General features: G+C 40.7%; 1 protein-coding gene across 1 annotated transcript; it reads left to right on the forward strand.

Annotated features, from left to right (window-relative positions):
• Positions 1 to 16909: 16909 nt before the first annotated feature.
• Positions 16910 to 88461, forward strand: rab30 (RAB30, member RAS oncogene family). The gene is made up of 5 exons (XM_063053956.1): positions 16910 to 17046; positions 43435 to 43535; positions 54376 to 54459; positions 78756 to 78939; positions 84210 to 88461. Exons 2-5 carry the CDS (start codon positions 43443 to 43445, stop codon positions 84458 to 84460), a joined length of 612 nt encoding a protein of 203 aa, XP_062910026.1. The 5' UTR covers positions 16910 to 17046; positions 43435 to 43442; the 3' UTR covers positions 84461 to 88461.
• The last annotated feature ends 18525 nt before the right edge of the window (positions 88462 to 106986 follow it).

Below are 106986 nucleotides of genomic sequence, written 5' to 3' on the forward strand. Positions count from 1 at the left end.
TTATCTTAGAAAAGATGTGCTGAAACTGGAGGAGATTCAAAGGAGGTTCACAAAAATGATTCCAGGATCGAATGGCTTGTCATATGAAGAGCATTTGATGGCTCTGGGACTGTATTCACTGGTATTCAGAAGAATGAAAGGTGATCTCATTGAAACCTATTGAATGTTGAAAGGACTTGATAGAGTGGATGTGAAGAGCATGTTTCCTCTGGTGGCTGAGTCTTAAGATCAGAGGACACAGCCTCAGAATAAAGAGGCGTCTTTGTAGTACGGAGCTGAGGAGGAACTTCTTTAGCCAGAGACTGGGGAATCTGTGGAATTCTTTGCCACAAGCAGCTGTGGAGGCCAAGTCTTTATGTATATTGAAGGCAGGAGATTGGTGCTGAGAGGAAAATTGGATCGGCCATGATGAAATGGCAGAGCAGACCCAATGGGCCAAATGTCCTAATTCTGCTCCTTATCTTATAGTTTTATACTATAATTATTTACCTTAATCTATAAAAGGCTGTATACCGTGGATCTGGTTAATTGGGAAACATCGGGACCAGTACATTTTGGCCCAATCAAGTGGCTGTCACAAGTATTGTAGTTGAAGTTTCATGGAAATAGTTAAAAAGGTATAAAAGAGGCAAACTTCCATTTAACTGAGTAACAAATTACAGGTGTCCCCCGCTTTTAGAACATTCGCTTTACGAAACTTCACTGTTACGAAAGACCTACATTAGTACCCTGTTTTCACTAACAGAAGGTGTTTTCACTGTTAGGAAAAAAGCAGCGCGTGAAAAATGGCGGCGTGCGGAAAAAAAAGCAGCGCGCGCCCCAAGCAGCCAAGCTCCTCCCTCGGAACTGCATTCTAGCTGCCATTGCTTAAACACGTGCTTCATCTCAATTTATTTTGTGCATCCGTTAGCAAGATGAGTTCGAAGGTATCGGAAAAGCCTAAAAGAGCTCGTAAGCGTAAGACTAGACATAATTAAGCGTTTCGATCGTGGTGAACAAAGTAAGGACATTGTCTGCGTGTTGAACTTGCCTGCATCCACCATTCGTACTATTTATACGCAGAGAGAAAAAATCTTGAAAGCTGCCGATGTTACTGTTGGTTCTGCTCGTAGCAAAGTGGTCTCTCTTAGTCGGCATCTAGTAATGGATAAAATGGAAAGTCTATTGCTTGAGTGGATTGATGGGTGTACAAAGCATGGTGTTCCTTTAAGTTATCTTATACTTAAAGAGAAATCAGTCAGTCTTTTTAATAAGCTGAAACAGAAAGCACTGGCCGATGGTGATGAAAGTCTTGCGAAAGTGAAATCTAAAGGTACTATGTAGCTGTAAGGAATGAAGACCACAGTACAGTATTTCAAATGCACTGTAATGCTGGGTTTTCACGTTGGCTAAGTTCACAGTACAAAGAAGCATACTCATTAATGATGTATCATACCAGTTACTGCTTGGTCAGGAAGCTCCTTCCTGTTTGCTTACATGCTTAATGAAATAATGGCAATGTGCAGACAAAGGAGCTTTGATTTTCAGCTGTTGTTTAATTAGGGTGCTACATTCCTGTGGTAAACCATATATATGTTGTAACCGGGTTAACTGTCTGGACACGCCCCTCTGCTGACTGCCCCTGTGGCTCCTCCCACAGATTCCTGTATAAAGGTGTTTCACCTTGCCCCTCCCCCTCAGTCCGGGGCAGACACTCACCATGGAGGTCGTATTGTACAGCGAATAAAAGCCTTTCAGTATCTTACCCAACCTCAGTCTTTTGGAGTTATTGAAGGTGCTTCAATTCTATTCGCTGTACATTTTAAAGCATGGAACACTCACTAAGACCCGACAAATTAGACCTCAATCCGCAAATGCCTGAAGCTAGAAATGCTTTCGAACTCTGGCTGGCCTGCTTCGAAGCATACCTAGAGGAGATTAAAGCGACCGAACCCGTAGTGAAGCACAGAGTTCTACTCTCCAGGGTCAATCCACGGGTCTATTTGCTGATCAGAGACCAGCCGAACTACGATGGCGTGATGAGTGCCCTCAAAGGACAATACCTGCGGCCGATAAACAGCGTCTATGTTCGGCACCGCTTAGCAACGCGGCAACAATGGCCCGGGGAATCAAGTGCTGAATTCGTCTAGGCCCTCCGGACACTCGTGCGAGCCTGCAATTGCCAGGAGCTGATGGCGGCGCAGCATGCAGAGCTCCTAGTGAGAGACGCCTTCATCATGGGGACCAGGTCAGTGTATGCGCGCCGGCAGCTGTTGGAAAAAGCCGATCTTACCTTAAGTTCGGCGATCGAACTGGCTGACATGCTGGAGGCCGCTCTGCATAACTCTGAGGCTGTCCAGGCACGCGATCCCCCGATGACCTCGTGGGCGCCGCAGACCCTGCAAACCGCCAGCGAATCAACCTCGGCTGCCGCCAGTCGCAAGTCCCCGCAACCCGCCGGCAATTCGACCTCGGCTGCCGCCAGTTGCGAGTCTGCGAAGTACTACTTCTGCGGACTGGAGAAGCACCCAGGAAACGCTGCCCGGCCCAAGAAGCTACCTGCTCCAGCTGTGGAAAGAAGGGCCACTTTGCGAAGGTCTGTAAGTCCAAACTGCGAGCGGCATCTAGCAGCGCTGCGTGCGAAACATGGGGGTTGCCATCTTGCCTGCTGCCATCTTCCCTGCATGCTGCCACCACGTGCAAGACGTAGGGGTGGCCATCTTAGTTGGCACCACCTCCCACCGCCGACGACCAACGGGTGCTCATGGGGCAACCCACCGCGCTGGACCAAGACAGTGATCCAACCCTGGCTTCCGTGACCCTCGACCAAAGCGCTCCCCACCAGCTGGCAAGGTCAATGATGGACATCCTGGTGGAGGGGCGCAGGACAAGCTGCCTGTTTGACACAGGCAGCACGGAGAGTTTTATCCACCCGGACACGGTGCAGTATTGTGGACTCATGATACGGCCGGTAAGTCAGAGGGTCACAATGACTTCCGGGTCACATACAACAGACATCTGAGGGGGTTGTGTAGCGACACTAGTGGTGCAGGGCACAGAATATCGAGACCTTACACTACTGGTCATGCCGCAATTGTGTGCCCCTGTGCTATTGGGGCTCGACTTCCAGAGCCACCTGAAAAGCGTGACAATGAAGTATAATGGGCCCCTTCCACCAATCACTGTCGTAAATCCCCAGTTTTGTAGGAATACGTCACATACCCCTCTACTGACCACTCCCACACACCAACCCGTACATCCCACCCAACACCATGCCAACAGCCACACTACTGACACCACCTGCGGCCTCTCCACCCTCAAGATCCCTCCCCCAGCGCTGTTCGCCAACCTGACCCCCGACTGTAAACCTGTGGCAACTAAAAGCAGGAGGTACAGCGCGAGGGACAGAGCTTTCATTAAGTCGGAGGTGCAGCGGCTGCTCAGGGAGGGGGTCATTGAGGCAAGTACAAGTCCTTGGAGGGCCCAGGTGGTCATTGTTCGGCACAGGGAGAAGAATAGGATGATCGTGGACTATAGCCAGACCATCAATAGGTTCACACAGCTCGACGCGTATCCTCTACCCGGCATTGCGGATATGGTCAATCAGATAGCACAGTACAAGGTGTACTTGACCATAGACCTAAAATCTGCTTACCATCAGCTCCCCATCCGCCGGGAGGACCGCCCTTACACCGCCTTCGAGGCGGATGGCAGGCTTTATCACTTCCTGCGCGTTCCCTTCGGTGTCACGAATGGTGTATCTGTCTTACAGAGGGCAATGGATCGGATGGTGGACTGGTGCCAACTGAAGGCCACGTTCCCATATCTGGATAACATCACCATCTGCGGTCACGACCGACAGGATCATGACAACAACTTCAAAAATTTTCTCCAAGCAGCCAAAGCTTTCAATCTCACCTATAACAAGGACAAGTGTGTATTCGGGACCACCCGACTTGCTATCCTTGGGGGTGTCGTAGAGAACGGAGTCATTGGCCCTGACCCTGACCGTATGCGCCCCCTGTTGGAACTCCCTCTTCCCAATACCCTCAGAGCCCTCAAAAGGTGCCTGGGCTTCTTTTCATATTATGCCCAATGGGTCTCTAACTATGCAGACAAGGCCCGCCCCCGGTCAAGTCCATCACATTCCCCCTCTCTGCTGAGGCCCATGCAGCCTTCAGCCGCATAATAGGGGACATTGCCAAAGCAGCAATGCATGCGGTGGATGAGGCCATTCCCTTCCAAGTAGGGAGTGACGCCTCCGACTTCGCGCTGGCTGCTACCCTCAACCAGGCGGGAAGACCAGTGGCGTTCTTCTCCCGTACCCTTCAAGGCCGTGAAATTCGGCACTCCGAGGTAGAGAAAGAGGCCCAGGCCATAGTGGAAGCTATTTGGCACTGGAGGCACTATCTTGCCGGCAAAAGGTTCACCCTGCTAACTGACCAGTGCTCAGTCACATTCATGTTTAATAACCAACAGCGGGGCAAAATCAAAAATGATAAAATTCTGAGGTGGAGAATTGAACTCTCCACCTACAACTATGACATCATGTACAGGCCTGGGAAGCTCAACGAGCCCTCCAATGCCCTATCTTGGGAAACGTGCGCCAGCGCGCAGATCAACCGGCTATACGCCCTACATGTAGATCTTTGCCACCCAGGGGTCACCCGGCTTTTCCACTTCGTGAAAGCCCGGAACCTGCCTTACTCCCTTGAGGAGATCAGGACGATGACCAGGGACTGCCAAGTCTGCGCAGAGTGCAAACCGCACTTCTACCGACCCGAAAAGGCACCACTCATCAAGGCCACCCGCCCCTTTGAGCGACTGAGTGTTGACTTTAAGGGCCCCCTTCCCTCCATCGACCGCAATGTGTACTTTCTTAACGTAATTGACGAGTACTCGCGGTTCCCCTTTGTCATCCCCTGCCCCGACACCACTACTACGTCAGTTATAAAAGCCCTGCGCAAGCTCTTCACTCTGTTCGGATACCCATGCTATATCCACAGTGACAGAGGGTCCTCGTTTATGAGTGACGAGCTGCGCCAATATCTACTGGCTAGGGGAATTGCAACCAGTAGGACCACGAGCTATAATCCCCGGGGGAATGGACAGGTAGAGAAGGAGAATGGCACAGTGTGGAAAGCCACACTCCTAGCCCTCAGGTCAAAGGGACTGCCGGTCTCCCGCTGGCAGGAGGTCCTTCCCGAGGCACTCCACTCCATCCGCTCCCTGTTATGCACAGCCACCAATGCCACCCCTCATGAGCGGCTCTTTTCTTTTCCCAGAAAATCGACCACTGGAACCACCCTACCGTCTTGGCTGACGTCCCCGGGGCCAGTGCTGCTCCGGAAACATGTGAGGAGCAATAAATACTCCCCGATAGTCGAGAGGGTTCACTTACTTCATGCGAACCCCCAGTATGCCTACGTGGTTTTACCTGACGGGCGGGAGGACACGGTCTCCATCCGCGATCTGGCGCCCGCAGGAGCACCGGGCCCCTACCCTGAATACACCGATGTATGTACCCACAAGACACTGCGCACTCCAAACCCTACACAGACACTACACGACACTCCCATACCAGGCGCAACACACATGCACGTGGGATTAACAACGCCTAACGTGCTGGCACCTCAAGTCAGGCCGGAGCCAGCACAACCGCCGTCGCCGATGCAATCACCACTGGTGCTACGTAGATCACAGCGACGGACTCGACCGCCTGATAGACTTGACCTGTAAATATACTTGTTGTAAATATTGTCAGTCACTTCACCCTGCGGGACTCTTTTAAGAAAAGGAGGGGTGAATGTGGTAAACCATATATATATGTTGTAACTGGGTTAACTGTCTGGACACGCCCCTCTGCTGACTGCCCCTGTGGCTCCTCCCACAGATTCCTGTATAAAAGTGTTTCGCCTTGCCCCTCCCCCTCAGTCCGGGGGCAGACACTCACCATGGAGGTTGTATTGTACAGCGAATAAAAGCCTTTCAGTATTTTACCCAACCTCAGTCTTTTGGAGTTATTGAAGGTGCTTCAATTTCAAAACTTACATAATGTCTGCTTGGGTGTCATATTATTGTAACTTTAACTTCCGATATGTATGACAGTATACTGTTTTGTAACCATGGAGTATTCTTATTGCTGTTATCTTTCCGAATACAGATGAGGTTCCTGAGCTGAAAAGGCTGGATATGAAATCTGAGCACTATTATCATTAATGCAATTCTTTGAGATGCAGATTTGCTTACCATTCCTGAAGGTCAATATCAACATTAGCACTGTTTATGGAAAATTTTAATGCTCAGTTTCACAGGAACATGGAAAAATGATTGATTAAGGGACATTACCTTGCATGAATGTTCAGATACTACTAAAAGGCTCCCTACTACAATAAGATGGGCGCTTAACTTCACAATCTACCTCATTATGATCTTTCACCTTGTTAACCTGCACTGCACTTTCTCTACAGCTTTTACACTTTATTGTGTATTGTTATTGTTGTACTTTGTTCTACCTCAATGCATTATATCATGATTTTATCTGTATGAAAAATATGAAGACAAGCTTTTCACTACATCTTGGTATATGTAACAATAATAAACCAATTCCAATTCTAATTTCAAGATTTCTGTGAATTTGCAGGGGCTAACTGTTTTTATGGTGTTCTTTATTGCAATAAATGTAATCAATTAGAAATAGAATACCTTCCTATTTCAGGGATTGAGTGCTCCTAGTTGAAGCAAGGTTGGATGCAAGATAAGGTTGTTTCTAGAGTAACACACGCAAAATATTGGAGGAACCCAGCAGGTCAGGAAACATCAATGGAGCAAAATGAACTGTCAACGTTTCTAGCAGAGACCTTCCTAAGGAGTCTCAAGAAGGCTCTTGGCCCGAAACATTGACTGTTCAGTTAAGTCAACCTCAGAAGATGTTATCCTCTTGTATTTATTTCTCATAGCAGCTTTTCTGAATGAATCACCAAAGTTAAAATGAGAATGCGGATGAATCCATGGAATTACAAACAAACTGCATTCATGTTGCTTAGAATTTTCCAGTCAATTGGGAGAGGACAATTGAATTCCGGTAGCTTTAGCTATGTCTGCTATCAAGAGCCAAAGTGAAAGACTGGTGTACTCAGCCATTGTGCTACCTTAATCTCTCAAACACCGCCTCAAGGATCTTGTGCCTTGAATGAATTGTATTCTTTTGCTGGATTATCGAGAAGTGTATGTAATATTACAAGCCATGACTTCTCACTTTGATTAGGAGATTTCCAGAGGTTCTGATGAGTATGATGATGGAAAGTTGCTTGGCAAACCTTAAACCTGTTTCGCAATAGGAAGAAATATATCACAGTGTTTGATATTTCAGATTCACCGAATCTTTTTAGATAATTAGCTGGACTGTGACATCAAATTTATCCTAATCAGTTAATCCATGGAAATAACAGAGGAATGCTAAAGAAGATCATCCAATGCAATGCAAAATAATAATTGCGCTGGCTGTTTATGGTCATAGAGTCATTGAATTGCACGATACAGAGATGGGCCTTTCAGCCAGCAGTGGCCATGTTGACTTTCTATGCTTCGCCTATTTAAATGTCAGTCTAAATACCTCTGAAATGCAGTAATGGTATCTGATTCCACCACCTCCTCTGTTCCAGATATCAATCATCTCTGTTGGAAAGTCTTCCCCTCAGATCCCCTCTAAAACTCCTTCTTTCACCTTAAAACTATGCCCTAACAAGGGAGAAGGATTTTGGCTATGTACAGCTCTTGTAACTTTTCTCCTGAGGCAGGTCACCCCTTAGTCTCCTTCACTCCAGGGAAAACAAACACTCCCTATCCAATTTCTTAGGATGACTGAAGTCCTGTAGTACAAGGAACATCTGGAGATTGTCCTCTGCACTCTCACCAGCGCAATCACATCCTTATAGTGTGATGACCAGGCCTGAACATGATACACCAAATTAGCCTAAACAATGTTTTATAAAGTTGCAACATAGCCTATGCCTTGACTCTTGTACTCTATGCCCTGATCTATGAAAGCATACATACCATATGCTCTCTTCACCACTCAGACCACCTGGGCTGCCACTTTAAGGGGAGTATGGACTTACACCCTGAGGTCTTTCTATTCATTAACATTCATTTGTGGCCTATCATTTACTCTAGTACCTCCATTTCACTTAACATACATCACTGCGCTTTGCACTCATCAGGATTAAATTCTATCTGCCAATACTCTACCCAATTTACTATCTGATTTACACCTTGCAGTAGCCATCCTATCCACAGCATCACAAATTTTCATGTTGTCTACATATTTACTAATGTCCACTGTTTCTCAAGCTATCCACTTCCTCCTAATATACTTATAGAGTGACTGCAAATTTTCCTTAATATTACCTGTCAAGGTTATTTCATGGCCTCTTTTTGCCTTCAAAATTTCTTTCTCAGGTACATTCCTACACCCTCTATATTTCTCGAGGGACTTGTTTGATCGTAGCTGCCGATACGTGTCATATGCTTGCTTTTCATCCTGATTGCTCTTCAGTAATCTTCTTAATTTAAGGTTTCCTAATCTTGCCATCTTTGCTCTTCACCTTTACAAGTAATTCTAGCCTTTAACAGCAATCATAACTCTCTTTTAGATACTCCTGCTTGTCTGATATTGTTTTCCCAACAGTATCAGACAAAGTTCTCATTCTACTTTTATTCTTTTCTTACGTTATTGAATTCATTCTTTCCCCCAATTTTGGAACCCAACCTGAAGACCAACCATATTCCTTCACATAATTACTTTGAAGTTTTTACAGAATTATTTACAGAATAAGCTCTGTTTCCAAGCACTCTCCAACTAACACTTCCACCGCCTAATTTCTTTTGTTAAGGTCAAGTCCAGCCCTATCACTGGTAGGACTAATTACATATTGTCTTAAAAGACTATCTTGGACACACACAGCAAATTCTCCCCATGTAAGACTCATGAACTAAGGTAATCTACTCAAATCTGGGAAAGTTAAAATTCCCCTGTACTATAATGCCATTCCTTTTACGGATTTCTGCAATTTGATTACAAGTCATAGATCAGAAGCAAGGTCTATCATTCCTAAGCAAAATACACTGAATGAGGTGAGACTGGTGCAAATTACTGTTATAGATATAACAAAAGTCACATCAATTCAAAATAGCAAAATATGTTAATTTAAAAAGATAATAGATCCTTAGTATGCTTCTATAAACAGGATAGCTTGCTAAGCAAACTCAATTGATGTGATTTCTTCAAAGACAATAAGTTTTCCCAATACAAAAAGATCACAGAGAGCAAGTATGGGTACAAATTATTGAAACAATTGGGAACAGCATGCAACTTGGTTTATATTAAATAGCATTTATGCCATAAGCAGCAATATTGGAAAGCAAAAAAGCTTCAAGACAGAAGTATGTTTAAATGGTCACTAGGCAGTAGATTACTCAGTCTTCATAAGGATACATTTCTGAGTATTATCTGCCCAAATACCACTGATGAAGAATAATGAACTTCAATTTTTTTTTCGGAAGAACTACAAAAAGCTGTTGGGCCAGATGAAATATTTTTAATGAATCACTTAGCAAATAAGCTACCAATGGTTACACTAATTGATTGACATAGGTGGGCAAAGATTGGCTAGAACAGAAAGAGATGTTTACCATGAATGCTTCAAAATCATACTTAAACACACTACTGGAAAATTATTCTGAAATGTTTACATGGAATAGATGGCATTAGTAAAGTTACTTCCAAGGGTATATCAGGTTATGATGTTTGTAGCCTTTTCAAGCCAGATGAAAATCAAATATGCTTTGAAGAACTAGCAAGGGGAAGAGTTAAATAATGTATAACAAAATGAAGTTCTAGTGAAGGCAAGGCAGAATGATTGGGAAACACCAACAGTATCACCAATTATGTGGTGATTACAGTCAATACTGAGTTGGCACTATTGACAAAGAGTCTCCGTTACCAACTTCATAGGATCGAAATATAACATAGACCATTACAGCACAGTCCTGCCAAAGAGTTTCGGCTCGAAATGTAGACTGTATTTTTTTCCATAGATGCTGCCTGGCCTGCTGAGTTGCCCCAGCGTTTCGTGTATGTCGTTCGGATTTCCAGCATCTGTAGACTTTTTGTTTGTGATTTGACAGTACAGTGATGTGCTGACCTTTTAACCTACTCTAAGATCAATCTAACCCTTCCCTCCCAGATATCCTTACATTTTTTATTTCATCCATGTGCCTTTCTAGATGTCCGTTAAATATCCTGAATGTACTTGCCTCCACCATCACCTCTGAGAGCATGTTCCATGCACCCACCACTCAGTGTAAAAAACTTACCTTTGATGTTCCCCCCTCCCCAGACTTTCCTCCAATCACCTTAAATTGTGTCCCCTTGTACTTGCCATTTCCGCCCTGGGAAAAAGACTTCGGCTGTGTACTCGATTTATGCCTCTTATCACCTTGTATGCCTGTATCAAGTCACCTCTCATCTTCCTTTACCCCAGAAAGGAAAGTCCTAGATTGTTCAACTTATCCTCATAAGGCGTGCTCATAATCCAGGCCACATCCTGGTCAATCTCCTCTGTGACCTTTCAAAAGATTCCACATCCTTCCTATAATGAGGTGACCAGAACCAAACACAATATTCTAAGTTTTCTCTAAGTGTGCAGGGTTTAATTGCAACATTACCTTGTGGCTCTTGAACTCAACCCCTTGACCAATGAAGGCTAACATATTATGCATTCTTAACCACCCTATCAACTTGCGCGGCAATTTTGAGAAACCTATGGATTCCTCTGTTCCTCCACACTGCTAAGAATCGTGCTGTTAACCCCGTATTCTGCCTTCCAAAGTGAATCACTTCTCACTTTTCCGGGTTGAACTCCATCAGCCACTTTTCAGTCCAGTTTTGCATCAAGTCAATGTCCCATTATGACCTACGACAACCTTCTGCACTATCCACAACACCGCCTACCTTCGTGTCATCTGCAAACTTACTAACCCACCCTTCCACTTCCTCATTCATGTCATTTACAAAAATCACAAAGAGCAGGGGACCCAAAACAGATCCCTGTGGAGCACCACTGGTCACTGATCTCCAGGTAGAAGGTGACTATTCTACAACTACCTTCTATAGGCAAGCCAATTCTGAATCCACATAGCCAAGTTCCCCTGGATCCCATGCCTCCTGACTTTCTGAATGAGCCTACCATGGGGAACTTTATCAAACACCTTACTAAAAACCGGGTACACCATATCCACTACTCTATTTTCATCATTGCCCATTGTCATATCCCCAAAGAGTTCCATCAGGTTGGTGAGGCACGACCTGCCCCTCATAAAGCCACGCTGACTATCTTTACTCAGATTGTGCTTCTCCAAGTGCTTGTAAATCCCGTCTATAATTAATTTTTTCCAATAATTTCCCCACCACTAAAGTAAGATTCACTTGTTGATGGTTACCCCTACTCTCTTTGTTTAACAAAATAAGAACATTTGCCACCTTCCAGTCATATGGAACTGCTCCTGTGGCCCGTGATGACGCAAATGTTATTGCTAAAGGCACAACAATCTCTTTTTCTACATCTTGTCCAGCCCTGGGGACCTTATATGAAGAGTAAACAAGAGCAAAATTTTCAGCAAAAAGATTGGTCACATGCATAAAATAAACTGAATATACTTGAAGAAAATCAGGAATATTTTACTCTTGATATACATAAGTGTCTGCTATGAAACAGTAAAATGACATAATGGCGTGAAATCATCACTGAAGATATTTCTGATATAATATGTTTCAAGATAGAAATCATTGTCTGTGCAAGTAGTAAAATATACCAGTAACCAGAATTAATGAAGAAGAAAATGTTTACACATTAGATATAGTGTTTAACTGGCTACACAATCTCAATGTGAAGTTCAAGTTTAAATTTATTGTTAACATAGGCATACATACATAAGGTAGAAATTTATTTTTTATAAGGGTAGCATGGTGTATTATATGAGGAGGATAGCATAAGTTAACACAAATTTAAATTAACATAATTGTTATATAAATTACAAGTGTGCAAAATATCTAACAAAATAAGGTAATACACTAGTGTAATATGAAGAGAGAGAAAGAAATAAAAATATAGTGCAAGGCGGTTTTGAGGTTTGCAAGCCAATTCAAAATCTGATGGCATTTGGGGAGTAGAAAGGAGAGCAGCTGTAGTTGAACATTGAGATGTGGATTCTCAGGCTCCTGTACCTCCTCTAAGATGGCAACAAGATGAGGGTATGAAGTTCAAAAGAAGCAAATGTGCACTTGGACTGAAAGAATTAGCTAACTTTGGGCTTGGGTTAGATGTAAATTGTTTGCAAAGAAAAACCAGAAACAATGAACTGAAAATCATGGAAAACTCAGTAGGTCAAGCTGCATTTCTGAAGAAACAAATAAAGCTAATATTTTGAGTTGACAACTTCTTGTTAGACCTTGGAAAATTCTGGACTTTAGAACAAGCTGAGAGAGCAGAGAAGGAAGATATATGGGAAGAATGGAGAGAACAAAGAGAAAGGTTTATGTTAGAGTGGAGAGATTGAGCAGAATCAACCATCATATCAACAATAGAGTTCCTAAACATTATCCCCTGACAAACAATACTATGCAACACACATCAAAGTTGCTGCCTGGCCTGCTGCGTTCACCAGCAACTTTGATGTGTGTTGCTTGAATTTCCAGCATCTGCAGAATTCCTGTTGTTTGCGTTTAAACAATACTATCATCGTTAATGAGTTTTGACTAATGTGGTTCATTGAAATAAACCATATTACTGAATAAGATTTATACAAAATAATTTTTAAATGAGTTAGTTTATCAATCAGAGTAACAAACATTGAATTCTCCAGAAAATCTGCTGGTCGGACACCACAAGAATCCTGAGGATGCTAATTACAGGTGTTATGTTGTAATTCGTTTATCATTTCCATACTCAACCATTCTAATTCAGTTCTGAAAAAAAGCCTTTTTAAAATTTAAATCTGTCCCTCCATAAATATTGTCTGATTTTCCAACTATTTCCAATATTTTCTATTTCACTTTAAACTTATTTGTGTTTTAAATCCTTCATCTTCATTCTATCTCTCTAAAGTCTTCCAACCTACAGCCTCTTGAAAACTTGTACAAACCCCATCTCCTTCCCTCATCACTCGCTCATACCTGAGCTCCAAGTTCAGGAATTTCATTTTTAATTCATTCAATCTCAATGCCACCTTTCTGTCCTTTGTTATAGCCCTTTATTTTTTAAAATCTGGAACAAGCTTTTTGCTAACCCTATCAACATCTTCTGTGGTTGGCATTCCTTTCTTTTGTATTCCCTTTTCAAGTGTTTGTGATGCTTTGAAATTTTTTTTTCTGGTGTAGTCAGTTGAATCATATTTAAATATCTCTCCTCACCCTATTACTGCTATCTTTGGACTACCTAAAATTTCTAGTAATCTTTCCCCTTCAGCCCGTAGAATGATTGCATTTCTTACTTTAATGGCGAAAAGATGTATTTTACAACATTGGAAAGAGCTTAATGCTCCAACTACCTTTTTTTGCTTTTCTCAGACGATTTTATGTTTGAATTTGGAGAAAATTAGAAGTAACCTTTATGATTCTTCATTTAAATTTGAACAGATTTGGGGACCTTTTATTCGATATTTTCATTTAATGTAATATTTACCCTTCTTGTTTTTTTTTCACTGTTTTTAATGGAGGTCGGGATTGAGGACGTGATTTTAAGTTTAACTCTGTTTGGTTTCAAGTTAGCCCATTGCTTTGCCTTGCTTTTAGTTAGCTGCACGGTGGGTTTTTTTTGGGGTTTTTTTTTCTTTTTTTTCCATTGATATATATAAAATTTAGTATACTATTATGTTATCTTGGTTTCTTATGCTTAAATTACATTGTAGTATTTTCTTTTTGGTATTGTTATCTTTTGGAATTTTATTATACTTTAACATTGTATTAATGTTTATATGGCTTACCTTTTTTGTATACTTACTCAATAAAAAGATTTAAAAAGAAAGAAAGAATCATATTTAAAGACAAATTAGTTTTGTTAAGTCATTTGACACTGGTGGAAATTCAGATTTTGCTTTGTTTTGATTGGATTATTTATGTGCCAGCATTCAATATTTTGTGATGCTTCCTACCAATAACATTTTTTGATGTTCATTGGAGGCCTAAAAATAATAAGCTGCATAAATGAAACAGATCCAGAGTTCACATTGTAGTCACATACGGGTAGGCATTGCTTACAAATTAAATATGGCTGAATGAAAGATTATACCTGCATATCCAGCAGAGTCTTGGAAGATCTCAAGGCAATTAACTCATTTATAAATGTTTACTTTGACAGCTATGGCTAAAGGATTGCCTAACCATCTAATACATAACAGGACTTATTTGTTTTTATTCTACTGGACTTGTTCCAGTGCCTTGCAAATAGTACCATCATATAAACAATATCAAAGGGTCAATATGCTGCCAGACCTGCTAATTATTAAACTTTTCCTGTTTTAATATCATAGAGTCAAAACAGGCAAAGTTTAATAATTAGCAGGACAGGCAGCATATCTGGATAAAGAAAACAAAATTAAATTCTAACAGAAGAATGTTCAAAAACATGAATCCTTTCTCAGGTCTTTCTGTCAAGCATTTCAGATCCTCTGTTGTGCCCTGCTTTTAAGTTCAGGAAATCTGCGCACTGAGATAAAATTTCAATGTCCTTTTAACATTGAATATTGATTAAATTGAATTAGTGATTACATATGGAATATTATTATCATATTTTAAAAGAGCCAAACTATCTCCCTCAGGATCATTTCCCACATGCAGGCTTGATGTGCTTGAATTAAGTGTGGAAGTTTGTAGTGTCATGCTTTGTAAGGGCGTCAAAACCTATCAGCCCTCAACCCTCTTCAGAAACCCCTCAGTTCACAGGCTGATTGAGAGGAAGCTACTGGCATAATGGAGGAAGCCCGGAACACCACCAGCGATGAAGGACCTTCACTGCTGCCCTAAATGCCAGCGGCGTAACAGACAATAACACACAGGTTGATGGCATTTCAACTATCCTCAGTGACTCGCCTTTTATTTTGGAGTTATTGTCCGTAAGTTGGAAAAGACACAAAAACCAATATGATAACCATGCCTCCACAATATTGTAATGAGTAGCATAAAAATGATATGGAAGAGTAGTGACAAAAAGTGGGGAGAAATAAAACCAGTTCTGCCATTCGTAGGAATGAATGTATGTACGTACATTGTGCATATACTGACTGGTTGCACCGCGGCCTGGTATGGAAACAACAATGGCCTTTGAATGGAAAAGCCTACAAAACGTAGTGGATACAGCCCAGTCCATCACAGGTAAAGCCCTCCCCACCATTGAACACATCTATACTAAAAGCTGTTGCAGACAAGCAGCAACCATCATCAAGGACCCCCATCAACCAGACCAAGCCCTCTTCTTGCTATTGCCACCTGGAAGGAGGTACAGGAGCATCAGTTCCCACACCACCAGGTAGGTCAGGAATAGATATTACCCCAGCAACCATTAGACTCTTGAACCTGAAAAGAAAACTTCACTCACCCCAACAGTAAATTGTTCCCACGATCTATGGACTCATTTTCATTGAATCTTCCATCTCATGTTCTTAATACAAACGTGTATTTATGATTTTTTTTCTTGTTGTATTTGTACAGTTTGTCTTTTGTACACTGGTTGTCCATCTTTAATTGATTCTATTGTGTTTCTTTGTATTTACTGTGAATGCCCTTGAGAAAATGTAGTGCTGTATATGGTGACATATATGTAGTTTGATAATAAATTTACTTTGAACTTATGAATTTAATATTATTGGAACTCAATGTTATGTGGGGCATCCATTAATTGGATGTTCATAATCTAGGGACTACCTTGGAGACAAATTCCTTTGGGCTCCCTTGCCTTATTTTAAACTACCGTATCCTCACTATAAGGTCACGTATTCCGGTATTGATGTGGACGGAAACATGAGGAAATCTGCAGATGCTGGAAATTCAAGCAACACACACAAAATGCTGGTGGAACGCAGCAGGCCAGGCAGCACCTCTAGGAAGAGGTACAGTTGACGTTTTGGGCTGGGACCCTTCGTCAGGACTAACTGAAAGAAAAGATAGTAAGAGATTTGAAAATGGGAGGGGGAGATCCAAAATGATAGGAGGAGACAGGAGGGGGAGGGATGGAGCTAAGGTCCGGAAAGTTGATTGGCAGAAGGGATACCAGGCTGGAGAAGGGAAAGGATCATGGGACAGGAGGCCTAGGGAGAAATAAAGTGGGGAGCATCAGAGAAAGATATAGTGAGAGGGACAAAAAAAGAGAGAGAAAGAAAGGGGGGAATAAATAAATAAATAAGGGATGTGGTAAGAAGGGGAGGAGGGGCATTAACGGAACTTAGAGCAGTTAATGTTCATGCCATCAGACGGAATATCAGGGATGTGGACGGGTTTTCTTTGACCTTGATATCTATTGCAGCTGACTTTTCTACTCACACCTGCTGTCTGGGCTCCATTACTTTGAATTCAATAAAACAATTTGTGGTTGTATTTGGAAGTGTGCAACCCTACAAAATCCAGTATTTTCGGAAACGTCACAAAAGCCAGTGATTATATGCATCACACTTTCTGGCTAGAACTATTGATTTACATAATGTCTACCCCACTTCCTAGACCCTCTCAACTCTTCGAAAACCTTGTGGCTAGAAATACGCGGAGCGCATGCGCTATCGGTTTATGACTACAAATCCCGACAACCATCACGGTTGAATTCCAGCTCCCGTTTCCGTTTCGAAAGAAATTACGTCATTGTTAAAGCTGGGAGAAAGTGGGTGCATTGTGCAATATAGCGTCCTGTGGTGCAGCGCTGGAGATAGAGTCAAAAGCAGGGCATGACTGCTGTACTCTCAGGCACAGTGTAACTACACCTTTCACACAGCAACGACGAGGGAAAATAAAACCCGAAGCAAGTAAGTTTCTATTTCAAAGTGTTTTTTGTGTTGTGAACGACTTCTTACCTTCATTGGCATGCTTGTGTTTTCTCCCACTTCCAACAGTATTCATGGAAATCAGTCTGAAGTGGTCGTGATTTCTGGACTGATTTCATATGGGTCATTCGTGTATTTGACATTGTCAGAATTGCTATTGTATTGTTTGATTTTTTTTAAGTATTTACAGCGTCACGGCTCATTGTATGCAGAAGACTAAAGGCTATTTTTAGTTTCCTAAAGTGCAAATATATGATTTATCGTTAAATATTTTAATACTTTTGGATTTTTAACACTGAAAGTTTAATTTTAACAAAAGTTGTGATTCATTTTGTATCGTGTGCTTGATTTTTTAAAAAAACTGGTTCTAAAAATTACAACTTTTATTTTCCAAAGGGCATGTAAGTATCTATGTCATACTGAATTTGGGGATTGAAAAAAGAAGTGACTAGAGGATTTTCACTCAGTGTTTGGCTCATGCATTAGAAAGGGCACCACTATTTTGTACCGTTCAGATATCCTGAGGGCACAAGGTATAATACATCAGTAAAATCTTTTTTGATGATGCGAGCAAAGAAGTCATTTAAATGAAGAAATGCATTATGTACTTGAAACAATTTGGTTCAGTTTTTCTTAAATGCTATTCATAGTCGACAAGCTTTTCTAGTGTTCAAGCAGCAGTGTTTTTTTACAAAACTGAATCAATTCAGTAGCATCATAGAATACATTTGAGTCGAATGAGCTTTGTGTATTTTGAGAGGTATGTAATGTTGGGGTTTAACGCAGATGTGGTGCTTTACAAGCTTTTAATATGACTGAATTCAGTAGATTAGATTTCAAGTTATGCATTGATACAATTTTTGTAGCTCCAATATACAACTTTTCAAAACTGATCCAGATAAACTGTATAATATCCAAATAAAATGTAGCAGGTAAGTATTTTATTGTTTACACAGTAGGTAATAACTGAAAGCATTGGTTTAGAAATATTCTTATTGAATATTGGGCAGATTTTGCTTAAGATTGTGATTTCAGATCCAAGTACTGGGAAATGTTATCCCACAAATTGCAATATGTGAAATATTTCTACTCAATATAAATGTTTAAGTGTTTTATTTTCATAAACTAGGATTCTAAAATTCTGCAATTTGTATACTTAAAAGTTCAACCATTGAGTTGTTGATAATGAAGCTGAGAGGTAGAGTTGGGGTAATTTAATAAATGTCATTTTGAAAGTGAGCTGCCAAATATGTGGAGTACTGTACGTGAAAATTGGAGAGTTTGTTTTGAAACAGCAAAATGTAGTATTTGATTTATTTGTGAATAAGTATTGTTACTTTTTGTAACCAAAATTCAAAGATTATTTTGTTGTACTAAAGTTGTAGAGAATGTTTCATGTAAGAGATCAAACATAAAATCTCTGCTGCAGTTGCCACAGATACTTAGAACTAGTACTGTGAATGTAGTCACTGCAGATAATATCTGGTCATGATTTTGCTGTTGCAACAACAGTAGGAGTAGTTGTGGACTTTGTCATAAAATAGCTCTCAAATACAGCATAGGTAACCTTTGTTCTTTCTGCACAAATCTACAAGTTCTCTCATCTGACATTAGTGCTTACTTGTAACTATTTGAATCTCGATATCCAGAAATTGGTTGTTTAAATCATTTTTGTCATAATTAAGTCTCATTTTCTTTTAAAAATCACTTCAACTGCCAACTCTTGTTATCCTGTCACTTAATGTAGAGATGCTGGACACTAAATACTTCGTATAAAATGACTTCTCTACTTAAATGTGTTCCTAAAAAAATAAAAAAAAAATGGATTACTATGCTACTGACATTGGCTACCTTGTTTGACGTAAGATTCAACCAAATCTTTTAAGGGCAGAAAAGTCTAGTATGTTTCTATAATAATATGTAAATTGTGAATGTAGGCCAATCTTATGTTAAAAATAACTTTGCAGTATGGCTGCTAATTTTTTTAGCTAGAAAGAGCAAGATGTCGAACTACCACCTGTAGTCTGAAAGGTCTATACATCCTGAAGTTTATTGTGTGATTCAGACCGTGACTGGGCTTGTGGATGGTGCAATGCAGGGGTCATGGACTGATTAAGATATTTAGGAAAGCATTGTTCATTTTAAAGGCCATTGCATGAACAGATCTCAACTTGAAATTTGTTTCCTGTGTCCAGTACGTAACTGCCATTACAAAGAAGGCAAGGCAAAGTCTCTTTCTCAAAAGTTTGTGAAGATTTGGCATGTCATCTAAAACTTTGAACTTCTATAGATGTGCAGTGGAGTGTATGCTGTTTGGTTGCATCACAGCCTGTGTAGAAACAGCAATGTCCTTGAATGCAAAAGCCTACAGAAAGTAGTGGGTACAGCCCAGTCCATCACAGTGAAGTCCTACCCACCATTGAACACATCTACAAGGAGTGCTGTCGCAGGAAAGCAGCGTCCATCTCAAGGACCCCTACCAACCAGACCATGCACTCTCTTCCCCATTGCCACTGGGAAGGAGGTATAGGAGCCTCGGGTACCACAACACCAAGTTCAGGAACAGTTCAGCCATCAGGCTCTTGAACTAAAGGGGATATCTTCACTCATCCCAACCCTGAATTGATTCCACAACCTATGGACTCACTTTCAAGGACACTATAAGTCATGTTATCGTTGCTATCATAATCTTGTTGTTTTCTCTCTTTTTCTTTGTGCACAGTTTTTTGTCTTTTGCACATTGGTTGTTTGTCTTTTTTTTACAGTTTTACATTGATTTTATTGTGTTTCTTTGTATTTCCTGTGAATGCCTGTATGAAAACGCTTCTCATGCAGACATATGTACTTTGTTAATAAATTTCCTTTTGAACATTGAATGTCAGTGGTTCAATTAGGAATGTTTGTTTTCAAACAACTTGATTCTTTCTATTTCATAAATGAAAAGTTAGGGAATTTTGTATTAGCAACATACATCAAAGTTGCTGGTGAACGCAGCAGGCCAGGCAGCATCTATAGGAAGAGGCGCAGTCGACGTTTCAGGCCGAGACCCTTCGTCAGGAAGGGTCTCGGCCTGAAACGTCGACTGCGCCTCTTCCTATAGATGCTGCCTGGCCTGCTGCGTTCACCAGCAACTTTGATGTATGTTGCTTGAATTTCCAGCATCTGCAGAATTCCTGTTGTTTGGAATTTTGTATTAACTGTTTTGTCAGTTTTGTCAAATATAAAATTACTTTTTTTCCATTGTGCTTTACTGTTGCCAAATGAAGTAGTTAATAAGATTAAGAACTTTGGAAGTAATGAATAGAAGATTTAGTGGAAAAACATGAAGTGTATGAACTAATTAATTACATTACCAATATGATCTTGGCAGGTTGATTAAAATTAATCGATTATAAAGACAAACACAGTGTTAATGGAAAAAGATCAAACAAACTGACGTCAGATCTAGTGAATATCTTGTTAGCGAACTGCAAAACTAATCAATTAAAAAGTTTAAAGATAAGCTTTTCAGTATATTTTGAATGGATTATATTTAATCTTTATAGTAATGTAATATTACTACTTTGAGCATCTGGACAGCAAAAATATATCAATTATATGTACTCATTAAAATGAAAGCAGGAATCTTTGGAGGGACGGATTGACATTTTTGCCCTTGTGTCCTTTTAGCAAAGTTACCAATCCGGATTTCTGTAACCTGCAGTGTGTGTTTGAGGTAAAAATCAATGCATTTTTAATGGAAAATAGTTGAAGTACTTTTAAAGTGGGTACAAATACAGAGAGTGTTTTGGATAAATCTACAAAGGGCCAACGGAAATATGATGGGCTAATTGGTAGGCCATGCATCTTTTTTTTAGGTTGTTGGATGGTGGTCAATTTTTGTTTCCTTTGACAGACTTGGCTAAGGACTAATTTAACAACCTCAATACATGCACTATCTGCACACTTAATTGCATTAAGCATGTGATGTTTTTGGTTTACTTGGTTCTGCTACTGATTAGATAAACTTGATGCTCCTAATGTGAAATATTAATTGGTAATTGGCTTTCTGTTGTTTTATAGCGCTATGCATCCTTGGAACTTATTTAATACAGTATAAGTTTTGTGCAATTTAACCACTTTTTCTAAAAAAAACTTGCCTATATACACTTAGTAATGTTCTCTGCCACTTGAATCACTGCATTGCTGGATACAATCAACAGTGGTTAAAAGCAACCTGCCTTTTAATACAAAGTAAAATTATACCTATCATTTAAGTACCGTGGTTGCACACACAGCATTGTGCTAATTTGTTATTGGCTGTTTGACTATGCCATTCTATATGGTAAATAGCAGAAATAATACTTTAACTCCCACTTAATGTCCATAAACTGACCTCTGCTGAAGCCAGACATAATATTTTGTCATTGAGAAGTTGCCTGTGGCAATGTAGGTATTGTTTATATGTGATACTGTGCCACTAATCCAATTGGATCTAAATATCTAATTCTTTAGTCTAATGCTTCTTTGAATGATTCAAGTATGAGCTAGCATCTTCTGACATCTACTTGTTGAAATACCTGTTAACTAGGCATCAAAGAGAAACCATACAAATGTTAAACCTAAAAAAAATCTCTCAGACATTATTCCTTTACCTGCATTTACTTGATCCTTAATTTAAATTTAAGTCAAATGCAGGTAACCACGGATTAGTTCTAAGCTACCTTTCCTGTCAATGATCATAATAAAGCAAGGTATTCAAGCAAAAGACAGCAGATGAATCTATGTTAAAGGTGAACAGATGAGGAAGTTCTTTAGCCAGAATGTGGTGAATCTATGGAATTTCATTGCCTCAGCTGACTGTGTAGGCCAGATCATTGGGTGTATTTAAAGTGGAGCTTAATAGGTTCTTGATTAGTCAGGGCGTCAAAGGTTACAGGGAGAAGGCAGAGATTGGAGTTGAAACGGGTAATAAATCAGTCCTGATAGAATGGTGTAGTGTACTTGATTGGCTGAATGGCCTAATTCTGCTCCTGTGTCTTTTGGTCTTGCAAAAGATGGACTAATTGTAATGTAAACAGAACTGGAATTGCATAATTTTGACCTTGGTGTTAAGTATACAAACTTTAAATCTAATTTCGGAGTTAAATTGTGAAATATGTTTATTTGGGCATGATGTTGCATTGCGTTTCAACACAAGGAAAAGAGAGAAAGCAAAACAACCCCACAATTTTGGGCAGTTTGTGATTTTGTGTTCTTGTTTGAGAGTGATTCATATTGGTGAAGCTGAGACCTTTGTTTCATGATGAACTCCTGATCAGTTGATAGGGACAGTTAATTGTTGGAGCTTTTGCTGATTCAAGGCCAGAAGGAAAGATGACAAATCAGTAGTGTGACTTATCTGTTGTTAAGAACTCTGTCACTTAGTTCAAGATATGTGCCACGTTCATATGTGTTTTGGAACTGTTCGAGGATAAGGCTTAGCCAATTGTATGGCAAAATGATTAAGAAACTTATTCACTGCTCTCAATATTCCTAAAGAGAGCTAAACCAAGTGGGTGTGACAGTAGACAACTTCCAAAGGAAAAGCGAGAAACACTAATTTGTTTTGCTCCTCTTCCATTAATAGTTACTTTATAACAAGCCGCTAGCATATAATCTGTAGCACCAGAGGTCCCAACACTACATCACTGCTATACTGAAAGGAATTTCTACCATTCCATGCCCAGACTGTATTTTAGGAAATTTGATCATTTGGCTGTTCTACCTGCATGCAGGCAGAGGCTAAAGAACAAGGCTCCAGAGATGAGGGCAAGAAGGAGGTGGTCATGGGAGGCGGAGGAGCCTCTACAGTATTGCTTGGGGCATGTTCAAAGACTTGGAGGATATGAATGAATATGCCGTGGTTGTCACAGACTTTATACAAATGGTTGTAGGTGAGTGTGTTCCCACAAAGCCATTCAGTCTTCAACACCCAGAAGCCCTGGATGAATCATGAGATCCACAATCTGCTGAGGGCCAGATCGGTTACATTCAGGTCTGGCGACCAAGAAAGTTACAAGAGATCCAGGTATCTCCGGAAAGTCGTGTCACAGGCGAAGTGGCAATTCTGCACACACTTGATCTTAGCCAAAAGACCGAGAAGCAATGGCAATTCTGAACTAAACCCAAATCACTGAAGGATGCTCATCAGCTGTGGCAGGGCTTGAATGGTATTACTTACAAAGTGAAATCAAGCGACATAGGTGGCAACAGGGCTTTGCTTAATGCCGCCTTTGTTCTCTTTGAACATCAGAATATGGAGGAATCATTTCGAACTCCTGCAACCCCCAATGGTCCTGTGATTTCCATCTCTGAGGCTGAAGTGAGAGCATCCTTTGGGAGGATGAACCCTCGGAAAGCATCCGGCCCAGTGGGATACTTGGCTGAGTACTAAAGACCTGTGCTGATCAACTGGCTGGAGTGTTGGCTGATATCTTTAAGATCTTGCTTTGGCTGTCTAAGGTACCAGCAGGCTTCTTTGGTGCAGAAGAAGAACATGGTTACCTACTTCAATGACTAGTACTTGGATCCACTGAAGTTTTTTGAGAGGCTGGTGATGAAACACATCAACTCTTGCTTGACAAGCAACTTGGATCCGCTCCAATTTGCCTGTTGGCACAAAAGGTCCACGCCAGATGCCATTTCATTGGCTCTTCACCTGGGCAGCAAAGGTGCATACATCAGGATGCTCTTTATTGACTATAGCTCAGCATTCAATACTATCATGCCCTCAAAACTAATCAGTAAGCTTCAAGACCTTGGTCTCAATACCCCTTAGTGCAATTGAATCTTTTATTACCTTGCTTGCAGACTCCGGTCAGTCTGACATATCCTTCACAATCACCATCAGCACAGGTGCACCACAAGGCTGTCTGTTTAGCCCCTTACTCTTCTCACATTATACTTATGACTTTGTGGTTAAGCACAACTTCAATACCGTATTTAAGGTTGTTATAGCCCATCCATTTCAAGGTTTGATATGTTGTGTGTTCAGAGATGTTCTTCTGCACACCACTGTTGTAATATGTGGTTATTGGAATTATTGTCGCCTTCCTGTAAGCTTAAACCAGTCCTGCCATTCTCATCTTACCACTCACATTGGTGAGGCGTTTTAGCCTACAGAACTGCTGCTCACTGGCTGTTTGTTTTCTTTTGCTTTTTTCGCACCATTCTCGATTTTAAAATTGTATGTGAAAATTCCAGGAAATCAGCAGTTTAAGATGCTCAAACCACCCTGTCTGGCTCTAACAATCATTCCATATCAGTCATTTGCATCATATTTCTTCTCTCATTCTAATGTTTGTCCGGAACAACAACTGCACCTCTTGACCATGCATTAAGTTCTGCTCCATGATTGGCTGATTAGATATGAGCATTGATGAGCAGGTACACTTTTATATCCAATAAAGTGGCTTCTGAAAATATTGTATAGTTGTTCTTGTATCACACTGTTAGTTCTGTTGCTTATCATTAAAAAAGAGCTCCTGCAATATATTCATTTATTTAGACCATAATAAAGAAGAGCAAATTAGGCGAATCAGCTTAGCAAATATGCTCTGCCATTTATCATGACTGAATTATTTACATTCTCAACCCCATTTTCTTGTCTTCTCCCTTTACTAATCAATAACCTATCAGCCTCCACTTTAAGCATACCTATTTACCACAGACATTGGGGCTAAGGAATTCCATGGATTCGGCACCCTCTTGCTAAAGAAATTCCTTCTCAATTCTATTCTGAGATTGTACGCACTGGTCCTAGACTCTCCTGTTATTTGAAGCATACTCTCCATGTCCATTCTATCCAGGCCTTACAATACTCAACCAACACACATCAAAGTTGCTGGTGAATGCAGCAGGCCAGGCAGCATCTGTAGGAATAGGTGCAGTCGACGTTTCAGGCCGAGACCCTTCGTCAGGACTAACTGAAGGAAGAGTGAGTAAGGGATTTGAAAGTTGGAGGGGGAGGGGGAGATCCAAAATGATAGGAGAAGACAGGAGGGGGAGGGATAGAGCCAAGAGCTGGGCAGGTGATAGGCAAAAGGGATATGAGAGGATCATGGGACAGGAGGTCCGGGAAGAAAGACAAGGGGAGAAATTATGGACCCAGAGGATGGGCAAGAGGTATATGCAGAGGGACAGAGGGAGAAAAAGGAGAGTGAGAGAAAGAATGTGTGCATAAAAATAAGTAACAGATGGGGTACGAGGGGGAGGTGGGGCCTTAGCGGAAGTTAGAGAAGTTGATGTTCATGCCATCAGGTTGGAGGCTACCCAGACGGAATATAAGGTGTTGTTCCTCCAACCTGAGTGTGGCTTCAGCTTTACAGTAGAGGAGGCCGTGGATAGACATGTCAGAATGGGAATGGGATGTGGAATTAAAATGTGTGGCCACTGGGAGATCCTGCTTTCTCTGGCGGACAGAGCGTAGATGTTCAGCAAAGCGGTCTCCCAGTCTGCGTCGGGTCTCGCCAATATATAAAAGGCCACATTGGGAGCACCGGACGCAGTATATCACCCCAGTCAACTCACAGGTGAAGTGTTGCCTCACCTGGAAGGACTGTTTGGGGCCCTGAATGGTGATAAGGGAGGAAGTGTAAGGGCATATGTAGCACTTGTTCCGCTTACACGGATAAGTGCCAGGAGGGAGATCAGTGGGGAGGGATGGGGGGGACGAATGGACAAGGGAGTTGCGTTGGGAGCGATCCCTGCGGAATGCAGAGGGAGGGGGAGGGAAAGATGTGCTTAGTGGTGGGATCCCGTTGGAGGTGGCAGAAGTTACGGAGAATAATATGTTGGACCCGGAGGCTGGTGGGGTGGTAGGTGAGGACCAGGGGAACCCTATTCCTAGTGGGGTGGCGGGAGGATGGAGTGAGAGCAGATGTACGTGAAATGGGGGAGATGTGTTTAAGAGCAGAGTTGATAGTGGAGGAAGGGAAGCCCCTTTCTTTAAAAAAGGAAGACATCTCCCTCGTCCTAGAATGAAAAGCCTCATCCTGAGAGCAGATGCGGCGGAGACGGAGGAATTGCGAGAAGGGGATGGCGTTTTTGCAAGAGACAGGGTGAGAAAAGGAATAGTCCAGATAGCTGTGAGAGTCAGTAGGCTTATAGTAGACATCAGTGGATAAGCTGTCTCCAGAGACAGAGACAGAAAGATCTAGAAAGGGGAAGGAGGTGTCGGAAATGGACCAGGTAAACTTGAGGGCAGGGTGAAAGTTGGAGGCAAAGTTAATAAAGTCAACGAGTTCTGCATGTGTGCAGGAAGCAGCGCCAATGCAGTCGTCGATGTAGCGAAGGAAAAGTGGGGGACAGATACCAGAATAGGCACGGAACATAGATTGTTCCACAAACCCAACAAAAAGGCAGGCATAGCTAGGACCCATACGGGTGCCCATAGCTACACCTTTAGTTTGGAGGAAGTGGGAGGAGCCAAAGGAGAAATTATTATGAGTAAGGACTAATTCCGCTAGACGGAGCAGAGTGGTGGTAGAGGGGAACTGATTAGGTCTGGAATCCAAAAAGAAGCGTAGAGCTTTGAGACCATCCTGATGGGGGATGGAAGTATATAAGGACTGGACATCCATGGTGAAAATAAAGCGGTGGGGGCCAGGGAACTTAAAATCATCGAAAAGTTTAAGAGCATGAGAAGTGTCACGAACATAGGTCGGAAGGGATTGAACAAGGGGTGATAAAACCGTGTCGAGGTATGCAGAAACTCAGTAAGTTTCAATGAGATACCTCCTCATTCTTCTAAATCTAAGTACAGGCGAGAGCCATCAAACGTTCTTTGTACATTAACCAGGATTTTTTTGTAAATCACCTCCGGACCCTCCTCAGCACATCCTGAAACATAGGGCCCAAAACTGCTCACAATACTTCTCTTTCCCAGTTGTTTCTCTAAAGTCAGTCATTCCCTTCCTCCCCACCCCTTTCTGAATTGTTTTCATGTCTTACAGTTCTGACATAACTGTGATCGGTCTGTCCTGTGATTCTTGTGGAAAACTGTATTTGGCTAAAATTGGAAAGACCATAGTTGTAACCATAGTTGTAACATCCTTCAACCCTTGAAGCTTTGGTAGTATCTCCAAGTTGTAGTGTAATCCTCTAAAAATGCCTATTCTTTGTATTGAATTGAGCTCATTTGATAATTTTGTAGTTAACTTGAAAAGCTTATGGAGTTTCATCTTTTTACTTTGCCACACCAAATCATTAGCACTGCAGCAAATTCAATTAAACCTATTGCTTCACAGTGTATATGGATTCTTGTAATGAGAGTTTTCCCAAAATTTCTGTGAACCTAGCTTTTAGTACTATTCAAATAGATTGGGTTCTTCCTCTGAAGTTCAAACAGCTGTGTTTAATGTTGGCCTCATTGTTCTGAAAATGTGAAGATGCAGTTGAAGTGACATCTTAACTCAGATCTGTTAGTAGCCAATCTTTTACTGAATGTGGAACATCTCACCTTGCATCAAATTTATTCCATGCTCTAAAGATCTGAAAAGAAATATAAACTTTGTGATTGCCTTCGTAGGTGCTTCTACAACCATCTTTTTGTTTCTGCATTTCTTTATCATATGCTTCATTTGTTGACTATTGGAGAAATGGGTATATGCCAGCCTTCATTTGCTGCGCTGAACTTTCAGCACTGTAGATTCATGATTATTAAAGAATGCCTTCAAAAAACATTTTGTCAATATTGTTAGCACAAGTGTGATATATAAATTGTGGAGCCCTAAAGAGAACATCCATAATTAACACATCTCTTAAGAAAACAGTAGTGGTTAGAGGCAAGAAGGTATCAAGAATCTTTGCATAGATTTTAAAGGTTCCCTGTAGATAACAGTGGGCTGTCCAGTGGTGTAGTGGCATCAGCACTGGACTTCGAGGCGGATGGTCCTGAGTTCAAATCCATCCGGGTCCCAAACTGAGCAGCGGCAGTATTTGCGCACAAGAAAACCCTGGCAGTCTACTTCTGTACCTTGGCGTGAAAACCGTATGGACAGTTACATTATCCATAGTCGCCAAGTCAACAGGAAGGGTAATAATAATGGCTGCACATGTCAGAGGTCTGTTGCAGTTTACAATATTTTTTCTGTCTCACCCTGCTTCAGTTCCCTGTTGAATCACGAGCTAGTGCTTATTTCCTGACATTTAGAATACACAATAGACACTACTTTTCAATTCCACAAAGTTGCCATAATATTGCTGTTGTTCTGTGCTTTATTGATGTGCATGAGATTCTGAACTTGAAGCAGAATTTTCTTTTAAGTTGAGGCAAATATTGATAAAATCCTAACCAGCGTTACGGAGTGACTTAATCAGGATACTGTGGTCCAGTCGTTGATGTTATGACTAATGTTAAATGAGCAGTCTTACAGATGTAGTAGATATAAGATATGAGCAAGTTGGATGAATTACAGTGAAGATCTTGGCCACTTGGATCCATCATAAATCCATCTATAGTAGAGTGGTAAATTGTTCCGTCAGGGGCACAAAGCATTCATAAATGTCTGATGTTACCCCCTCTGCCTTTATAACAAAGACCATGCTGTTAGTATGCATAGCCTCATGGATATTGGCAGTCATACCTTCTGTGTCAGTGTAGGTCCTTGGATTTCTATAACATTGACTTTCAACAAAATGTTGATGAGTTGTCCAAGTATCAAACTTGCAATAATATCTCTAGTGCAAGGATCTTCCCCATTGCATGGGATTCTATGCTCTAATTTGACCTATTTACTTAACATTAATTATTGTGTTTACAGGCCATCTGCCAAAATTCTTTCTTTTAAGTCAGTTTTTTCTCTGGTACTGTTGAAGAATATGGCCCAGCAAAGGCAAACTCATGATACTGAATTACCATATTAATTGGAAGTTGTTCTTTTAGGAACTGATCTACTGACCTGCTGGGTTCCTCCAGTTTGTTGTTTGCTCCTTATTACAGCATTTGCAGTCTGCGTCTCCACTTGTTTTCTAATTTATATTTGATAACAATGTAGATCCAATTTTCATTCTGTTTTGTTTATTCACTATGCTCTAATGTTAATATATTCTTGACTGGTATTTGATGCAACATTAATTGCTGAGAGTTGCTGCTGAATCGTGAATATCCAATACATAAATACAAGATATTGTTGCAGGCTTGCTGATTTATATACAATGCTGTTGCAGCCCTAATTATAACTCTCCAATGCTCAGCAGCTGATTTTTGCAATAAAGATTAAGGGGATTTGCAAAATGAGAGATAATAAAATGAAATATATACAAGAATGATTTTAAATTTTACTTTGTACCCTGATACCAAATTTATTTGCATTGATTAAGGCATTTGTGGTACCATCAGAAATGACATCAGTGTGAAGGAAAAATATTAACTCTTGGGTCACTGACAAAATTAAAGCCTCATTAAATAATTGTAGCAGATCTTTAGTTGTAACACCTTTAGGCTTCCACAATAATAAATTTACTGATTTAAATAATCGTGCTTTTAATTGACAGAGGTGGTAGTCTAATCATCAAACAAATATTATTTTAGTATTACAGTAACTACTCTGCTATTTTACTTTTTCAGAAAAGCTAAATTCGGGAGTAAAACAAAAATACCACGTTAGCTGGAAATCAGCAAGTCAGAAATATAAGCAAGATAATGCTGAAAATACCTGAGATCTAGCGGTATTCACGGAGGGAAATGAGGATTGTAGATTAGTGACTCTCCAGGACTGTGAAAATTGAGAAAGCAGGCATGTTTCTCTCTGCAGAGAAAGGACAGGAATAGAGGGAATGTCTGTAATAGTATAGAACCTGAAATTGATGATGATGGGAGAGAATAGTATCAGCAAGAAGAGAATCAAGGACCAATTTAATGATAGTTGGTGGTTTTGCAATTGGAAGGAGGGAGGCAAGGGAGAAAAGTTGTTGGGACAGAATTAAGGACCATGGCAGTTGTTGGAAATCTGTAGAAAACATAGAAAATGTACAGCGCAATACAGGCCCTTCAGCCCACAGTGCTGTGACAAACAGGTACTTGCTTTAGAAATTACTTAGGGTTACCCACAGCCCTCTATTTTTCTAAGCTCCATGTACCTATCCAGGAGTCTCTTAACGATCCTATCGTATCCACCTCCACCACCGTTGCCGGCAGCCTATTCCACGCACTCGCTACTCTCTGCGTTTTTTAAAAAAGAACTTACCCCGACATCTCCTCTGTACCTACTTCCAAGCACCTTAAAACTGTGCCCCCTCATGCTAGCCATTTCAGCCCTGTGAAAAAGCCTCTGACTATCCACATGATCAATGCCTCTCCTCATCGTATACACCTCCTATCAGGTCATCTCTCATCCCCGGTCACTCCAAGGAGAAAAGGCCGAGTTGACTCAACCTATTCTCATAAGGCATGCTCCCCAATCCAGGCAACATCCTTGTAAATCTCCCCTGCACCCTTTCTATAGTTTCCACATCATTCCTGCAGTGAGGTGACCAGAACTGGGCACAGTGCTCCAAGTGGGGCCTGACCAGTGTTCTGTATAGCTGTAACATTACCTCTCGGCTCTAAAACTCAATCCCACGATTGATGAAGGCCAATGCATCATATGCCTTCTGAACCACAGAGTCAACCTGCGCAGCAACTTTGAGCGTCCTATGGACTCAGACCCCAAGATCCCTCTGAACCGCCACACTACCAAGAGTCTTACTGTTAATACTATATTCTGCCATCATATTTGATCTACCAAAATGAACCACCTCACACTTATCTGGGTTGAAGTCCATCTGCCACTTTTCAGCCCAGTTTTTGATGCCCCACTGTAACCTCTGACACTCCTCTACGCTATCCACAAACCCCCAATCTTTGTGTCATCAGCAAATTTACTAAGCCATCCCTCCACTTACTTATCGACATCATCTATAAAAATCACGAAGGGGTCCCAGAACAGATCTGTGAGGCACACCACTGGTCACTGACCTCCATGCAGAATATGACCCTTCTGTGGGCAAGTCAATTGTGGATCCACAAAGCAAGGTCCCCTTGAATCTCATGCTTCCCTACTTTTCTCAATAAGCCTGGCATGGGGTACCTTATCAAATGCCTTGCTGAAATCCATATATACTACAACTACTACTCTGCCTTCATCAATGTGTTTAGTCACATCCTCAAAAAGTTCAATCAGGCTCGTAAAGCATGACCTGCTTTTGACAAAGCCATGTTGACTATTCCTAATCATATTATGCCTCTCCAAATATTGATAAATCCTGTCTCTCATGATCTTCTCCATCAACTTACTAACCACTAAAGTCAGACTCACTGGTCTATAATTTTCTGAGCTATCTCTACTCCTTTTCTTGAATAAGGGAACAACATCTGCAACCTTCCAATCCTCCGGAACCTTTCCCGTCCCCATTGGTGAAGCAAAGATCATCAGCAGAGGCTCAGCAATCTCCTCCCTCACCTTCCACAGTAGCCTGGGGTATATCTCCTCCGGTCCCAGTGACTTAACCAACGATGCTTTCCTGAAGCCTCCAGCACATCCTCTTTCTTAAAGTGTGTATGCTCAAGCTTTTCAGTCTGCTGTAAATGCCAAGGTCCTTTTCTGTTGTGAATACTGAAGCAAAGCATTCATCAAGTGCCCCCGCTACCTCTTCCGGTTTCATACACACTTTTCAACTGTCACACTTGATTGGTCCTATTCTCTCATGTCTTATCCTTTTGCTCTTCATTCACGTAGTTGTAGAATGTCTTGGGGTTTTCCTTAATCCTGCCTGCCAAGGCCTTCTCATGGCCCCTTCTGGCTCTCCTAATTTCATTCTCAAACTTCTTCCTGCTAGCTTTATAATCTTCTAGATCGCTTTCATAACCTAGTTTTTTGAACCTTTTGTAAGCTTTTCTTCTTGACTAGATTTTCAACAGCCTTTGTGCACCACAATTCCTGTACCCTACCATCCTTTTCTTGTCTCATTTCAGCATACCTATGCAGAACACCACTCAACTATCTTCTGAACATTTGCCGCATTTCTGCCATACATTTCCCTGAGAACATCTGTTCCTAATTTATGTTTCCAAGTTATGCTGCCTGATAGCTTCATATTTCCCCTTACTCCAACTAAACGCTTTCCTAACTTGTCTGTTCCTGTCCCCTCCAATGGTATGGTAAGGAGATAGAATTGTGATCACTCCACCCCATCTAAACGCCTTGCTCAAGGGAGATTCCAATCAAGATTTGGGAAATTAAAATCTCCCACCGCAACAACTCTTGTTATTACACCTTTTCAGAATCTGTCTCCCTATCTGCTCCTCGATGTCCCTGTTACTATTGGGTGGTCTATAAAAACACCCAGTAGAGTTATTGACCCCTTCCTGTTTCTAACTTCCACCCACAGAGACTCAGTAGACAATCCCTCCATGACTTCCTGCTTTTCTGCAGCCGCGACACTATCTCTGATCAGCAGTGCCATGCCCCACCTCTTTTGCCTCCCTCTCTGTCCTTTCTGAAACATCTAAAGCCTGGCCCTCGAAGTAACCATTCCTGCCCCTGAGCCATCCAAATCTCTGTAATGGCCACATCGTAGCTCCAAATACTGATCCATGCTCTAAGTTCATCCTCTTTGTTGATAATACTCCTTGCATTAAAATAGACACATCTCAAACCATCAGTCTGAGCGCATCCCTTCTCTATCACCTGCCTATCCTCCCTCTCGCACTGTCTACAAGCTTTCTCTGTTTGTGAGCCAACCGCCCTTTCCTCCGTTCCGTTTCCGCACCCCCCTCCCCAGCAATTCTAGTTTAAACTCTCCCCAATAGCCTTAGCAAACCACCCTGCCAGGATTTTGGTCCCCCTGGGATTCAAATGCAACCCGTCCCCTTTGTACAGGTCACGCCTGCCCCAAAAGAGATCCCAATGATCCAGAAACCTGAATCCCCGCCCCTGCTCCAATCCCTCAGCCACGCATTTATCCTCCACCTCACTCTTCCTATACTCACTGTCTTGTGACACAGGCAGTAATCCTGAGATTACTAACTTTTGAGGTCCTGCTTCTAACTTCCTTCCTAACTCCCTGTAGTGTGTTTTCAGGACCTCCTCCCTTACCCTGCCTATGTCATTGGTACCAATATGTACCACGACCTCTGGCTGTTCTCCTTCCCACTTCAGGATATTGTGGATGCGATCAGAAACATCCCAGATCTTGGCACTTGGGAGACAAACTACCATCTGTGTTTCTTTCCTGCGTCCACAGAATTGTCTGTCTGACCCCTTAATTATGGAGTCCCCTATTACTGCTGCTATCCTCTTCCTTTCCCTACCCTTCTGAGCCACAGGGCCAGACTCTGTGCCAGAGGTATGGTCATTGTTGCTTTCCCCCAGGTAGTTATTGTTAACGAGTACTTATTGTTAAGGGGGACAGCCACTGGGGTACTCTCTAGTATCTGACTCTTGCCCTTCCCTCTCCTGACTGTTACACACTTGTGTCTCCTGAGGCCCTGGTGTGACTACTTGCCAATAGCTCCTCTCTGTCACCTCCTCACTTCCCCTGACCAGACGAAGGTCATCGAGCTGCATCTCCAGTTCCCTATCCCGGTCTCTACGGAGCTGCAGTTCGACGCAGGTGGTGTAGATTTGGCCGTCCGGGAGGAAAGAAAAATGCTTGGCAAGTCCGGCAGTCGAGTCAGATGGCAGCTGTTATAAGAGAAACTGAGTTTGGCAGGTATTCGAAAGCACAAAAAATTCAGATGCTTAAACTAAAAACATAGAATGTTTAAAAAGTCTTTGTAGATCAGGTAGCATTCACAGAGAAAAATGAAGCCATTGCCCAGGCTGATATTCAGTCTCTCTCACCATGAAAGATCATTGATTTGTGATGGAGCTTGATCCCTGAGCACTCTCTGCAGTCCTGGCTCTTGTATCAGGTGCCATCTGTTCTGATTTGAGCTGGGACATGCTGATAGCTAAAATAGCTGGAATTGGTGTTGAACCCCAAGGAGCTAAGCAAATCTTGAAGGAAATGGATTGCCATTGCTTGCGTTTATATTGAAGTTTTATTGTATTTCACTAGATAGTGAGGAAAAAAGATGAAGAATTAAAGTAATGGACATCTGTAAGCTCATGATCACCCTTGTAGGCTGAATGCAGGTGTTCTGCAGGGCAGACCAGGTCTACATTTGATTTCTCAAATAGGTGAGAGTGCTTCATGAACATGATGTACAGTAACACACAAAATGCTAGAGGAACTCAGCAGGCAAGGCAGAATCTATGGAAAAGAGTATAGTCAATGTTTCGGGCTGAGATCCTTCATCAGGATGGGGGGGGCGCGTGGAGAGATGAGTCAGAGTAAGAAGGTGGGGGAGGGGAGGAAGAACCACAAGGTGATAGGTGAATGCGGGAGGAGGTTGGAAGGGGTGAAGTAAAGCATACAGCATACTGATTTGCAAGAAGTACAGATGAATTGCTTCACCTGGAAGAAATATTTTAGTGTTTCGGTTGGGAGGAGGTAAAGCAGAAGGGAGTTGTGGTGGAAAGAGGGGTTAATGTTGGTGGCAATTTGACCGTGAATCCAGGAGTCACAAATGGAACCGTCACTAGAATGCTGGAAATGCAGAGGAGATGAAGATGTCTTGTGGTAACGTGTTGAGTGGTGGAAATTGCACAAAACTATACATTGAATGTCAGTGAAATAGAAGCTGAGGATGGGGAATTCCCCTTTCTTTATGTAAAAGGAGAAGGGGAAATGAGTGGAAATAGAATAAATGTGCCTTCCATCAGACAATTTCCCTAAAATTTCCCTTTGACGTCCAACAATCAGTCAATAGTGTCATTGCAGGAATTTTCTGGTGTCTGGTCAGGTCACTCGTCTGAGTGCTACTGGTACCATTAAACTCAGTGCTTCCTGTCGCATGGTCAGGTGGTTGGCGACTAAACCAGCTCCCCCACCAGGCTTGCCTGGTGAGGAGTGTGGCTAGACACCCTGCAGGACGAAAAACGAGACCTGTCAAAAGGCAGATGAACCTTCTCGTATGGTTAATGGCCATCTAGCAATCACGTGCCGTGAAGTGCGGAAAGGGCATCCCTTGCATCGAAGCTTGGTCTGGCCATTCACTGCAACAGAACTTCCCCCACCCGTCTTGGACCCCACCATGCCGCTGGATCCGGGAGGGATGTCGAGAGGGTGGGTCTGGACCTGTGCAACCCCCTACTCACCTAAAATCCACTCACTCACGTGCTGTTACTTTCTGAGGAGTGGGGTGCCACCCTACTAACTGACTGAAAGGAACCATCATCATCCTATGGGGTGGATAGCCTGGGAGAGTGTCATCGCAGGAATTTTCCACTGACTTTAAATGGATACTCGAACACAGGGGGGAAAAAAAATGTAAAAAAAAACCTGCAGCTACTGGAAATCTGAAATCAAACTGGGGGGGAGTGGGAACATAAGGCTAGAAAGACTCAGAACAGACAGGACCTATGAAGAGAAAAATGAAATTAACATTTGGGGCAGAAGACCTTTCATGAGAACCAGGAAAGATAAAAAGCAAGTTTTTAAGTTGCAGAGAAGGTGGGGATTGAATCCATAGGAACAAATTTAAGCCAATCGGCCCATCAAGTTTGCTCTGCCATTCAATTGTGGCTAATTTATTATCTCTTTTCAATTTCATTCTCCTGCCTTCTCCCCACAACCTTTGATGCCTTTACTAATCAAGAACCTGTTAACCTCTGCTTTAAATATATCCAACAACTTGATCCCCATAGTCATCTGTAGCAATGAAATACACAGATTTACCACCTTCTGGTTAAAGAAATTCCTCATGATCTCTGTTGTAAATTGATACCTTCTATTGTGAAGCTGTGCCATCTGGTACTAGACTCCCCCACTATAGGAAACATCCTCTTCAGATGTTTCTTCTGGGCCTATCTAGGCCTTTCAATATTCAATAGATTTCAATGAGATTCCCCATCATTCTTCTAAACCCCAATGAGTACAGGCCCAGAACCATTAAACACTCCTCATACCTTTCCATTCCCGGAATCATTCTCATTAACCTCCTCTTTACCCTTTCCAATACGAGCACATTTTTTTTAGATTAGTGGCCAAAAACTCCTCACGATTCTCCAAATGCAATCTGACCAACGCCTTATAAAGCCCCAACATTGCATCTTTGCTTTTATATTCGAGTCCTTGAAATGAATGCTAGCAGTGCATTTGCCTTCCTTATCACTGACTCGACTTGCAATCTCCCTAATACCCTCTCTAAAACTTACTCATCCTTCCTATAATAAGGCAAACAGAACTGAGCAGAATACTCCCAAGTGTGGTCTAACCAGAGTTGTTTGTAGAGCTGCAACACGACCTTGTGGCTTCAACTCAATCCCCTAACTAATGAAGGCCAACACGCCATACACCTTTTTAACCACCCTTGTGCGGCAGCCTTTGAGGGATCTATGCACATGGACCTGCCATTTACCTTGGGTCTCTGCCTTTTGGTTTGACCTTCCAAAGTCTGTCACTTCACACTTTACTGGATTGAATGCCATCTACCACTTCGCTGCCCAGATCAATGTCCAGTTGTAACCTACAGCAACCTTCTACACACCACCAACCTTCATGTCATCTGCGAACTTACAAACCAATTCATTCACTTCCTCATGCAGTCATTTATTTAAAAAGAAATCACAGAGCAAGGTTCTACAACAGATCCCTGTGGAACACCATCGGTCAGAAGTCTCCAGGCAGAATATGCTTCATCTATAACCACCCCCAGCCTTCTGTGGGTACACCAATTTAGAATCCATACTTCCAAGCTTCCCTTGGTCCCGTGCCTTCTGACTTTCTATCATGAGAAACCTTTACGAATGCCTTACTCAAATCAATATACACTGCATCCACTGCTCTACCTTCATCAGTTTGTTTTGTCACCTCCTTGAAGAATTCAGTCAGGCTCGTGAGGCATGACCTGCCCTCCTCAGTGCTATGCTATCCCTAATTGGACTTGGCTACCCCAAACACTTGTCATTCCAGTCTCTAAGAATCCTTGGGTTTTCAACCACTGATGTAAGACTCTCTGTCTATAATTACCAGGATTACCCATATTACTTTTCTTGAATGAAGGAATATCATTTGCCACCTTTCAATCTTTTGGTACTGCACTTGGGGCCCGTGCAGTAACTTCTTTGCTTATTTCCCTTCGTAACCTTGTATATATCCTCATTTGGCTCTGGGGACTTGTCTATCCTAACGTTTTTCAAAAGTGGCAGCACATCCTTTTACTTGATGTCAATATGTTCCAGCGTATTAGACTTTTGTATGCTCATGTCATACTTGTCAAGGTCCCTCTTGCTGGTGAATACTGAAGCAACGTATTCATTATGGACATCCCCCTACTACCTCTGACCCCAGGCACTTGTGTCCTCTTTTACCCCTGACCAGTCTTACTCTCACTCTGGCTATTCTCCAATTCTTCACCTATGTGTAGAATGCCTTAGGGTTTTCCTTAATCCTATTCACCAAAGCATTCTCATGTCCACTTCTATGTCTCCTAAGTCCATTGTTAAGCTCCTTCCTGGCTACCTTATAGCTTTCAAGAATCCTGTCTGATCCTTTCCTCCTAAGCCTGAAGTATATTTCTTTCTTCAACTTGGCTAGATAGTCCACAATTCTTGCAAATCATGGTTCCCTCACCCTATCATTTTTTTTCCCCTGTCTCAACTGGACAAACCTATCCAGAACCCCATGTATATATTCTCTAAACAACCTCCATGTTTCATAAGACCATGGGACATAGGAGCAGAATTACGCCTCTTGGCCCATTAGGTCTTCTCCGCCATTCGCCAGTGTTCATCAGCCTTTGCCATTTTGCCCCCATGTTATACTTCAACTCATTCCACTGACTGCAATTTTGCCTTATCATCTGCCTGTCTTTCTTCAGTTGTCACTATGCACTGCATTGACTTGCATACCAATTTCCCTGAGTACATCTGTTCTTGATTTACATTCCTAAGTTCTTGCATAATAGCATCATAATTCACCCTCCCACCCCCATACCATCTACTATTGCTGTCCATGGTTACAGTAATGGTCAGGGAGTTGTGGTCACTATATCCAAAATGTTCAGGCTATAAACCTGACCAGGTTTATTGCCTAGTACTACATCTAATATGTCCTGTGTTCATATATCGTGGATGGAATTCTTCCTGGATGGTGTCTCCAAACTTTTCTCCAGCAAACCTGCCCACAAGGATATTGGTCCTTCTTGTTCAGATATAACCCGTTCCGTTTGTCCAAGTTATACCTTTCCCAGAAGAGATCCCAGTGGTCCACAAATCTTAAACCTTGCCCCATCCACCAACTCTTCAGCCATGCATTCATCTGCCATATCATCCGATTCCACTTTCACTGTTGCATGGCAAAATCAGCAATCCTGAGATTCCTACTCTTGCTTTCAGCTCTTAACTAGCTCCCTATAGACTTTATTGCTTTTCTTACCTAGGTTTTCCACATCTTGCAAAAAGAACATATCACTGCCCTGAGATCCATTCCTGCTGCTCCAGCTGGGTACTAATAAAGAATGAAAACAGAAACTTTTTGTGGAGATGAGATATAGATTTTCACTAGCTTTTTGTGTGTGCAATTGCTTTTCTTTGTCTTCATCATTAAATAGAAATAGTATTGTTTATTTTGTTTTTTCCTTTATGGATTTCAAAAAGAAGATAGTGCTTCCATTGTATCTAGCTTATTAGTTTCACCATTCAGAGCACCTTGATTTGATCCATTTTCAAGAAACGGTAGCATATTGGTTAGCAAAACATTTCACTGTACCAGCCACCCAGGTTCAATTCCTGCTGCTGTCTGTGAGAAGTTTGTACATTCTCCCTGGTGACCATGTGGGCTTCCTCTGGGTGCTGCAGTTGTCTCCAAAGACATACCGGTTGATGGGTTAATTGGTCATTTGAAATTGTCTCGTGATGAGGCTAGGATTAAATTGGTTTGCTGGGCAGCACGGCTCGAAAGGCCTATTCTTTGCTGTATCTCAATAAATAAGTAATAAATAAAGACTCCATCCCGTGCACCCTCTTCTATAACTTAATTTTTCCAGTTCTGGTTTCATTCTAGGAAGGTTTTACTGTAATCCTTCCAATATGTTTTACTGAATTTTAGTGCCCTTAATTGAAATCTGGATGTCTGCATTTAGATTCTAAGACCCTGAAATAAAAACCTTTGTTCCATTTTCTCAATTAATTCTGTATTTGTTTTATAATCTTAGTGGCTGGTTTTCATATATCTAAACTTTTTGACTGTTTCACGTAATTTGTATTTTTTGTTTGAATCTATCAGTGATCTCAAATTGAGCTGCATTTCTGACCCTTTATTCCAAATGGTGTATATTCTATTGCAGTTTAATGATCTCTTGATGTCTGGTCAAAAGTAGTGCCTTGAGTACCATCGTGAATGTGTTAGGCGGCGAATATAATTCCCTCCTTAATCGGATGCCTTCTCTCTCAACCAGTTACTTGTATAAAACTTCAGATTGACAGAGACTCACCATCCACCTTATAAGTCATCTCAAATGAAAACAAATAGGCTAAAGTTGACATGATCTATACTGTTGTCTTTTTCCAGTCAACTGATGTTTGTCCAAGTATTGGTACCTCTTCCTTGATGGACTCTTGTAAATTTAGCATAATCGATATTTATTGACAACTCTAATATGTTTGTCTCTTCCTCATTTGAATAATGTAACAGGATTTGTAATGTTCTAATTAAAAAGCACAGATATGAATTCCTATACTCTAGAAAATTATGGTTAAAGTTGCTGCAGCTCTTTCACATTTCTTCCAACATAGAATGGAAAGTTTAAGGTATTGTTCCAGTACAAAAAATGGCCTGTTTTAAATTACCACCATTGTTATCACTTATGAAAGCCTCTAAGTATTATATTCCAACCTTGTGTTTTTGGTTTCCCTAATCCAGCTAAACTTCTATCTGTTTTTCCACTGAATAAATACATGCTTATCTACCCAGCCTGACATGTCTATTTGTTGGATCCATCTTCTAATAGGGCGATTTTTGATCTGTGCTTTCTCTCTTATCAGTTTTTATATCCCTTGCAAGTTTAATTTTAGTTTTTCTCTTTGAATCTCTGTAATTGTTCATTATATTGATCCCCAGTTATTTTTTATTTTCATTACAGATTGGGGGTAGTTGGACAGGCCCAAATTGATTTCGTTTCCTGAAATATTGTAGTTCACTTTTTTAATCGTATCCAAGTGAATCAAAATGACAGCTCTTCCACTGCTCACCTTTTTGCATTAAATAACTGAGAAACTTAATACAGCTGTGCTGTAAATGGATTTTAATATTTGACCTTGAATATGAGTTCCCATACTCTTTTTCTGAAAACAGGTGGTGAATTTATTTAACAAACTGTCTATTTTGGCACTTTTACTTTGCATTTATTGAATTTATCTCTTTTCATTTCTTTGCAAAATTGCTGTTTGAATCCATCAGTTATTTTGTTCTTCTTTATACTTGTGTACTGAAAATAGCATTAAACAATTTTGAATTTTCTTCTGATTTTAATAATTTATACAATTTGCCTTAATGTGCTGCTTATTAAGCTCTTGCTTAAATAAAAGCATTGGGCCAGTTAAAGTCCACTTCTACTTTCTTGATACTGAGGTAAATGTTTTAAGCTCCATGGTCTGTTGTAGTTCTCCTCACAGTCTACCTTGTTATCATCTTGTCCCTTATTGTTGACCTGAACTGTATTTTCTCTGTAGCTGTTATACTTTATTCTGAATTGTTTGTGTTTTACCATGTTCTTCCTCAGCACATAGATTAATATAGATTTGATCTGTATTCACTGGTCCTACCTAGACTCCCCCATAATAGTGACAACAAAAGAACAATTCTAATTCCTTAAAAGTAAGAACCAAAAAGGCTGTATCAGTAACTCAAGGTCCAATGCCTTAAGTTTCTGATGCATTGTAAGATGCTTCCTTTCTGTTTTGAGATCCTCAGTGAGGGAGAAATTTTGAAGTTGTATAATTTGCCATATTTATGTATTATAGGCAAAACTGATTTTGAAGTTTTCAAACATTAACCTTTAATTTTACATAATGTACAGCTTTGTCCATGATTTAGTTGGATACTTTAATGATTATACGGGGATGGAAGTGTGACTGATAAGTAAGTAATTACAATCAGAGCCAGATTCTCAGTGTATCACCATACAGTGAAAAAGTAAACATCTCTATTTTGAGCAAAATCCTAAGGCCAGCTGCTGCCAACTTGTCTTGGAAGATCTAGTTTCTGAAATTGTTTTGAGCAGAATATTTTGGGCATTGAGGGTGCCTCTGTAATGGTTCAATAATGTTCCATTTTACGTGTGTGTGCGCGCGCACACACGCACACACACCACCCCCCCATCCACCCATCCATCCATCAAGAATTTTGTCTAATGACCAGAAGAATAATGTTTCAACAGTGTTACAGAATGTCAGTGTGTTGAGTATGTTCACAGAATTCAAATGATGATTTTCATTTAACCAGTTTTGTTTAAAATCACTTCGCATCATTTTCTTCAACCATGCAATTTTAAAGTCATTCTCTCCACTGCTTCAGCCTGATTCAACTTAAATTATTCACTTGCTGAAAACCTGTGCTTAATTTCAATTTAGTGTCAGTTACCTAACAGCATCATTCGTAGACTGGGTGCCAGTTTGAAAATACGGTAGGTTAAGTAGTTTCTAAAGTACCAGTTTCATCCAATATTTAGGTAACATGTTATTATACCCGCGTTGTGGATGCCATATGCATGTTATAATAAAGTTAATCTGGCTTGGAAGTATTCACTGAGTAATAAATCCAATCTCCGTATTGCCACATCAATCATCCTATTTAACTTTGTAAAAAGATGTGCTATTTATGAATGCAATTTGCAATTGAGTATCAGTTATTCAACATACCATGCTGTTTGCTTGAGTCTGTTGTAAAATGCATTTTGAATCCACAATCATGAAATATTTTATCTTTATCTACATGGTTTATACTGAAATAAGAAATAAAATACATTCTGTTTAGCCAGATTTGGGCCACAGCTACAGAAAATACGAGATGAATAAGTGTTATATAGAAATCCATACTTCTATACAACTTTTCAAGTTATTAGACTTCTTTAAACCAGATATCCAGGTATTTGTTATTTCTACCTCTTGATTTCTTTCTGAATTTTGATTTGAGTATGGGAGATTTTTTTGAGACATGGAGAAGGTCCAGAGGAGGATGATCCTGGGAGTGAAAGAGTTAAGTTACGGGGAAACGTTTGATGGCACTGGACCTGTACTCAGTAGCATTTAGAAGAATGAGGGGATATCTCATTGAAACCTGTCAAATATTGAAAGGCCTAGATAGGGAAGATGAACGGCTTTGGGGAAGGTGTTTTCTATAGTTGGGAGTTTAGGACCAGAGTGCACAGCCTTACTTTTAAACCAGAGACAAGGAGGAATTTCTTTAGCCAGAAGGTGGTGAATCTAGGAATTCATTGCCACAAATGGCTGTAGAGGCCAAGTCATTGTGTACATTTAAAGCAGGGTAAAGTTCTTGATTAGTAAGATTGTCAAAGGTTACCGGGAGAAGGCAGGAGAATGGAATTGCAAGGGGTAATAAATCAGCGATGATGGAATAGCAGAGTTAACACAGTGGCCAGAATGGCTTAATTCTGCTCCTATGTCTTATGGTCTTTTTTAAAATTTTTGTGCTATAATAGAGAATTTTCCTATTATCATTTCTCAAAACAACTGATAAAATAGCAAATGGAAGTGTCTTTACAATAACAAGTATTGAAAATTTCTTTTTACAGAAGGAATGTATTTTTGGAAAATGTTTTACATTTTAAAAACAAAGGTTTATGTGGAATGCTACAAGGTATTTTAGTGGTACACATTCTGATGTGCAGATGATGGCAAATTAAAAAAAAACTAAAAATAGAATGAGAAATCAAAGATGTCTACCGCAGAGTTAAAAATATGTGAATAAAAGGTTCATAAATTTAATACCTTTTAATAAACTGAAAATTATAATGGGACACCTTTTTTTCTTTGAAAGACGGTATGAATCACTTTAATATGTTTAAAAATGATACTGAAAATTATGTGACTTTTAAGGTTGTACTTTCAATATCAAGATTTATTACCTATGGTTATCAAATTCTTGAGTTTATTTCCCCACTTCAGTTTACTGAAGCTGGGAACTTTAAGAAACCAGCTGTTGAAATTACCCTTCTGCTCAACTACTTCACTGTCTCATGGAAGGGAATTAAAATTCAATTAGGTCATTGTTGACTTTGTAACAAAAGCTCTTGTCCTTTTTCAGGTGTGTAAATGAGTATGGAAGATTATGACTACCTATTTAAAATTGTCTTGATTGGAAATGCTGGGGTGGGAAAGACCTGTTTAGTACGAAGATTTACTCAGGTAAGGAAGTTAAGGTCCTGAATATTAAAATTTAAATTGGGATTGCTCTGGTAAAGTTAAAGTGTGGTGCACGTTTTGTTGTTTTGATTCAGTCATGTCTGGCTAATGTGGGGAGAAATTCTAACCTAAAATGCATGCAATATTTTCAAGCTTGAGCTATAAAATTGAATTTACAGGAGGGCGGTCACTTAAGTGACATGGTAAGTTCCCAATATTTCTTATCAATTTGCCTTTAAGTCTTCCGTTTTGGCAGGGGCTAATAATTGTGATTTTGGTAAGGGAGAGGATTCTAGTTCAACAATTTCCTTGACCCAAAACTACTATCATCTTTGAGGTAGTCTTTTGATTGATGTGGTTAGTAAAACAATAAATGAAGGGGAATGGGCTGGTTCTCAGAATTTATCCTTTTGACATTTTATTTAAAGAAGAGAAGGGGCAGACCTGGGTGATGTAGGTCAGATATTACTAACTTGGGTGAGGTGTTTTGGAAAATGTACATCATGGAGCATTATTTTTATGATTCGAACAAAAACATTAGGATTGCAAGTGTAGACTTGCATCTTTTCTACTGATGAGTATGTGTATTTTATATGCATTTCCTTTGCGCAATTCAGGATATGTTGAATTTGTGAATTATGCATTTCCTTTGCACCATCTGTGTTAACATCATCAATCTGGTTGTTGTATTGCATTATGTAAAATCTTAAGTGCAGAAGCAGGTCATCCAACTCCGCTTCATATGTTCTGCTTCAATTAATCATTTCCCTGTGCTCATCTTGCTACCCTTGGACACTTCAGAACCAGGTTTAATATCACTGGCATATGTTATGAAATTTGTTTTGTGGCAGCAGCACATTGCAATACATAACTACAAATTTAAAAATTAGGTAGTGTTCATAGGTTGGTTCATTGTGCATTCAGAAATCTGATCAAGAGGGGAAGAAGCTGTTCCTAAAAAGTTGAGTCATCAGCTTCCTTTACCACCTCCTTGGTGGTAGTAATGAGATGAGGGCATGTCCTGGGTGATGGGGTCCCTAATGATGGATATGTTATGTATTTGCCTCTATTACATGAGGCAGCATGTTCCATATTTTAACAATATGTAAGAAATTTTATGAAATAGTTACTGAATTTGATAATACACCTAGTTCTGTTACTGTTGTGACTGTGCATGTGGAAATAGTTCTGCATATCTTATCCTTTTGAAGCCCTTCTTTGAAGTTATTCATTGGCCTTCCCACTTCTAAGAAAACCCTGCTGAATCATTCCTTGCTTATTACAGTGTTAGGTTTGGTTTCAACCCCAAATATGTATTGTCCTGTTGTCAATATGTCCATATAAAAGAATATAGATAATCAGAATCAGGTTTATTATCACTGACATGTGACGTGAAATTTCTTAACTTAGCAGCAGTTCAATGCAGATCTAGCAGACTGAAAAAATAAAAAAATAAATAAACAAGTAAATCAATTGAATTGTATATTTTAGAAAAAGTGAGGTTGTGTCTAAAGGTTCAATGTTCATTTAGGAATCGGATGGCAGAGGGGAAGAAGCTGTTCCTGAATTGCTGAATGTGTGCCTTCAGGCTTCTGTACCTCCTACCTGATGGTAACAGTGAGGAAAGGACATGCCCTTGGTGCTGGAAGTCCTTAATAATGGATGCTGCCTTTCTGAGACACTGTGTTCCCGAAAGGTGTCCTGGGTACTTTGTAGGCTAGTACTCAAGGTGGAGCTGACTAGATTTACAACCTTCTGCAGCCTCTTTTGGTCTTGTGCAGTAGCCCCTCCATACCAGACAGTGATGTAGCCCGTCAGAATGCCAGAATGCTCTCCGCGGTACAACTCTAGAAGTTTTTGAGTATTTGTTGACATGCCAAATCTCTTCAAACTCCTAATGAAGTATAGCTGCTATCTTGTCTTCTTTATAACTACAATGATATGTTGGGATCAGGTTAGATCCTCAGACCTTGACACCCAGGAACTTGAAGCTGCTCACTCTGTCCGCTGCTGATCCATCTATGAGGATGTGTATTATAGTAATCTTGTGTGGGGTTAACAAAGATGTGAGTGAGGTTTAACATTTCTTTGCTTTTCATTTGTATTCTTCCAGAAATGACCGATGCTTATTTTTTTATCTTGCAATCTACCTTTTTAAGCATTCGTGAATGGATGTTGTTAGATTTTTCCTAATTTTGTACTTCATTTGTACAAGCGAGGCAGCCATTGTTGAGAGTAGGCCAGTGGTGAGAGTAGGAGTGTCAGGCTTTGGCTCAAAGGAGGCATCAGCTCGAAAGAGATATTTGCTGTGGGTAAGTTTCTGTTAACATCCCATTCCTTTTTCTCTTGCTGCACCGAGTGTAGTAAATGGCACCGAGTTGTGTGTTCAAGTTTGTGATGAAATCTTCATGTTAGAGACCTAGAGTCTCCCTGGGAATTACATCTGCATGAAGTGCATCCAGCTGTAGCTCCGTGAAGACCATGTTGGGGATCTGGAGTTGCAGCTGGATGACCTTTGGCTTGTACAGGAGAGAGAGGAGATAATCGATCAGAGATACAGGGAAGTAGTCACCCCTTAGTTGCAGGAGGCGAGTAGCTGGGTGACTGTCAGGAGAAATGGAAATGTGAATAGGCAGCTAGCGCAGAGCACCCCTGTGGCCATTCCCCTCAATAATAAATATACCAGTTTGGATACTGTTGTGGAGGATGACCTCCCAGGGGAGTGCCACAGAGACTAGTTTACTGGCTCTGAGCATGGGATTGTGGTGCAGAAGGAAAAGGGGGAGAAGAGAGGAATGGTAGTGATAGGGGATTCAATAGTCAGAGGAACAGACAGGAGGTTCTGTCGACTTGAACGAGACACCCAGATGGTATGTTGCCTCTGAGGTGCCAGGCTCAGGGATGTCTCGGACCGCATACACAACATTTTGGAGAGGGAGGGAGAGCAGTCAGATGGCTTGGTACATATTGGTACTGATGACATAGGAAGGAAAAGCAGAGGTCCTGAAGGGAGAATTAGAGCTAGGCAGAAAGCTGAGGAGCAGCACCTCCAGGGGAGTAATTTCTGGATTGCAGCCTGTGCCATGCATCAGTGAGGGTAGAAACAGGATGACTTGGCAGATAAATATGTGTCTGATAAGCTGATGCAGGGGGCACGGTTTCAGGTTCTTGGATCATTGGGATCTCTTCTAGGGGAGATATGACCTGTACAGAAGGGGTGGGTTGCACCTGAACCCAAGGGGAACCAGTATTCTTGCAGGCAGGTTTGTTAGAGTTGGCTTTTTAGAGCAGTTTGTTATTGAGCCTACTAGGGGATCAGCTATACTGGATAAGTATTATGTAATGAACTAGAGGTGATTCGGGAGCTTAAGGTAAAAGAATCCGTCAGAGGCAGCGATCACTATATGATTGAGTTCAACTTGAAATTTGATAGGGAGAAAGTAAAGTCTGACGTAGCAGTATTACAGTGCAGTAAGGGAAATTGCAGTGGTATGAGAGAGGAGTTGGCCAAAGTAAATTGGAAGAAGATGCTGGCAGGGATGACAGCAAAGCAGCAATGGCGTGAGTTTCTGGGAAAAATGAGGAATGTACAGGATGGATGTATTCCAAAAAGAAAGATATACTTATGGCAAATGGTACAACTTGGCTGACAAAGGGAGTCAAAGTTAATGTAAAAGCAAAAGAGAGGGCATACAACAAAGCAAAAATTAGCAGTGAGAGGGACACTTGGGAAGCTTTTTGAAAACCTACAGACAGCAACTAAAAGAATCATTAGGAGGGAAAAGATGAAATATGAAAGCAAGCTAGCAAGTAATATTAAAGTGGATAGTAAAAGCCTTTTCAAGTATGTAACAAAAAAGAGGGATGAGAGTGGATATAGGACTTAAAAAATTAGGCCAGAGAAATGCTAATGAGGGACAAGGAGATGGCGGATGAATTAAATTAGTATTTTGCATCAGTCTTCGCTGTGGAAGACACTAGCAGTGTGCCAGGTGTTGAAGGGTGTGTGGGAAGAGAAGTGAGTGCAGTTACTATTGCAACGGAGATGGTGCTCAAAAAGCTGAAAGACCTAAAAGTACATAAGTCAAAAGGATCAGATGAACTGTGCCCCAGTGTTCTGAAAGAGGTAGCGGTAGAGATTGTGGAGGCATTAGTAATGATCTTTGAAAAATCATTGGACTCTGGCATGATGCCAGAGGACTAGAAAATTGAAAATGTCACTGCACTCTTTAAGAAAGGAGGAAGGCAGCAGGAAGGAAATTATAGACCAGTTAGCCCGACCTCAGAGGTTGGGAAGATACTGGAGTCAATTGCTAAGGATGAGGTTATGGAGTACCTGGTGACACAGGGCATGATGGGACAAAGTTAGTATGTTTTCCTTAAGGGAAGATCTTGGTGAACCTTTTAGAATTCTTTGAGGAGATTACAAGTAGGATGTTGTGTATTTGGACTTTCAGAAGGCCTTTGGCAAGATGCCACACATGAGGGTGCTTACCATGTTAAAAGCCCTTGGTATTACTGGCATGGTTAGAGCATTGGCTGATTGAACGGAGGAAAAAAAGATCAGCCTAATTTTACTCCTATGTCTTTTGTTCTTATAGTCTCGTTATATCCTATATAATCTTCCTTGTTCCATCTCTCTCACATATTTTTCTCACTCTCCTCTCTGCCATGAGTGATATCAGACCACATTTGGCAATTGTGCATTGAGCAATCTATATTTACTGTCTGAAGAGATTTCTGTTAAACTTGAGTGCCCGTAGGAGTTATTTTGGACGTAGCTAGCTTACAGCCATGTCCCATTGCACTGATTTTCTTTTTCCTTTTCAGTATTGATTTTTTTTTTTGAATGCTGTTTCCCCCACCCCCCATTCTGGGTACAGTTTTTAAAATTTGTTTTCCTTGTCTGCCGATCCTTTCCTAGCAATATGGCAAATAACTGGCTCCAGGGGCTCTTTTGATAGCATTCTTGAGCAATTCCCTGCAGTATAGGATAGTAAATGGGGTAGCAACTTGCTTTCCGAACAAGAGAAAATCTGCAGATGCTGGGAATCAAAGTAACACACGCAAAATGGAGGAACTGAGCAGGCCAGGCAGCATGTATGGAAAAGAGTAAACAGTCGATGTTTCAGGCTGAGACCCTTTGTCAGGACTGATGAAGGGTCTTAGTCTGAAACTTCGACTGTTTACACTTTCTCATAGGAGCTTGCCTTTTTTGTTTTTTTATTTTTTAAACTCTGTCTCAGATCTGAGAGGTCTTCTGTGGAATTAGAGTTTGGAATTGCAATCCAAAGAGAATTGCTGTGGTAAATCTTTTGAACAGTGCACTGGAGCATTGAAGTGGGACTAGTGCTATTTTCAGCTGTTGTGTTGCTCTTTTGAATTCTATATTCTTGTTTTTCATTGTACATCAGAATTCAGATCCTCCCCATTTAATCTTTTATTTACTGTATATGTTGCATGGCACTTTACATTATGTGTTTTAAGAATATACACATCACAGCAGTGTGAGCCACTTAAATTAGCTCTGCTTAAAGACTCATTTATCACTTGGTTTGTCAGATTGTAAATGTAGTAAATTCAAAGCCACAAGTGTTTGCTAAACCACAGAGTGTATGGCAAGTAATGGCTGAATTGTACTGGACACAGTCCTTGGTCTGCAGTGTCTAGTTGCTCACAGTCCTCTTGTCCACATCCAGAGGCTTGCTCTTGCTGTCTTTCTGCCTCTGAAGTCCCTGCCCAAGAATGACTGGCAGACTTTGACAAAAGGCAAAACTGGCATTGGAGGAGCTTTTATCTGCATTCAGAGAGGACAATTTTAATGTTTGAAAGCCTGACATTATTTCACATTTTGCCAGCCCCATTTCTTCTCTTACACTCTTGTGATTGCTGATGTGATTCCCTCTTCACCATCAAGCAAGAGAAAATCTGCAGATGCTGGAAATCTGAGCAACGCACAAAATGCTGGAGGAACTCAGCAGGCCAGGCGGCATCTATGGGAAAAGAGTATAGTCGACGTTTCCGGTCGAGACCCATCATCAGGACTGGAGTCAAAAAAGATAAGGTGTCAAGAGTTAGAAAGAGGGGGGAGGGGAGGAAGAAAGACATGGTGGTAGTTGAAACTGGGAGGGGAGGGGTGAAGTTACAGAGCTGGGAAGTTGATTAGTGAAAGAGACACAGGGCTGGAAAAGGGGTAATCTGATAGGATAGGACACAAGGCCATGGGGGGGGGGAGGGGAAAGGAGCACTAGAGGGAGGTGATGGGCATGCAAGGAGATGAGGTGAGAGAGGGAAAAGGGAATGGTGAAGGGGGGGGACATTACTGGGAGATTGAGAAATCGCAGGTTGGAGGCTACCCTCTTCACCCTTTCTGTTATATCCACCTTGCTTGTATCACAGGAACTATTTGGACATGTCATTCTTTGGCCAAGTTGAATTATCTTTAAATATTCCACATTAATCTTCATTTGCAAATACAAGATTTGCCCCCTCATAATCAGTTTATGAGTTATATTTTATTCCAATATACACTACATAGTCTTACCACCTAACGTGCACTCAATGGCCACATTATTCGGTACATTATTACATTAATACAAATATCTAATCAGCCAATCATATGGCAACAACTCAAGGCATAAAGAACATGCAGAGAGGGCCAAGATGTTCAGTTGTTTACCCCAAATATCAGAATGGGGAAGAAATGTGATCTAACTGACTTTGACCACAGAATGATTGTTAGTGCCAGACGGGGTGATTTGAGTATCTTAGAAACTGCTGATTTCCTGGGATGTTCATTAACAACAGTCTCTAGAGTTTACAGAGAATGGTGCAAAAAACTTAAAAACATCCAGTGAGTGGCAGTTCTGTGGACGAAAATGCCTTGTTAATGAGAGGTCAGAGGAGAATGGCCAGACTGGTTCAAGCCAACAGGAATGTGATAGCAAATCAAGTAACTACACATTGCAACAGTGGTGTACAGCAGAACATCTCTGAATGTACAACATGTCAAACCTTGAAGTGAATGGGCAGCAGCAGCAGCACAAGACCACACTGGGTTCCAAGATGTACCTATTAAAGTGGTCACTGAGTGTATACTGTCCTCTTCCTTTATCAGTGACTTAAGTGTAAGAGGTTGAAGTCCCAAATTCCTGGCAACATTGGTGTCCTGCTGATTGAAATAAATAATTTAACTATATCCCACCTATGACTCTGTCCTTTTTCCATGTCTGTAATTAAATGTGCTCCATTTCTTGAATAATCATTTCAGGAAGCTCAGAAGACACACCTTTTCAAAATGTTAGAAGTCTTCACAAAAGTCTATATGTTGGACATAAAGTACAAATTCCAATGAACTCAATAAAGTAGGTATTTACCCAAGTGCTGTTTTGAGTACGGAACTCCTTTGGGAGTGGGAGATCTGGCTTATGGAATTGGACTTTATTCAAAATTTTCCATCAATTTTAAAGGATTTTTCAAGGTGTTAATTACAGAAATGAAAACATCTTCTGGACTTGTGCGATAGAAATTGCAGCAATTTAATTAAAAATAAGACCAGTCTTCAAAAATAAAGCCATAAGGCCATCAAATCTAGTCTTTAGACAAGGGACATTCTGACTCTGTACCATTGTAACCTCATCATAAGACAATAAATAAAAGGTCATCAATAGGCCCTCATTGAAATGTCCATGTCTGGTTTGTGGAAGTATTAGTTTATGCATGGCTCTCAAGAACAGACCTTTGTGTAACTGGGAACTGCCTGTAATTTCCTTACACAGATTTTGGACTTAAAGGCCCCCAAGAAAAACATTCTGCCATATTACATGTAACTTTTAACTTTGAATGCCTTTTAAATTCAATGTATAATCAGAATTGTACAGCATTAAATGAATAGTAAAGATTTATAATGCAGCTTGAGATAAGTAATTGTTACAACTTTTGTGCCTTCTAAATGATAAATTTTTAATTGCCTATGTTAACATTTGCTTTCACTACTTAACTCCTTGTGCTACATAAATGGCTCAATTCTAAGTGAACATGACAACATTAAAGAAGATGAGCAGGAGTAGGCCATCTGCCCCGTCCAGCTTGCTCTGCCAATCAATAAGATCAGGATTGAAATGGCTGTGGATTCAGCTCCAGCTACCTGCCTTTTCCCCACAGCCCTCAAGTCCACTGTTATGCAAAAATAGATCAAACTGTGTCTTAAAATATATTTAATGAGGTGGCCTCTACTGCTTCTCTGGGCAGAGAGTTCCCTCGACTCACTTGTCTCTTGGGGGGGAAAAAGCAGTTTCTCCTCATCTCCATCCTCAGTCTATCCCCCTCGAATATTGAGGCTATGTCCCCTGGTTCTGGTCTTACTTACCAGTGGAATTAACTTTACTCTCTTTTAATGCATTTTAGATTTGTGTCCATTTGGAGGATTATACATTTAATTATTTTTAAAAAGATGTTATTCCTTTGGCCCTGTTCCTAACCCCAAATCCAATCTTTAGGCCCAAAATTCAAAAAGAGTGAGATATTACGAATAGTTAGTGTAACCCCTCTCTACCAAGTTTGCACATACATTTTAGGGTAAGAATTATTTAAATGAGTTGAAGAAAAAGACTTGGGATGCTCCCAATATTATTTGCCCTTCTTAGTTTGGTGTGTCTACTCCTTATGGTAGGAACTTCTGCTCATTTAATAACGAAGATCAGGAAATACTAGACAATGACACAGTTTATGTCTAGGTTGTCCAATTTTATTGGAAACAGCTTGAAGCATATGTATTTCCTGTTTTGTATCATTTGCTTCTCTGAAAGGAATTACTGTGATCATAAAACCATTCATGTTACTGAGACTGATACTGCTATGTGTTCACAACGATGTCTTAATTTCCTTAGTTTTTTTTCTTTCATTTCTAGCAAGTGCATATGTATCGATGTTTAATCTATGCTAAAAATCTACAATGTGCTCTTTATTTCTTGATTTAGAAGGAAGTATAAATACAGTGTTTCTGTATTCATTTATAGATCCGGAAGAATGGGATCTTTGCCAATGTTAGGGAGCTGGAATTGGGTGTGATGATCAAATAAGTAGCTTGGGGTGGAAGGTCTTAGAAATGGTTCTTATCACCCTTTGCTCTGGGGAAGACTTTATGTTCATTGCAGAAAGCTGGGGGAGGGTGGGGGGAATGTAGAATTTCAAGCCAGGTCTACAGGAAATAAAACAGTGGACTAAAGGAGATTGTCTTTAAGGAGTAGGACCTTTAAAAGAATGGGGAGTAGAGATAAAATTTTTAATGATTGGGTCCTTGGGCTGATACTGGGAGAATCTTCAAAGTTGCTGGTGAACGCAGCAGGCCAGGCAGCATCTGTAGGAAGAGGTGCAGTCGACGTTTCAGGCCGAGACCCTTCGTCAGGGTCTCGGCCAAAACGTCAACTGCACCTCTTCCTACAGATGCTGCCTGGCCTGCTGCGTTCACCAGCAACTTTGATGTGTGTTGCTTGAATTTCCAGCATCTGCTGAATTCCTGTTGTTTGGGAGAATCTTCAATGATTATGATCTGTGAGGATGGATGGGAACTTCTCCATTGAAATAGTACCTAGCAAGGGTGGAAGTTTAGCCAAAACTCAGGGGTTAGAATAGAGAGTGGGATCTTTGCCTGTGCTAGAGGACTGGAATTGGGTGAGATGATCAGACAAGTGGCTCGGGGTGGAAGCAGAGGTGGTAGAGATTGAAGATTGTGAATATAATTGGGTGAAACTAGCAGAACAATTGTTGGAATTGGGTTAGAAGTTGATCTGAGGAGTATTGGAAGGTCATGAGTTGGATGGACATCGATGGGGTTGGGATCATCAGGGTTGGCAATTAGAGAATGTTGTAGAGATATGAGCTGAAAGACCATTGCTAAGTAATGTCTAGTAAACAGATGATTCAATCCGATGTAGTAGTATTATTAAAACATTGTTGTTCTGAGAGTATCTAATGGTAGTTGCTTCTGGCACAAGTTGACCTAAATTTCCCTGCAATATTCCAAAAGCAACATTATCTGGAATGAAATCATTCAAAGTGCAATGAAGTAGAATTTGGACACATGGACGAGGTTACTTTGTGTTGAGAATTGCCGGGAAAATCTTGGAAATGGTTCTTATCACCCTTTACTCTGGGGCAGAGTTGACGTTCATTGCAGAATTTTGGGAAAAAGAGTGAAATTTCAAACCAGAGGAAGGATTGCTGCTTGAACTTGCTCGGCCTTCTGGGGAAATTCCCATTCTTTTGGCAGCACTAACTTGGAAGCAAAAGTACTGATGTTCAATAAAAACCACTTCTTATAAGAAATGCTTCCTTTTTTAAAAAAAAATACATTTGTGGTGATTTCCATGCTTTCCTGGCGGCTCTTGCCTGTTTGAAATGTACTTTCCCTGGTGCTGTGAAATCATCAGCAGATGCTAGTGAAATGGAACTGAAATTTCTGTTGCTGATTGCCATCATAGAAACACGGAACATAAATTACATAAATTTCCATTTCCCATTGATTTACTCGAGGTGGTAAACTATTTAAAATGGGGCAAGAAATTCTCCCAGTAATTTAGCAGGGGAAACATTATATTACCAGCTAAATTTCTGGTTATTTTAGTTTTAGAAATGTTTTTATTTCTGGAGTTGACGACCTGTTAAATGACGGCAAGTTCTGCTGAGTTCTGTTACGTCAAGTTTCTCTACAACCCTCCCCCCCCCCCCCCACACTATTTGGTCAAGAAAGGAGTCTTGATATGAATAAGGTTGTATGTGGTTATTTCAGAATTCCACTGATCAAGATGAACATAAAATTAATAAATGTGTACTGTTGTTACAGGGTTTGTTTCCACCAGGCCAAGGAGCCACAATTGGAGTTGACTTTATGATTAAAACTATTGATATAAATGGAGAAAAAGTGAAGGTACAGTATTAATGTTCAAACCCCTTTGACTTGTGACAAATTTTATATAGTGGTATTGCATAAGTTGTTTATTTCAGTTTGGTACCTGATATACCATTGATATAATTACGTTTATCACTGATGATACATTGTGTTTCAAAGAATATTCATTCTCACTAAAATGAATTATTGGGTGAAATGTTTAAGGATTAAACAGAATAAAAGACTAACTCATAGCTCTTTTTAAATGAGTAATATTTGAACTATCAATCAGATATGAGGAACAGGTTGAGCATAAAATTATGATACTACTTAGTCCAATTGATAGATATTTGGTTTTGTAACATTGGGGTGCCCTGATGGATTTTTAGGAACCAACCCGGAAGCTTTCATATTGACTGTTTAACTGTATGGTTCACTAATCTGGTTTTATTTGCACTCATAAGGGGACCAGTTTGGTTTTTGCAGGAATGACAGAGGTGGCTCTTTTTTTTCCCCCCTTCATCATGCAGTCCAGCTTTAATGGTAGCTGGTATTTCCATTGGCAAGTTCGAGAGCCGCAGGATCTGAGGTTGTTTTTTGTGATGTTAGTTGCAGTTCTGGGAAACGTTTGTTTCTGTATCTATTTTAATTCTCTTGAGTTTCACTATCACTTCTCAGTGGGCCAATTGTGTTTGGTCAGTTCTGTGGGCTTAGAGGACTGTGTACATTGATGCTTCTGGACACATCTTCAGTGATGTTCCTGGAATCATCGGGTGTTTCGGGTCTTTCAACATCATACAACCTCCTCCAGGTGACCCAGCTGGGGCTGATCAGACCCCAGCTTGTGTCCAGATGGCTAGCTACCTATGACTCCATGGAAAGTAATAACAAAAATGTTGGTGTACTTTGATGGAACACGGGTCATAAATGGGATGATTCCTAATTTACTGGAATCAGAGAAGAAATGGCAGAAATACATATATTTTTTAGATATTCTTGGCACTTATTCCAAGCAACAAAATACCAAATTTCCAGACACCATGTTCAAAGGTTCATTTATTTTCAAAGTATATAACTCTGAAAATCTTCAATTCTCTGGATAATCATGAAACCAAGAAAGAAAAGAAAGGAGGCACGATTATCAACCCCCAAATCCCCCTTCCTGCACAGAAGAAACAAACAAATCTGATCAGGCACGTCAACCCCCAAATTCCTCTTTCCACACAAAAAAAAGAACAAAAATGTATCAGGCACATTGACCTCCAAATCCCTCTTTCCATACAAAGAAACAAACAAACTGGATCAGGCACATCAATCCCAAAATCCCCTTCCCGTGCAAAAAAAGCCAAGAAGATCAGGCGAGAAAACACTGCATAGAAAATCTATAAGACTGAAAAAGAGACTCCATAGTCCAAGTTCACATTCAAAATGCAGGGAAAAAAAGACCTGGGCAACACCCGGGCACAGCAGCAGGCTCCTACTATCTCCAGTACTACAGAGCAACCGATCAAAAGGCAAACGGCTGGCCCTCACCCTCTCATTCGCTTCGATGCTTCAATGTCCCTTGTCGCTTTAATCGGCGAACAGTGGAAGCCTTAAAGGCGAAGTGGAGCCAAACCTCGGCTTGTGCCTTATTCTGTAGCCTGCCTGCCACGAGGTTTGCTCATACTGCTACTGCCTCCCGGAGACGCATGATCTCCTAACTTCTGCACTCCACCCCCCCCCCCCGATGTTTCAAGTGCCCTCATCACTTTAATCGAACAATGGAAGCTATAATCGCCGCAATGGGGTCAAACACCGGTTTGTGCCCCATCCTGCAGCCTGCCCGCCATGAAGTTTGCTCACGTTGCCTCTGCCTCCCCGAATCCTCTCGGAGACTATGGCGCACTGAAGCACCCAGGTGATTTCCAGACAGCAAAACACAGGGTCCGACAGTTCCAGAATCACATTCAAGATGAGAAAGAAATGTAACAGACATAAAAGAAGTGAAAAAGATCGTTTCATGATCTATCCAGAAGATGTTGATCAACGGAGCAATTTACACAGGCGCCATCTTGGCTGGAAGTCAGTGTGGTCAATAAAACAGCGAATTACAGGTCCAAGGGGGGAAATTATGGAACTCAACGAGTCAAGCAGCATCTTTGGGAGAAAGGGAACTGTTAATTTTTTTTGGTTGAAATCCTGCATTAGGACTTGCTGTGCTGTTTGTCTCACCGGGTTCCTCTGTTGTTCCTGATTCTGATATTTGTAGTCTCTTGTTTCTCAAATGAGTTCCAGATGCTGTGCAAACATCTCAGCAACCATTCAGGAAAAATTGGATGCTGTATGTGGAAAATGACTTGTGGGGTAGAGAGGGGAGAGGTTGTAGGCATGGTCTCTGCCTGACTACAGGAGTGTTAACAGCAAGAGCAAGTAGACTGCAGGGATTTTAGAAGACAGAGAATTTATCTGAGGATTTAAAAAAAAAATGTAATACTAGAAAAAAATTTTAAAAATATCTATATTTGATAAAAGTCTGAGGAAGAATTATTTTTGAGGAGTCTAAAAGTGGCAGAAGTAGTTCAGAAAGCTCAATTAGGTACATGGCATCCAACCTGAGATATGTAAAATTACGGATGTAGGAAAAAAAATAAGGGGGAGAAAGAGAAAATGAGATATTGTGGCATTAACATAGTGACATAAAATCAATTAGACTAAAGAGGAAAGGCTTCATTTGGTGACCAATTTTACAGCCCATGAGTATGGAGATTACTCTGCAGTCAATCAACTTTAGTGACTGAACGGCTGTTAAGTGACCAAGATTAATATAAAGCAAGTAATTTCTACATAACAATCTATTGCTAACTGCATTTTATTTGGAAAATTAGTGCAGTTTTACTGAGGAAATGTTGTAGTTTGTTTCCTTTGCTGTTTAAATAGACTGTTTGGTATAGGAATATTTTTTCACTGTCCAAATGATTATTAACTATAAATCATGTGCCCTGCCGTGCCTCCAATTAATTGGCTGCATGGTCATGGCAGTAAAACTCCCTGAAAAGGAAGTTTTTCTATTGTAGCAGATGGACACACTGTATGATAGGAGTTGAAATTTGGGAAGATGTGGAACAACCACTTTTGCTTCCATGGATTCTGTATTGGGAGATGGGGAGATTGGGACATGGACCAGTACAGGCACTTTGGCCCAGGATGTTGTCGATGTTGTGCCAACTATTTAACCTATTCCAAGATCAATCTAACTTCTCCCTCTCACATAGCTATCCATTTTTTATTTCATCCATGTGCCTATCTGAAAGTCTCTTAAATGTCCCCAATGTATCTGAGTCGACTATCACCCTTGACAGTGTGTTCTACATACCTAGAACTGCATGTGTATATATGTAGACATTTCCCCTCCCCCTTTACGTACCTCCAATCACCTTAAAACTATCATAACACTAACACCCACACCCCTGCCAGAACTCAGCAGGTCGGGCGGCATCTATGAAAAAGAGTCACTGTTGTGGATCGAAACTGTTCTTCAGGACTGAAAAGGAAAGGGGAAGATGCTAGAATAAAAAAGTAGGGGGGAAGAGGAAGGAGGCTAGCTGGAAGGTGATAGGTGAAGCCAGGTGCGTGGGAAAGATCAAGGGCTGGAGAAGAAAACATCTGATAGGAGAGAAGAGTGGATAATAGGAGAAGGAGGAGGGGACCCAGTGGAAGTAATAGGCAGGTATGAAGAAATGAAAGGTCAGTAGAGGGGTAGATTTCTTCAGCAGAAGAAGAAATCTATATTCATGCCATCAGGTTGGGGGGGGGGTGGTACCCAGGTAGAATACAAGGTGTTGCTCCTCCACTGGTGTTGCACAAGAGACTATTGATTGATATGTCAGAACGGGAAATGGGAAACAGAAGTCCTGTGTTTGGCAGATGGAGTGAAGGTGCTCGACACAGAAATCCCCCAATTTATGCTGGGCCTCATCAATGCAGAGGAAGCCTCTACAGACACTAGATAACTCCAGCAGATTCACAGGTGAAGTGTTGCTTCATCTGGAAGGACTGTTTGGGGCCCTGAATGGAGGTGAGGGAGGAGGTGTAGGGCAGACGTGGCACTTGGGGAATAGCATTTTTACAGGAAACAGGGTGGAAAGAGGTAGTCAGGATAACCGTGGAAATCAGTAGGTCTAAAAAAGATGTCATTCGACAGTTTGTCTCTGGAGATGGAGGCAGAGAGATCAAGAACGGGGAGGGAGGTGTCAGAGATGGACTAAGTGAATCTAAGGGCAGGGTGGAAGATGGTGGCAAAATTGATAAAATTGACTAGTTCACAATGCAGTTGTCACTGTAGTGGAGGAAGAGTTGCAGAGTCGAAGGCTTCGAACATAGGCTGTTCTACATAGCTGATGAAGAGACAGGCATAGCTGGGGCCCATGAGAATGCCCATGGCTACCCCCTGCATTTGGAGAAAGTGGGAGGAGCCGAAGGAAAAATTGTTCAGGGTGAGGGCCATTTCTGCAGATAGAAGAGGGTGATGGTGGAGGGGATTGGTTGGTCTTATGAAATTATGTCCTGTTGTGTTAGCTATTGCCACCCTGGGGAAAAGATGCTGGCTGTCCACTCTATCTATGCCTCTTGCCATCTTGTACATCTCGATCAAGTCACCTCTCGTACTCCGTCACTCCAAGGGGAAAAGCCCGAGCTCAGTATACTTTTCCACATAAGACATGTTCTCTAATCCAGACAATACCCTGGTAAATCTTTGATTCCTGTCTAAAGCTTCCACATCCATCCTATAATTTCCCTGGCTAATGAAGGCCAACATACCCTACACTTTCTTCATTACCCTATCAATTTGTGCAACAACTTTGATGGACCTATGGAAATGGACCTTAATTTCTCTCCACTCCTCCTCACTGCTAAAGATTCTGCCATTAACCTTGTACTTTTCAAGTTCAATCTTACTAAGTGTATCATATTGCACTTTTCTGGATTGAAATCCATCTGACACTTCTCAGACCAGCTCTGCATCCTATTAATGTCCTATTGTACCCTATGACAACTTTTTTACACTATCCACCAACCCTTCTAAGTTTCATGTCATTTGTAAACTTACCAAACCACTCTTCCATATTTTCATCCAAGTCACTGAAAAAAATCACAAAGAGCAGGGATCCCAGAATAGATCTCTGTGAAACAGCACTAGTCATGAACCTTCTGGGAGAATGCGCTCCATCTACAACCACCTTCGCCTATCGTGGGCAAGCCAATTCTGAATCCATGCTGCCAAGTTTTCTTGGATCTCATGCCTCCTGACATTTTGAAAGAGTTTACTGCAGCAACATGCACATGGGGAACCTTGACGAATGCCTTACTGAAGTCCATATACATCACATCTACTGCTCTTCATCCTTCAGTTTGTTTTGTCAGTTCCACGGACAGGTTGGTGATGCATTACCTCCCCTCATAAAGCTTTATTGGCTAACCCCAATCAGACTGTTTCTCCAAATGTTTGTAATTCCTGTCTCTAAGAATGCTTTTAGTAGTTTGCCCACCATTGATGTAAGCCTCACTGGTGTACAATTCATGTGATATCCCTACTGCCTTTCTAGAACAAAGGAATAACATTTGCCATCCTCCAACAATCTTTTGGTACTACTCCTGCATCCAATGAGGACATAAAGGTAATCACCGAAGGCTTGATAATTTTATTTTCTTGCTTCCAGTAGTATCCTTGGGGAATATTCCATCCGGGTCCAGGGTCTTATCTATCCTGATGTTTTTTCAGAAGTTCTAGCACGTCCTCTTTTTTTGTAATGTTAACATGTTTCAGTATATTAGTCTGTTCTATGCTGACCTCACATTTGTCAAGGTCCCTCTCACTGGTGACTACTGAAGGAAAGTATTGATAAAGGACCTCCCCTACATCTGACTCTAGGCACATGACTCCTCTTTTATCCCTAATCTGTTTTACCTTCACTCTAGTCATCCTCCTGTTCTTCACGCATGTGTAGACCTCCTTGGGGTTTCCTTAATCCTATTAACCAAGGCCTTATCATGTCCCCTTTTAGCTCTCCTAATCCCGACCTTAAGCTCCTTCCTGGCTACCTTAGAGCTCTCAGGAGCTCTGTCTGGTCCTTGCGTCCTTCATTCTTCCTATTGACCAGATGTTCCACTTCTCTTGTCAACCATATCATCATTTCCCTGCTTCAATGGGACAAACCTATCCAGAACCTCATGCAATTGCTCACTAAACAACTACATTTCCATTGTACATTTCCCTGAGTCCATGTGTTCCCAATTTATGCTCCCAAGTTCCTACCATTCCCCTAATTGAAAACTTTTCCATACCATCTGCTCCTATCCCTCTTCGAGGTTATGGTAAAGGTCAGGGAGTTGTGGTCACTGCCTCCAAAATGCTCACCCACTGACTGATTTATCACGTCACCAGCTTCATTGCCTAGTACAAAATCCAGTATGGCCTCTCCTCTAACCTGCTTGTCCATGTTTTATGTTAGAAATGGTTCCAGGGCCCACCTAACAAATTTTGCCCCAGCCATGACAGCAACCCTGGACCTTTCCAGTATCAATCTGCTCCTGTGTTTTTGGCTATTTTAGGTGTTTATAGAGTACTGCCAACCCAATGATTGCCCCCTTCCTGTTTCTGGCTTCCACCCACACATTCAATGGTGAATCCCTCCATGCCAACTTCCTTTTCTGTGATACTATCCCTGATTAACAGTGCCACTCCTCTACCGCTTTTACAGGTTTCCCCCGCCATCCGAAGGTAGAGCGTTCCTATGAAACGGTTCGTAAGCCGAAATGTCGTAAAGCGAAGAAGCAATCACCATTTATTTATATGGGCAAATTTTGTGAGCACTCGCAGACCCAAAAATAACCTACCAAATCATGCCAAGTAACACATAAAACCTAAAATAACAGTAACGTATAGTAAAAGCAGGAATGATATGATAAGTACACAGCCTATGTAAAGTAGAAATACTTTACCACAATCATTTCTGAACTGTTTGCCGAAGCGAAAATCTCACGCAAGTGCCATCGGCAGAAAATCTCACGCAAGTGCTGTTGGCAAGAACACTGTCTCCAGTAATCTTTAAGCTGTGAATCTGCCAAATCATACCAAATAACATGTAAAAATACACAGCCTATATAAAGTAGAAATAATGTATGTACAGTGTAGTATCACTTACGGGAATCGGGAAGACAGCGAGCACACTGATGATGGTGTGTCAGACTTGGAGTTTGGGTGGTGCAATGGACCCCACCCTCTGGGCCGCTAAGCAACACATTGCCGCGAAGAACGCAGGGGTCCAGCAGTAGCCGGGAGGTACACAGCACATCTTTAAGAAAAAAGCCGAAACAAATATGCTAATTAATTAGGTGCCGCCCGTAATTGTCAGCCCAGATCAGTGCCGATTTCCAATTGTGTCGTCTCTGATCTGGGCCGACAATTACGTGTTGGCGGCACCTAATCAATTAGCATGTTTATTTCAGCTTTTTTCTTAAAGATGTATTGTGTGCCTCCCGGCTACCTTTGCATTCTCCGCAAATTGGTATCTGTCCGTGGCCTGGGGGTTGGGGTGGTGGGACACTGGGGTGTCATCTCGTCGCCTGTTTCCATTAGCGCAGGCAGCTCATCTTCTATCTGTGCCCGCCTCGATGTCGAAGGTCGAGGTTCGTCATCTGCTGTGGCTGATGTGGAAGGCTTGCTTGACTGCTGAGCCTCGCGCATTTTTCTATCACACAGTTCTTTAATAAGGACTCAAACCATCCTGCAAATATCCCCTAAACTGACGTACCCTTTCAAAATTAAAGTTGTACTTTATCATTACTCATTCGGTTTTGATTGTTATCCTTTTTTCTTTCCAATTGCATCAGCTCTTCATCTATCAGATCTTGGTGATGGGATGCCAAAACCTCTTCAACATCATGTTCGTCAGCTTCCACAAGCCAAACTCACGTTGTCCTTACTTCATTCACCACGATCAAAACGCTTAATTATGTCTAGTTTTACCATAAGTGTAACACCCTTACGAGCTCTTTCAGGCTTTTCCGATACCATAGAACTTATCTTGCAAACGGCTGCTCACAGGCACGTGTTAAAGCAAAGCAGTTCTGAATCTAGGGGAGGGCGGCTGCTCGGGGCGCACGCTGCCTTTTATCGCGCAGATTTTTTCGCGTGCTGATTTTTTATCGTGCGCTGAATTTTTATTTTCGTAACAGTGAAAACACCTTCTGAAAGGGAAAACAGGGTACTAATGTAGGTCTTTCGTAACAGTGAGGTTTCATAAAGCGAACGTTCGAAAAGCAGGGGACACCTGTACTTCATTCCTTGTTTGTCCCTTTTGAAACATCTCTCAGGAACATCCAGTTGCCTCTCCTGCCTTGTGACAGTCATGTCTCCATTATGGCCACAACACGTAGTTCCATGTACTGATCCATCCTCTCAGCTTATCACTCTTGTGCCTGATATTTCTTGCATTAAATACATCCAATGACTGCATCTATGTCCTATCCACAGCCTATCCTTCGGCACCATCTCTCTACATGTTGCATCTACCTTTACATCAGCTGTTCCATCCTCTGACCTATCATTCTTGTTCCTATCCTTCTGCCAAATTAGCGGCTCGAGCAAACCTGCCTGCAAGGACATTGGTCATCCCTTGAGTTCAGGTGCAACCTATCCCTTTTGTACAGGCCACACCTTCCCCAGAAGAGATCCACAAATCTGAAACCCTGCGCCCTGCACCAGTTCCTCAGTCACATCTTTATCTGCTGTCTCATCCTATTCTTACTCTCACTGGCACGTAGAACAGTCGGCAATCCAGAGATTCCTTGAGGCCCTGCTTTCTAGCTTCCTATATTTATTTATCAGGACCTCATTCCTTTTACTACCTGTAGCGGTTACTTGAAAATAAACCAAAGATGTTCAGAGATTAAACACAGGGCTGAAGCAGTATGACACATTCCATATAATGAAATTCTAAAGTTCAAGAGAATGTTTGATCCTTTATTAAGAAATCGGCAAAGACAAACAATTTTGTCGCAATTATAAAACTAACGAAACTAAAACTAGCAATATAACGAAATAAGAAGTCTATGCGTTAGTGGTCAATAAGGGGGAAAAAAATCCCGTGACCCACTCCCTGGCTTTAAACAGATTAAATGAATTTAGACAAATCGTGAATACATAACTATACTCCACTTGCTTCTACCACATTCCAATCCACATGACAAATTACCCATAATAAACATGCAGCACAAAATACGATTCAGACAGAAAATATGGCTCCTACACCCCAAACCCTAATTATTACACTACTATAATTACAACTACATACCACCAAAAAAGAGACATGAAATTTATGGAAATGTGCTCTTGGATTTGATGTACGCTAAAGTTAAGGATGCATACAGCTCCTCTCCCCTCCCCCCACTGGGAAGGTCAGCTCTCAACCTGGTGCATCTAAAACCCTGCTACGTGCCTCTGGTGAAGAGTAAACCTGCAACCTCGAGGACAGTGAGAAAATGGTCAGAGGAGGCTTATGAGGCGCTCCAGGGTTGTTTTGATGTGACAGACTGGCAGTCACTCTGTGAGCCACATGGAGAGGATATTGATGGGCTCACAGAGTGCATCACTGATTACATCAACTTCTGTGTGGACTGCAATGTTCCGACAAGAACTGTCCTTCGTTATTCAAATAACAAGCCATGGGTAACAAAGGACATTAAGGACATCCTGAATGCTAAAAAGAGGGTGTTTAGAGATGGAAATAGGGAGGAGCTGAGGGCACTGCAGAGGGACCTGAAAGCCAGGATCAGGAAGGCTAAAGACAGGTACAGGAGGAAGCTTGAGTGGAAACTCTAGCAGAACAACTTGAAAGAGGTCTGGGGAGGTGGGGATGAGGACCATCACTGGGTTCCGGCAAACTAGCAACAGAGGAGCTGAAGGCAGTGTGGACAGGGCCAACGAACTTAACCTGTTCTTTAACAGATTTGACATTGTGGCCCCTGCCCATCCCCCACATGAGCCATCTGTTGTTGGCCCCCAACCAACACATATTCCACTCTCCCCTCCTACCCCTCCTCACAGTCCCCCACCCTGCTGTCATGACTATACCCCTTCCCCACACGAAACCACCATGGTGGGCTTCACAGCTGAACAAGTGAGAAGATAGCTGAAACGTCTCAACCCAAGCAAGGCTGCAGGACCGGATGGTGTCAGTACCAGGGTGCTCAAAGCTTGTGCCCCTCAGCTATGTGGAGTACTTTGCCATGTATTCAACCTGAGCCTGAGGCTCCAGAGGGTTCCTGTACTGTGGAAGACGTCCTGCCTCGTCCCTGTGCCGAAGACGCCGCGGCCTCAATGACTACAGACCGGTGGCATTGACCTCCCACATCATGAGGACCCTAGAGAGACTTGTTCTGGAGCTGCTCCGGCCTATGGTCAGACCACACTCAGATCCCCTCCAGTTCGCCTACCAGCCCCGACTAGGAGTTGAGGATGCCATCGTCTACCTGCTGAACCGTATCTACGCCCATCTGGACAAGCCAGCGAGCACTGTGAGGGTCATGTTTTTTGACTTCTCCAGTGCGTTCAACACCATCGGCCCTGCTCTGCTGGGGGAGAAGCTGACGGCGATGCAGGTGGATGCTTCCCTGGTGTCATGGATTCTTGATTACCTGACTGGCAGACCACAGTATGTGTGCTTGCAACACTGTGTGTCCGACAGAGTGATTAGCAGCACTGAGTCTCCACAGGGGACTGTCTTGTCTCCCTTTCTATTCACCATTTACACCTCGGACTTCAACTACTGCACAGAGTCTTGTCATCTCCAGAAGTTTTCTGATGACTCTGCCATAGTTGGATGCATCAGCAAGAGAGATGAGGCTGAGTACAGGGCTATGGTAGGAAACTTTGTCACATGGTGTGAGCAGAATTATCTGCAGCTTAACATGAAAAAGATTAAGGAGCTGGTGGTAGACCTGAGGAGAGCTAAGGTACTGGTGACCCCTGTTTCCATCCAGGGGGTCAGTGTGGACATGGTGGAGGATTGCAAATACCTAAGGATATGAGTTGACAATAAACTGGACTGGTCAAAGAACACTGAGGCTGCCTACAAGAAGGGTCAGAGCTGTCCCTATTTCCTGAGGAGACTGAGGTCCTTTAACATCTGCTGGACGATGCTGAGGATGTTCTAAGAGTCTGTGGTGGCCAGTGCGATCATGTTTGCTGTTGTGTGCTGGGGCAGCAGGCTGAGGGTAGCAGACACCAACAAAATCAACAAACTCATTCGTAAGGCGAGTGATGTTGTGGGGATGGAACTGGACACTCTGACGGTGGTGTCTGAAAAGAAGATGCTGTCCAAGTTGCATGCCATCTTGGACAATGTCTCCCATCCACTACATAATGTACTGGGTGGGCACAGGAGTACATTCAGCCAGAGACTCATTCCACCGAGATGCCACAGAGAGCGTCATAGGAAGTCATTCCTGCCTGTGGCCATCAAACTTTACAACTCCTCCCTTGGAGGGTCAGACACCCTGAGCCAATAGGCTGGTCCTGGACTTATTTCCTGGCATAATTTACATATTGCTATTTAACTATTTATGGTTTTATTACTATTTATTATTTATGGTGCAACTGTAACAAAAACCAATTTCCCCTGGGATCAATAAAGTATGACTATGACCATTTCTTCTTTCTTCTAGTCAAGTTAGGTAACAGTCAAAAAAGCCAGAGTTTACTAGCTCCTGTAGAAGACAGATCTTGGTTGTAGGTCTGTTCAGACACCTGGTCTTGATGCACACCTACTGCACAAATCCTCTTCTTTCTGGAAAGACTTGAATGGCTCCTCCTGTAATCCATGAGTGTTCAGGTGCTGTGTCTTCAACTAAAAGCATAAGGTCTCATGGGAAGAAATTGCAGGTGTGGTAAATACTTCTTGAACCACCGTTTCCAAAACAAGTTGGACATATTTTGTACTTGCTTCCATTCACAACGACCATAGATATTTATCTTTTGGAACTCTGCTGGTGGTAAGGATTGTGAGGTCTTCTGAAGCAACATGCTTGGGTATGAGTGCATTCAAATCATTGGGGTGGAGGATGCTTTAGTAATTGGATGGCCATTGATAAAGGCCTCTACTTCACAAAGGACTGTGCGGAAGCCCTTTTTCATCAAGATTCTGTACCTTCATGGTGGAAATGAGGACCTTTCGAACAGACCTTATCAATCTCTGCCACGTTTCTCCATGATGTGAACCAGCCGTGGGGGTTAAAAATTCACTTAATTCCTTTCTGAAGAAGTTCATTTCTGATCCGTGAACGATTCTCACTTCTCAATGGCTTCTGTCAACTCGCGCTTAGCTCCAACATTGTTTGTCGCATTATCAGAGCGCAGTTCATGGACCTGTCCTTGTCTTGCTATACAGCATCAAAGCGCATTCACAAAGGAATCTGTGTCTAAACAAGATGCCACTTCAGTGTGAGCAGCTCGTATATCTGGGTGGGTAAATATGACCGCATACCTCTTCACTGTACTCCTGCTCTTCACCTCAAAAGGTCCAAAGTAGTTCATTCGTGCACATGTAAACGGAGCTTCATCTGGGGAGACTCAGTCCAGAGGCAGATCTGCTGTGCACTGGCGTTCTGGAGCTGTGTGCAACCGTTGACAAACAACACACTTGGACAGGATTCTTACAGCTGTACTAGCTCTGGGAATCTAGTATTTTTGGCACAACTAGGATAATGTGGTCACGGCCACCATGTCCCATTTCTTTATGTACATGCCTCAGAATGATGGCTGAGATATGAAGATCCTTTGCCAATAGGGTGTTTAGACTCTTCAGACACGGCTGCCTTATTTTAAGCTGTCCACCAAATCTCAAGAGACCATCTACAAGTACTGGATTGAGCTTGAAAATATGACTTTTCCTTTTCACACCTCCTCCCCTTTGCAAACTCAAGAATTCACCTGGAAATCTTTGGTAAAGCCCGATGATTTCCACTTCAGCCTTTCTGAGCTCTTCCACTGAGAGACCATCTCAGCCGATCTGACCTTTTGACTTTCTCAGTCTCTTGCTCCAAAGAATACCCTTGTTGTTCTTCATTCAAGTGAGGTTGAGCAAGAGTGATGCTCAGTTGCTCCTTTTCTGACTAAGAGACAAGACCAGGTTTTTAAATGAAGAATCCAGGCTACTGTCTTCTTCAAATGGGTCCAAATTGAGAAGTGATGGATTATATATATTTACGGTGTTCACTTCCTCTTCAATCTGCATGGCATTCATAGTAACACTCTTGACTTCTGGATCATCTAGAACAAATGGGATTCACAGGCCATTCCCTCTTGATGACTATACCCACTGGTACAGATGAAGTGCAATGTTGTATTAATAAGGTTGTTAATTCATTTTGCTTCCACATAATATCCATAATGCTAATCTGACATCTGTTGTCTGAAACGAGAGTGTTTCACTGCTCTAAGTTAATGCCCCCATGATCCCTTTCAGCTGTTAGATATGACATGCAGTGGGTTCGGAGTGCCTCCTTGGTGAAGGCTGAGAGTAAACACTGTGCCCTACCTCTTGGGTGTCTCACTCATCTTTCAAAGACACTTGGGGAACAAATGAATCAACGTTAACATTGCGTGTGGTTTTTCTGTGTCCTATCAATATTGGAACTCGTACCATAAGACTGTCCTGCTGGAGCACGTTTAACACTCACCTCACTTGAAGTTCTTAACTTTGCCCACTTGTGTGGCAATTTTTTCCTGCAACTTAAGCTGCTCCTTCCTTCTCCGTAGTTGTTCCTCTTGCTCTTCTAGAGCATGTTTGTCCTTCATTAATTGTTGCCTTGTTACCAATGCAGCTAAAGCAGCTTCCTTTTTAATGTATGTAGAGGAGGTATAAGATGCAGAAGATGCTCTGCCTGCAGCAGAACTTGGAGCACAGACATTTGACACACTGTTGCTTGGTTTTACGTCATCCTGTATATTCTGTGCGTAGTCAAAACATGCCCTGGAATTTGAGAAACATATTCATCTGTTTCAACAACATGACCTTCAATATGACATATTTGGTTCAACCACTGTTTAACATCCACTATGAATGCACTACTAACTCCTCCAATGTTTGAAAAACATTCATTATGTTTACCTCGCTCAACCTCAGGAAGTAGTGACAACAGCATGTGGTGTTGCTTAGCAACAGCTTCATGGAGACTAGTCCAAGGATAAGATTGCACTTGTAAAGCATTTTCCTTATTTCCCATAAAATCCTTAATTGATGGTATTAAACCTTTAATTTTGTTTATATTTGTTCTCTACTATTGAAGACGTTCGATTCTGCCTGCTAAAGCCTTTGAAGTAAGTTTAATTTCTCTTTTGACAGTCCTGATATGAGGATCATTGACATCATTTCTATGCTTTGGTTATTTTCTCCTTATTGTGCCACTCACTATTAACTCTTTATTTGCCCACAGCACTGATGATATTCCAGGTCAATAAATGTAGTCAACAAACAAACTGCCCACGCATCCACAGCACTTAAACCAGACCAAATAAAACAGCCTTCGAATTTAAACATTGGCAACTGGAGTATTTCAGCACTTCAGTAAAACAAAGCGACGAACCCTCGGGCAAACATTACACGATTGAGTAACGGTCCTCGATAGACAGGCATTGCTGACCATTCAAAGCTGTGTTCAAACCACAAATGCACAGCATGGATCAACAAAAAGGTCATTACTTGCCGCAAGCTGCTCTGGCGTCTCGATATTGCCATTCCAATTTTGCCAACAGGTCTGTGGCAATTCTTAGCCAGAGACCGCTGTTCATTTGGTATAACTTTTTTTCTGTTGACAAAATGTAGCAATTACTTGGGGAAAAAAAACCCTGCTAAACCACTCAGAGACTAAACAGGGGGTGGATATTGTGTGATGCACTCCAAATAACAAAGTTCCAAATTACGAAAGTGTACGTTTGATCCTTTATGAAGAAACCAGCAAAATCAAACAACCTTGTAGCTATTTTAAAGAAAAAAATCTAATGAAACTAGCGCTGTAACAAAATAAGTGGTCTGGTAATGACATAATGGTCTAAGTGTTGGTGTTAGCCTCAACAAAAAGAAATCACCCATGGCCCACTCCTAGTTCTAACCAGAATAAACTAAACTACGTAACTATACTCATTCCACCCATGTGACAGATTACTCATAAAAAGCACGCGGTACAATACAATACCGACAGAAAATAAATATATGGCTCCTACGTTACCTATGTTATTGGTACCAATGTGTGCCAAGGCTTCTGGCTGCTCACCTTCCTCTGTGGACCCAATCAGAGATGTCCGTGACCCTGGCAACATGCCATCTGAAAGTCTCATTGAAACCTACAAAATAGTGAGAGCCCCAGACAGTGTGGACATGGAGAGTACATTTCAAGTAGAGGAGGAGGAATTTTTTTAGCCAGAGGGTGGTGAATGTGTGAAAATTATTGACATAGTTAGTTGTGGAGGCCAAGTTATTGGGTATATTTAAAGCAGAGGTTGATGGGCTTTATTAGTAAGGGTGCCTAAGGTTATGGGGAGAATGTGGGCAAATGGGGTTGAGAGGGAAAATAAATCAGACATATAACTGAATGGCTGAGAAGACTTAGTAGGCTGAATGGCTAATACTCCTCCTATGTCTTATGGTGTTACGAATGTCGATAATGTAGAGGTATCCAAGAAAGACTAGTTTATCAATTAGACAATTCTAAAATTAGTTTGTAACAAAAGTCACTTTGCACTATATAGTATTTAATTGGTTGACCAGGAATTGAAAATGGCATTGATAACTAATTGATATTTAGTTCACAGTTCGAAGTAATTATCAAGTTAGAGTATGGTCAAAAGTTAAAAAGAAATCGCTGGTTAGAAAGTGTTTTAATGGTAGCTTTGTGTTAAGTCAATCAGTCCCACTGAACATAAGTTTTACACCTTGCAAATTGAATGTATTTCATTTTACAGTACATTAAGTTACCTACTCCCTTGGGAGAAAGGAGAAAATATCTGAGGGAGGTTCATTAGAACATCACATTAAAAACTAGAAGCAGGAGTACACGATGTGGTCTCTTGAGAGTGCTGTGCGATTCAATGAGATCATAGCATATTGAATCTTTAATTCACTATTCCACCTGGACCCCAGTAGCCTTGATTACCCAAAACAGGGTATATTGCTTCCTTGTCCTTGTTCAGCCTCCACTGCTGAGGTAGAGAATTCTAAAGATCTCCAATTCTGAGTAAAGAATTATTTTCTCATCTCTATATTAATTTGCTAGTCCCTTTATCATGAAATTATCCCAACTAGTTTTAGATAACTCTAATAGAGGTAACATCCCCTCAATATTTACCCCTATGATGTCTCCTTTTGGATTCTTGTATCTTTCAGTAAAAGCACCTTCCCTTGTTAGCTCCAGAGACCGAGGACTATTTAATATTATCCATGAACAAGGTTTGATGTGGCTTCCTTGGGTAGAAATGAGAAGTACCAAAAGTGGGAGTCAGCTATGGAAATGGTGGTGTACAAGCTTCTAATAATAACCCAAGACATTTCAAAAATATATACACACACATATACTATAGAGGCATGAAAGAGGAGCTGGCCAAAGTAGAGTGGAAAGGGCACCAGCAGGCATGATAGCAGAACAGCAATGGCTGGAGCTTCTGGGAGTAAGTAAGAAAATGCAGAATAGATACATCCCAAAGATGAAGTATTCTAAAGGGAGGATGAGGCAACTGTGGCTGACAAGGGAAATCAAAGACAGCATAAAAGCAAAAGAGAAGGCATGCAATATATCAATTACTGGGAAGCTAAAGGATTAGGAAGACTTTAAAATGAACAAAAGGCAGCTTTAAAAAGCCATATGGAGAGAAATGAAATATGGAGGTGAGCTGGCCAATAATATGAAAGAGGGTACCAAAGGTTTTTCAGACATATGAAGAGTAGAAGAGAGCTGAGAGTGGATATTGGACGCTGGAAAATTATGCTGGAGAGATAGTAATGGCAGATGAAGAAATGGCAGGCGAAATGAATAAGTATTTTGTTTCAGTCTTCACTGTGGAAGACACCAACAGCATGCCAGGGTTTTGAGAGTGACAGGGGAAGAAGTGGGTGTAGTTGCTATTACTAAGAAGATGATGCTTAGGAAGCTGAAAAGTCTGAAGGTAATTAAGTCACCTGGACCAGATTGACTATACCCAGGGTTCTAGGGAGGTAGCTGAAGGCATCTACCATTTAATGGTAGCTGGAGACATTAGTAATGATCTTTCAAGAATCACTAGATTCTGGAATGGTTCTTGATGACATGAAAACTGCAAATGTCACTCCACTCTTCAAGAAGGGAGTGAGACAGAAGAAAGGAAATTATAGACCTGTTAGCTGGACTTCAATGGTTGGGAAGATGTTGGAGTCCATTATTAAGGATAAGCTTTCAGGGTACGTGGAGGCACGTGACAAAATAGGCTAAAGTCAGCATAGTTTCTTGAAAAAGGAAATATTGACTGACAAATCTGTTGGAACTCTTTGAGAAAATAACAGGCAGGATAGACAAAGGAGAGTCACTGCATGTTGTTTATTTAGTTTATCAGAAGGTCTTTGACAAGGTGCTGCACATGAAGCTGCTAACAAGATGGGAGTTCATGGTATTACAGGAACAATACTATGGTCCTATTGTCTTTATATAATAGAGTGATTGAGAAGTAAAGCACAGAAACCTGCCCTTTGGCCCATCTAGTTCATGCTGAAAACTATTTAAACTGCCTACTTCCAACAACCTGCACCTGGACCATAGTCCTCCATACCCCTACCATCCATATACCTCGCCAAACTTACCTTAAATTTTGAAATCGAGCTCACATGGACCACTTGTGCTGGCTGCTCATTCCACACTCTCGCAACCCTCTGAGTGAAGAAGTTCCCCCTCGTGTTCCCTTAAACTTCTCACCTTTCACCCTTAAACTATGACCTCTGGTTCTAGTCCCATCCAACATCAGTGGAAAAAGCCTGCATGCATTTATCCTACCTATACCCCTCATAATTTTGTATATCTCTATCAAATCTTCTCAATCTTCTCGGTTCTAAAGAATACAGCCCTAACCTACTTAATGTGACCTAGCCCATGTCAAATTAGTGCTTTGAAATTAATTGGATTTTTTTGAATAATTCAAATTTTTATTATTTATTCTTATTTTACAAAGCAGCACAGCATATCACAGAGCAGATACAGTACGGCATATTTACACAGCCATCTCATGACAGGAAAACACATAAAACTTAGAGACAGAAGGAAGATCTAATTTAAGTTTAAATTAACATACAACCAAAATTGATTCTATGCATCTCACACTTTCCCCTCACTGTTAATTCTTCCCAACATGTGTCAATATGATGAAATCTTAATCATTTCCTCAGTCCATTCCTTCATAGTGGGACATCTGGGTTTTTTCTAGTTTTGCAATATAATTCTTGCAACTGTAATGAGACCCACCTTTAAAATAGTAAATTTGTCATTGTTTACATTAGGTATCATTGCCCTATCACCCAAGAGACAAAGCCGTGGACACAAGGGCAGTGTGGAACCCGACCAATTCCCCAACAGATCAAGAACTTTATACCAAAATGGACGAACCATTGAACGCTCCCAAATCATGTGAAAATATGTGCCCACCTCATTTTTACATTTCCAGCATAAATTATTATCAACAATCCCCATTTTGTAGAGTCTAGTTGGTGTCCAATAATATCTGTGTACTATCTTATACTGAATAAATTTCCCTCTCGCTTCCCTAATATGTCTACCAACATTTGATAAAATATTTGACCACTCATTATCTTCGATATCGCTTCCAAGATCCTTCTGCCATACTGCTTTGAGATTGTTACATGATTCACCCACAGAGTGTTTGAACATTTTATAAAACACTGCTTTATGAACTTCCTGTGGTAATGTAAAGTATTTAGTTAAAGAGTTACTTTGTGGGTCACCATTCTTAAATATGCTACTAATGCAATGTAAATACAAACGTACATCCAAAAATTCCCTTTATCTACAAAGTTACATTTACTCTGCAAATCCACATATGACATAAAAATCTCATTCTCATAGGGATCACCTACTGTATTTATACCTTTAATCTTGTATTCTTTCCAGTACACCATTCGTTTCCCAATGCATATCTGGGGGTTATTCCAGAGCTAGGAGTATAACTGGTTTAAATGTGACATTATACAGGCTTTATGAATTGTACTTCACACATTCCTTGAGTGAAATAGTATAGGATTTAGATTAGTTTTGTTTTCCACATGTTGTGAGAGGATGTTAAGGGAAGAATGTGGTGCAGCCAGGCTCCGTTCTATAATTACCCAATCTAAATCAACATCAGCCCTGTCCCAATGTTTAGCTAACTTGGTCATTTCAAAGGATAATTTATATGCCCTAACGTCTGGTAGACTGAGCCCACCCATGTCCCTGGACATACACATCTTACTCATTTTAATTCTGGGCTGCTTATCCCTTAGAAAATCACTGATAATTTTGTTGTATTGCTTGTAGATCAAATCTGATATATTTAAAGGAAGCATCCTAGAAAGATAGTTAAACTGGGGTGCTATGACCATTTTAACTACATTGATTTTATCCCAGAGTGACGGTTGTAATGCCCCCCACTTATCCAGATTTGAATTTAATGGTAAGACTTTTGGCAGCATGGAGGATCAGAGGGATCTTGGGGTCAGAGTCCATAGAAGGTTGACTCTGTGATTAAGAAGGCAAACAGTGCACTGGGCTTCATCAATCGTGGGATTGAGTTTAAGAGCTGAGAGGTAACGCTGCAGCTATATAGGACCCTGTTCAGACCCCACTTAGAGTACTGTGCTCAGTTCTGGTCACCTCACTACAGGAAGGATGTGGAAACCATAGAAAGGGTGCAGAGGAGATTTACAAGGATGTTGCCTGGATTGGGGAGCGTGCCTTATGAGAATAGGTTGAGTGAACTCAGCCTTTTCTCCTTGGAGCGGCGAAGGATGAGAGGTGACCTGATAGAGGTGTATAAGATGATGAGAAGCATTGATCGTGTGGATAGTCAGTCTTTTTGTCAGGGCTGAAATGGCTAGTACAAGAGGGCACAGTTTTAAGGTGCTTGGAAGTAGGTATCAGGGGTATGTTTTTTTTTCTATGCAGAGAGTGGTGAGTGCATGGAATGTGCTGCCGGCGACTGTGGTGGAGGAGATACAACAGGGTCTTTTAAGAGACTCCTGGATAGGTACATGGAACTTAGAAAAATAGAGGGCTATGAGTAACCCTAATTCTTGTCTTGTATCTAACACAATTCACCACAAAGAATTAGTGTTTTCTTCCTAAAGTAGTATGTAATTGATCACCTTAGAAAAAGATTTAATATATGAGGAGTGTTTGGCTTTGGGCCTGTCCTCTGTGGAATTCAGAAGGATATGGAGGGATCTCATTGAAACATACTGAATACTGATAGGCCTGGATAGAGTTGATGTGGAGAGGATTTTTCCATTAGTACAGGAATCTATGATCGAAGGGCACAGCCTCAGTGAAGGGATATGCCTTTAAAACTAACACGAGTATTTTGTTTAGCCAGAGGGTGGCAAATCTGTGGAATTTCTTTTTGCCACAGAGGGCTGTAGAAGCCAAATCATTGTGTGTGTTTAAGGCAGAGATAGGTCTTTATTTGATAGGGAGTTGAGGGTTGCAGGGAGAGTGTTGTGGAGGAAAAAAAATTACCGTTATTAAATGGTGGGAGAAGACTTGATGCGTGGAATGGCCAAATCCTGCTCCTGTATTTTATAGCCTAATTATCCTATGCTGTCAAAGGTCTAGCCCATAACTTCAGTAATAAATAATTTCCCGAATGCATCTTCAATTTTGGTACTCGCTTTTCTTTATCAGAAAATCAGCAAAACTTTTAATGGAAAATACAAATCCATTATTTGAGTTGTTTACTAGGTAAAAGGAGATCTGGGAAGGGAAGTTTCATAGTTGGGGATTAATTGAAAATGGTGTGTTCCTCTATCAGCTATTGGAAAATAGTCAGGACAGAGAATGCTAATCACATAGAATGTTGTTTGTAACTTTGCTTGTTTTTTTTTTGGTAACCATGCTGATCACAAGACTATGGTATGCTTCATTTCATACATTACATTCTTTTGATAATCTGAAAGCAAACCTTACAAAATAGGACAAAGGACTTTATCGCATAATTTAGGTCTTTTTTGAAAGATACAAAGCCTACGCCAATTTAATTTGTTTTCTAGTTGTTCTAAATCATTGCTATCAATTTGACATTCCAGGTGTCCACTGACTGATGGGTTAAAGTAATCCTGCCTCATCTTTTTGTATAAAGAGATAGACAAAATATCACCCAATACCATTTTGTATGTCTACTGCCAACGAGGATGCTATGTCGAATGCATTTGTGCAATCCTAATCTCCTTTCTAAAGGCATGGGCCTGTAAGACAAATGATTTATAAATGTGGCAGTCTCAGAGAGAGCAGCTAAGAAAATGTACTAAAAAATACCCCTTTGGAATTTGTACCTTGGACATGTTGATGAGAAAGCCACTGGGTTAGAAATTCTACTGTGTATCACCCTGTTCTTTTTCCATATCACTATAGCTGAGAACGAATAGCTAAAAATGTTCTCCATGCATGCATACTCCACTTTGGTAATTTGTCGCATGGTCTTTTGTGTTTATGATAAGCTTGTGCACCGAGGTCCCAAGGCATGTAGCAGTGATGTAATTTGTTGTGCAATGCCTGATTGATGTTGCTGCTCCAATATTTGAGCAGAGGCATGGGTTTAGGAATATTTGAATCCAGCAGCAAATTTTATCTGGAGATTAAAGGCTTGTTCTAATGCAAGTGTAAATATATCTATGTGTATATTTATTGAGCTGCTGTCAGATATTCGATCACTAGAAAATATTTTGTAATTTACGTAGTTTCATGACGGTGGTAATGTCTTCCATCTTCTGTGTACCCATTTCTAATGGAACTATGACATGTTCCATTATTCATCTACCAATCTAATAAGTATTATCTGAAGCGTCCCAGCTCATTGAGGCATTGATTTTGACTAAGAAACATCCTTTCAGAATCTCCACCATTTTGGGAGATTGAATTGAAAAATTTGCTTTTGTACAGAACTTTGGTTTGTGCATGATTTTTATGAACCAAGTTTAAAAAGACGAAAGTAGTACAAAAAGAATTGGCAAGTAGAACTGAAGTGTACTGTGAAGTGAGTTGAACAGACGATTCTTCGGGGACTTAAAACATGCAGCCTACCAGTCAGATGGAAATTCTTCACTGCCCTACACTAAGGTTAATTGGCTGATCCTTGATAGAGTTATTCTCAACAAATAACTTTAGTTTTTGGGCATAGATGGTGAAAATGTGAGAGTTATGAATACTCTGTTTCATGTCAAGCAAAATCTGTAGCTTTGGTTCTTTTTTTTTAATCAAACTGTCTTCTGCTTGTTGCCAGATGCGGATCGTTTTGACTGTAATGAAAACTATCTTAGATTTTTATTTTTAAGAAATGTATTATGATTGAAAAGCTTAAACGTGTCATTGTGGAATATTTTGGTCAAACCTAACAGGCTTGGATTTTGTTAATGCATGGAATTCTTTATTAGACAGTTTAAGCTTTTTCTTCTCTTCAATTTAAAAAAAAAGTGCTTCATGAGTGTTGGGGCCATGCTTGGGTAGTGAGCATTTTTTTCTTCAGCGTTCCAGCATTTTATGTTTTGACACTGACAATTTTCCTCATTTTTGACCATCACCCCCACCCTTCTTCACATGCGCTCACAGTTAGGAATACAACGCCTGGCCTCTGCAAAAATTAAATGAGCACAGTAAAACTAATTCCAAGCAAAATGTGTAGGGATTTTAAAATACCAGGATAGCTATGAGAATGATTATTTCAAAGTAGAATAGGGATTTTAAAATACCAGGATAGCTATGAGAATGATTATTTCAAAGTAGAATAAAGGAATAACAAATTTAGACAGTCTGTTCTGGTGCATTCTTGTTGGTATAAATCCTATTTCCATAGTAATGTACAAAATTATAAAGGAACGGAGAATTCAGCTCACATGATATTCATTCTGATACAATTGTATGAAGAAAGCTTGTGCTGATTTTTGTTCCTGATCTATAGAAGCCAAATCTTCACTAGCAGTCATTCAGGTTTGGACCAGGATTTATAAAGAACCAAAAATATTCAAGAAACTTGTTAAGACATTTTTCTGGTAGAGACTTCTTTCATAATGTTGACAAAAATCCTGCTTTATTTATTTATTTTTTGGGGGTAAACTTTCAGGCAAACTGATGCAATTCATCCGAAACTCTTGCTTACATTATGTTTTCTGCACAAGAGTCCTGTTCACTCCTCCTGATCTGCAATAGCACTTAGTCTTCCGCTTAATTATCCTGGTGATTCAAACTCAACACAACCCCACCTTTTCTTTGCTATCAGTGCTCATCATGGGCACTCTTCCTCCAACACCAGCAGCTTCCCCTCTTCTATATTCTGAAATTCCTTTTTATAACCTTCATTATCCTCTCATCGTTAACTTGTCTTTGGTCATCCTAATATCTTGTCATCCGTTCTTGTCTGATTATGCCTCTGAATTGTCTTTAGATATTTATTCAATTTTGAAGGCATTGTATAATTGTAACTTTGTTATAACATGTAGGTAGGGCATTGATTTAAGGTTTCGTGTTGCTGGTTGAGAATGACCTGCTAGAAAAATCAATGTCTCAGAAGCTGAAACACTGGCTATACTAATTGTATATCTGCACATACTTTTGTTTTTGAATGAAATTCTTATGCTGGTGTAGTCAGGCTTGTAGTGTGTGAAATTGTTAAATCAGTATTGCCATCCTGCTGAAGTATACACGTGTAGACCTGTAATTCCCAATCAGGCAAAATTAATTTGGGAATCTTTATTAGCCGCAACATGTTTGGTTGTAAGGATGGTAGAAAACAGACAAGAAGAAAACTGCATTCAAGTAAAATGATAATATGGTCTGAAAACAGGAAAATCAACAAGTAAGGGGAGATTCCTGTTGTATTTGCCACGCAGGAGGAAATTGAATTGGCTTCCTGCTTTGAACAACTAAACTAGTATGAGAGCCAAATCTGATAGGGGATAGCAATTTGTTGGGGTATAATCAACTTGTATAAACCTTTCAGTTTTGTGTTGCATGGGTTAGAGTAAAAAGACATGCAAGTTGTTCATGGAAAGCTCATTGATCTCCTGTTTTCTGTACCTCAGCTCCAGATTTGGGATACCGCTGGACAAGAGAGGTTTCGATCCATCACTCAGAGCTATTACCGCAGTGCAAATGCCTTAATATTGACCTATGATATTACCTGTGAAGAGTCTTTCCGTTGCCTTCCTGAATGGCTGAGGGAGATTGAGCAGTATGCTAGCAATAAAGTCACCACTGTTTTGGTTGGTAAGTAGAAACTAGTGCTTGAAATATAAAATTTTTGAGGTAAAAAGTGAGCCTTGTTTCTGTTCTCGAAGTGTGGGTAAAGCTGTGTTCATTAACTCTTTTGGTGTTGAAGTAGTTTTGCCAAAAACTTGGGCTTGATCTTTGGTAGGGAATTCCACAACATGGTGACGTACCGTGTATCTTGGATTCCCACAGAATTGTGGTGTTGGTGCTGGAAATCTCAGGTGAGAAAACCCTTTTGATGAAGTGAATTGCTCAGGAGCCACTTGAATATCACATAGGCGAATCAAAGTGCATAGGTTTTGGTTAAGTTGTGCTGAGTCCAAAAGAATGACAGTTGATTTGTTGTATACATCTTTCTAAGATATCATGGCAGGGTAGACCAACAGAGGCAGTTTCCAATAGAAACAGCGCATAGTCTCTGGAATTTAGAACTGAAATGCAGAGAAATATCTTAATGCTGTGTTGCAGATCTTCAGAATTCCTACCTCCAGAAGGCTGTCATGCTTTCACTCAGCATATTCTGAGTGGGATTGGCAAGGAAGAATTATTGAATATGATCTTAGAGGGAGCAGGATCAAATGATCTATTCCCACTTCTACTTAATATGCTCTTGCATACATTGATAATTGACCACATTAATTACATGCATATTTCATGGTGGAGAGGTCTTTGAATAGCGAGGATTTGCCAAGGATTGGACTATATTGTAAGAGTACCCTTCTATTTGAGTCCTGTGTTGACGTAGCTGTTCTAGTTCAGTTTCTGATGGTTGGTGACACGGTATCATTAAAATAAAAGCATTTTTTCCCTAAAAGTCCAGTTTAAAACTTTGGTGCTTGACTAGCAGATTTTCCAGGATGTGGAATCTGATGATTAACTCTGGGGTACCTCAGATGTGTACTTGGCTCACTACTGTCCTCTCTCCACCCATGACTGTGTGGCTAGACACAGCTGAAATGCCATTTATAAATTTGCCGATGACACAACTATTGTTGGCAGAATCAATTGTTACAACAATTGTTGGCAGGTAGTGTACTCAATGTCAATAAGACTAAGGAATTGATTGTGGACTTCAGGAAGAAGTCAAGGGAACATGTACCAATCCTTGTGGTCGAAGATGGTGTCAGCATACATTGATGACTCTCTGTGGGCTGCAGGAAATTGTACCAGTTTTCCTCGCAAATAAACTCATTTTGAACTACTTTTGCTGCAATCTACAGCATGTAAATTTGCTCTTAACAACTGACTACGAAATTACATCAATGATCTGCAGATCTCATGTTCGACGGTTAAGTTCGGAGCAATTAAGCGTGGCGCCTTTAAGGGTCAATGCCATGGCTGAAAACATGGCAGGAGAGGTGGGATTCAAACCAGGCTGAAGATTAGAGGGATAAGGCCTCCTGCACCTAGCATTTTGTTGGTGAATGTACAGTCACTGGAAAATAAGATTGACAATCTTAGGCTGCTGTATCAGAGGCAGATGAGGCAGATCTCAGTTGTTCGTTGCACTGAAACTTAGTTAAATGCAGATACACCGGATGCAGTGATACGATTCACAGAATGGATCAAACCGTGAACTCTGGAAAGGAAAGAGGTGGCAGCCTATGCTTTTTAGTCGATTCTCATTGGTGCACAGACATTAGGTTATGTCAAATTCTTGTTCCCCTGCCTTAGAACAACTAACAATTAAATGTAGACCATTCTGTTTTCCTTGGGAGTTCTCATCTGTGATCCTGACCGCAGTTTACATACCAGCAGCGGCCGATTATAAGCAAGCACTCGCGAAACTGCACGATGTTGTCTGTAACAAGAAACAGCTCATCACAACGCATTTCAAATTATATTTGGTGGCTTTAACCAGCCCTGTTTGAAGAAAACCCTGCCCAATTATCACCAGCACGTAACCTGTTGCATCAGAGGTCCCAACACACTGGACCACTCCTACACTACGATAAGGAATGCCTAATGTTCCTTCCTGAGGCCACATTTTGGCAAGTTGGATGATTTGGCCGTACTCCTACTATCTGTATACAGACAGAGCCTAAAGAGCAAGGCTCCAGAGATCAAGACAATAAAGAGGCGGTCGTGGGAGGCTGAGGAACAGTTACTGGATTGTCTTGAGTCAGTGGTCTGGGCCGTGTTCAAGAACTTGTCTGAGGACCTGAATGACTACACCAAGGTTGTTACAGACCTTCTTAAAACAGCTGTGGTTAAGTGTGTTCCTACGAAATCGTTCACTGTTTTCCCCAATCAGAAGCCTTGGATTCATTGTCACAGGCAGCTGTGGAAGCCGGGCCATTGCGTGTGGGCAATCCACTTCAGGGGTGCGTGAGAAGAGCTTTTTAATCAGGGCAGCGATCGAGGTTTTGAAGGCAGAGTTTCGTGGCAGTTTTTCTGATTTGAGGAGCAACCAATCAGCAAGAAGTGATGTGTTAGAAAGGGCCAATAAGAATAATTCAAGTGCAAGTGGAGCAGCCATTCTTCTGGAATGTACCAGTGTTCTAAATGGCTTTGGCTCATCAGGCTTGGGTGAGGTACGTTGCCTTCTCAGTTCTCTTTGTCATTATTTGTTCATTCCTCATCTTTTAGGGTATAGTAGATTAGTGAGACTGGCTCCAGGGGCAGGGTTCTGTACTCTTTCTGGGATGTGGGAGGTCTGGGAGATTGGAGGTGAGAATCAGGGGTCCTGAAGTGTGTGAGGTTACCATTACTAGGGAGAAGGTTCTTGGGAATCTGAAAGGTCTTCAGGTAGGTAAGTCACTTGCACCTCAAGTTGTAAACTCCCAGGTGCTGAAGGAGGTGGCTGAAGAGATTGTGGAGGCATTAGTAATGATCTTTCAAGAATCACTAGATTCCTAAATGGTTCCAGAAGATTGGAAAATTGCAAATGTCACTCTATTCTTCAAGAAGGGAGAGAGGCCTTTGACAAGGTGCCACACATGGGGCTACTTAAGCTACAAGCCCATGGTATTACAGGGAAGATTCTAGCATGGATAAAGCAGTGGCTAATTGGCAGGAGGCAAAGTGTGGGAATAAAAGGAACCTTTCTGGTTAGCTGCCAGTGACTAGTGTTCTACAATGGTCTGTGTTGGGATCACTTCTTCTTACGTTGTATGTCTATGATTTGGATAATGGAATTAATAGCTTTATTGCAAAGTTTGCAGACGATTTGAAGATAGGTGGAGGAGCAGGTAACCTTGAGAAAGTAGAGAGGCTACAGAAGGACTTAGACAGATGAGGAGAATAAATTTTACTTTGAACTTTCTCATCGAGGGGTCAGCAGTGGAAAGAGTGAGCAGTTTCAAGATTCCTGGTGTCAACATCTCTGAAGATCTCTCCTGAGCCCAGCATTTTGATGCAGTTACGAAGAAGGCACCTCAGTGGCTGTATTTCATTAGGAGTTTGAGGAGAGTTGGTATGTCAGCAAATCTGTGGAGAGCATTCTAACTGGTTGCATTGCATCACCATCTGATGTGGAGGGACCACTGCACAGGAACAGAAATAGTTGCTGAATTTTGCAAACTCAGCCAGCTCCACTATGGCCACTGTCCTCCCGAGCGTCAAGGACAGATTCAAGTGGTGATGCTTCAAAAAGACGGCATCCATTATTAACATGCCCTCTTCTCATTATTGCAACCATCGAGAGGTAAAACAGGATCCTGAAAACAGACACTCAATGTTTTGGGAACAGCTGCTTCTGCTCTGCCATTAAATGTCTGAACGGACGATGAGCCAACCTGTGAATGCTGCTTCATTATTTTGCTGTCTTTTTACACTATTCATTTAATTTAACTTTTGCATATATTTCTTCTTAAATGTATAGTATTTTGTATGTATTGCACAGTAGTGCTGCCACAAAACAACAAATTCCATGACATGGATCAGTGATATCAAATATGATTCTGATGTTATTAATAGCCAAACATACTTATTTCATTTAAAAAATATCTGGTGCACAATAATATACACTTAGTGGTCACATTATTAAGTACACCTGTACCTCTTTAATGCAAATATTTTATCAGCCAATCATGTGGCAGCAACTCATTACATAAAAGCAAGCAGACGTGGTCAAGAGGTTCAGTTGTTTCGACCAAACATCAGAATGGGGAAAGAAGTGTGATCTCAGTGACTTTGGCCATGTAATAATTGTAGCTGCTGATCTGGGATTTTCACGCACAACGGTTTCTGGAGTTTGCAGAGAATCGTGAAAAAACTTAAAAGTATCCAGTGAGTGCCAGTTTTGTGGTCAAAAACACCTTGTTAAGGAGAGAGGTCAGAGGAGAATGGCCAGACTGGTTAAAGCTGACAAGGAGGTGACAGTAGCTCAAATAACCACATGTTCATTACACAGTGGTGTGTGGAAATGCATAACATGTCAAACCTTGAAGTGGGTGAGCTACAGCGGCAGAAGACCAGAGACACACACGCAGGGTAGAGGAGGTAGCTCATAAAGAGTCCACTGAGTAAATTCACCATTTCCATTGGAAAATTACAAAGGGAAAACGCAGAATCCAGGTTTAGTTTGCAAACCCATGCACATTCCTGACTCTTGGTGGTGTGGATCCCAAACCTGGTTGCAGCTGAATACCAATAAGAATGGCAGTAAAGTTTAGATTCTCATTATTACCAGCAAAAACACTATTTTTGTAGTTTATATGCAATTACCATAATAGGCAAGGTGCTGATGATCATTTTGTAATCATGTTGATAGTTAACTTTATCATGATCATAATCTGAATCCACTGACAGTATATTTCTTGCAGGCACACTTCCTAAGCAGCCATTTTTACCAGGCTTAATCATTATCTACTTTAATTTGTACTCTGATTTAAAGATTTTTGGTTCTGTTTCTAGGTGATGTATCTGAATTTAAAAATAATCAAATACTTTAAATAGCCCCTACTTTCAAAGGAAGCTCATTTTTGTGTAGTCATTACAGTAATGTTAAAAAGCATGCAAATATTTCTTGCTTACATCATAATGCCACAAACTAAATGTATTTATAAATAATTGTATTTTGCTCGTCACATGATTCATATTGGCTGAGGCATTATTATCCTTTTTCAGTGATGTTATTGGACATTTTGCATCCATCTGAGAAGACACATGTTTCACCTTTCTTAGAGGTTGCATGAAAGTTCGATGGTGTTCGGATTCTTAACTCTTGACCTTCTGATGGAATGGCAGCACTGCTCATGCAGCACCAAGACCAATGCTAGCTTTGATGTTCTGACTCTAAATTATACCAATCTCTTATTTTGCAGGCAACAAGATTGATTTAGCAGAGAAACGAGAAGTGTCCAGAGAGAGGGGTGAAGAATTTTCAGAAACTCAGAATATGCATTACCTGGAGACTTCGGCGAAAGAGTCGGACAATGTTGAGAAACTGTTCCTTGACCTTGCGTGCCAGTTGATAGGTGAAGCAAAACAGCACACTCTGGTCAATAATGTAGCATCTCCTTTGCCTGGTGAAGGCAGAACCATCAGCTACTTGAACTGCTGCAATGTTAATTAGGCGTGAACACCAACCATTAAGTTCAGCTGATGTTTTGCAAGGGTATTTTGTAGGTGAAAGAAACTTCTGCATTTCTTACCTATTGACCAAAGCTTGAGGTTATTTTCTGGGTTTCAGCATGGTAGACTGATTTAAAAAAAAAAGCAGACAAATTGGAAAGCTTTTATGCTCCAGATTGCCCAGGTAAAAGTAACAATACAAGATCTAAACATTTAAAAAAATATCTTCAAAACTTTGCTGTGCTTTGAATTAGCTTTACCAGTGCTTACTTGTAGCACAGAACTTGTCATTTTATTGCTGCTTAAACAATGAAGGCTTGTATTAATAGTTAGGAGTAATTTGAAGTATAGAAGGTACAATATTTGGATTTGCTTTTAACTATTCATGGTGCCGTGCTCCACACAATATATCAACGCTAGACTTTTTAAAAAAAAAAATTGGATTATCTATCACTGAAAATTTATTTAGGTAGTTAATATAATTGGAAGTAGCCAGTTTTATAATCCCTGCATGTTGTTGCCATTAAGCTCTTTTATTTAGCTCTAAGAAATTTTGCCACTCCTACAAAATTTGCTTTTCATGTGTGCAACTCGTTTTTATTCTCATTCTGCAAATATTACAGTTTGAGCTAATTACAGTTTCACTGAACAGTAGGTGTTGTGTTCCTGTTCTAGTTTAAACCATGAGGTTTGGATCTCAATCTATGTTACATTTTGTTTGAAGGTGATCAGGAAGATTTTACCCATGGGTTGTGTAGCATAATCATGATTCAAAACTATTAATTCATGCGATTTTTGCTACACATCACAAGATCTTCCCTGCATATTATTTAACTATTTCCTCCAATTATTATACAGGCATTTCTGAAGATGACAGCTCCTGCTGGGATACACCATTTACTGATAGTGTTCATCTGCCCAAGGGAACTTAAACATGCATGACTGTAGACATCAACACATTCTCTCATGGTATGACGACATCATAACCTCCATGCATAGTATTAATATAATCAACATCAATTATGTATTGATTTGGGAAAAGAACTTTAATCCTATTATGTGTTTGCATTTCAAGCTAGAGAACGCTATAGTCAGTAATGGCCTTGTACACAGTTCTTACTGACACAACGAGGATGAAGCATTAGACCTAAAACCTGTGTAGTTTCTTGCAGCCCAGTCTAAGTTATGTTGGCTGATACTTAAACATTAGCCCATTGTAACATACGGAATGTGAAGGAGGCATTAATCATCAATATTTTTTCTGCAGAAAATTCTTGTCATCTTTCAATTAACTACAGTATATTTATACCACAGTCTCCAATTGAAAGTATCATTACGGGGGGAAAAAAAGCTGGAAATTTACCTGAAATGAACTAAATTTTTATATTCCACACAGCAGGAATTCAAATAAAAACACTGCAGGTATGCAAATAACAGCAACATATTTATATTAAGTTATAATGAAATTAGGACCACAGCTGATCAATTTTATGGTAGTTCCTGGTTTAGGATACATATTCAAATAATAGAGAAGGCAAATCAATATTTCTCTGAACTTTTTAATCTTAATTCTTAGCAACCACATTATGACACCCGAGTACAGGTCCTTGTGAGTGGTCAATAAGTACTTCCCAATATCTTGTTTGATTATATTTCATCTTGTAATCCATCAGTTATTGTGTTCCTAAAATTTCATTATCTTGTGATACTTTGAGAACATTTAAAAAAATTTTCTTCACTCTGTTATTACAGTTATGAAATAGCAATTAACCAGGGCTGTTTCAGGGAATTAAATTATTATTTTCTTTGCAATCATTTCCTATGAGCACATAACATGCTTTTTTACATAGTCTCCTTTTCTAAGGTATTAGCACATTAGTAATAATCTGATCTTTTTACTCTAGTAAAATAAAATTAAATAATGAGAACATTGCAAAATACTATGGAGCTCTCTAATCACTGTGCATCATTTACTGCCAATGTTGTGAAAACAGTAGCAACATCACCAGTTGTTTTATATGTCTTTGCACTTTACATCAAATTAACAGCCTGGGGTTGTTGATTTATTCCCAAACATTGATCTTTTCTATATTTGAAACAACTTGCTGTGCCATGGGAAAATTCTGAAGTACTTGTTTTTTTTTTTGCTTGTGGCACTAGCAGAAGCTACATTCCATTTTGGTTTTTTTCTTCCCATTTTTGAAATGTAGGATGGTGCCATTAGGACCCGCTGATGTAGGGTTGTATTTTCCACACAACATTTAGCTAAAATGTCATTTACTTGATATAATATAACCATGTGAAATACCTTCACAAGCTTTCTACTATATTTTGTATCTAGATGTATTATATGATGAATAAAGGATTGTTTTTATTTAAACTAACACTACTCTTGCAATAGAGCACAACTCTAGAGAGAGCTTGACAGAGAACAGTAATGTGGGAATCATTGAATCTAGACATGTTAAATCCTTGCAAAAATATTGACAGCAAAAAGTATTAGTTAACAATGCTACTTAATTGAAATGATTGATAATTTGATGAAACTGAGCTTTGCAGTGAGTTATAAGTTGCACCTGAAAAAAGGCTGTTATACACAGTGCTTCATCTGAGTTACATCACGGCTTTGATAATTGAACAATGCACACAAAACTGGTCCATTGATGACTGATTTTAACTTTCTGTTAGAGCTGAAGCTGGTTGAGAAAGCATCAGACAATTTTTCCATAGCATACACAATATCTGTACAGCAAAATCCATTTCTAAATGAGAAGTATTTGTCAAGTAAACAGTGGGGAAAAAGAACTTCTAATACATTGTTCCAATATGTTTTCTGTAAATATCATAGCTTCAATATTAAGAACATAATTTGCATATTGTATTATTTTAATTGTTTTGATTTACTATTAATTGTGTAGAGCTATTATTAAAGTTCTCAATGACGCATTATATTCTGTGAGAAAATCCCAAATTTCAAACTGCTTTAAATTTATAGTTTGGGTTGAAATAAATCATCCTTTTTAAATTGTGCATGTTTATACTGCCGTTTGGGAACAAGTTAAATTATTCATTGGCTTTCCCTCTCACTGTCCACTGTCACCCAAACATGGGATAAATGCTGCAAGCGATTTTAAAATGCTGCTGTCCACAAGTATTTACACAAACAATGGAATTCTTTACTGTCAAACTATTTTCAAAAGCAGTAACAACCTGTACAAACTCTTAATCTTATTGAGCCTTTTGGTAAATGTGCAATTTAAAAGAAAGTTTAACTGTTTGCTATTATCAATAAATGAAAATGTGAATGTTGATCTGGAAATAGAATATAATTTAGTGTTTTAATACTTTTACATGTAAATGAGAAATGTATAGCCCTTTCCTGAACATTTCATATATTGGATCCTGAATTAAATTAATGAAAGTACAGCTGGTGATATCATGCATTTACCAGTATAATGGTGAAAGCAAAGAGAATATTCAGCACCACTTTGGGTTGGGAGGTGGTATCTGGTTGAAAATGTAGAGAGATGAAATTTGTCAGTAAAATGTATTGTTGACAGTTTTCTGCTGATATTTGGGCATCTCTAGAGAAAATGGAAATTTTGTACAGGCTGTCACTGTTTTATTTTTTAAAAACATGAGATTTAGTTGGCTGTGCAATAACACCAGCCATTTTCTGTTCATGACTTTGGCACAATAATGTTCTTGATATGGCACTAAAGCTAAAAGTACAGAACAACTGGCAAAATTTTAACTACAATGCTAACAGGTGCTTGTAGATCAGTACATTTGCGATCGCATTGTAAGAATCTCCAAACTGTGAATAGCTGTAATCTAAGAAATACATAAATGTTTTTCATGTGAACCTAATGGTGCTGTTATTTGGAATGAAGAATGTTAGTAACTAATAGTTTGGTATAACTAATTTGAAAAGAATGTAAATCTTGTGTTAAACTGAACAAAATGAATGTGTTTTTGCCACACTTGTTGTCTCATTCTTTACCTTTTTTTAAATTTTGCATTCAAAAGTATTTACAACAAATTTTTACATTTAAGCAGAGTTTTCATGTTTTAATGGCCCATTAGTTTAAGAATTTGACCCATCTGGAATAAATACTTGAAGAGATACATGCATTATGAATCTGGGGAGAAACAATCTACACAAGTGTGTTGCTGACTGTGTTTCTACAGATGGTTAATTGTAATCTCTTTTATAAGCCAAAACAGTTATGGAAGGAAGTACTGAAATCAGTTGTTTTTTATCTGTTAATGCTTATCAATACTGAATACTGTTTCAACATTTTTCTCTCCCCTTTTCACAAGACATCATTTTCTCGCTGGGACATTATTGTACAGGTGTTACTGATCTTACATCAAGATCTTTTCCTGTGTGTAAATCTAGACTCTGCTGGGTTATCTTGGGAAGTCTACAACCAACCCTGACATTGCTGTGCACTTTCTCCAAACATCATCCCATGGTATGCAGAAAGAGCAAGAATATTGGAGCAAGATGTTTGGGACTTCTACCTTGCTAAAATAGTGGATTACACTCTCTCTGTCTTAATAGCCACTGCACACAAATTTGACACCTGATCTGAGGCCGCCCTGTCCTTTATAATCGACAGAGGAGAAAGCATTCTTTCATAAGTTGACAATTATTTACCATCAAAACCAATAGTCTGATTCTTGTATGTTTATAAAAAGAAGCTTCCACGGGTGGATTGGAGTGAAAACTAGAAACACTTGATTACATTTGTCAGATGGGCAGAGAGGATGCTTCAGTAGACTGAAGTGAATTAGTCAACAACTGTATTTAATAGAGAATAGGCAACAGCTCCTCTTTTTAAAAAGAATAAATCTTTTTGTCAATGTCCTTTGGGTTTTCTAATGCAATTTTGTTTTTACTGTAATTTATTGGCCAACTTCCCATCCCTATTATAAATTTATATCAGAATCAGGTTCAATGTTACTAGCGTATGTCGTGAAATATGTTGTCTTTGTAGCCGCAGTACAATGCAATAGATAATACAAAAAACATACAGTTTTGTGTAACTAGAGAGAGAGAAGTGATTTATTTTAATTTGGATCTATTTTGTTTTGAGTTACTTCATTACTGGTCTCCCCTGCATCATCATCCCTTATTGTCACTTAATTTCTCACAAATTTTCTTTATCCCACCTTCAGTATGGTTTTTTTTTGCAAAATAGGATCAGAAAATTTATGGCGCAGAAGGAAGCAGTTTTCCCCATCTTAAAAAGTGCTACTGAACATAATTTCATCCTTTGGCACTTGATCTGTAGCCTTGTGTTTTGAAATGTGATGAGCAATTCAATCTCTACCACCCTTTCGAGCATAGAATTCCTTGTATTGTCCTCTGCATGAAAACGTTATGCACCTTCCCCGTTTCCCCTTTAATCTTTTTGACCTATAATTTGCCATCTAAAACCTGATGAAGTCTGAATATTTAACCTTCTCCAATGTTGATAAAAACACTATAGCAAAAGCATATGTGTCACAGAGTATTATTGAACATGAAATTTATGCTAACCCATATAAGCATAAAAGAGCAGTCAACCAAAAAACTTGTTTCGAAGAGCACCTTAAAGACTTGGTACTTGGTACTTTTCTGACAAATAATGTAAGTCATTTAAATTTTTATTTTGAATAGATTTTTAATGGTCTCTGTTCAAATACTTAATTGGTTCAAAGGCTTTTGACAGAAAGTAAGTTTTCAAAAGGTCAGGATCTGATGTGCTGTGGCTTTGGGGAAATTTACGCCAGAGCTGCAAGTGAGGATGAGGAGGAAGAGGTTGGCCATGTTGGGCAATAAACTTAGGGATGTGCAAGGTATTATGGAGGCTTAGGGATGCAAGATGTCATAAGATTGGATGATTTTTACAAAGATGGGAAATGATGAACTATGAAGATGAGGATGAGAAATTATGTTGTGCAAAGTGAAGAAGGTGGTCTCAGGATAAGGAAGATATTGATTAGCTGATAGGTTTTCATAGGAAAATGGCAGATTGAATTTAATCCTGGTAGATATGAAGAAATGTGTTTTGGGAGGTCAAATAGGGATAGGACATACACAATGCATAGGAGGGCCTGAAGGAGTATTCAGAAAACATAGCTTTATATAACCAAAGATCCTTGATGGCAGCAAAGGTAGAAAGGGTGATTTAGAGTACAAGGAATGCTAGCCTGCATTAGCCAAAGCATAGAATATAAGAGTAAGGAAGTTATGGTATGGCTTTATGGAGCATTGTTGAGACCACATGTGGAATGTTGTGTGCAGTTTTGGTTGCGTTATAGATTGGATTGAAAACTAGCTGTATAGAAGAGTTGAAATAAGTGAGTCTTTTTCATGTTGCAAGGGTGTAACTAGTTGAGTACTGTGGGGTTCTTGACCCTCAGTTATTTAATATTTACATTAATGCCGTGGAAGAGAGAATGAAATGCAAGCTTCAGTCTGCATGGAAAGAGAAGCGAGGAGATTGGAGCTGACTGTGTATGATTGATATAAGGTAACAGATGGTGAGAGCAAGCAGGTGGCTAAAGACATGGTTTGTTGATCTAAAACATCTATTGTGTTTTCAGTTTTACCTGCACTTCTCCAAGTCATTAACTGCAACAGCACTCAAAACTAAGCAGTGATCATCCTTAATGGATAAAACTACTTGTTTACTGTTCCTGCAGACATCTAGGAAAGTGAAATGTACTCCATCAATCTCATGTTGCTTGCAGATGGTGGAAATGTTTTAAGTTGGGAAGTGAGTCACTAACTAACCAGAAGCTAACCTGCACTTGTGGTCTGTTACTTAAAGATCTGCAGTGAATCAACAGAATATTAATAGGTATTTTGTGATTGTAATGATGTGATATTTCATTTGAGGTGATATCTGTCTGGCATTCGAGTGGCCTGAATATTACTTGTCATATCTGCCCACATGATTGTTGTCCAGTTCTGTGGCATACAGGTGCAGACTACCTATCTGAAAACTTGTGACTGGAAATGAATATTCTGCTTTTGTTCATGAACATTCCTTCCTTGGCCTGATAATAGAAGGCCATTGATTAACAATTAAAACTAGTTTGATCAAAGACATTGTCTGAACTGACTTCCACATGGTATCCAATGGTCCACCACCAACAACAGACCTTCTGTTCTCTGTGTGACTTAAATCAGTGGAGGTTTTGGTAGTTTCTCAAAAAGGGTCTGAACAAAATGAGAATTAGGTGCAAAACATAATATGCAATAGCAGTTTTTTTTTGCAAACTATAAATAATGCCTATAAGTTAAGAACATCACCTGAAATGAATGTGACTGAGTCTTAAAAAAATAATAGAACCTTTTGTTTTAAAAATACATCTTTTCCCATTTGTTCTATAGCAACCAATCTTTTAGGGACTAGATGGACAAGTGATGTTCTACAATGGGGTCTAATCCTCTGGTCTGCAAGCAATCCAAATCGGCTAAGGTTCTGTTTGAAAATATGGTCTGGTGACTCTTGCTATTTTATGTTTGTATGAAAATTGTATTAAAACAATTGAAGAATTTACAAACTCGTTTTATGAATCTCCACCTCCAGTTCAAATTCCATGCGGAATATTTTGGAGGATCAAGAACCAAGAACCCAAGAATGTGCTCTGATGTGCATAATTACTTAGGTACAGTCATAGGGTAACACAGCATAGAAACAGGCCCTTCCTTCTGCCCATAAGACATGAATAGAATTAGGTCACTTGGCCCATCATTTCATCATGTCTGATTTATTTTTCCCTCTCATTCTATTCTCCTGCCTTCTTCCCATAACCTTTAATATGCTTATTAATCAAGAACCTATCAACCTTCGCATTAAATATATTCAATGATTTGGCCTCTACAGCTGTTTTTGGTAGTGAGTTTCACAGATAGATCAGCCTTTGGTCAAAGAACTAAATCAGTATCTGTTTTAAAGAGATGTCGTTTTTTTTTATCTGAGGCTGTGCCCTCTGGAGTCTTAGACTCTTCCACGACTGGAAACACCCTGTCCATGTCCACACTGTCCAGGCTTTTCAACATTTGATGGGATTCAATGAGATCCCCTCTCATCCTTGTAAACTCCAGCCCAACTTATCTATGCTGACCAAGATGCCAGTGTAAGCTAGTCCTATTTGTCCAATATCCCTCAAAAAACTTTCTTATATGGAAGCAGAAATAATAATTTTAAATGAAGTATATAGCTAATTTTTGTATGGTTTTGTTGTTAAAGCAACAATTTGAAAATATTATTATTCTGATGTATTTTCACATCCCAAGATGGATCCCAGTAATTTTATCAGGTTTTAACATTTATCTATGTAAGGAGATATTAAAGTAGGTAATCAGAGGCTTGGTCAAATTTTTTGAAGAAACATCTTAATGTTAGAGAGCTTTATGGTGGAAACTCTAGAGCTTTGAGACTACACAATGGAAGCGATAGCCACCACTAACAAGCGCTGAAAATAAGTGGAGGGAAAACAGCCAAGAAGAGGACATGGCAGAACTCATTGAGGCTTATGAGAGAGAAAGTGAAAGAATGGGCTTTGGAGGCATTTAAAAATAAAATTTGAAAACCTGAAGCTTTGCTGGAGTTGATGCATATCAGGTAACACAGGAGTAATTAAAAATAAATAATAATGCAGATATTAGAAATCATCAGCAGAACTGATCTGACAAATGTTCTTTGACCCAAAATATTTAACTCTGTTTCCCTCTCTGCAGATGCTGCCTGGCCTGTGCAGTGTTCCACATAAGCAATACTTGATCAGATGTGTGCAGCAATATTTTACGTAAACTGAAGTTCGTGGAAGGTGCAAGAATGAGGCTGAGAATAATGGAATAGTCAAATTTTATTAGTGGTAAAGACATAAATGAGTGTTCGCTGGATATGAGCTGAAGTGGGTCTGGAAGCAATGTTACTGGGTGAGGAGAAGGAGGAAGCACCTTTGGGTAGAAGAGATGGTGAACTAAGTTCGGGTGGGGTCAAATTGATTATGAGCAAGATTTTATTTACTAGTGTTAGTACTTCCAATTGATATTTTCTAATGTAAATACTGTTCTTGGTGTTAAATTTATGATAATTGTTGTGGTGTGTTAATTTCCACTGGTTCCCTATTTTGAGCAAGTGGTCAAGGTGCCTGGAATGAGCAGGGGTGAGATTATACATGGAGTCAATCTCCACTATTCATTTGGAGGCTGTGGCCCACATCATGATCAGTAAGTAGATTGAAGGGGATATTTTTGATGTTCAGTTTTGAAACTCGGCATTATGTATTTTTAATTATCATTATTCGTAGCGAGGGAGATGAACTACAAAGAAATAACTGGCAGGAAGGTGAATAATCGGGTAGTGGATTCAGAACTTGGCAAAGACAAACCTTTCAGACCATTTGGCCCTTAAAGTTTGTTCCATGGTTCCATCACGGCTGATTTAACATCCCTCTCGACCTATTCCCCTGCATTCTCCCAGCAAGCTTTGACACCCTTACTAATCAAGAACCTATTAACCTTTGCTTCAAATATACCCAATGTTTTGGCTCCACAGTCATCTGTGGCAATGAATTCCACAGATTCATCACCCTCTAGCTAATGAAATTACTTCAACTCTATTCTAATGGAACATCCTTTTGTCCTAAGGCTGTCCTCTTCTCTTCCCCCGCCCCCACATTCCATCTGCTACAGGCCCAGAACCAACAAACTCATCATACATTAACCCTTGCATGTCTGGGATAATTCTTGAATCTTTCTAAGATAAGGGGCCCCAAACTGCTCAGAATATTCTAAGTGCAGTCTCATCAATGCCTTATAAAGTTTCAACATTACGTCCTTGCTTGACTCTGCTACAATGGAAACTTACTACATTTGCAATTCACCAACAATGACTAACTAATGTTGAATGAAAAAAATTGTAAGTCATTATACTATGGAAACTTTACTGTATATTTTACTGCCTTTACAGTTTGTTTTTGATATTTAATGAGAATAACTGTGCAAATGTTTTTGCTGCCACCTTGTGGAAAAAGCTTTACTTAATTTTTATTGAAAATAGAAAGTCTTTTAATTAGGAGGTAAGAATTAATGAACCAGTTAGATTTTTACAGCAATCCTGTATCTTCATGATTATTATTACTTGTCCTAACTCTTCTCTCTCTTCCCGCCCCCCCATTTATTTAAATTAAAGCTTAATTTCCCAGCTCCCATTGTTGTCTTTGATTTTGTGACTTCATTTTATTTGTCCAGGACCCTATCTTATGTTCACGAAAATTGAATTGAATTTACTTGATTTCTTACATACTTCACAAACATGAGGAGTAAAAATCTTTGTTACGTTTCTATCTAAATGTACCATGTGCAATCATAGTAATTTATAATAAATATAATAGTCAATGTAATATAGAGTACACTCAGATCAGTGTGAGTTCATCCATCAGATGGCCCGGTGGAAGAAGCTGTCCTGGAGCCCATTGGTCCTGGCTTTTATATGCTGCAGTAGTGCTTCCCAGATGACAGCAGCTGGAATAGATTGTGGTTGGGATGACTTGGGTACCCAATGATCCTACGGGCCCTTTTTACACACCTATCCTTGTAAATTCCCTGAATCATGGGAAGCTCACTGAATCATGGGAAGTTCACAACTACAGATGCGCTAGGCTGTCTGCACCACAGGGAGGTACAGTTCCCATAAGCAGGCAGTGATGCAGCCAGTCAGGATGTCCCAGTACTGATTTGTCTTGGATGTGCCAAACTTGAGTGTTTTAGGGCCCTGACTCATTGAGACAAGTGGAGAGATTTTGTCTGATGTTTTGTGTGTACAACTTGTAGAATAGCCCATCTTACACATTCTCTTTGCTCTAAAAATGTTCTCAATTTTAGTCAATGATGACTGGAGTTGATAATGCCACTGCCTATCTAGGGTAGATCAGTGGATTTCTTCTTGGAGATGATTAGAACACAGAACAGTACTTCAGCTCATAATGTTTGCACTAGCCTTGTTACCAATTTAAACTGTGCCTCTGCCTGAACGTGGTCTATCTCCCTCCATTTCCTCCCTGTTCACACACCTGTCAAAATTTCTCAGATTTGCTAGTGTGTCTGCTTTCTTCACCTCCTCTGAAAGTGTTTCAGGCACCTACCACTTAGTCAAATAAGTCTTACCATGGAGCTCTTTTGAACTTTCCCCTTTCACCTTAAAGCCATACTGTCCTAGTATTTGACATGTCCATTAGATGCTCTTCCTGTATCCAACACGCAAACAAAATAGTGTTCCTCTGGGACCAAGGTGCAAAACATACACAGCAGAAGGCATACAGTACATTCAAGATAGCAGGTACATAGAGGCGCGCAAAAAAAAAAGCCCAAGTCCCTGAGTGACATGTCCTGCAAATTTGTGGTGTGCTTCCCAGCAGACTGCAGCCAAATACACATGCAATCCAGCTTGTCATTCCACTGATCAAACACTGGAGGGAGCACTGCCAGGAGAGGGCAGCCCCCAACTGAGAATGGACACCACTCTACACTGCCTCTAGCGTTCCCTCTTCTGGATGGCAGTAGCAGGGGCTTGAGGCCTAGTCTTTGCTACAACCAGGGGCAGGACTAGGCTCCCCTGCCATCTATCATACCACCAAACAAGGGAAACAGGCCTGCAGCATCCTACATTATCAATGTTCAACAGGGCCTCACCATTGCGAGAGAAACATCCAAGACAATCATCAGTGGTTACACTGTAGGCTGCCTTTGCATACCAACTCAGATGCCTTCCTGTAGCAGGCAGCAACATAGTCTGCACTAAGTCCATCTCCTCCACCAACAAGTAGCTCATTGCTGGGGTAGTCCCCAAAAGTTCTTGGAGTCCAGCAATGTCTTGGGATCATAAAAGACATTTAAAAAAGACATTTTTTAAAAGATAGAAACACCTTTAGTTAGCCCCTGAGAGGCCACTGTATCCGAGCGCGCCACCATCTTATTGGTGGAGGTCAATACATTGTTAATGACAGTACTCATAATAGTGTTCATGTACAGAGGAATCTGGGAAGGCCAAGTCCATAGCTTCCTCAGAGTGGCTGCACAGGTTGATAGGGTGGTAAAGAAGGCAGATGAAGAAGGCATGTTCGACATTACTAGTTGAGGTATTGAGTTCAAGAGTCAGAAAGTTGCATTGCAGCTTTGTAGAACTCTGATTAGATCACACCTGGGTTATTGCATTCAGTTCTGATCACCCTATTACAAGAGGCTTTCGAGAGGGTGTAGAAATTTATAATGATGGTGCCCGGATTAGAGGGCATATATGGTATGAGGAGAAGTTAGACAAACTTTGATTGTTTTCTCTGGAATGGTGGAGACTGACAGGGATACCTGATAAAGGTTTGAGAGGCATAAAGAGAATAGAAAGCAGTAAAAGCCAGCATCATTTTCCCCTGGAGCAAAATGTCTAATACTAGAGGGCATGCATTTAAGGTGACACGGGTAAATTCAAAGGAGGTATGAAGAACAAGTGGTTTTAAACAGAGTTGTGTGTGCCTGAAATGCAATGCTAAGAGTGGTATTGGAGGTAAAAAATTATAGAGACATTTAAGAGGCTCTTAGATGGGCACCAAAATTTGTAGAGAATGGAGGAATATGGACAACATGTAAGCAGGAGGGTGTAAGTTTTGTTAATATTTAATTAGTTTAATAAGTTTGGCATGTTGTAAACCATAGGGCTTGTTCCTGTGCTGTACTGTTCTGTGTTCTACACACAAACCATCAAATGTAGCCTGACCAATGTTTTATGGAGCTGCAAAAGGATTTACCAACTTTTTTACTCAATAACCTGCCTGATGAAGACAATCATGCAACCCTGTCTACTTGTGTTACCACTTGCTAGGAACCATGGACCTGTATCCTAAAATCCCTGTACACTTTAGTACTCCTGCCATTTACTATATGCTTTCTTACATTTGATCTCCCTAAGTGGATCATCTCACATGTCCAAATTAAACTCAATCTGCCATTTCTCTGCACATATTTGCAGCTGATCTATATCCTGCTGTATCCTTTAACAACCTTCTTCACTGTTCCCAGTTCTACTAATTTTTGTTTCATTTGCAAACTTAATCAGCTCATCGACATTTCCATCAAAATCATTCATAGATTAGAGGTCCCAGCACTGATCCTTCTGGAACAGTAATGGTCAAAAATGTCCCATCAGAATAATACCCTTCTGGTATTGACAAGCCAATTTTGAATCCAATCTACAAATCTCCATGGATCTCACATAACTTAATATTCTGATCAGACTATCATGAGTGATGTTGTTGATAGCTTTACCAAATCCATGACACAATATCCACTGCTCTACCCTCATTACTTTTGTCCCACCAGAAAAATATTTCCCGAGTTTTGAAGATGTGACCTACTCCATATAATTCCATGTTATCCCTATTAGGTCTATGCTTGTCAAGATGTGGGCACTTCCTACCACAAAAATCTCTTCCAATAGTTCTCTTATCATTGATACATGGCTGATCCAATATTTTCTACCACCCTTAAATAAAGAATCTGCATTATTTTTTCTTCAGTCCTCTGCGACCTCTTTTAGACTAAAGAGGATACAAAGTGCTCTATCAAGGTCTCAGCAATCTCCCATCTTAATAACCCGTGTCTAAACCCTAATGGCTCTGGGACATGTCCATCTTAACGCTCTTCAGGAGCCTGAGCATATTATTGCTACAATTTTCTCACTTATTTTGTAAAGGTCCACCTACATACACCCTCGTGCCTGCTCTTCCCTTCAACATGATCATGGCTGATCTTCCGCACCACTTTTACGCACTCGTCCAATAGCCTTGATTTCCATAATGTAGGAGCCATGTATCTATTTTCTCTCTGTATTGTATTTTGTTTAAGACTCAATTGTATTTTGTTGGCATGTGGCCAAGTGGTTAAGGCGTTGGACTAGTGATCTGAAGGCCACGAGTTCGAGCCTCAGCCAAGGCTACGTGTTGTGTCCTTGAGCAAGGCACTTAACCATACATTGTTCCTGCAGGTTTATAGCCCAGCAGCGGTGGTTGGTGCAGTATGGACAAGACAAGACTCCCTGCTAGTACATAGACTCTCCAACAGCAAGCCTCATGTACTGCCTGCTTGCTGCCGACACACAGAACTGAACTCTTTTCGGACTCAGTCTGAACTACAGAGGATGGGGAGGAGGTCTGGCACATATAGCATGCAGGCCCACCGGTGTGTGGATGTGCCCTGGTGCTCGTGAACTAGATCCCCAGCAAGGCAAATAGACTCACTGCCTTGTGGGCAGCCTCAGGGGAGAAAAAGCTACAGGAGTAAATCCCAGACAGCAAAGCTGGAGAGAAGCCTCTAAGGTGGCTGGATGTCATTGAACATTCAACATTGAACATTGAACATTCTTCCAGCAACTTCTGCAGCCAAGCTGGTGCCAAATGCATTGCTTCCTAAGCTTTCCTTTGGACTATACTGGTGAGGCCAAGAGGGGAGATCTCGAGGACTGGGTATTTCAGGATCTCCATACCTTCTGCCCAGGCTTGTGATGATGATAAAGTAACCACTACATTTTGTCAACAAAAAAGTTATACCAAATGAACTCCAGTCTACAGCTAAGGATGGCCTCAAACTTGTTGGCAAAATTGAAATTGCAACACTGAGAAGCCTGCACATTGGCAACCCAGACAGCTCGTGGCGAGTAAACAAGCTTTTGTTGAATCATGTTGTGAATTTATGGTCTGAAAGGTCAGTGCTGCCTGTGCATTGGGCACCATTGCTCAATCATGTGGCAATTGCTTTATCACTTTGTTTTACTAAAGTGTTGAAATACTCCAGTTACAACATTTAAATTGAAGACTGTTTGCTCGGTCTGGTTGTAAGTGGCTGTTGACGTGCAGATAGTTTGCTTGTTGATTACGTTAATTGAATTGACTATCACTGATGCTGTGGGCAAATGAAGAGTTAATTATGAGTTGTGTAACTAGAGTAAGTAACATGAGTGTATTGAAGCATGGAATTACACCAACGACCCTGCATTTGGGGCTTGCAAAAGAGAAATTAAAGCTAAAACTAAGGGTAATCCAATTGAAAGTCCTCAAAAGGAGTATGAAACAAATATGAACAAAATTAAAGGTTTAATACAATCTATTAATGATCTTTTGAAAACTAAAGAAATGCCTTACAAGTGCAATCTTGCCTTGAGGACTTGACTGATCTCTGAAGCTGTTGCTTCAGAGCTGTAGCATGTGATTAGTAACATCATATTCTAATCTTATTACTTCACAAGCTTGAGCAGGAAGAATAAAACAGATGTTTTTTCAAGCACTGGTTATTCTTGTAGTGCATTCAGAATCAGGTTATTATCACTGGCATGTGTCGTGAAATTTGTTAACTTAGCAGTTCAATGCAATACATAATATGAAAGAAAAATAATAAATAAATCAATCAATTACAGTATATGTATATTGAATAGATTAAAAATCAGACAAAAAAAGTGAAGTAGTGTTCAAGGGTTCAATGTCCATTCAGGAATCAGATGGCAGAGGGGAAGAAGTTGTTCCTGAATCAGTGAGTTTGCCTTTAGGCTTCTGTACCTGATGGTAACAGTGAGAAAAGGGCATGCCCTGGGTGCTGGACGTCCTTAATAATGGACGTTGCCTTTCTGAGACACCACTCCTTGAAGATGTCCTAGGTACTTTGTAGGCTAGTACCCAAGATGGAGCCAACTAAATTTACAACCTTCTGTAGCTTCTTTCAGTCCTGTGCAGGAGCCCCCGCATACCTGAGTGATGCAGCCTGTCAGAATGCTCTCCACAGAACATCTATAGAAGTTTTGAGTGTATTTGTTGACATACCAAATCAATTTGCGGGGATGTGAAACAATGGTTGAACCAAACATGTTATATTGAAGGTTATGTTGCTGCAATAAGTGAATATGTGTCTCACCTTCCTTCAATGTTTCTCAGGTTCCAAGGAATGTTTTGACTCTGCATACAGCTGAAGACCCACAAGATGACAGACTTGCAACAGCGTGTCAAGTGTCAGCACTAAAAGTTCTGCTGCAGGCAGAGCAGCTTCTGTATCTAATATCTCCTCTGCATGCATTAAAATGGAGGCTGACTTAGCTGCATTTATTGCATGGCGACAATTAATGCCATGCTGGAAGAGCAAGAGGGAACAGCTGCAGAAAAGGAAGGGGCAGCTTAAGTTGCAGGAAGAAATTGCCACACAGGTGGCCAAAATTAATGTGGTAAGGGCTTCAAGAGTGGCGAGTGCTAAAGGTGCTCCAGTAGGACCATCATATGGTGTGATTTCCAATATTGATAGGGCACAGAACAAAACTAACATACTCAATTTCAATGTTGGATTCATTTGTTTCTCAAGAGCTAGTTCAGGGTATTTACTCTCTGCCTGCACTAAGGAGACACTCTGAGCCCATGTCATATTCAACAGCTCAAAGGGCTTTGCCACAACTGTGTCCACTGTGAGAAGTAAAGCTAAAATTGAACCTGGAACGAAGGGAAAGGAAATGGTCTCATCAGCTAAAAGGGTTTGTCTGTTCTGCAAGGGTAAGCATACATTGGGTATGTGTTCTCGGCTGGAGAAAGTGGTGCATAGCAAGAAGATTGCCTTCCCAATGAAAAATGGTGTTTGCTTTTGCTGTTGGTGTTCAGGATACATCAGCAAGTGTTACAGGAAGCATCTTTCATGCAAAGTATGCAGTGGAAAGCATCCCTGCATACTTCATATTCACTCCAACGAAAAGGGTGCAGAATCAAGACAAGTTTTGGCGGAATCAGACACAGTTGTGTCCCTGTAGTACTCTGGTATCTAATGGCCTTACAGGGGCTGGCAATCATGATTGCAAATTCCCATAGTTCCAGTACAAGCAAAATCTAAGGAGGGTGACAAAACAGTGGTTCTACTTTCCTAGAACAAGAAAGTACTGCAGTGGGCCTCATGAACAAGCTCAACTTCACAGGAAAAGGGACATGCACTCCTACATGTAGACTGGGTGAACCAAATTGGTAAAGGTGCTGAGGAAGAGGATTTCTTGGAATGTACGCGGGATGGTTTTTTGAACCAACATGTCGAGGAACCGACTAGAGAGCAGGCTATTCTGGACTGGGTTTTGAGCAATGAGGAAGGGTTAATTAGCGATCTTGTCGTGAGATTGATTATGGGGAGCAAGGACATGGCAGACCAATTGAATAATTACTTTGGTTCTGTCTTCACTAAGGAGGACATAAATCATCTTCCAGAAATAGTAAGGGACAGAGGGTCCAGTGAGATGGAGGAACTGAGCGAAATACATGTTAGTAGGGAAGTGGTGTTAGGTAAATTGAAGGGATTGAAGGCAGATAAATCCCCAGGGCCAGATGGTCTGCATCCCAGAGTGCTTAAGGAAGTGGCCCAAGAAATAGTGGATGCATTAGTGATAATTTTTCAAAACTCGTTAGATTCTGGACTAGTTCCTGAGGATTGGAGGGTGGCTAATGTAACCCCACTTTTTAAAAAAGGAGGGAGAGAGAAACCGGGGAATTATAGGCCGGTTAGCCTAACGTCGGTGGTGGGGAAACTGCTGGAGTCAGTTATCAAGGATGTGATAACAGCACATTTGGAAAGCGGTGAAATGATCGGACAAAGTCAGCATGGATTTGTGAAAGGAAAATCATGTCTGACGAATCTCATAGAATGTTTTGAGGATGTAACTAGTAGAGTGGATAGGGGAGAACCAGTGGATGTGGTATATTTGGATTTTCAAAAGGCTTTTGACAAGGTCCCACATAGGAGATTAGTGTGCAAACTTAAAGCACACGGTATTGGGGGTAAGGTATTGGTGTGGGTGGAGAATTGGTTAGCAGACAGGAAGCAAAGAGTGGGAATAAACGGGACCTTTTCAGAATGGCAGGCGGTGACTAGTGGGGTACCGCAAGGCTCAGTGCTGGGACCCCAGTTGTTTACAATATATATTAATGACTTGGATGAGGGAATTAAATGCAGCATCTCCAAGTTTGCGGATGACACGAAGCTGGGTGGCAGTGTTAGCAGTGAGGAGGATGCTAAGAGGATGCAGGGTGACTTGGATAGGTTGGGTGAGTAGGCAAACTCATGGCAGATGCAATTTAATGTGGATAAATGTGAAGTTATCCACTTTGGTGGCAAAAATAGGAAAACAGATTATTATCTGAATGGTGGCCGATTAGGAAAAGGGGAGGTGCAACGAGACCTGGGTGTCATTATACACCAGTCATTGAAAGTGGGCATGCAGGTACAGCAGGCGGTGAAAAAGGCGAACGGTATGCTGGCATTTATAGCGAGAGGATTCGAGTACAGGAGCAGGGAGGTACTACTGCAGTTGTACAAGGCCTTGGTGAGACCACACCTGGAGTATTGTGTGCAGTTTTGGTCCCCTAATCTGAGGAAAGACATCTTTGCCATAGAGGGAGTACAAAGAAGGTTCACCAGATTGATTCCTGGGATGGCAGGTCTTTCATATGAAGAAAGACTGGATGAACTGGGCTTGTACTCGTTGGAATTTAGAAGATTGAGGGGGGATCTGATTGAAACGTATAAGATCCTAAAGGGATTGGACAGGCTAGATGCGGGAAGATTGTTCCCGATGTTGGGGAGGTCTAGAACGAGGGGTCACAGTTTGAGGATAGAGGGGAAGCCTTTTAGGACCGAGGTTAGGAAAAACTTCTTCACACAGAGAGTGGTGAATCTGTGGAATTCTCTGCCACAGCAAACTGTTGAGGCCAGTTCATTAGCTATGTTTAAAAGGAAGTTAGATATGGCCCTTGTGGCTACAGGGGTCAGGGGGTATGGAGGGAAGGCTGGGTTCTGAGTTGGATGATCAGCCATGATCATAATAAATGGCGGTGCAGGCTCGAAGGGCCGAATGGCCTACTCCTGCACCTATTTTCTATGTTTCTATGTTTATGCATCATGGGTCAAGAGAAGATTATGAGTAGCTACATTGTCACAGGATTGGAAGTGGCTGACTTAGATTGTAAAAACTAATGTCTATATGCAGGAAAGAATGCCTGTCCACAAAGGGAACTTTCCACTTAAGAGGTATTGCTAGGGATAGTTTCACCTGAAACATGTCCATTACTCAGAGATTGACTCAGAAATTGAGCAGCTGAAAGGGACAAAAGTGCTAAAGCATTGGAGCCATGGTAAATGATTCACAGTATTAATGATGCAATTAGAACAATGTGGGGTTAGACTGTGAATGGACAACTGAAAGGAGATCATGTTGATGGAAGAGACTGTGCATGACTAGAGCTGACAGTTAACAGGATCTCATTTTTTAAACTTGGATGAGCTTTGGCAGAAGGCAGAGTTCACGGAATGCAGTCAGGATGAACAACGTGGTTTGTCAAGAGAAGATCACAAGTTCATGGAGCTGGTTACAAATTCTACAAAAATGGTGCATGGCCACTACCAGATTAGGTTCCCTTCGAGAAAGGAGACTAACATGTCAAATAATAGGAAGATTGCTGAACAGTGTGCTGTAACTCTTCGGACAAGGCTTAAGAAGGATTTGTCATTTCATACTGCCTACACTGCTCTCATAGAGGATGTCATCTTCAAAGGTTTTGCTGAAAGAGTTCCAGGAGAGGATCTGGAACACAGTGATGGCAAAGTCTGGTGCTTACCACACAAGAAAAGGGAAACTTTGTGTTGTGTTTGACTCTGGAGCGATGTTTCAGGGAATATGACTTGATGCTCAGCCTTTACAGGGACCAGATCTTAGCAGTTCACTGATTGGAGTCATAACCAGATTCAGAAAAGAACCAGTGGTCATCATGGCAGATACTGAATCAATGTTTCTTCAGGTTAAAGGATCAGTGAAGATGCAGATCTGCTGAGGTTTATTTGGTGGTCTGATGGTAACCCCAGCCAAATATGGTAGACTTGATGGTAGATCCCTTTAGAGCTATTTCATCACTAAGCTGTGCCAACTTCACTCTTATGAAATGCACAGAAGACAATGAAGAACAGTTTTGCTGCAAGATGCTGTTTTTTTTTTGCAATCCTTCTATGTAGATGACTGCCTTGTTCATTGTCCTCTGAGGAAGGAGCAGTGTTTCTCTATTATGACCTATTATCCTTTTGTGCTAGAGATATCATTTGACTTACAACGTGGTTAAGTAACCAACATAAAGTGCTAACTGTGATACCAGAAGAGCAAAGAGTGAAAAACATGAAGGATTTGGCTTTGGATTAAGATATACCTTTGGTGGGGAGATTACTGGGTGTGCAATGGTGCATTCAGTCTGATACTTTAAAGTTTAAGATTGCAATCTAATGTAGACCACTCACCAGAAGGGAGATTGATCTCCACAGTTAGTTCCAACTATGATCCTTTAGGAATCTTGAGTCCGGTGATGCTATCTGCCAAGAAAATCCTACCAGATCTATGTAAGAAAGGGGTTAGTTGGGATGACACTATACCAACATCAGTTGCTCATGCATGGACAAGCTGACAGGAAGAACTCTGCCAGCTGGAAGACATCAATGTTAGATATTTGAAGCCCCTAGACTTTGGAGAAGTTACTGCTGCACAGTTACATACTTCATAGATGCAAGTAGAGATGACTATAGAGCAATGACTGACCTATAACTGTACAATGCATGTTTTCAGAACTTTTATCATGGGAAATTCTAGGGTAGCTCCTTCCCTTGTCCTAAGCTCACTGCTGCTATGAACGCAAGTCATATGAACTCATTGCACATGCAGCTTCAGGACAGTTATGAACTGATAGTACCTCTGTGCTGAAGTACATCAAGAGTGAAACTTCCAGGTTCCAACCCTTCGTTGCAAACAGTTTCATTAATTCTTAAGGTCTCACAAGCAACTCAATGTATGTAAACACTTCAAGCAATCTGGCAGTTCTGGCCTCTGAAGGGTTGAAGGTGAAAGCATTCTGAAGAATGAGACATGGGTGTCGGGGCCTCGGTATCTTCAGTTTGAAAGGGAATTGCCTGTGAATTGCCTATTATTCCGGGGAACTTATGCTAGATGATCCAGAAGTCAAGAGGACTGCTACAATGAATGTCATGCAAATAAAGTGGTAGACACAGTAATATGTATAATCCATTTCTCATCTTTGACCCTTTTGAGGAAGGCAGTGCCCTGGATTCTTAGATTTAAGACCTTGTCTTGCTCTTTAGTCAGAAGAGGAAGCAATTGAACATCACTCTTGCTCAGTCTGACTAGGATGAAGAACAAGAGTATTCTTTAAGAGAGAGATTGAGAAGGCCAAAATTCAGATTGTCTCTCAGTGGAGGAGCTCAGAAAGACTGAGATGCAGATCATTGCGTTTTGGCAAAGCAAGATTTCAGGATGAATTCTCAAGTTTCCAAAGGGGAGTTATTGTGAAAATGAACAACCATATTTTCAGGGCCAATCCAGTACTTGAAGATGTTTTTTTGAGAGTTGGTGGACAGCTTAGTAGGGCAGCCATGTCTGAAGGGACTAAACATCCTATTATATTGGCAAAGGATCTTTATATCTCAGACATCATTCTGAGGCATGACCATGTTATCCCAATTGTGCCAGAAGTACTGGATTCCCGGTGCTAGTACAGCTATAAGAAACCTGTCCTATGTGTGTTGTTTGTCAGCAGTTGCACGCAGCTCCAGGATGCCAGTGCATGGCAGATCTACCTCTGGATAGGTTTTCTCCAGTTGAACCTCCATTTACACATATAGGAGTGGATTACTTTGGACCTTTTGAGGTGAAGAGCAGAAGTACCTTGAAGAGATATAGGGACATATTTATCTGTCCAGCTTTACGAGCTGTTCACGTTGAAGAGGCATCTTCTTTAGACACAGATTCCTTTGTTAATGCACTTTGATGCTGTAGAGCAAGACAAGGACAGGTCCATGAACTGCGCTCTGATAATGCAACAATGTTGGAGCTAAGCGCGATTTGAGAGAAGCCATTGAGAAGTGAGAATCATTCACGGATCAGAAATGAACTTCTTCAGAAAGGAATTAAGTGAATTTTTAACCCCCACGGCTGGTTCACATCATGGAGAAACGTGGCAGAGATTGATCAGGTCTGTTTGAAAGGTCCTCATTTCCACCATGAAGGTAGAGAATCTTGATGAAAAACTGCTTCCACACAGACTTTGTGAAGTTGAGGCCTTTATCAATGGCCTTCCAATTACTAAAGCATCCTCTGATCCCAGTGATTTGAAAGTACTAACAGCCAACCATCTTTGCCACCAGGAGAGTTCCAAAAGGAAGACATTTATGTTCGTCATAGATGGAGTAGGTCCAATACATGTTTTGGGAAATGGTGGGTCAAGGAGTACTGACCACAGTTTCAGGAAATTTAGAAGTGGACAGGTATAAAACACAATTTCCACCCAGGAAGGTGTTTAGAGTTGTTGACACAGGGCCTTGAAACTCATGAATCATGGGAAAATCCTCTTCTTTCCAGACAAAAAAGGATTTGTATGGCAGATGTGCATCAAGATCAGCACTAGCTGGCT

This window comes from Mobula hypostoma, chromosome 7 (genome assembly GCF_963921235.1).
Source record: "Mobula hypostoma chromosome 7, sMobHyp1.1, whole genome shotgun sequence".
Classification (NCBI taxonomy): Eukaryota; Metazoa; Chordata; class Chondrichthyes; order Myliobatiformes; family Myliobatidae; genus Mobula; species Mobula hypostoma.

Excerpts from the sequence above, each read along its gene's own strand:
- rab30 (XM_063053956.1), top strand. The coding sequence starts at position 43,443 with ATGAGTATGGAAGATTATGACTACCTATTTAAAATTGTCTTGATTGGA. Across the intron at positions 54,460-78,755 it reads TAAATGGAGAAAAAGTGAAG|CTCCAGATTTGGGATACCGC; the intron begins GTACAGTATTAA and ends TCTGTACCTCAG. Across the intron at positions 78,940-84,209 it reads AGTCACCACTGTTTTGGTTG|GCAACAAGATTGATTTAGCA; the intron begins GTAAGTAGAAAC and ends CTTATTTTGCAG.